This window comes from Bufo gargarizans, chromosome 2 (assembly GCF_014858855.1).
Source record: "Bufo gargarizans isolate SCDJY-AF-19 chromosome 2, ASM1485885v1, whole genome shotgun sequence".
NCBI classification, from domain to species: Eukaryota; Metazoa; Chordata; class Amphibia; order Anura; family Bufonidae; genus Bufo; species Bufo gargarizans.
Window position 1 is genome coordinate 512833798 of NC_058081.1, and position 144179 is coordinate 512977976.

Sequence of the window (144179 nt, forward strand, 5' to 3'; positions counted from 1 at the left end):
TCGCGCGGGCACCAGAGCAGTGCGCGCACGATCACTGCAGGCGCCCGGCAGTCCGTGGTAGCCGGGCCCCTGTTGTATCCGCCGGCATCGCTGTAAAAGCGATGCCGGCGGATTAACCCCTTCTATGCCGCGGTCCGCGCTGACCGCGATATAGAAGAGGTTTGTGTCAGGTGAACGATGGCATCGAGTCCCCGCGCCTCAGACTGGGTCTCCTAGGCAACCTGTTAGTGTATGATTCAGTGTCATACACTAATAGGCAATGCATTACAATACAGATGTATTGTAATGCATTGCAGAGGGGATCAGACCCCCAAAAGTTAATGTCCTAAATAAAGTAAAGTAAAATAAGTAAAAAAAAGTGTTTAATAAAATTAATAAAGTAATAAAATTAATAAAGTAAAAAAGAAAAAAAAAGCCCCTTTCCCCTTATTTTATAATAAAAGAAAGAAAAAACAAAACCCACACATATTAGGTATCGCCGCGCTCTATATTAGGTATCGACCGGCTCTATAAATATATAACATGATTAACCCTGTCCGATAAACACCATAAAAAATTTTTTGTCACCTTACATCACAAAAAGTGCAACACCAAGCGATCAAAAAGGCGCATGCCCCCAAAAATGGTATGAATAAAACCGTCACCTTATCCCACAAAAAATAAGCCCCTACCTAAGACAATCGCCCAAAAAATGAAAAAAAATATAGCTCTCAGAACATGGAGACACTCAAACATCATTTTTTTTGTTTCAAAACTGCTATTATTGTGCTAAAGTAAAATACAGAAAAATTAATATACATATTAGGCATCTCCACGTCCGTAACAACCAGCTCTATAAAAATATTACATGACCTAACCACTCCAAACATGACCTAAACACCACATGACCTAAACACACAAAAAAAAAACCTGTTTAAAAAAAAAGCAATTTTTGTCACATTACATCACAAAAATTGCAACAGCAAGTGATCAAAAAGGCTTATGCCCCCCAAAATAGTATCAATCAGACTGTCACCTCATCCAGCAAAAAATGAGACCCTACGAGAATCAGTCAAAAAATAAAAAAGCTATGGCTCTCAGACTATGGAGAGACTAAAATATGATAAATTTTTTTCACTTTAGCACAATAATAGCAGTTTTGAAGCAAAAAATAAAGAAATTATACATATTAGGTATCACCACGTCCGTAACAAACAGCTCTATAAAAATATCACATGACCTAACCGCTCAGGTGAACACCGTAAAAAATCAGACCGTCACCTCATCCTGAAAAAAAATTAGACCTTACCTAAGAGAATCAGTCAAAAAATAAAAAAGCTATGGCTCTCAGACTGAGACACTAAAATAAATATCATTATTTCGGTTTAAAAAATGCTATTATTGTGTAAAACTTAAATAAATAAGAAAAAGTAGACATATTAGGTATTGCCTAGGTATTGCCACGTGCTGCTCTATAAAAAAAGTCACATGACCTAATCCCTCAGGAAAATGCTGTAAAATAAAAAATAAAAACGGTGCCAAAACATCAATTTTTTTGTTACCTTACCTCACAAAAAATGTAATATAGAGCAATAAAAAATCATATGTACCCCAAAATAGTACCAATAAAACTAGCACCTTATCCCGTAGTTTCCAAAATGTGGTCACATTTTTGAGTTTCTACTGTAGGGGTGCATCAGGGGGCTTCAAATGGGACATGGCATCTAAAAACCAGTTCAGCTAAATTTGCCTTCCAAAAATTTGCCTTTCCTTCTGCGCCCTGCCGTGTGCTTGTACAGCAGTTTACGATCACATGTGGTGTGTTTCTGTAAACCGCAGGATCAGGGTAATAAATATTGAGTTCTATTTGGCTGTTAACCCTTGCTTTGCTACTGGAAAAAATGGATTAAAATGTAAAATCTGCCAAAAAAGTGAAATTCGGAAATTTCATCTCCATTTTCCATAAATTCTTGTGGAACACCTAAAGGGTTAACAAAGTTTGTAAAATCAGTTTTGTATACCTTGAGGGGTGTAGTTTCTAAAATGGGGTCATTTTTGGGTGGTTACTATTATGTAAGCCTCACAAAGTGACTTCAGACCTGAACTGGTCCTTAAAAAGTGGGTTTTGGAAATTTGCTTCCATACTTCTAAGCCTTCTAACGTCCCCAAAAAATAAAATGTCATTTTTAAAATGATCCAAACATGAAGTAGACATATGGGGAATGTAAAGTAATTACTATTTTTGAAGGTATTACTATCTATTATAAAAGTAGAGAAATTGAAATTTGCTAATTTGCAAATTTTTCAAAATTTTGGGAAGATTTGGTATTTTTTATGAATAAAAATGTTTGTTTTTTTACTTATTTTTACCAGTGTTATGAAGTACAATATGTGACAAGAAAACAATCTCAGAATGGCTTGGTGGCTTGGTAAGTAAAAGCATTTTAAAGTTATCACCACATAAAGTGACACTTGTCAGATTTTCAAAAAATGGCCTGGGCAGGAAGGTGAAAACAGGCCCGGGGTTGAAGGGGTTACTATAAATAAAAACATAACAAAGAGAGTAGAGATAACCAATGACAAAGGCCTGTTTATTAACTCATAAATAACCAGTAACCATAACACATTTTACAGCATAGTCATAAATTCAGACTCAAACCATACTAATAATAACTTCAGAGTCCATCCTATACACAGGATTACCTATGCAAAACCACCCACCAGGCCCAAGCCACTTCAAACAGGGGTGGACCGCCTTCCACCGCCCGGGGAGAAGGTGGTCCACCCCTGGTGCCGGCTCTCAGGCAGTGCCAGAGTCTAGAAGCATTTGCACTGCGACTCATTGTAAGCAAAGCAAAGACCACGTTTCAACAAACCCTCAGCAGGGGAAGGCTTCTGGGTTAACGCCAGTGATTTTTGGGGAACCAAAAGATTTAGCTAGAGGCCAACATTCTTTGTACCCCAATTGAACTGAGGATAAACCGCCAATTTCTGCTGGAAATTCTCATCATGCTGAAACCAACCAAAACTTTTGTAAGCTTCCAGTACTATGTCCACATGCTGGAACAAGCCCGAACACTTCTCAGGATATTTCTCACCAACCACGCTGGCAAAAATGCAGAATGCCTAAAGCCAATTATTAAAAGAACAAGGAACAGGACGACTGCTATCCTCCTCAGTTCTCTCTTCTCTGTGACCCAGTTTTGAAACAAATTCCATGAACGCAGGCAAGAGAGATAAAATATCAACATATTCTGAATTCCATATTTTTTCCTTAACTGATGCAGAAAGATGAAAACCAAGAGGAGAGATAGGACAGGGAAGAATGTCTTTCAAACAACTCTTAGGCTGGGTTCACACAGGCGTGTCCGGATTAGGTCCGGATGCGTCCTGGTGTATTGCGGCAAACCCGCGCGATTAGGTACGCAATTGCAGTCAGTTTTGACTGCGATTGCCTTCCGATGTTCCGTTTTTATCGCGTGGGTGCAATGTGTTTTGCACACGCGTGATAAAAAACCGACTAGACCCGAACTTCTTCACAGAAGTTCAGATTTGGGTTCGGTGTTGTGTAGATGTTATTATTTTCCCTTATAACATGGTTATAAGGGAAAATAATAGCAATCTGAATACAGAATGCTTAGGAGGTGGTCAATTGAGGGTTAAAAAAAAAAAAAAAATTAACTTACCTCACGTAGTTCCCGGTCTCTTCTTTACTTCTTTAATGATAAACTACCGGCTAAAGGACCTGTGGTGACGTCAGATCATATGCTCCAATCACATGGTCCATCACCATGGTCATGGTCCATCAACATGGTTATAAGGGAAAATAATAGCATTCTTAATACAGAATGCTTAGTAAAATAGGGAAGGAGGGGTTAAAAAATGTAAATTAAACTCGCCTCATCCACTTGTTTGCGCAACCCGGCTTCTCTTCTTTCTTCTTTGATGACCTGGGAGGAAAAGACCCTTTGGTGACGTCACTGCGCTCATCACATGGTCCGTCACATGGTCCATCACCATGGTGATGGATCACGTGATAAGCGCAGTGAAGTCACCAAAGGTCCTTTTCTCCCAGGTCATCAAAGAAGAAGAAAGAAAAGAAGTCGGGCTGCGCAAACAAGTGGATGAGGTGAGTTTAATATATATTTTTTTAACCCCTCCATCCCTATTTTACTAAGCATTCTGTATTAAGAATGCTATTTTTTTCCCTTATAACCATGTTATAAGGGAAAATAATAAAAATCGTGTCCCCATCCCGATCGTCACCTAGAAACCATGCATGAAAATCACACCGCATCTGCACTTGCTTGCAGATGCTTGTGATTTTCACGCAGCCCCATTCACTTCTATGAGGCCTGCGTTGTGTGAAAAACGCACAATATAGAGCATGCTGCGATGTTCACACAATGCACAAGTGATGCGTGAAAATCACAGCTCATGTGCACAGCACCATAGAAATGAATGGGTCCGGATTCAGTGCCGGTGCAATGCGTTCACGCATTGCACCCGCGCGGAAGACTCGCCCATGTGAAAGAGGCCTTAGACAGACCCTTAAGGTCCATTCACACATCCGTATGTGTTTTGTGGATCCGCAAATTGCAGATCCGCAAAACACGGACACCGGCAGGCACATCGTCGGCACTCTCATAGAAAATGCCTTTTCTTGTCTGCAATTGCGGACAAGCATAGGACATGTTTTATTTTTTTGCGGAACGGAAGTGCGGATACAGAAGTGCGGATCCGCAAATGCGGATGCGGACAGCACATTCCGGCCCCATTGAAAATGAATGGGTCCGCACCTGTTCCGAAAAATTGCGGACCCATTTTGCGGACATGTGAATGGACCCTTAGACCCGTCAATCACAGGCAAACACTGCAGAACCAATCCAGGTGCAGGTCCCTCAACTCCCTGCGACACCAAGCCTGGCATCTGAAGGGAGGACGATGGCACCTGCGCCAACCCGGCGTGCTGCTGCCCAGGTCCCGACGATCCATCCAGACGTCCAGCTCATTTGAATGCAGCGCTGGAGCATCTGACGTCATCCCTGAGCGGTCACGCATGCGCAGAAGGCGACTGGGATAACTTGCGCCGCCGTCAGCATGAACTTCTGGACCAGAGGGGACCGCCAGACACGGGAGGCTTTAGGTGGGAAGTGATGGGAGATGTCTTGACCCGAAGAAGGAAATCCCGAATCCAGGACGGGGCGCCATCTTCCGCAGCACGGCTGTTAAGTTCTGCCAGAAGGACAGCCAGGAGTGGCGCGTGGGTCCAGGCTTCACGGGCTGCCGCGGACAAAAGGCAAGCCAGCCCGCGGAGCCAGGACGATTATAGCCCCACTCCTGAACCCCCACCACCACTCAGGCAGTTGTTCCCAGGGTTCGGGTATCTCTACCCGAAACCATGCAACCAGATAGGCTCTATATTTTTGCCAATTACGGCCATCACTGGGGAGAATATCCACTTGCCCAGCAACCACTGCAAAAACGGATGGAAATTTTCCCTCCAAAACCCATACAAAAAATAGTATCTCAATCACTGGACAGAAATCAACCTCTGCCCAGTGAAGGAGAACCTTAACATGGGACAATGCTGATATGGCCATGTGGATTCCTCCTTAATGTCCGGGATCCGGCCAGACAGTATGAAATTGGCATTGGGGTGGGAGAGGCACCATTTCAGTTTTCGCCTCAGGCAGCAGAAAGGATAGGAGCACCCCTGAACCCACCGCCATACCACGTTGCAAGCAGGGGAGGGGAATAAAATGATCATTAGCCGGCATTACTTACTATTATTACTGGGTGGTTAGGGTTACTTTATATGCAATGGTGGCAGCAAGTAAAAAAGATGGAGGAACATCAACGATAGAGGTGGAGGATGAGAACCACACAGCAGTACAATGACAGGAATGATACCGAATTTCTAATAAGTGACAACAAGTTCTGAAAGGCACAAATTGTGCTCAGAGCAGTTGCCAGTTCCCTTCCACTGTTGCTCGTACACCAAACATAACTCAGCAGGGGGCAGCATTGATCAAAGAAGAATGCTTCCCCCTTCCCCCCTCTGGTTTGCGGTGACCATACAGCTATTCTACATGGCATTGGCCATACTATTATGACAGAATTCCTTCCAGAATTACCCCAAAAATTGTGTCTGATGAATGAGATCAGAGACAAATACTCTATAGCCATAATGTCATATTTATTATATTTCAATTTAGGGTAAAAGCAGCTTATATTGTTCTGTAGTGGCAGCAGAGTTTTTGTAGGTTTTAGTCTTTCCTGAAGAGGTGCGTTTTCGGGTTGTTTTTGAAAGTTTGGATGTTGGAGGAGAGTCTGATGCACTGGGGTAGTGAGCATGTGAAAAATCCTGTAGACGATTGTGTGAGGATCACACTAGAGAAGAGCTGAGAAGAGAATCTTAAGAGTATCCGCAATTACTTTTGCAAGTCCAAAAATGGAGGGACGGGATAGATTGTAGACGGCCTTGTAAGGCATTGTTAGTATTTCCAACTGAATACTCTGGGGCCTGGGCAGTGCCAGTGAAAAGACTGGCAAAGGGGAGAAGCAGTGGAGAAAAGAGGGGGGAGGTGGATTAACTCTTACACACATCATTACATAACTGTACTTGTTGGTGCAGTGTAAGTGCCTGGGCTCACGCCACCCAGCCATAACAACCAGAATCAGAGACAACGCTCGTCCCAAAAAGGTACCAAAAAAAGGTTTTATAAGTAGTAAAAGATAAAAACTACATAAATTTGGTATCACTGGCTGTAATCATACTGAGTAGCAGAATAAGGTCATCATGTCATTTTTTAGCACAGAGTGAATCCCTAAAAGCAAACCCCTCCCCCAGAAAATTTCCCATTTTCCAATGCAATCTATGGTAAATTAAACAGTGCCATTAAGACAACTTGTCTCGCAAAAAAAAAAGCCATTCATACGGCTAAGTGATCAAAATACGAAATAAATGATGGCTCTTGGAAGGCAAAGACAAAAAAATAAAAATGAAAAAATAAAAATAGGCTGTGTCCCCAAAGATTTAATGGGGCAGGATGGATTGGAGGGCCAACAAAAAAAGAGGGAATGGTGAATCGGCAATGTTTTTTCCATTACGCCATTAGCCGTATGGGATAAATATTTTTATATTTTAATAGTTACAGGCATTTTACCATGAGGCGATGGCTATGATGTTTATTTTTTAATTGTTAATTTATTTTTATTAAAATTTATATTTTTTTAATTATTTTTAATAACTGTAAAAACGTTTTCTTTCTTTTACACTTTTTAATAGTTCCGCTAGGGAACATGAAAAAACATACATTCTAATGCATTGACCACGGCATCTGAGGGGTTAATTGTGTGCGATCAACATTATCATCGATCGCATACATTAAAGGGAACCTGTCATGTGGATATTTGATTATAATCTAACTAATTATATACAATCATTAACTACTAAAAAGTACCTTAGATGTATTCACTTACTGGTGTGACAGATGGTTACCTCATAATATACTCGCAAAGATGCCGCATGCTAATGAGCTGATTTGAGTCTAGCGTGATGTCATTGAGTCCAGCGTATATTTAATTCAGAGCTATAGCCACTCCCCTGCCCACCTGCTGCTGATTCATATGGAAAAACTGTCATTCAGCAGCAGGTGGGCGGGGAGAGTCAGGAGCTCATGAATATTCAGGACTCATCATTATCAGCTGGAGCTTTTCAATACAAGATGTTGGCAGATTGACTGGGTCAATTAAAGAAAGTGACCCAGCATTTTGCTAAGAGAACCAGTCACTTATTTATGTTGCCCTTAGTTAGGACACCATAAAACTGGTGACAGATTCCCTTTAACCACCTTAGGACCGCCGTACGCAGGATTGCGTCCTGCCGGCGGTCCTGCTCTTCTGGGTGGACGCATATACGCGTCCTCCCGCGAGAGCCGAGATTTCCTGTGAACGCGCGCGCACAGGCGCGCGCGCTCACAGGAACGGAAGGTAAGCGAGTGGATCTCCAGCATGCCAGCGGCGATCGCTCGCTGGCAGGCTGGAGATCCGAATTTTTTAACCCCTAACAGGTATATTAGACGCTGTTTTCATAACAGCGTCTAATATACCTCCTACCTGGTCCTCTGGTGGTCCCTTTTGTTAGGATCGACCACCAGAGGACTCAGGTAGGTAAGTACAGTAGCACCAAACACCACACTACACTACACCCCCCCCCCCCGTCACTTATTAACCCCTTATAAACCCCTGATCACCCATGATCACCCCATATAAACTCCCTGATCACCCCCCTGTCATTGATCACCGCCCTGTCATTGATCACCCCCCTGTCAGGCTCCGTTCAGACGTCCGTATGATTTTTACGGATCCACGGATACATGGATCGGATCCGCAAAAAGCATACGGACGTCTGAATGGAGCCTTACAGGGGGGTGATCAATGACAGGCGGGTGATCACCCATATACACTCCCTGATCACCCCCTGTCATTGATCACCCCCCTGTCATTGATCACTCCCCTGTAAGGCTCCATTCAGACGTCCGCATGATTTTTACGGATCCATGGATACATGGATCGGATCCGCAAAACACATGCGGACGTCTGAATGGAGCCTTACAGGGGGTGATCAATGACAGGCGGGTGATCACCCATATACACTCCCTGATCACCCCCCTGTCATTGATAACCCCCCTGTAAGGCTCCATTCAGACGTCCGCATGCGTTCTGTGGATCCGATCCATGTATCCATGGATCCGTAAAAAATCATGCGGATGTCTGAATGGAGCCTTACAGGGGGGGTGATCAGTGACAGGGGGGTGATCACCCTGATTACCCTGATCACCCCCTGTCATTGATAACCCCCCTGTAAGGCTCCATTCAGACGTCCGCATGCGTTCTGTGGATCCGATCCATGTATCCATGGATCCGTAAAAATCATGCGGACGTCTGAATGGAGCCTTACAGGGGGGGTGATCAATGACAGGGGGGTGATCAGGGAGTCTATATGGGTGATCACCCCCCTGTCATTGATAACCCCCCTGTAAGGCTCCATTCAGACGTCCGCATGCGTTCTGTGGATCCGATCCATGTATCCATGGATCCGTAAAAATCATGCGGACGTCTGAATGGAGCCTTACAGGGGGGGTGATCAATGACAGGGGGGTGATCAGGGAGTCTATATGGGTGATCACCCCCCTGTCATTGATCACCCCCCTGTCATTGATCACTCCCCCCCTGGTAAGGCTCCATTCAGCCATTTTTTTTGGCACAAGTTAGCGGACATTTTTTGTTTGTTTTTGTTTTTTCTTACAAAGTCTCATATTCCACTAACTTGTGTCAAAAAATAAAATCTCACATGGACGCACCATACCCCTCACGGAATCCAAATGCGTAAACATTTTTAGACATTTATATTCCAGACTTCTCACGCTTTAGGGCCCCTAAAAAACCAGGGCAGTATAAATACCCCACATGTGACCCCATTTCGGAAAGAAGACACCCCAAGGTATTCCGTGAGGGGCATATTGAGTCCATGAAAGATTGAAATTTTTGTCCTAAGTTAGCGGAAAGTGAGACTTTGTGAGAAAAAAACAAAAAAAAAATCAATATCCGCTAACTTATGCAAAAAAAATAAAATTCTAGGAACTCGCCATGCCCCTCATTGAATACCTTGGGGTGTCTTCTTTCCAAAGTGGGGTCACATGTGGGGTATTTATACTGCCCTGGCTTTTTAGGGGCCCGAAAGTGTGAGAAGAAGTCTGGGATCCAAATGTCTAAAAATGCCCTCCTAAAAGGAATTTGGGCCCCTTTGCGCATCTAGGCTGCAAAAAAGTGTCACACATGTGGTATCACCGTACTCAGGAGAAGTTGTGCAATGTGTTTTGGGGTGTCATTTTACATATACCCATGCTGGGTGAGAAAAATATCTTGGTCAAATGCCAACTTTGTATAAAAAAATGGGAAAAGTTGTCTTTTGCCAAGATATTTCTCTCACCCAGCATGGGTATATGTAAAATGACCCCCCAAAACACATTACCCAACTTCTCCTGAGTACGGCAATACCACATGTGTGACACTTTTTTGCAGCCAAGGTGGGCAAAGGGGCACCTTTCGGATTTCGCAGGCCATTTTTTACACATTTTAATTGCAAGGTACTTCTTACACATTTGGGCCCCTAAATTGCCAGGGCAGTATAACTACGCCACAAGTGACCCCATTTTGGAAAGAAGACACCCCAAGGTATTCCGTGAGGGGCACGGCGAGTTCCTAGAATTTTTTATTTTTTGTCACAAGTTAGCGGAATATGATGATTTTTCTTTTTTTTTCTTTTTTCCTTACAAAGTCTCATATTCCACTAACTTGCGACAAAAAATAAAAAATTCTAGGAACTCGCCATGCCCCTCACGGAATACCTTGGGGTGTCTTCTTTCCAAAATGGGGTCACTTGTGGGGTAGTTATACTGCCCTGGCAATTTAGGGGCCCAAATGTGTGAGAAGAACTTTGCAATCAAAATGTGTAAAAAATGCCCTGCAAAATCCGAAAGGTGCACTTTGGAATATGTGCCCCTTTGCCCACCTTGGCAGCAAAAAAGTGTGACACATCTGGTATAGCCGTACTCAGGAGAAGTTGGGCAATGTGTTTTGGGGTGTCATTTTACATATACCCATGCTGGGTGATAAAAATATCTTGGTCAAATGCCAACTTTGTATAAAAAAATGGGAAAAGTTGTCTTTTGCCAAGATATTTCTCTCACACAGCATGGGTATATGTAAAATGACACCCCAAAACACAGTCCCCAACTTCTCCTGAGTACGGCGATACCAGATGTGTGACACTTTTTTGCTGCCAAGGTGGGCAAAGGGGCACATATTCCAAAGTGCACCTTTTGGATTTCACCGGTCATTTTTTACACATTTTGATTGCAAAGTTCTTCTCACACATTTGGGCCCCTAAATTGCCAGGGCAGTATAACTACCCCACAAGTGACCCCATTTTGGAAAGAAGACACCCCAAGGTATTCCGTGAGGGGCATGGCGAGTTCCTAGAATTTTTTATTTTTTGTCGCAAGTTAGTGGAATATGAGACTTTGTAAGAAAAAAATAAATAAATAAAATCATCATCATTTTCCGCTAACTTGTGACAAAAAATAAAAAGTTCTATGAACTCACTATGCCCATCAGCGAATACCTTAGGGTGTCTACTTTCCGAAATGGGGTCATTTGTGGGGGTTTTCTACTGTTTGGGCATTGTAGAACCTCAGGAATCATGACAGGTGCTCAGAAAGTCAGAGCTGTTTCAAAAAGCGGAAATTCACATTTTTGTACCATAGTTTGTAAATGCTATAACTTTTACCCAAACCTTTTTTTTTTGCCCAAACATTTTTTTTTTATCAAAGACATGTAGAACAATAAATTTGGCGAAAAATTTATATATGGATGTTGTTTTTTTTGCAAAATTTTACAGCTGAAAGTGAAAAATGTCATTTTTTTGCAAAAAAATCGTTACATTTTGATTAATAACAAAAAAAGTAAAAATGTCAGCAGCAATAAAATACCACCAAATGAAAGCTCCATTAGTGAGAAGAAAAGGAGGTAAAATTCATTTGGGTGGTAAGTTGCATGACCGAGCGATAAACGGTGAAAGGAGTGTAGTGCCGAAGTGTAAAAAGTGCTCTGGTCATGAAGGGGGTTTCACCTAGCGGGGCTGAAGTGGTTAAAGGGTTATTCCTATCACAAACAATAGGGGCATATCTCTAGGGTATGCCCCCATTGTCTGATAGGTGTGGGTCCCACCTTTGGGACCCACACCTATATTGAGAATGGAAAGTTGTGGAGGGTGCACTGCGAATGCGCAGACACCATCCATTCATTTCTATGGGGCCGCTGAAAATCTTCTCCATTTGGTCCGTACAACTTCTTTCAGCCACACCTTGTCTCTGCAGTGTGACACACAGACATCTTAGCCAGGGCCGTCTTTAACGCGGGGCAAAAGGGGAAGATGCCTCTTGAGCCCCGCTGGCCAGTGGCGTAGTGTGGGGGGGGGCGTTGCCCTGGGCGCAAAATTCCAGGGGGTGCTGGCAGGGCTGCATCGCCCATTAGTCAAAATGAGGCGATGGCCCCAGGAGGCGCGGCCAAGGTGACAAGTGGGGGGCAGCGGTAGGGAGCGTTCATCTCCATAGTCATCTGTATCTGTGGCAGACGCAGCCCTATGAAGTGCCTTTTGCGCTGTGGCATTAGAAGAATTTTGATAACTCTGACTTTTAGTCTAACCAGACTGTCTGTTACTCTGTAATTCCTCTAGCGCCGTTCTATGGAAACAGTAGGTTTAAAGAGCACACCAAATGCTTCAAATAACTTCTTTATTAACTTCAACTTTTCTTCATATATAACACTTTTTCATATATAACTCTGCAGCAGATAGTCCATGTACAAAACAAGTGTTGAAAAGATATCACAAAATGGTGGTATGCATAAGATGGTGGTTCAACTGTTCAATCTTGTCATTCAACATAAAATGGTGGATATATTTCTCTCTTCAGTATCTGTACTGTCACTTTAAGTTATTTAAGCACTTTTTGATCTCTCTGAGAGGTATATCTGAGGTCTCAATAATAGTTCTACTTGCAGTATGCAGTTAGCAGTGACTATTTGCAGATTGGTTGAGTATTATCTGGTATGGTTGTATGCAATTTGGATTGCAATATGGAATCTGAATGCTCGCAATTGTATGCTTGCAATTTGTAGCTTGCAATTTGTATTTGCAATTGTATGGTTGCAATTGGTGGAACTGTAAGTAAACACATATATATCTAGTTCAGTATACAGTTCTAAACACAATATTAACAATATGAACATTATATAACTGTTTTAAATACCTATATTGGCCTCGTTCCCTTAAAACTCAGCTCTCAGTGGAGTGAATGTCTCTTCAGCTCCTGTCTCTGGTGAATAATAATTCTAGCAGCAGGAGCTGGGGGAATTCCCAGACAGGCTGTATGTGAGGCTGGCTGTGATTGTTGAAAACTCTTGCTGTGTGAGAAGCTGGCCGTGATTGGTCTAGACTGCCCAAAAACAACAGATTAAGGGTCCATTCACACTTCCGTTGTTTCTTTCCTGATCTGTTCAGTTTTTTGCATTGTGCTGTCCGATTTTTTTCAGGACCCATTGAAAATGAATGGGTACAGAACTGGTCCAGATCTGTTCCGCAAAAAACGGAACAGATCAGGAAAGAAACAACGGACATGTGAATGGACCCTAACACTATGCTTTCTGTTGTTTCTGTTGTTGCTGTGTCACTGAGCTTACCTTACACTACAAAATGAATCTTAAAGGCATATTATCGTTTTCTGCTTCTGTGAACACAAAATATAACAGTTATATGACATTCAAAACATGATGTCACAGTAAACAACTCTGCTTTTGTCTTTAACACATAAACATAGGAACTGTATTAAGGTTATTAGCAGGTTTAGCTGTATACACATATAAGGCTATACTAGCAACCTTGGACAGGTCTTAGCTGGCCAGCTACAGTATCGCCCGTCCTCAGGACAGCGATACAGATAGATGTGCTGCGGCGGGGCAGGGGAGGGAGAGGCGTCTCTCTTCACCGTTCCTCTAATAGGCTGAGGCACGATGATGTCATCATGCCGCCTGAGCTGTACAGTGCTGTACACAGGTCGGAAGAGGCCTGCATCGCTGCCAGCTTGATGGTGGTATGTTTTAATTTTTGTATATGGTACTACTTACTGGCACATGATTGGGGGGCATCTATGGGGGCACTTTTTACTGGCACATGATTAGGGGTATCTATGGGGGCACTTGCTACTGGCACATGACTGGGGGTATCTATAGGGGCACTTGTTACTGGCACATGATTTGGGGGCATCTATGGGGGTACTTGTTACTGGCACATGACTGGGGTGCATCTATGGGGGCATTTGTTACTGGTACATTATTGGCAGGCATCTATGGGGCACATTATTGGGGGCACTGTGGGGGTATCTATGGGGGCACTTCTTGCTGGCACATTATTGGTGGCACTTTATACTGCCACATAATTGGGGGTATTTACGGGGCACTTGTTACTGGCACATGATTGGGGGCATCTATGGGGCACTTGTTACTGGCACATGATTGGGGGGCATCTATGGGGGCACTTGTTACTGGCACATGATTGGGAGCATCTATGGGGGCACTTGTTGCTGGCACATGATTGGGGCATTTGTTACTGTCACATGATTGGGGCACATTATTGGGGGCACTGTGGGGGTATCTATGGGGGCACTTCTTGCTGGCACATTATTGGTGGCACTTTATACTGCCACATAATTGGGGGTATTTACGGGGCACTTGTTACTGGCACATAATTGGGGGCATTTGTTACTGTCACATGATTGGGGGGCATCTATGTGGGCACTTGTTATTGGCACATGATTAGGGGCATCTATGGGGGCATTTGTTACTGGCACATGATTGGGGGTATCTATGGGGGTACTTGTTACTGGCACATGATTGGGGCTTCTATGGGGGTATTTGTTACTGGCACATGACTGGGGTGCATCTATGGGGGCATTTGTTACTGGTACATTATTGGCAGGCATCTATGGGGCACATTATTGGGGGCACTGTGGGGGTATCTATGGGGGCACTTCTTGCTGGCACATTATTGGTGGCACTTTATACTGCCACATTATTGGGTGGCACTATGGGGGCACTTCTTACTGGCACATTATTGGGGGCCCTATGGGGGCATCTACTGAGGCCACAAAGAAGGGGTATTTTATATGGGGAAGGGGCGAGAGTTACACTATGGGGGCTTCTACTGAGGCCACAAAGAAGGGGTATTTTATATGGGGGGCTCTGTATAGGGGCATTTTATACTGGGGCACATTATAGTGGGTACTATGGGGAAGGGGAGAGAGGAGTACTATGGGATCATCTATGGGGGCACTAAGAAGGGGTATTTTATACTTGCAAATTATGGGGGACACTGAGGGCATCTACTGGGGCATTTTATACTGGTACATTATGGGGGCACTGTGTGGACATTAACTCAACTGGGGGCATTAAAATTGGGTATTTTTTGCACTGGCACATTATAATGAGAATTATTACTACGGGGGGGGGCATTATAATGGGTTTTATCACTACTGGGGGTCTATGGGGAACATGATTACTAGTATGGGAACTATGGGAGCATTATTACTTCTGGGGCACAGTGGGGACATGTTGGGGGCACTCTAGAAGCACTATTACTACCATGTGTGCTCTAGCTGAGAATTATTGCTATTGGTGGGACTTTTGGGAGCACTGTTACTGTAGGGGTACCTTGGTACAGTATCAGCTTACCACAATTATTTTGGGGGACGTTATGTTTACACTATTAGTGTCAGGGGCACTATTTGCTGGGCGCAGTTATTTTAGGGCACCGTGTGCCAATAATTATTGAAGAGCACTATCTACATAGTACTACTATTATCAGGGGGTTTATCTGTTTCTGTTTCTAGTATAGTATTGGGGAGCACAGCAGCACAGTACTGGGGGTGGTAGGATGATTTGTCCAGAAGATGGGAGGATGATGGAAAAGTAGTAAACTAAGATTTTGTTTGTCAAACTGCAGAGACGAGAAATGGCATAAAAATGGTGGTCTGGTCTGAAAGGAGAAAATGAGAAAAGAGAACATCTACATCCAAGAGACGTCATTGGGTGTAAAAGGTATGTGGCGCTGTATTACCCTGTATGTAGGGGTGGATGGAGGGGTTAGTAACACAGTACTATTTGAGCATTGTAAAAAAATAATAAAAAGGAATCTGCAAAATACTATATATTTGTGTCAGAACTTGTGCTTTTTAAATTTTTAGAATACTGATACAGGCATTTTATTTGATACTTTTGTGCTGATTCATTTTTTTTCTTCTCTATATTAACAGGACGAGAATGCTTGTCCTAAATCGCCGGCACTTAGTGCTAGAGGACGAGCAGTCTCGTCCTGCGGTCCTTCCTCCCCCCTTCCCCCCCCCCCTCCCGCGTGCGGTGCAGCGATCAGCGGCAAAGATCCGGCTGCTACATCCAGATCCCTGCTACATCCATCAGCATCGGTGATGATGCCGATGTCGGTGGATTAACCCCTCATATGGCTTGGTCAGTGCTGACCGCGGCATATGGGAGGTTTGCGCTCCCTCACCTCATCCATCGGTCCCCGCGCTGCTGTTGCTGGGGCCTGGCATGTACGGAGGCTTAAGAGGCCCAGCCCCCAGGCTGGATCTCCTAGGCAACTGTTAGCATCTTACACTGTACACAGTTCAATACAGCACAATACAGATCCCGTTCTTTGTGACAATGTAAGTCTTAATAATATAAGATGTATGACCTTTCATGAAATGATGCATGCATGTGAACTTCAGGAGTCGAATACAGTCCTGGGAGATCTGGAATTGAATAATAGGTCAGTGCACTTTTATACAAAGAATCAGGATTTTTATCCGATTCAATCCAGATCCCCAGCACTGGATCGATAAAAAGTGTCATGAAGAAGGGCTGAAATTTGTCTCTGGTAGCCCGAAAGGCGTAGACAAGACTGCTATTTTTGTAACTGATGGATGAGATTTTATCGCAAGCAAAATAAATTTACATTCCTTTACTTCAGTGGAGCTGGATTCCTTCAAACCTTATTTGTACTCAGTTACCCGTTGCCTGACTCGGGTTATCCGTGCTCACAGTTGGAGGAAGGGCAGGTGAGAGCTGCTAAACCTTTTTTTCTTTCTAGCACAATATAGATGTATCGTGCTGCATTGAAACAGGGATCAGAACCTGTAAGTTGAAGTCCCAAAGTGGGACAAATAATAAAGTGACATTTTTTTTTAAAATAAAATTTAAGTTTTACAAAAAAATTAAAAGTTTCAAGTAAAAAAGAAAAAAGCGTCCTTTTCCCCCAAAAAAGTAAAAAAAAATTAAAAAAATAGGGAAAAGACATATAGACATATTAGGTATCGTCGTGTCCGTATCGACCAGCTCTATAAACATATCACATGACCTAACCCCTCAGATGAACACTGTAAAAAATAAAAAATAAAAACTGTGCTAAATAAACCATTTTTTTTGTCACCTTACATCACAAAAAGTACAACAGCAAGCGATCAAAAAGGCGTACGCCCACCAAAATAGTGCCAATCAAACCGTAATCTCATCCCGCAAAAATTATACCCTACATAAGATAATCGCCCAAAAACTGAAAAAAACATCTACTGAGGCTAAAAAGAAGGGGTATTTTATATGGGGGGCTCTGTATAGGGGCATTTTATACTGGGACTCATTATGTTGGGTACTATGGGGAAGGGGGGAGAGGAGCACTATGGGGTCATCTACAGGGGCACTGAGAAGGGGTATTTTATATTGGCACATTAAGGGAACATTAGCTCAACTGGGGGCATTACAAGAGGGTATGTTTTGCAAATTATAAGGAGAATTATTTCTACCGGGGGGGGTGGGGGGGGGGTGGGATTATGGTGGGCTTTATTACTCCCCCATGGTATGACACCCTAGTAGCAGCACCAGCCTCTCCCTGCTCTGCTATCCCTCTGCCCCTTCTCCAAATCCTTATTATGAAATCTTTCTCATTAGGATAAAGCACAACATCAGCTCCACCGAGCCCCCCAGCCAAAGTGTGGAAGTGGTGTCCGAGATCCAAAAGGGCCAAGCCAAGAAATTGAAAGTTTTCACGTGGAGTATGTTTATGTTATACACATATAGCCTACACTGTGCCACACAATATACAGTATACCGCTACACTGGGCCACACAATATACAGTATACATCTACACTGTGTAGGGGTTATACTGTTTATTGTACAGCATGGCACAGAGGTTATATTGTCCGGCATGGTGTAACCTCCATACATGTACAGTATACAGTAATCCGCCTTGCCATCTATGCTTTGAATCTGGTTTTATATGTTACTTGTTTTTTGTACATTTACTTGCGTGTGCTAGTTGAGACCTGCTGTGATTGGGTTTTAGTAAGTTATTAAATGCTAATATGACAGTTTTTTTGTTTTGCACATTATTGATGATTGTATTTTATGACTACTCTTCTAAGGGTATTGCCGTCCTTTATACTGCAGTTCTCCTGTACCACTTTGCCTGCGACTTTTAGCAAGTTAAGCAGTAATTTATGATTTTCTTTTGCTCTCAATAAATCTTGTGTTAAGCATAAAAAAATATATATACAGTACAGACCAAAAGTTTGAAAACACCTCATTTAAAGAGTTTTCTTTATTTTCATGACTATGAAAATTGTACATTCACACTGAAGGCATCAAAACTATGAATTTACACATGTGGAATTATATACATAACAAAAAAGTGTGAAACAACTGAAAATATGTCATATTCTAGGTTCTTCAAAGTAGCCACCTTTTGCTTTGATTACTGCTTTGCACACTCTTGGCATTCTCTTGATGCGCTTCAAGAGGTAGTCACCTGAAATGGTTTTCACTTCACAGGTGTGCCCTGTCAGGTTTAATAAGTGGGATTTCTTGCCTTATAAATGGGGTTGGGACCATCAGTTGCGTTGTGGAGAAGTCAGGGGATACACAGCTGATAGTCCTACTGAATAGACTGTTAGAATTTGTATTATGGCAAGAAAAAAGCAGCTAAGTAAAGAAAAACGAGTGGCCATCATTACTTTAAGAAATTAAGGTCAGTCAGTCCAAAAAATTGGGAAAACTTTAGAAGTGTCCCCAAGTGCAGTCACAAAAACCATCAAGCGCTACAAAGATACTGGCTCACATGCGGACTGCCCCAGGAAAGGAAGACCAAGAGTCACCTCTGCTGTGGAGGATAAGTTCATCCGAGTCACCAGCCTCAGAAATCGCAGGTTAACAGCAGCTCAGATTAGAGACCAGGTCAATGCCACACAGAGTTCTAGCAGCAGACACATCTCTAGAACAACTGTTAAGAGGAGACTGTGTGAATCAGGCCTTCATGGTAGAATATCCCAGTTTGAGCACCTTCAGCTCTGCTGGATGAGGAAAGTAGAAAATACAGACAACCTCCAGAGTTCCTGAGAATCCATCTGTTAGATAAGTCCAGTGCCTAGGAGAAGCCAATTCCTCCTCAGCTAGTCTGTCTCCAAACAGCAGAAGTTGCAGATAATTGTAGAAGTTAATCCTGCCACAGTTACAGAGCTACCAAGCAGACGTTTTATCCTGCAAGCACTACATTTAAAGCAGAAGTACTCATTCCTGCCAATAATTGCCAAAACCTGCTGGGGCAACGAGAACAAAGCTGTATACCGCCTGGATGCAAGTTATTTCAAGTAAAGCAACGTTTGAACTTCATCTATTACTCCTACTATCACTACACTCAAATTTATTGCAAGTGAGCCAGGAGTCCGGCCGTACCCAGGTAGGAGACACCGTGATACAACTACCACAACACTACAGAGACATTATAGGCCATTATACGACTCTGGCATTTCTAATCTGGGACGTGCTTTATAGCACCTTGGAAGGGCCCTGGGATAGTACAATGCACACGCTGCAATTGGCGTCATCAACTAATACAGAATATTATCCCCCTATATCTGGCCACTGCAGATGGATGTCAAGTGGGTGCCCACAAGAGAGGAAGAGGAGGGGAGTTCAGAGGGAGAGACAGAGCAGCAGATAGGGGGTAGAAGGAGGAGAAGCAGGCAGAACTTGCAGTGCACAGGAGGCAAAAAGCAGACTGCAAATGTATCTGGAGAAAGACATCCACCATGCACGGTGACATCTGGCGCTCCCAGTGGGAGCAACACCGTCAGAACCCACAAAGACACACTCCCGGCGCTCCGTGTCCTGCCTCTTCTCCTTCTCCTCCCATTTGTCCTACACTTCACCTTCCAACGTGCCATCGTCGTGTTCATCTGGCAAAAGGCAGGCTTCCGTGGCCAAAATGTTCGAATGCAAAAAGTTGATGACGCCGGATAACCCTCTTGCCCAATGGCTGACCGCTGGCTTGTCGGAACAGCTAGCCTGCCAACTACTGCCATATAAACTGGTGGATTCGGAGGCCTTTAGAAAATTTGTTGCCATTGGCACACCACAATGGGAGGTCCCCGGAAAATAATTTTTCTCCTAGAAGGGCATCCCAGAGCTATATGGCCATGTTCAGCGGCAAGTGAATGTAACTCTGGCACACAGTGTCGGTGCCAAGATACATCTGACCACAGACACGTGGTCTAGCAAACACGGGCAGGGAAGGTACATAACTTTTACTGCCCACTGAGTGAACCTTCTGATGGCTGTCAAGCATGCAACCCGTGGCACCCGTGTGGATTTAGTGTTACCCCCACGGATTGCACACAGGCCTGCCTTTTCTTCTCCTCCTACTCCATCCTCCATCTCCTCCTTGGCTGACTCCTCCTTTTACACTGCTAACAGTGGCGTAGCGTGGGTTGCCAGCACCCAGGGCAAGCCAAAAATGGTGCCCCCACCCCGGGCAGGCCCCTTTTAACAGATACTGTAGTAGATCACCAGCAGTCCTATGTAACACCACAGATAACACAGTGATAACTCTGAGTACAGATAATGTAATAGATGTTCCCTGCAGTCTTATGTAACACCTCAGATAACACAGTGATAACTCTGAGTACGGATAATGTAGTAGATGTTACCTGCAGTCCTATGTAACACCTCAGATAACAAAGTGATAACTCTGAGTACGGATAATGTAGTAGATGTTACCTGCAGTCCTATGTAACACCTCAGATAACACAGTGATAACTCTCTGAGTACAGATAATGTATTAGATGGGTGTGAGGCCCCAGAATTTAGAACACGCACAGTGTGACCTGAAGTCTGGGGCCAGGATGCGGCAGGGTAAGCCAAATTCTCAATCTCCTCCCCCAACCCTACCGTTAAACAGATATATGCATGGACATTATTATTACAGTAGAATACCGCACCATACCTGTTACATCCAGTGACCTCTCCTGTAATATAGACTTTCCTCAACGTCTTTATTCAGAGATAAGACCGCCATCATACCTTCTTTCAGCCGCTTCTCGTCTCTGCAGGTTTCACAGATTTTTTTTTAGGATCCTCACTTTACTATCGTCCTCTCCTTCCTGGTGTCTCAACAACTCATCCTGCTGCCCCCCAATACTGTGCTAGAGCCAAACAGATAGTCCCCCATTCCCTATAATATTATTCCCCCTGTATATTATAATGACCCCCCCTGTATTAGTATTATTATTAATATAATGGCCCCCTATTTATTATTAATGTAATGGCCCCTCTTTATTATTAATATAATGGCCCCCTCTTTATTATAAATATAATGGCCTCCTCATTATTATTAATGTAATGGCCCCTCTTTATTATAAATATAATGGCCTCCTCATTATTATTAATATAATGGCCCCCTCTTTATTATTAATATAATGGGCCCTCTTTATTATTAATATAATGGCCCCCTCTTTATTATTAATGTAATGGCCCCCTCTTTATTAATATAATGGCCCCCTCTTTAATAACAAAGAGGGGGCAAATATATTAATAATAAAGAGGGGGCCATTATATTAATAATAAAGAGGGGGCCATTATATTAGTAATAAAGAGGGGGCCATTATATTAATAATAAAGAGGGGGCCATTATATTAATAATAAAGAGGGGTCATTATATTAATAATGTATTGGCCCCCTCTTTGTTAATATAATGGCACCCTCTTTGTTAATAATGATATGTCCGCCTCTCCACTCTTATTACTATGATTTCCAGTCAGTGGTCCTCCTCATTCTGATCCTCCCCCACCCCCTATAGTGCCCCCAGTGCCTCTGCCATTAGGGTAGGGTACATTAAAAAAGAAAAATAATACTTACCTCTCTGCCTCACAGCTTGTGGCGTCCCGGCGCAAGCGGTCACGAACGCCTCACTGTGCCTTCCCGCGCCGCGTCATCTCGCAATATCCGACGCAGGAGGTCACAGTGAGGTAATCGTGACCGAGTCCTGCGTCGCTCTACTCCCCTTATAGGCTTCAGGCCTAGCGGCCTGAAGCCTATGAGGCATAACGGAGGCAAAGGGAGCCATAGGCTGAAATTTCAGCTGCCTGGCGCCCCCTGCAATTTGGCGCCCGGGGCAATGGCCCCCTCACCCTACGCCCCTGACTGCTAACGCCTCTTCCGCCGCACCCCCCAAGCTTAACAGAACCTATTCGACGTGCCAGGTGAGACATTGCCATGCTGTGCTGCGGCTGCTATGCCTAAATGCCAAGAGCCACACCGGTCCTGCACTGCTTTCAGCTCTGTGGTCACAGGCTGATCAGTGGCTAACTCTGCTCAATTTGACAGTTGGTAAAGTGATGTGCAACAACGGTGCGCGCTGAAACAGGGCAAAATGACACACGTGCCATTCATAGCACACGTCCTGAACTTAGTTGTGCAGCGATTCATTGCCAAATAGTCCAGGGTCCAAAACATCTTGCGGCAGGCCAGGAAAATCTCTGGCCACTTTAGAAGATCTTACACGGCCATAGCTCGCCTTGCTGACTTTCAGCGGCGACACCACCTGCTCGTCAGACGTCTGATTTGTGACAGCACAACGCGCTGGAACTCCACCTTGTATATGCTTGATAGGCTGCTCCAGCAGCAACGTTCTGTTAACGACTACCTGTATGAACTCTGAAGCAGGACAGGTTCTGGGGAGCTTGGTTTCTTTTCACCGCGCCAGTGGCTGCTCATGCGTGACGCATGCAGACTTCTGTGGCCATTTCATGAGATCACCAAACTGGTCAGTCACAGCCAGGGCACCATCATTGACATCGTACCTTACGCCTTTTTTCTGGAGCCTGCATTGCATCGTGTAATTGATCAAGCCGTTGAGGAGCAGGAGCTGGAAGAGGAGGAAGTCGCTATGCTGAATGAATTCCCTGGGGGGGCTACTCCATCTGAGACAAGTCAGCAGGAGTCTGAAGAGGAGTCAGAGGAGGATGGTGGCTGGGGGGAGGAGCAAGAAGAGCAGGCTTTAAACATGGGATCCATGGTGTTGTCCATGGCTGGGGGAAGGAGACCAAGGACGACATTCTCCTGGGCAATGAGCAGGAGCCAGAGCGCTCCACCGCTTCCAATTTAGTGCAAATGGGGGCCTTCATGCTCCAATGTTTGAAGAGGGACCCTCGTATAAAAAGCATAAAGGGCAAGGACTAGTACTGGGTTGCAATGTACTTAGACCCCCGGTACAAACACAAAATGGCGGACATGTTACCAGCACCATAGAGGGCTGTCAGAATGCAGCATTTCCAGGCCTTGCTGTGAGAGATGCTGCATTCTGCTATTGCAGGCGCTGACAAAGGAATTTCCACCCACAGCAAAACAGGTGCGGGTACCAATGCTACCGTGCCTGCAAGAAGAGGGCGGTTTGAAGATGTGTTTGTCACTTCAAGTATGAGATCATCCAACCCATCGACAGCCGCCCTCCGGATCCAGCCTCACAGTATGCCTAGACCAACAGGTGTCCGACTACATCGGGTTAACGGCCGATGTGGATGCTCTGAGAAGCGATGAACCCCTGGACTACTGGGTGTGCAAGCTTGACCTGTGGCCAGAGCTGCCACAATTTGCCATGGAACTCTTGGCTTTCCCTTTGGTTGAGTGTTCTGTCCGAAAGGACGTTCAGCGCAGCAGGGGGGATCGTGACCGATAAGCTCACTCGCCTAGTTCACTACAGAACTAAAAAAAATTCATGAGGAATGGATCTCGGAGGAATTCAACATCTGTGACGACCACATTTAATTTAATTTCCTCATGCCAGCCCACACATATCCTCCATAACCCAGAACAAAAAATGGTCCTTGTCTTATGTAAATCTAACGGCATAAAAGGCCTTTTTTGTCCAGTGAATGCCTAATGTTTGGGGCCTGTACTCCACTGGCCTGCAGTAAAATTGTTATCCAATGACCATCTAATATACCTCCAGCCACATAATTACTTGATCTTTTCTGTACGGTGAATGCCTAATTGTTGTGGCCTCGGAGGAATTCAACACCTGTGACGACCACATGTTATCGAATTTTACCTATAATCATTTGGATTTTATTCAAGAGGGGAGATTTCGTTAGCCATGTTTTTAATCCAATTTTATATTTTTAGTTCTTTTAAACATATGAATTTGACATGTATTTGTATTGGACTACAGTAAAATCATTATCCAATGACCGGCTAATATATCTCCAGCCACATAATCACTTGATCTTTTCTGTACAGTGAATGCATAATTTTTAGGGCTTGTACTCCACTGGCCTGCAGTAAAATTGTTATCCAATGACCGTCTAATATACCTCCAGCCACATAATCACTTGATCATTTCTGTACGGTAAATGCCTGATTGTTGTTTATTCAAGAGGAGGGATTTAGTTGGCCAAGTTTTTAATACAATTGTATATTTTTAGTTATTCTAAACATATGTATTTGACATGTATTTGTACAGGCCTACAGTAAAATTGTTGTCCAATGACCGTCTAATATACCTCCAGCCACATAATCACTTGATCTTTTCTGTACGGTGAATGCATAATTTTTGGGGCCTGTAATCTTGCTGGCCAACAGTAAAATGAATATCCAATGACCGTCTGATATACCTTCAGCCACATAATCACTTGATCTTTTCTGTACGGTGAATGCATATTTTTTAGGGCCTGTACTCCACTGGCCTGCAGTAAAATTGTTATCCCATGACAGTCTAATATACCTCCTGCCACATAATCACTTGATCTTTTCTGTACGGTGAATGCCTAATTGTTGGGGCCTCTGAGGAATTCAACACCTGTTCGACCACGTGTTATCGAATTTCACTATTATCATTTGGGGTTTATTCAAGAGCAGGGATTTTGTTAGCCAAGTTTCAATACAATTTTATATTTTTTAGTTCTTTTAAACATATGTATTTGACATGTATTTGTACTGGCCTACAGTAAAATTGACCGTCTAATATACCTCCAGCCACATAATCACTTGATCTTTCCTGTCCGGTGAATGACTAATGTTTGGGGCCTGTACTCCACTGGCCTGCAGTAAAATTGATATCCAATGACCATCTAATATACTTTCAGCCACATAATCACTTGATCTTTTCTGTACAGTGAATGCATAATTTTTTGGGCCTGTAATCTAGCTGGCCAACAGTAAAATTGTTAAATGGTGATCTCCTAATGTACCTCCAGCCACATAATCACTTGTTCTTTTCTGCAGGGTGAATGCCTAATGTTTGGGGCCTGTACTCCACTGGCCTGCAGTAAAATTGCTATCTAATGACCGTCTAATATACCACCAGTCACATAATCACTTGATCTTTTCTGTACGGCGAATGCCTAATGTTTGGGGCCTGTACTCCAGTGGGTTACAGTAAAATTTGTATCCATTGACCGCACGTTGAGAGACATAATCACTTGTTATTTTATGTCAGGTGACTGCCTCATTTTTAGGACTCCACCAGGGCACATTTTTGAGAATTTCCCTTTAAGATGCATAAAAATGGCCCCCTTAAAATATTTATTGTGGGAATTTTTGTCATTGATCCCCCCTCTAGTATGTCACTGTCCATGTTGTGGAACTATTTGTGCACTTCTAGTAAGTATTTGGTAGCAGCAAATATGACCTGAAGGTTTTCCAGGTTCGCTTGCCATTAAAGTGAATGGGACCCACCGCAAACTTGCGGTTCGCAAACATTTGATCACGTTCACGAGATTGCGAATCGTCCCAACCGATGTTCGTCCATCACTACACACCATCTCTCCAGCCCCCTCCAAAATACAGTCCCATGTAGATAACATCACCTCCTTCCCAGCCGCCTTCATTATAAAGTCCCAAGTAAATAATATCACCCCCTTCCCAGCAGCCTCCAAAATGAAATCCTATGTAAACATCACCCCCTCAACATTCAGACCCTTGTAAATAACATTATTCACCCCACCAGCCACCTTCAACATACAGTCCCATGTATATAACATCGCCCCCTCAACATGACAATATGCCCCCATTATCTGTGATGGGAATACCCCTTTAATCCTGGGTGTCAACTGTTTAAGGCAGACAGAGGCAATGGTGCCCACTGCGCTTCCGAGCAGACGCCATATTTAATTACCAAACTCTCATCGTAAATTTACGTTGGGCAGTCAGGAAGGGGTTGCGCTTCCTCTAATGTCAATCTTTTGTTAGAAATATGAGGTAAATTCCTTGGCAGAGATAAAGGATGTGGTAGGGGGCACCAAGGGACAGAGTAGGGACCTAAATATATACCCAAGAATATTCGTGAACTGGAGGCCATTGCATGAGGAATGGGCTAAGATTCTTCAGGAAGGCTGCTAGGAGCTGATGTCTGGATATGAATTATGTTTGCAGTAGGTCATAAGAGCAAAAGGGTGCTCTACTAAGTACATAAGATGCTTGTCATGAAGGGGTTAAGTCTTTTTGAAACTGCAGTACCTGTGGCATTTTGTGGTAATTTTGGAGAATATTGAAATTTTTCTTGTTATGTTTATTGCAAACAGCAGAAAGTTTGTAAATTGACTAATAAACCTAATTTGCCATGAGGGCTCAATCCTCTTGATTACATCTGTAATCTCGTGATTATTATGGATAAAAATAACAGTGAAAGAGCTGTTCCAGATTTATAGATTATTTGGTTATTTACTGCTTAAGATGCTAGAAGATCAGAAATAAGATAATGTGTGTGTCACCTTACATGTACATAAAAGACACACCCAATTACTTCATATAAGGGGGGTTCATATAATAATTGTTCAACACTATTGAATCTTGAGTTCAAAACACCGAATCCAGGATTGGTCATATACTCCGCAGACTTCAGTATCAATTCCCTACTGTAGCTAGATGTTGTGGTCTTCAACACAGTTTTTTATTTTGTGGAAATGAGAGGGGTTCTGATTTGTGTTGATTGAGCACCAAAGTGCTTGGGTGTTCGGGTCGAACACCTCGGGATGCTCAGGTGCTCTACCGAGCACACAAGCACAATGGAAGTCAATGGGAGAGCCCGAGCATTAAACCAGGCACCCCCTGCTCTGAAGAGGGAAGGGTGTCTGGTTCATAGGAAAAGGTAAGAAATTGATGGAAATACCACCAAAATGGTTCGGGAACAGCATGGGGAGGATGCATCTTGGACTCCCAGGTCACTGCTGGGAACGATGTTGTCCAAGTAGTACGCCACTTTTACAGACTGACAATAATACGATTTTAGAGGAAAAATTGTTAGTAAACATTCTTTCCTGTATATTTACTTGTATATAAAGAGCAAGTGCTGCCAAAAATTACAAGGAAGAGGCACTCCGATACAACCTGTATATCACATAAAGGAGGGCCTTATTCACAATGTGGTACAATTGTTCAGGTAGTGGGACTCCTACACTCATAAAGCCTATGCACTAAGTGAAAGGGCTTCCAAAAATTACAAGGAGCCGACACTCCAATACACCCTTTATTACACTGGTGACACTCAAAAATGTTAGGAGCAAGGGCCTGCTGGTGACCCTCTAAAACATTACGGGCGAGAGCCTGCTGCTGAGCTGACCATCTAAAACATTAGGGGTGAGGGTCTGCTGCAGAGCTGACTCTCTAAAACATTAGGGGTGAGTGCCTGCTGCTGATCTGAGCATCGAAAAAATTATGGGCGAGTGCCTGCTGCTGAGCTAACCATTAAAAAAATTATTGGCGAGGGCCTGCTGGTGAGCTGACCCTGTAAAACATTATAGTTGAGGGCCTGCAGGTGAGTTGACCCTCAAAAACATTATATGCAAGGGCCTACTGGTGAGCTGACCCTCTAAAAAGATTGTAGGTGAGATCCTGCTGGTGAGCTAACCTTGTAAAACATTATGGTTGAGGGCCTGCTGGTGAGCTGACCCTCAAAAAAATTATTTGCGAGGGCCTTCTGGTGAGCTGACCCTGTAGGTGGGGGCCTGTTGGTGAGCTGACCCTGTAGGTGAGGGCCTGCTGGTGAGCTGACCCTGTAAAACACTATATGCAAGGGCCTGCAGGTGAGCTAACCCTCTACAACATTAGGAGCAAGGGCAGACTAATAAGCATGTTGATATGATGGAAGAGGAGGAGGAGGACGACGAGAAAAGGAAGATTAAACCATATACCCTTTTTTGTGGTGGAAGGGATGCATGGGAATACAGTGTATTCAGTACATTATAAAAAAAAAAAAAACATGTAAAGTGCCTTTATGTTCAGCCGCTATCTGGTGGAGTAGAGAAATCAGGGGCAATCCTGGCCTTGTTAATTTTTATATGAGTCAACCTGTCAGCTTTTTCAGTTGACAGACGGATGCGCTTATCAGTTATTATGCCCCCAGCAGCACTAAATACCCACTCTTACAAAATGCTGGTGGCAGGGTAGGCCAGCACCTCCAAGGCATAGAGCACTAGTTCATGCCACGTGTCCAGCTTGGACACCCAGTAATTGTAAGTCACAGAGGGATCATTGAGGACGCTCACATGGTCTGCTACATACTCCTTCACCATCTTCAAAATTTTTTCCCTCCTTGTGACATTAGGCCGCACATTAGTGCGAGGGTGTCGGCGGGGTGTCATGAAACTGTCCCAGGCTTTGCAGAGTGTTGCCCTGCCTCTGTTGGAACCACTGTGTGTTCCCCTCGTCTCCCCTCCTTGGTTGACCAAGTAACTACATACTCTGCCGCCAGCGTTGTCAGATGGAAATTTTTGGAGCAATTTTTCCACAAGGACATTCTGGTATTGCACCATTTTACTTGTCCACTCCACCACAGGAATGAGAGATGATAAGTTCTCTTTGTAGCGAGGGTCGAGAAGGGTGAACAACCAGTAATTAGTGTTGTCAAAAATGCGTAAAATGTATGGGTCACGGGAAAGGCAGCCTAACATAAAGTCAGCCATGTGTGCCAGAGTCCCAACAAGCAAGACTTTGCTGTCGTCATCAGGAGGATGACTCTCAATCTCCTCATCCTCTTCCTCCTCTTCAGCCCATCCACGTTGAACAGATGGAATAAACCTGCTATGGGTACTACCCTCTGTAGCAGCTGCTCCTCCTCCTTCCCTTCATCGTCATCCAATTTGCGCTGAGAAGACGAACTGAGGGTGGTCTGGCTATCACCCTGTGTAATGTCTTCCATTTCCACCTCTTCCACATGCAAAGCGTCAGCCTTAATTGTGAGCAGCAAGCGTTTGAGTATACACAGATTCGGATGGTAACGCTGATAATAGCGTTATCGTCACTCACCATCTGTGTTGATTCCTCAAAGTTTCTTAAAACCTAACAGAGGTCAGACATCCATGCCTACTCCTCGCTTGTGAAGAGTGGAAGCTGACTGGAAAGGCAACGACCATGTTGCAGCTGGTATTCCACTACTGCCCTCTGCTCCTCACAAAGCCTGGCCAACATGTAAAACGTCGAGTTCCAGTGTGTGCTCACATCACACAACAGTCTGTGAGCTGGCAATTGTAAGCGTTTCTGCAGCGTTGACAGACCAGCGGAAGCTCTCGATGACTTGTGGAAATGGGCACACACGCGGTGCACCTTCACCAGTAGTTTAGGAAAATTGAGGTAGGTTTTGAGAATCCGCTGAACCACTGAGTTGAATACGTGGGCTAGGCATGGGATGTGTGTGAGCTTGCCGAGCTCCAAAGCCGCCACCAAGTTACAGCCATTATCAGACACAACCATGCCTGGTTCTAGGTTGCGTGGCGAGAGCCACAGCTCAGTCTGGTCTCTTATCCCCTGACATAGCTCTGCAGCAGTGTGTTGTTTGTAAGCAGATCAGCTTAAAGGGAACATGTCACCAGTTTTATGGTGTCCTAACTAAGGGCAACATAAATAAGTGACTGAATCTCTTAGCAAAATGCTGGGTCACTTTCTTTAATTGACCCAGTCAATCTGCCAACGTCTTGTATTGAAAAGCTCATAATGATGAGTCCTGAATATTCATGAGCTCCTGACTCTTCCTGCCTACCTGCTGCTGATTGACAGTTATTTTCCATATGAATCAGCAGCAGGTGGGCAGGGGAGTGGCTATAGCTCTGAATTAAAAAAACGCTGGACTCAATGACATCACACTGGACTCAAATCAGCTCATTAGCATGCAGCATGTGGCATCTTTGTGTGTATATTATGAGGTAACCATCTGTCACACCAGTAAGTGAATACATCTAAGGTACTTTTTAGCAGTTAATGATTGTATATAATTAGTTAGATTATAATCAAATATCCACATGACAGGTTCCCTTTAAGCACAGCCTGTTGACGCTTCCCCACTGCAGTGCTACACTGCTTCCAGCTACCGACTGATGGCTGACTGGTGCTGCAAGAGGATAATTCTGAGGTGGAAGTGGAGGAGGAGGCGGAGAAGTGAGGTGGTGGCGAAAACCCTGATGGAATTAGGGCCCGCAATCATTGGCGTCGGTAAAACCTGTGCCATCCCAAGGTACGACTCGCTCCCAGACTCCACACTGTTCACCCAGTGTGCCGTCAAGAAAATGTAGCGTCCCTGGCCGAAAGCACTTGTCCATGGTTCAATGGTTAAATTGACCTTCCCAGTAACTGCGTTGGTCAGGGCACGTGTGATGTTAAGGGACACATGTTGGTGTAAGGTGGGCACGGCACACCGTGAAAAATAGTGGCGGCTGGGGACTGCGTAATGAGGGACAGCTGCCGACATCAGACTATGGAAGGCCTCAGTGTCCACAAGCCTAAATGGCAACATTTTCAGGGCCAGTAATTTGGAAAGTTGTGCATTTAGTGCTATGGCCTGTGGGTGGGTATTTGCCCTTGCGTTCAAATGCCTGGGGTAAGTACATTTGTACGATGCTGGGACACGGAAGTGGATGTGGTCGCTGATGGTGCTTGCGAAGGTCTAGGTGCAGGGAGGGAGGAATCCAGGCCTGCGCCTTCGACAGGGGATTGGCCAGCACGTAACACAGGGGAAGAGGAGGCAGTGGTGTGACCCACAGACACAGATTGTGGACCCAGGCATTCGGACCTATTATGGTTCTTTGATGCCATGTGGCAGATTATGCTGGTGGTGGTGAGGTTGCTAGTGTTCACGCCCCTGCTAATTTTTGTATGGCACAGGTTGCAAATTACAATTCTTTTGTCGTCCGCACTTTCCTCAAAAAGGCGCCAGACTGCGGAACACCTACCCCTTGGCAAGAGAGATTTCTCCAAGGGTGTGTCCCGGGGAACAGTTGCGGGCCTGTTTGGTGTGGCCCGTCTTCTCCCTTTTAACAACTTCCAGCCTGTTGAGGTGCTGCGGATCCCTCCCTTGCTTTCTGTACTGCTGTCCTCGCTCGGCTTGCCACCTTCTCAGGTTGGGTCAGTGACTTCATCGTCCACCACCTCCTCTTCCACTTCCTCACTTTGCTCATCCTCCTGACTTGCTCACCTAACAACAACCTCAGTTATTGATAACTGTGTCTCATCCTCATCATTCACCTCGTGAAACACTAATTGCCGTTCCCCACTGTCATCTTCTTGTGACTGTGGATGCTCAAGAGTTTGGGAATCAGGGCACAAGATCTCATGTCCCTCTTCAAGCGGGCTTGTCGAGAGACCCAAATGAAGGAATGTAGTATTAAAACTCGATTTTATTATAATCCTATTAAAACCAACATATTACTGGGAACATTTTATGTTCCCAGTAATATGTTGGTTTTAAAAGGATGATAATAAAATCGAGTTTTAATACTACTAATCGGAGGAGCTGCAAAAATACGCTTGGTCCGAGTGACCGTTAAAAATTCAAAATTATGGTTAATAGTCGCGTAGCAACTCCTTTGAGGGAATTCTTTGTTTGTTAATTTTGATTGACCAAATGAAGGAATGGCGCTGAAAAGAGCTCCCCAGAATATCCGAGTGTGGGATCACTTGTTTGGCAAGACTCTCCATGATGGGCGGAAGGATGATCAGAGAGAGGATTGTGTTGACCAGACTCTTGGCTACTGAGACTGGACTTGGTGAAAAGATAGGGTGGTGCTTAACCAATAGGAAGGATTATCTGCTGCAATCCAACCGACCACCTGGTCGCACTGGTCTGACTTCTAGAGCATTGTCCTGCGCCGCCCTGCAAACTGTGACATGAAGCTAGCTATCGTGGATGATTGTTTTTCTTGTGCTCTGGCAGCTGGCACAGTTTCAACGAGCCCAGGGCCACGGCCTCTGCACCATCAGCATCACGGCCACTTCCCTGTGCCTTCTTCATAATACATTTTATATATGCTTGAAAGTATGTCACGCGTACAGTAGTGTAGGATTTGGAAGTGTATGCGCAAAAAAAATATGGATTTGGGATGTGGAAACGTCACACAGGAGAAATAGCGCAGATAATGTCACTGATGTCAGCAGCAACTAATATAAAATTACAGGGAATGTCACAGGTATTTGGGATGTGGAAACATCACACAGGAGATATACCGCAGATAATGTCGCTGATGTCAGCAGCAGCTAATATAAAATTACAGGGAATGTCACAGGTATTTGGGATGTGGAAACATCACACAGAAGATATACCGCAGATAATGTCGCTGATGTCAGCAGCGGCTAATATAAAATGACAGGGAATGTCACAGGTATTTGGGATGTGGAAACGTTACACAGGAGAAATACTGCAGATAATGTCGCTGATGTCAGCAGCAGCTAATATAAAATTACAGGGAATGTCAAAGGTATTTGGGATGTGGAAACATTACACAGGAGATGTACCCCAGGTAATTTCACTGTCCGTAGCGGACACCGTCTATGGAAAAAGTTAACTGGATGTCACTATTTTTTGGATGTGCACACGTTACACAGGAGATGTAGCGCAGTTAATATCACTGTCCGCAGCGGACACCGTCTACGGAAAAAGTACACTGGATGTCACAGATATTTTTGGGATGCACACACGTTACACAGGAGATGTAGCGCAGATAATGTCGCTGTCTGCTGCGGCCTAATTATTGCACACTATTTAGTGCAGGATGCGCTACAAATAGATATTGCTGCCATACACAATAGTCTTTAAAAGGTCTTTTGGGTCTGTAAAGTTTTAGCAATTTAGCGCAGGTTGCGCTAAAAAATATATATTGCTGCTGCCACACACAGCAATAGTCCTTAAAAGGACTTTTGGGTCTCTGGCAAGTTTTTCAACTTAAAAAAAATTATTTCACTCTCTACACTATCTTTCCCTTCTTCAGCACAGCTCTCCCTGACTAACACTGAGCTGAACAGGTGTCATCGGGTGCTATATAGCACCCGAAGATGCGTTTCGGCCAGTCAATCACTGTAATGCCAGTAACCAAGATGGCTACGGCATTACAATGAAGGGCAGTACTTTTATATAACTGAGGGCAATATCCTAAAACATAACTTTTATTATGATAAGAGCAGTACTTACTTATTGGCTAACAAACGTGCGGGGGGGGGGGGGGGAGACTTGAGCATTCCACGAGCACATGTGGTATTTGGCCGAATACCACCATGTGCCGAGCATCGAGATGCTCGAGCCAAACTGATGTTCGGCCGAGCATGCTTGATCAACACTAGTTCTGATCCTATTTCCTATAATGATCTTTTTGTGCAAGAACAGAAATCATTTTCTGTACGTTAACAAAATATATAATTTAACCATAAAATCACATATGTGGATAAGATGGAGTATAAAATAAGATGGAGTAGTTAATAGATTTCTTTCACATGATATAATATGGTATATAGTATATAATGTAGTTGTCATGCTTTGTCAGGTAAGGTAGCCTCCAACCAACTGCTATCAACTCGGTGATCCTACTTGCACAATATAGGAAAAAGGACTAGCCTATGTGCACTCCCATGGTCCCGGCCACCAGAGAGGTGAATGCTTTTTCCTATAGTGTGCAAGCACGACCACCACTGATGGATTGCAGGGTGGTCTGTAGCCATGGAAATGAGCAGTGCATAATGTGACGGAAAATTGAATCCAGCCAACAAAGGAAGCAATATGGACAATCACAATACATTAGTAAGTGGCTTGTATTAACTTTCTCTACATGATAAATGCAACTTACTGAAGTGAGGCAACCCCTTTAAGGCTAAAATTAATAAGATCACTAAGGGGGGTTAATTATGTTACTAAGGGGTTAATTACATCACTAAGGGAATTTACTTCAGACACATATTAAAAATCTACAATAAAAAAAAGTTACACTTTTGGGAGGGTTTTCCACGTTGAATGAGACTGCAAGGAGGTTCACAGGTTCAAGGGAAGGTCAGATTCAGGAGCAAAGATAAGGTCCAAAGCAGAAAACAAGTGCTAAACAAGTGCTAAACCATAAACAAGTCATAATCAGGACCAGAGGGTAAAGTCATATCAAACAAGGACAATCACAAAGTCAATACCAAGCCGGGGTCAATACCAGAAGAGTGGATCCGAAGCCAAATCAAAGGTCCAAAAACAAAGTCAAAACAGCTAAAGGTCAAAGTCCACAGCATGTCTAAGATAGCTAGTCAGGTGAAAGGACCAGTCTCAGGCAACTGCCCACAACAGTAGCATGGGATGCCAGCTCTTAATCTGATTGGCCCTGTGTCCACGTGACCCCACCATGATATCAGACCCACTATCACCCAGATGCCCAGGGACCGAGCCCTCCCTGGGAACGTGGACTGGTAAGTACATTGCAATAGTAAAATGCGATATAACAATGTGATAAAATGTGTTGCAACAATAAAATGTTGTATGATCTAATGTAATATAGTGTGGTGTGATATAATATGATGTAATATAGTATATGACATAGTGTGATGTGATATAATATAGCGTAGTGAAATAATATGATGTAATATAGCGTGACAAAATATGATGTAATGTAGTGTTATATGTTATATACGATGCTGTAATATAGTGAGATGTGTTATAATGTGCTGTAATATAGTGTGATATATTATAATATAGTGTGATATATTATAATGTGCTGTAATATAGTGTGATATGATGTAATATAGTGTGATATGTTATAATGTGCTGTAATATAGTGTGATATGATGTAATATAGTGTGATATGTTATAATATGATGTAATATATTGTGATGTGTTATAATAGGATGTAATATAGTGTGATGTGTTATAATGTGATCTAATATAGTGTGATGTGATATAATGTGCTGTAATATAGTATGATATGTAATATGATGTAATACACTCACCTAAAGAATTACTAGGAACACCTGTTCTATTTCTCATGAATGCGATTATCTAGTCAACCAATCACATGGCAGTTGCTTCAATGCATGTAGGGTTGTGGTCCTGGTCAAGACAATCTCCTGAACTCCAACCTGAATGTCAGAATGGGAGAGAAAGGTGATTTAAGCAATTTTGAGCATGGCACGGTCTGAGTATTTCACAATCTGCTCAGTTACTGGGATTTTCACGCACAACCATTTCTAGGGTTTACAAAGAATGGTGTGAAAAGGGAAAAACATCCAGTAAGCGGCAGTCCTGTGGGCGAAAATGCCTTGTTGATGCTAGAGGTCAGAGGAGAATGGGCCGACTGATTCAAGCTGATAGAAGAGCAACGTTGACTGAAATAACCACTCGTTACAACCGAGGTACGCAGCAAAGCATTTGTGAAGCCACAACACGCACAACCTTGAGGCGGATGGGCTACAACAGCAGAAGACCCCACCGGGTACCACTCATCTCCACTACAAATAGGAAAAAGAGGCTACAATTTGCACGAGCTCACCAAAATTGGACTGTTGAAGACTGGAAAAATGTTGCCTGGTCTGATGAGTCTCGATTTCTGTTGAGACATTCAAATGGTAGAGTCTGAATTTGGCGTAAACAGAATGAGAACATGTATCCATCATGCCTTGTTACCACTGTGCAGGCTGGTGGTAGTGGTGTAATGGTGTGGGGGATGTTTTCTGGGCACACTTTAGGCCCCTTAGTGCCAATTGGCCATCGTTTAAATGCCACAGGCTACCTGAGCATTGTTTCTGACCATGTCCATCCCTTCATGACCACCATGTACCCATCCTCTGATGGCTACTTCCAGCAGGATAATGCACCATGTCACAAAGCTCGAATTATTTAAAATTGGTTTCTTGAACATGACAATGAGTTCACTGTACTAAAATGGCCCCCACAGTCACCAGATCTCAACTAAATAGAGCATCTTTGGAATGTGGTAGAACGGGAGCTTCGTGCCCTGGATGTGCATCCCTCAAATCTCCATCAACTGCAAGATGTTATCCTATCAATATGGGCCAACATTTCTAAAGAATGCTATCAGCACCTTGTTGAATCAATGCCACGTAGAATGAAGGCAGTTCTGAAGGCAAAAGGGGGTCCAACACCGTTTTAGTATGGTGTTCCTAATAATTCTTTAGGTGAGTGTATATCTGACATATGAACAGGACTGGCAGGGACATGACAGAGACCAGAGTAACAGAACTACAGACTCAGATACAGGAATTATTGATGCTGCTCAGCCAAGGGGTGGGATACATAGACAGAATATAGAGCTGACCATGGGTGCACAGAAAGGGAAAGAGGAACTAACTTCTACATGGAACACAGAACACACAGCAAGCAAGTAGACCAGAGCTGAATTTTTTTGTATCACTGTCTGGTATTTCCCCCTGGTGACAGGGAGAGCGTCTTTCCTCAGGTGTTATTTACCATAAAGCCTGGGGTACACCCTCTTACATACTGACCTAGAATAGATGCAGACCTCCCAAGTGTCCCTCTTTTGGAGGGACAGTCCCTATTTTGACCCAAGTCCCTCTGTCCCTCTTTGCTCATTAAATGTCACTCTTTTTGATCTGAATAGTTTTTCATTATTACATTTTCAATATTGATCCAGAATGTGTTTCCCTATCTATATATTAAAACACACCTGGCATATTATTTCCTTATATGATGTAATTTTGATTTTAGAAATCTTTATATTCAGATCATTTTTGTGCTATTGTGTAAAAAAACCTAAAAAAAAAAAACCTATGGAAGTATATAAATATGCAGGAAAAGTGGACCTTTCACATAATAAACCAAAGGGGTCCCTCTTTGACCAGGAAGGTACAAGGGGTCGTCATTGATGGTAGGTATGTGTCACCCGGGTTCCTGGCCTTGGTGAAGTAAGAGCCGGTATTTTCATGTGTCTGCGGAAGCTAATGCTGATTGACACTTTGCTATTTAGTATGGCTGTAAATAGCTGATACGGGTCAGCTCTTACTGGGAGTAGTCACAGTGCTGGGTGGGTGACTACTCCCCATGTTCCAGGCCAGGTCTTGGCAAGCTTATAAAAAACACAAATGCAATCGCACTCTGCAACCAGCACTCTGCTCTGCTTCTATGCTGGATGTTGAATGAGGCATTAGTGTACATTTTGGCCAAAGCGTAATAAGCCACTCACCATGTCAAGGTCGCCTCCATGCGTGGTCCCTAATACTAGTTCCTACCTTATGGGCCATGACAGCCACACAATGCCTCATTCAACATCCAGCACAGAGGCAGGGCAGAGTGCTGGTTGCAGAATGCGATTGCATTTGTGTTTTTGCGTTTAGATCTGTATTTCGCCATAGCAATGGGCACCTGTATAGGGTTGTGCTGACTGAACCCCCCACATTTTTTTCTTTGTAGTATATATTGGAGGCGTGGCGATCTCCAAGCAGTCATGCACACCTGACCAGTTAGTCTGCCCTGGAGGCTGGTTTTAAAGTCAGTATAAAACTGAGTCTGCTTATATAGCGCCTACCAGTAGCCATTTGGCTCCAGAAGTATATAGTGGGCTCAGCATGCATGTTTGTACTTGCATCTCTGGATCCGATGAAAGCTGTAATGGCACCGGACGGGGTTAAAAGCAGAGTGTGCTTGGCGTGCATGCTGTACCTGCGCTCCCTGGACTTTGTGTGGCTGTCATGGCCCATAACAGGTAGGAACTTGTGTTAGGGACCACTCATGGAGGCGACCTTGATGTGGTGAGTGGCTTATTACGCTTTGGCCAAAATGTACACCAATGCCTCATTCAACATCCAGCATAGAGGCAGGGCAGCATAGAGGAAGGGCATAGAGTGCTGGTTGCAGAGTGCGATTGCATTTGTGTTTTTGCGTTTGTATCTGTATTTTGCCATAGCAATGTGCACCTGCATACAGGGTTGTGCTGACTGAACCCCCCCACATTTTTTTCATTATAAAAAAACAGCCAGCACTGTCAGGTGGTGATGATTACCTTCCTCTGACAGTGGAGCTCTGGAGATCTCTGTGCTGAGGTCTGAAGACTGTCAGGTGAGCAGGCTGCCTTAAAGCCTGCAAGTGGACTTTCTGAAGCTGAGCATTCAGCCGGGTGTGAACTGACACCCAGGATACCAGGTGAACTTTATTTTGTTTTTCTGTGTGTGAACAAGCACCAAGCCTGAAAAGTGACTGTTGTGTTATAAGTGTGAATAAACACTGAAGAGTGATTTACAACCTGGTCCTTTGCCTTTATACTGTGTCCGCTAACCTGCCTACCAGAGCGAATCCCCACAGCATCCAAAAAGTTGGGAGGTATGTAGATGTATATCAAAGTGTCCAAAGTTGTATAGCAACAGAGTGATATATATGTAATAAGTAAAACATCACATCTATGTGTGTGATCAGTATTCTTGCAAAAAGCCCCTTTCTAAATGTAATGATGATTTGCATATCTCAGCAGTTTTCCTACTTGCACAGACTGCGTAATAAGAGATACAGGTTACATTTGGTCACTCACAGCAAAAGAACACAGGGGATCATTTACTATACTAGGTGTATTTCCAGAGCAGATTGCGGTGCAAAGGTAATTTGCAGTGTAAAGCTTTTTTTCCCCCACCCATGCCAGGTATAAAAAAGTGGGCAAGGCAGGGAATGGGACGGGCCGGAATAATTGGGTGCAACTTTAAGGTGATCCTCTGGGTGACTGACTCTTTAGGCTGGAATCACACCTGTAGTTTTTGGCAACAGTGGTCTCAGTGGTGATGTGTGCAGGAACTGCATCAAGCATGGTGCCGCAAAATACACTGAAAACCGCATACAGCCTTAGGCTACATTCACACGAACGTTGTGTATTGTGGATCCGCACAACACGGATACCGGCCCATGTGCGTTCCGCAATGCACATGCCGCCACTATCATGGAAAAGGCCTATTCTTGTCCGCCATTGAGAACAAGAATAGGATATGTCCTATATTTTTTTGCGGGGCTGCGGCGCGGAGCAACAGATGAGGACAGAACACAATGTGCTGTCCGCATCTTTTGAGGTCCCATAGAAATGAATGGGTCCACACCCGTTCCACAAAATTGTGGAACGGATGCGGACTCATTCATACGGCCATGTGAATGTAGCCTAATGAAGGTTTTATGACTCACTGTATTACAGGCAGGACTAGAAAAACCTTAGCTCTTAGTAAATCCTTTACAGAAATTGTGGTGTGTTCACATTTGGCAGATTTATTGGAGCCATTTCTGTGACTTGTAGATTAAATTTTAAAATCCGAATGATTTGGTGGGAATTTTGGCCAGATACAGTGTGGCTGTATCCTAACAATCTTTTCATGCTGGATACATGTCATAGAAACATAGAACAGTTTCATGCAGGAGAAGCCGGGTCCTTTCCATTACGTTGGACCTGGTTTCTTCTATTGAATGACAGATCCACTGGTTCCAGCAGAATTTTGGCCCTGGTTAAATGCTGGCACTCCAGTTAGTGTGTGTGACATCACTGTGACCTTCTGCATCGGAGCTTGCGTGATCACGTCATCATGCGAGACTCGAGGCAGGACATGGCAACACAGGCTATAGCTCAGGCTCTGGCCTCCATCGCAGACTGCGGCGGGAGAACGGGAGTGAGGTACGTGTGTTTTTTTTTTTTTTTTTACACCAGGACACCACTACTGGGAACAGCAAGAAGGGAAGGGTGAAACATTATATATACAAGGCATTACAAAGTGGGGCACCAAGGAGGGGGAGCATTATATATAACTGGCAATAACAAGGGGGCCATTATCTACTGGGGCACCAAAGGGGGAAGCATTATATATAATTGACACTACAGAAAGCATGGAGGGGCATTATATACTGGCACTACTGGGCGGATCATTATCTACTGGTATTACAGAGGGAGCTATATATATATATATATAAAAAGGAAAACAAATGGCGGCACTGGAAGAAAACAATGTGGGTGCTAAGTCCAGGGATGTAGCAGTTTACCCCGTATGATAAGATGAAAAACGGACAGCACTCCAAGTAAAAGTAGTGGTGTTTATTCACCCATATGGATGGCAACGTTTCAGCTCATACAAGAGCCTTTTTCAAGCTTGAAAAAGGCTCTTGTATGAGCTGAAACGTTGCCATCCATATGGGTGAATAAACACCACTACTTTTACTTGGAGTGCTGTCCGTTTTCATATATATATATATATATATATATATATATATATATATATATATATATATGATATAAAAAGTCTACACACCCCTGTTAAAATGTCAGGTTTCTGTGCTCTAAAAAACGAGACAAAGATAAATTATTTCAGAACTTTTTCCACCTTTAATGTGACCTAATTAAACTGTACAACTCAATTGAAAAACAAACTGAAATCTTTTAGGTGGAGGGAAGAAAACAAAAGAAAGAATAATAATGTGGTTGCATAAGTGTGCACACCCTGTTATTACTGGGGATGTAGCTGTGTTCAGAATTAAGCATTCAAAATCCTGTTAAATAGGAGTCAGCATACACCTGCCATCATTTAAAGTGCCTCTGATTAACCCCAAATAAAGTTCAGCTGCTCTAGTTGGTCTTTCCTGAAATTTTCTTAGTCGCTTCCCACAACAAAAGCCATGGTCCACAGAGAGCTTCCAAAGCATCAGAGGGATCTCATTGTTAAAAGGTATCAGTCAGGAGAAGGGTACAAAAGAATTTCCATGGCATTAGATATTCCATGAAACACAGTGAAAATTGATGAAAAGACGAGAAGAAAACTGGTCTGGGAGGCTACCAAGAGACCTACAGCAACATTAAAGGAGCTGCAGGAATATCTGGCAAGTACTGGCTGTGTGGTACATGTGACAACAATCTCCCGTATTCTTCATACGTCTAAGCTATGGGGTAGAGTGGCAATACGAAAGCCTTTTCTTATGAAGAAAACCATCCAAGCCAGGCTACATTTTGCAAAAACACATCTGAAGTCTCCCAAAAGCATGTGGGGAAAGGTGTTATGGTCTGACGAAACCAAGGTTGAACTTTTTGTCCATAAATCCAAAAGATATGTTTGGCCCAAAAACAACACTGCACATCACCAAAAGAACACCATACCCACAGTGAAGCTTGGTGGTGGCAGCATCATGCCAGGGGGCTGTTTTTCTACAGCTGGAACTGGGGCCTTAGTTAAGCTAGAGGGAATTATGTACAGTTCCAAATACCAGTAGAAAAAGAAGCTAGAAGAAAGCTGAACATGAAGAGGAACTTCATCTTTCAGCATGACAACGACCCAAAGCATACATCCAAATCAACAAAGGAATGGCTTCACCAGAAGAAGATTAAAGTTTTGGAATGGCCCAGCCAGAGCCCAGACCTGAATCCGATTGAAAATCTGTGGGATGATCTGAAGAGGACTGTGCACAGGAGATGCCCTCGCAATCTGACAGATTTGGAGTGTTTTTGCAAAGAAGAGTGGGCAAATCTTGCCAAGTCAAAATGTGCCATGCTGATAGACTCATACCCATAAAGACTGAGTGCTGTAATAAAATCAAAAGGTGCTTCAACAAAGTATTAGTTTAAGGGTGTGCACACTTATGCAACCATATTATTTTATTTTTATATTTTTTCTTCCCTCTACCTAAAAGATTTCAGTTTGTTTCTCAATTGAGTTGTACAGTTTATAGGTCACATTAAAGGGGGGAAAAGTTCTGAAATGATTTATCTTTGTCTCTTTTTTTTTTTTACATCACAGAAACCCTATCTTTTAACAGGGGTGTGTAGACTTTTTATATCCACTGTATATACTGTGCACTATTGCAATAGCGATCCCTTGTACTTACACTGTGGAGGTCGCTGGATCTATGCTTTATATAGTGAAATATTGTGCAGATTATTACACCTCTCTAGAGATCTGCAGAACTGTACTCTGCTCCCTATACCTGCCGACAGATAATCTGCAGTGGTATATTCTGCAGATGATTACACCACTGACATCTCTAGAGATCTGCAGAACATTACTCTGCTCGCTCAACCTTCTGACAGATACATAGTGATATATTCTGTAGATTAGTAGGCCACTGACTGACTGCTCTAGATACCTGCAAAACATTACAACTTAATATAACAAAGGGCACATGAAAAAGCAGCAGAACATTGCTCCGGCCCTTCTAGCTCCTGACCGATACATAGCAATGTATTCTGCAGATGATTACACCTGTGATATCACTGATATTCCCTGCCGGCCGTGTAATGGGTTGTTGGAGATATCCGTCCGTTTGGCGTAAGTAAGAGTCTTCGTGGTTCACCTACAGCCAACATCATTTCCCTGAGGGTCCTGTGGCGGCTGCTGAACTAGTTTCTAAAATTGAGTGGTTTATAATGAATTCACAGATTTAAAGGGGAAGCTCGGCTCCACAATGACCAAGATGAGCAGAGCATTCCTGTGATCCACTGCCATTCCGCATTTTTGTAACAACGTTATACCTTCCCAACTATTGCAAGCCTCTAAGACTCAGAAGCTGGGTGACCTTTGTAGGATCCGCATAGGTGGCCATACTGCTTGTCACTCAGCTTTCCAAGACTCCTGAAAAGCAAACATGCTGCATTATGTAATGATACAGCATTCATAATGCAAACATATGACTGTGTTTCTAGGAAAACAGGTGACAACTGTTTAAAGGGTTAGCCAGCCTAGGAACAAGCCACTCATATGGGCCACACCTTCTCGACTGCTTCCGGCCCCCACAGGACAATGAAGTGGCTTGGTCTCATCACTGCTGCAGCCAATCACAAGCAGATGTGACCGCTGAGGCGTGTGATTGGCCGCAGCCACTTTCTGGGGGACCAGAAGCAGACAGAAACAGAGCAACATTGAGGGCACATCAGGACCAAGAGTTGTGAGCTACTAGGCCGGACAACCCTTTTGAAATGATCTATAATGGACAGCATAATGTAAGAAATGTCTAAATACTTTCCTCCTCTGCTCCCACCTGGGAGCAACTAATATTCTCCCATCCAGTGTGTAACCTTTGCGCAGAGCTTGTAGAGTGTCCGGTAATCCAGACTCCCGAATAATCCGGTATTATTCTTGTCAGAATGAAGGAATCTACAGCCCGTACATACAGTCTGAGGTCTGGTCCTGCCCCTCCTCCTCACTCTTCAGCCAAAGACAACGTAAGACAGTAAGTTCCTGACTGGAGCAGAATTTAGCGTATCTCAGATTTCAGTGAGTTCCTGAAGGGTAAAAGACAATCCTCTCTTCCTCCCTCAGTGTCTCAATGGACAAATATTATGTGCCAGGCACCACTGGAGGCTGGCCAAGATTCCTCTTTTCATTGAGATGTTCTGAGTCGCAGCTTCAGTCGATTAAGCGGCTATGTTGCTTGTCCAGCACTTACCGGTACTGACCACCATCATGGACTGACCAATGATGTAACAACAGTCCTAAGGTCCACCAGTAGAATTGATTCTGAGGGCCCATCCTATATGTGCAGGCAAATACTATTTGTTATTTTAGGCCTTCAGGATTAAGATTTTTGTTTTCCTGTTATTTTTTATTTTGCCAGTAAATGTTTGCATGTTTTTTTTCTTTTCTTTTTTATACCAATAAGATTCTGCTGGCAATAATACAGGCTATAACTCAGGATCAGTACAACTGTACTGGATAAGTAATGTAATGTATGTACACAGTGACTCCACCAGCAGAATAGTGAGTACAGCTCTGGAGTATAATACAGAATGTAATTTAGGATCAGTACAGGATCAGTAATGCATGTACACAGTGACTCTTCCAGCAGAATAGTGACTACAGCTCTGGAGTATAACAACGGATGTAACTCAGGATCAGTACAGGATAAGTAATGTATGTATACAGTGACCCCCATGCAGCAGAATTGTGAGTGCAGCTCTGGAATATAATACAGGATGTAACTTAGGATCAGTACAGGATAAGTAATGTATGTACACAGTGACTCCACCAGCAGAATAGTGAGTGCAGCTCTGGAGTATAATACAGGATGTAACTCAGGATCAGTACAGGATAAGTAATGTATGTATGTACACAGTGACACCACCAGCAGAATTGTGAGTGCAGCTCTGGAATATAATACAGGATTTAACTCAGGATCAGTACCGGATAAGTAATGTATGTACACAGTGACTCCACCAGCAGAATAGTGAGTGCAGCTCTGGAGTATAATACAGGATGTAACTCAGGATCAGTACAGGATAAGTAATGTAATGTATGTACACAGTGACTCCACCAGCAGAATAGTGAGTACAGCTCTGGAGTATAATACAGGATGTAACTCAGGATCAGTACAGGATAAGTAATGTATGTACACAGTGACTCCACCAGCAGAATAGTGAGTGCAGCTCTGGAGTATAATACAGGATGTAACTCAGGATCAGTACAGGATAAGTAATGTAATGTATGTACACAGTGACTCCACCAGCAGAATAGTGAGTACAGCTCTGGAGTATAATACAGGATGTAACTCAGGATCAGTACAGGATAAGTAATGTATGTACACAGTGACTCCACCAGCAGGATAGTGAGTGCAGCTCTGGAGTATAATACATGATATAACTCAGGATAAGGAATGTATGTACACAGTGCAAAAAATAAAATCTGTGTCATTCTCTTCAGTAAGGTCTTATAATATTATTTCGGGTTTATCTAACTCTCCCATGAGTGACAACCATTATTATTACAGTCACCCAGCTTTCCACAGGCCTGTAGTGAAATAAAACTTTGCATGCAATATACAGTTACCTTCTCACTGGTATTCTAGGTCATGAATCAGCAGGCTCGAGTTGAGCAGAACTATAGGTCCCTCATTCATAAGGCAGCGCGGGGAACTGTGGGAGGACACAGGGAATATAAATAAGATCCTGTAACTATGAACAGTAACGATGCTGCACCCGTGGAAGCGTTGGTTTGGTTTAAAATACGACGGTGCCAAAGAGGTTTCTTTTTTTTTTAATCAATCACTGGTAATACATTTCCGGGTTGACAATGAATTTACATTTTAATATTCACAATGCCATAGCACCTGATTACACCTAAATCCAGCTGAAGATTTCTGTGATTATTGCAGAATGGACGCAAGTTTCTACAGTTACGTCTGGTAAGAAGAGTGCCGGAATATATTGTCATGCTGCGCATAACACAAATCTCGTGCAGTAATCAAGACCTACTGCATATGCTTCACCTGCATCTGGAGGAATATGAACCTGATAGGTGACCCCTTGCCAGGCCGCTTCACGCTCCAGCTGTATTTGTGCTGCAGACTGGCAGAACTGATGGCAATCTGTCCTCATTAGTGCCAAAAGACCATGTCTCAGCGTCTGCGATTCTGTTCAATAAAATACCGCCAATATGAAGCGAACCTTAGGAAGTCAAGTCTACTGCGAAGAAATTGTTAGAATGTATCAGTGCATTTAAAGAGACAAATGTAGCAAAACCTGTCAGACGCTGTGTGCTACAGGGAACATACAAAATAATCGCATTAGCAATGCACATTTGCCCCTCACAGCATCCGAGCAGATTTAATAGGCCGCACGCAGAGGAAGCAATCTATGTGCAGCTTAATAAATCCCTGAAATTCTTCACATGTTATTCCCATTCACAACTGCCACATACATAGAACATACATGCTGAGAAGGCGGATGCAGACGTGCAGTGCCCGATCCTGACAAGACCGCAAGCACAAAACCGACACTGAACAAGAAGAATAACTACAGCACCGACGGCATCATGCAGCGCGGCACTCGCTCTTACACTCAATCACTCTTTCGTCCTTGTTCCTGGTTATGCAAAAGGCCTAAAAATGATCAGCTGGTTTGGTTTGACGCCCTGTTAAGGCATTACAAATCATTGCAAGTCTCTGGTTTCTGTACAGGAAATAAAAAAGCTGGTGTCGGACGGTCGTATCTTCACATAAAAAAAAAAAAACCTCTACATTCATTTCTAAAACAATCTAATCAGCAGCCCAAAAAAAATCATTAGAAAATCAAATCCTTCCCATGGAGTTCTGTACAAGCTTGGGAAAATGGGGATTTGGCACTAGTTGTTGCATTCAGTGCGGACTATCATATGGGACATATCCAGGAGTCCCCAAGTCTTGCTCCACAATCATCTCATAGTCACTTTCATTGAGGTTCTTCAGAGTTACATTGTCCCAGTTGCATCCTCAAGATTCCTGATTTGTGAAGTAACCAAAGCTGCAGGAACTCCTCGGGCATGGAGTGGAAGCCACTGCGTGGCGGGACATCGTCATAGTAATGGTGCCTGATAGGATTCCACTTCAGGTCTATTTGGAAAGGCCAGAAACCATAGACCGTGACCTCTTCACATATGCTCAAGGCGGCACTGACCATGAAGAGGCCGGTGGATAGGCGTTTGGAGTGGACGCCCTTGCTCTTCCAGAATTTGCCGACGTTCCGTAAGAAGTTAGGGTTGGCGAACAGTACAGTTTGATTGGCGCTGAAGTCAGTCAGGGTGTAGTAGACTCTCAGGGAGGGCTCTGTACCGTGGCGCATGGAGAATGCTGGCATGTACACGTAGCTTGACTTGTAGACCTTTAGACTCTCCACAAAAGATTTCCGTGACCACAGCAAGTTCTGGAACCTGGAGGAAAGATGGAAAGAGATCAGAGATGATGCAACTGTCCTCTCTCAACTCATGTGTTCCAAAAGATGTGACATACAAGGGCATAAAAAATAGAGTTCTCCTGATCTGAATTGATTACGAGATTGAGGGTGCCATTCTCCCAAATCAATAGGATGGCGACACTGTACTTTGCTATCTCCGGCAGACCCATAGAGAAAAAAAGGAATGGCAGCATGCATGCATGACCTGCTCCATTCATTCAGGGAAAGGGGCACTTCATTCTCTTGATCAGTGGAGGTCTCAATGATCAGATGCTAGATCTCCTATATTGTGTACAGGGCAGAAGTCAATATCATTCTTGTGTTCTATTAGGACGTATAACTGTAAGAGAGCCCCCTCCTGGAACCTGTATGATAATCTACACGTCTGTGTGGACCTTTTCTATCCTTTCTCTTCACTACAGAAACCTTTATCTGAATCCTTTATCTCTGTGAGTCTCTTAGCACAGATAAAAGCAAACAGCACAATGACCCCGGGACCTCTGCGACAAGATCACCCCGAAACCTTGCACCCTGTATCTCATGTCACCTTCCTGCTCTCAGCTCATCATTGTGATAGACAGCAACGTGTACAGAAAGCTAAGTAACTCTCCCTGAAGGTCTCATTGTCTCATGAGAGTTTAATGTACCAGTCCTTGCTCTCCTACACAAACAATGGACGCCTCAGACTTCAGGATGAACAGATAGTGGAGGCCACATACCTCAAGATGAGCAGATAGTGGAGGCTGCAGAGTCCAGTATGAACAGATAGTGGAGGCTGTAGAGCTGAAGATGAACATATAGTGGAGGCTGGAGTGCTCAAGATGAACAGATAATGGAGGCTGTAGAGCTGAAAATGAACAGATAATGAGGCTGTACAGCTCAGCATGAACAGATAGTGGAGGCTGCAGAGCTCAAGATGAACAGATAACAGAGGCTGCAGAGCTCAGAATGAACAGATAGTGGAGGCTGCAGAGCTCAAGATGAACAGATAGCAGAGGCTGCAGAGCTCAGCATGAACAGATAGTGGAGGCTGCAGAGCTCAAGATGAACAGATAACAGAGGCTGCAGAGCTCAGAATGAACAGATAGTGGAGGCTGCAGAGCTCAAGATGAACAGATAGCAGAGGCTGCAGAGCTCAGCATGAACAGATAGTGGAGGCTGCAGAGTTCAGCATGAACAGATAATGTAGGTTGCAGAGCTGAAGATGAACAGATAGCGGAGGCTGCAGAGCTGAAGATGAACAGATAGCGGAGGCTGCAGAGCTCAAGATGAACAGATAGCCGAGGCTGCAGAGTTCAAAATGAACAGATAGGGGAGACTGCAGAGCTCAAGATGAACAAAAAGTGGAGGATGCAGAGCTCAAGATGAACAGAAAGTGGAGGTTGCAGAGCTCAAGATGAACAGAAAGTAGAGGCTGCAGAGCTCAAGATGAACAGATAGCGGAGGCTGCAGAGCTCAGCATGAACAGATAGTGGAGGCTGCAGAGCTCAAGATGGACAGATAGCGGAGGCTGCAGAGTTCAGCATGAACAGATAATGTAGGTTGTAGAGCTGAAGATGAACAGATAGCAGAGGCTGCAGGGCTGAAGATGAACAGATAGCGGAGGCTGCAGAGTTCAGCATGAACAGATAATGTAGGTTGCAGAGCTCAAGATGAACAAAGAGCGGAGGCTGCAGAGCTCAAGATGAACAGATAGCGGAGGCTGCAGAGCTCAAGATGAACAGATAGCGGAGGCTGCAGAGTTCAGAATGAACAGATAGCGGAGCCTGCAGAGCTCATAATGAATAACAGATAGCGGAGGCCGCAGGTTTGAAAAGGAACATATTGCAGAGGCTGCAGAGCTGAAGATGGACAGATAATGTAGGTTGTAGAGCTCAAGATGAACAGATAGCGGAGGCTGCAGAGTTCAGCATGAACAGATAATGTAGGTTGTAGAGCTCAAGATGAACAGATAGCGGAGGCTGCAGAGCTCAAGATGAACAGATAGCGGAGGCTGCAGAGTTCAGCATGAACAGATAGCGGAGGCTGCAGAGTTCAGAATGAACAGATAGCGGAGGCTGCAGAGTTCAGAATGAACAGATAGCAGAGGCTGCAGAGTTCAGAATGAACAGATAGCAGAGGCTGCAGAGTTCAGAATGAACAGATAGCGGAGGCTGCAGAGCTCAAGATGAATAACAGATAGCGAAGGCCGCAGGGCTGAAAATTAACATATTGCAGTGGCTGCAGAGCTGAAGATGGACAGATAGCAGAGGCTGCAGAGTTCAGCATGAACAGATAATGTAGGTTGTAGAGCTGAAGATAAACAGATAGCGGAGGCTGCAGAGCTCAAGATGAACAGATAGCGGAGGCTGCAGAGTTCAGCATGAACAGATAATGTAGGTTGCAGAGCTCAAGATGAACAGATAGCGGAGGCTGCAGAGCTCAAGATGAACAGATAGCGGAGGCTGCAGAGTTCAAGATCAACAAATAGCGGAGGCTGCAGAGCTCAGCCTGAATAGATAGTGGAGGCCGATATATACTTTATAACAACCCACTGATTCACCAATTATTATGCTCCAATGCTACAGTGGGGGTGAGGACAGAAGACATACAGTGGGGTGCAGACAGAATAACTAAAGTAGGGGTGCAGGTAGAGGATGTACAGTGCAGACTAAAGACATACATTAGGGGTGCAGAATGATGGTGGTCAGTAGGAGTGGAGGCAGAAGCTGTACAATACTGTACCTGACTAAAGATGTAGAGAAGGGGTGCAGACTGATGATGGACAGTAGGGGTGCAGGCAGAAGATGGACAGTAGGGGTGCAGGCAGAAGATGGACAGTAGGGGTGCAGGCAGAAGACATACAGTAGGGGTGCCGTCAGAAGACATACAGTAGGGGTGCAGGCAGAAGACATACAGTAGGGGTGCCGTCAGAAGACATACAGTAGGGGTGCAGGCAGAAGACATACAGCAGGGGTGCCGGCAGAAGACATACAGTAGGGGTGCCATCAGAAGACATACAGTAGGGGTGCCGACAGAAGACATACAGTAGGGGTGCAGGCAGAAGACATACAGTAGGGGTGCCGGCAGAAGACATACAGTAGGGGTGCAGGCAGAAGACATACAGTAGGGGTGCAGGCAGAAGACATACAGTAGGGGTGCCGTCAGAAGACACACAGTGGTGGCTCTTTGTGTCATTATTGAGCTTTATGCACTTGATGTCCAATGTTGGAGGTCAAATCCTTTATGCCTTGCCAACACATGGACAATGGCATTATCCCCTGAGATTTCAGGCTTCCACCTCTCCAGTTTCCATCTCCTTCTGTGACCATTTCCTGACCCCAGAAAAGTTCCATCCTTCCTACCTCTTACTACTCCATTCCAGCTCTACCCAGTACTGACGACTAAAGAGAAACCTCTCCATTCCTTCTGAAACAGACACTTCCTGTGCTCTGGTGACTAAAGAGACTTCCAGAGGATGCGGACAACTTAGACATCCCATTCCCCTCTGACCCTTCTCTGACTAGGAATGTCACTGAATTACTACTCCACAGAGAAGAGGAAACCACCAATTGATGATCCGGGGCTACAGTCACTGACATCCATCCTTGCACTGTGGGGGAGGGGTGACAAGAAGTGACAGCCTCTACCTTGTATCTATGATAGATGGGTTCACAGTTACAAGCTGTGTCTTTGTTCCCACATCAAGGCTATAGTCGCTGGTCAGAGGAGGCAGGTTACATCTGAGGAGAAAGGAGAGACAGGACATAAGTGAAAACAGATTATTATGGCATACCCCACAGATGCCCAGGTTATACCAGCCAGCAAACAATCACTATATAGCTGACACAGAGGATGAGATATAACCTATACTAGCTGCACATATAGAATTATACCGGTATCACTGAAAGAGCACAATTAAAACATACATTTTTAATCTATGTAATACTAAAAACCACACTACTTTCTAGGCTACTTTCACACTAGCGTTCGATCGGATCCGCTCTGAACGGATCCGATCATATTAATGCAGACGGAGGCTCCGTTCAGAACGGATCCGTCTGCATTAAAATGGCAAAAAAAAGCTAAGTGTGAAAATAGCCTCGGACGGATCCGTCCAGACTTTCAATGTAAAGTCAATGGGGGACGGATCCGCTTGAAGATTGAGCCATATTGTGACCTCTTCAAACGGATCCGTCCCCATTGACTTACATTGTAAGTCTGGACGGATCCGCACGCCTCCGCACGGCCAGGCGGACACCCGAACGCTGCAAGCAGCGTTCAGCTGTCCGCCTGTCCGTGCGGAGGCGAGCGGAGCGGAGGCTGAACGCCGCCAGACTGATGCAGTCTGAGCGGATCCGCTCCATTCAGACTGCATCAGGGCTGGACGGCTGCGTTCGGGTCCGCTCGTGAGCCCCTTCAAACGGAGCTCACGAGCGGACACCCGAACGCTAGTGTGAAAGCAGCCTTAGGCGTGCCGGCTTTCTACCACACATACAATTGCAAGGACAAAGACCTGTTCCATTTGTGAGCCAATAGGCTACACATGAAACCGGGCTGCAAAAAGACACCACTACAACAGATATCCCTACTGGGAATCTGTTATAATAGATTTGTGGTGGGGATCCCTAAAGATCTGGCCATAATATGTAACTCGGGGGTACCCCATATACTGTCCAGAGTCTGCAATCAATGTAAACCTATAATAGCCCCCAGTGCATGGGGACATGGTCACCAACACAGGGGAAGGGATTAGGTTTACTGTTGCAGAACCTTTTGTTTCTTTGTCCTCGGTCGTGTAATGTAAATGTTATATGGTTATACTTGTCTTTAATCTCTACACACAGGTACAGTATCTGTTGGGGGAGCTGTTAGGAATTTGTGACCCTCTTTATTATAGAGGCTATTGCCTGAGATCACTGCAGTATCCAGAGGTGTGAGCCTCAGGGGGTAAGGCCATACAGCTCACAAGAGGTGACATTGTCCCTCAAGCATGAGTAGACAATGGATTTTGGCAATTGGCAATACTGTTGGTTCATAAATGATTGTTGCGAAACCTTTTATAACTTCTTGTACAATGGGACAGTTCATTCTGGGAGTGGAAAGATTTTGCCTTTCATGTTGGGCAGGTACCTTAATAAAACAGACAAATTCTGGTTGTGTGAGGCAGCCCTCGCCTATATCCGTAGGCAAATTTTTCGGTGCCAAGGTCTGTTTCTCCTTAAACTTGGCTCAGAGTATCATCATAAGGGCATGTAATTGAATCTCTCCAGGGTGAACCCTGTACTGTCAGCTTCTAAATTAGGTCCCTAAGTGGTATAGAGAAATGGCAGTCTATCTCCCTGTCTGTCACTGGCACTTATAAGTAGGCGTTTAGTCGGGCCAAAACTGACTGGTCCCATTAACAGTAGTAACTAACTACCATGGAGGCATAGCGTGTAATTTGGGTGCTAGCCCACAAAGTCCACGGCACAGCCAATAGGTTGTGGGGCATAGCTCTCCCTATTGGGGATTCTGCAAGGGAGTGGGTTGACCCCACAGTGATCTGCCGTGGCGCTTTGTATAAATTGTGACTGTCCAGTCGGACAAGGAACTTGGGCGCAGCCGTTGCAAGTGGGAACTCCCACTGGGTTGTGATATATAGCCTCGGTTTGTAATGTATCTACTAAAAGTGCCAAGTGTTATCTACAGATACTGTCAACAGGGAGATGCCATGATATCTCCTGATGGATTTTCAGAACTGCAGTGTTGAGGTGTGCTCCCCTGAGGAGCAGACTGTTGTGCTTTAATATGATTGCAGGTGGAGAAATGCCCAGAGAGACAATGAATGCCCTTGATCCAAGAAGGTGACCAGACATCTGTCAAGACCCATTATGAAGGTACCAAATGATCCCCTCCTTGTGAAATCCCAGATGGACATCAGAACCATCCATGCACAAAAAGATGAATCAACAGATTGGCCAAAAATGCAACATAAATGATCTTATAATGTATTGTGTTTGTTACTTTTTATCATGTTTAATTCCTCATTGTAAACACTCCCACACATAGACCAGGCTTCCAACATAGTGTTTTGGTATACCGACAACAGGGGGATATGTTACAGGAAAATATGGCTCTCAGCCAGAACCTCAGCCTGATTACCACACAAATATGCCTAATAATTGGATATAGTGTATATTGATGTCCATTGGTATTCACTCATTCAGTGATATCAGTATGGCCAGTAGCCATATGGTCATTGAGTCCCTTGTTAGCAAATCAAAGGCAGGAAGAGCACATTGTAAAAGCAGTTGGACAACATTCTCTTGGCCAACAGATATTTGGGTGGTGACAAAGTGGGCGGTATAGGCGATATGCGATATAAATTTGTACCACGATATGGATTTTGTGCATATCGCCTATATCGCCGGGCCGCAATATGACCACGGAGCGGCAGTTCCGATCGGAGTCCCAGCAGTGTAATGCTGGGGCTCCGATCGGTTACCATGGCAGCCAGGAGTCACGGTACTGAAGTCCTGGCTGCCATGATATGTCAGTGAGCAGCATTATAATCACGTGCGCCGTGTCTGCCAGGCGCTCATTCTTCTGTCTGTGCGGTGCATTGCTAATGCCTATAGCATTAGCAATGCGCCGCACAGACCTATGAGAAGGAGCGCCCGGCGGCCACGGCGCACGTAAGTATAATGCTGCTCACTGACATATCATGGCAGCCAGGACTTCAGTAGTGTGACTCATGGCTGTCATGGTAACTGATCGGAGCCCCAGCATTACACTGCTGGGACTCCGATCGGAACTGCTGCTGCCACCAATGATGTGGGGGGGGGGGGGGGGCCCCTGCCACCAATGATCAATACTGGGGGGGTGCACTGCCCACTGCCACCAATGATGGGGAGGGGACCCTGTGGCCACTGCCACCAATGATTAATACTGGGGGAGGGGGGGTTGAGTTACCAGAGGGGACTGATAAGAGGGAGAGGCTGGGGGGCACATGAGAGGCTGGGGGGCTGATCAGAGGCTGGGGGGCACATGAGAGGCTGGAGGGCTGATCAGAGACTGTGGGGCACATCAGAGGCTGGAGGGCGGATCAGAGGCTGGGGGGCACATGAGAGACTGGGGGGCTGATCAGAGACTGTGGGGCACATCAGAGGCTGGAGGGCGGATCAGAGGCTGGGGGGCACATGAGAGACTGGGGGGCTGATCAGAGACTGTGGGGCACATCAGAGGCTGGAGGGCGGATCAGAGGCTGGGGGGCTGATCAGGGGCTAGGGGGCACATGAGAGGCTGGGGGGCACATGAGAGGCTGGCTGCCATGGTCAGCTCCCTGCTGTTGCGTACACAAAGCACAGGGCAGCAGGGAGAGTGTAAAGTCCTATTCACCCTAATAGAGATCTATTAGGGTGAATATGACAAGGGTTCTAGCCCTTAAGGGGGCTAATAGTTATTAACTAAAAAGTAAAAAAAAAAAAGTTGATCCCCCCAAATATAGAAAACAATATATAGCGATATATATCGCACATGCTTAAAATTATATCGCAATATAGATTTTAGGCCATATCGCCCACCCCTAGTATGTATATAAGTAGAATATCCCAGTAGAATTCATATGTGAGCATATAAATATTTGTAGTCTGCAATTGTATTACCAGTAGATTATATATGCTGTTTATGCATGAGTCACTATTTGTACATGTACTAATGGTCAAGTACTGGATGTGAGTTGGTTAGAAGTGTAGATCCAGGGTACATTGGAGGACTCTGGATATACTGTATATACATACACATTATTAGCCACACTTGCTTAGCATCCAGGGTGGGCAGGAACAGAGGTGGCTGTGTGTGGTGGTGTCCTCTATGTATTGTGTTTTCTGTATCTTTATGTATAATGTCCATTGCTTTGTCATCTCTATGTTATCAGTAAACTATTTATATATATAAGTATCTGCGAGGGTTGCATGTTACACCTGGGGTGTATGAAGGATTGGAAGAGGTGTAATAATACACAAAGTAATCGGGTTATTTAGGAAACAAGGGCAACAGTCTAGGAATAGAATAGAAGGGACAGAATACGGAGATAGATATAAATCTCTCATTTCCGATAAGCAAAACCTCCCTTCATCAATAACCATAAAATACCCCTACGCCCGAAGTAACACCCCAGTAGTGGGTGCCCTCCTTCCTCTAACCTATCCCTAGACATCTAGATACACCCTACATGTTAACCGAAAACAAAGATGGGTACAATGCCAAAACTTAAGAACACCAATAATACCAGCCCCTGGGTGGCCGTTGCCTGTCAGGTCTGCAATATATGGGCAGCGGCCATGTGCACCCCACATTACAGATGCGCATTACTGGAATGGGTCCGCAATCCGGAAGGTCTGTTGCGGAACGGAGGCACTGTATGTTGGAGAAGCTGACGGGAGGACACGTTCACACTGCCATTATTTATTTCTGTTATTGTACTCTGTTAGATGAACAGAACAACGAAAATAGCAAAAGTGCCGGGCACATAACTGACAGAAACGGAGCTGAACAGACTCCACTGACTATGATGGAGGCCTTCAGTTTCTGTTCAGCAATTTGTCTTTTTAACAAAGTCCTACATACAAGGCTTTTCTGTCTGGTCTTTTTGACAGAATCTGCAACAGAGGTCCGGAACATAGCCTCCAACGCAGATGGAGGTCCTTATGTATTATGTATTTGAATTACTGCAAATTTTGTACTCCTCCTCGGCTAAAAATATTCCTCAAAAATGGTAAGAGGAGTATTTTTACTCTTCTGGAAAAAAAAATTGTGCGACCTCTGTATAACTTACATACAGAAGATGCCCAGGTTATACCAGCATGCTCCATATCACTATATACAAGAAGATGTATAACTTATACCAGCTGTACATATATAATTATATACAGTAGATACCCAGGTTATACCAGCATGCTCCATATCACTATATACAAGAATATGTATAACTTATACCAGCTGTACATATAGAATTATATACAGAAGGTGCCCATGTTATACCAGCATGCTTCATATCACTATATACAAGAAGATGTATAACTTATACCAGCTGTACATATATAATTATATACAGAAGATGCCCAGGTTATACCAGCATGCTCCATATCACTATATACAAGAAGATGTATGACTTATACCAGCTGTACATATATAATTATATACAGTAGATACCCAGGTTATACCAGCATGGTCCATATCACTATATACAAGAATATGTATAACTTATACCAGCTGTACATATATAATTATATACAGAAGGTGCCCATGTTATACCAGCATGCTTCATATCACTATATACAAGAAGATGTATAACTTATACCAGCTGTACATATATAATTATATACAGAATATACCCAGGTTATACCAGCATGCTTCATAACACTATATACAAGAAGATGTATAACTAATACCAGCTGTACGTATATAATTATATACAGAGGATCCCCAGGTTATACCAGCATGCTTCATATCACTATATATATATAAGAAGATGTATAACTTATACCAGCTGTACATATATAATTATATACATATCACTGTATACAAGAAGATGTATGACTTATACCAGCTGTACATATATAATTATATACAGAAGATGCCCAGGTTATGCCAGCATGGCCCATATCACTATATACAAGAAGATGTATGACTTATACCAGCTGTACATATATAATTATACACAGAAGATGCCCAGGTTATGCCAGCATGCTCCATATCACTATATACAAGAAGATGTATGACTTATACCAGCTGTACATATATAATTATATACAGAAGATGCCCAGGTTATGCCAGCATGCTCCATATCACTATATACAAGAAGATGTATGACTTATACCAGCTGTACGTATATAACCACTTAAGGACCACAGGTTTATACCCCCCTAGTGACCAGGCCCTTTTTTACAAATCGGCACTCCACAACTTTAGCAGTTTATCGCTCGGTCATGCAACTTACCACCCAAATGAATTTTACCTCCTTTTCTTCTCACTAATAGAGCTTTCATTTGGTGGTATTTCATTGCTGCTGACATTTTTACTTTTTTTGTTATTAATTGAAATTTAACGATTTTTTTGCAAAAAAATGACATTTTTCATTTTCAGTTGTAAAATTTTGCAAAAAAACCCATATCCATATATAAATTTTTCGCTAAATTTATTGTTCTACATGTCTTTGATAAAAAAAAAATGTTTGGGTAAAAAAAATATGGTTTGGGTAAAAGTTATAGCGTTTACAAACTATGGTACAAAAATGTGAATTTCCGCTTTTTGAAACAGCTCTGATTTTCTGAGCACCTGTCATGTTTCCTGAGGTTCTACAATGCCCAAACAGTAGAAAAACCCCACAAATGACCCCATTTCGGAAAGTAGACACCCTAAGGTATTCGCTGATGGGCATAGTGAGCTCATAGAAGTTTTTATTTTTTGTCACAAGTTAGCGGAAAATGATGATTTATTTTTTATTTTATTTTTTTCTTACAAAGTCTCATATTCCACTAACTTGCGACAAAAAATAAAAAATTCTAGGAACTCGCCATGCCCCTCACGGAATACCTTGGGGTGTCTTCTTTCCAAAATGGGGTCACTTGTGGGGTAGTTATACTGCCCTGGCAATTTAGGGGCCCAAATGCGTGAGAAGTAGTGTGAAATCAAAATCTGTAAAAAATGGCCTGCGAAATCCGAAAGGTGCACTTTGGAATATGTGCCCTTTTGCCCACCTTGGCTGCAAAAAAGTGTCACACATCTGGTATCGCCGTACTCAGGAGAAGTTGGGGAATGTGTTTTGGGGTGTCATTTTACATATACCCATGCTGGGTGAGAAAAATATCTTGGTCAAATGCCAACTTTGTATAAAAAAATGGGAAATGTTGTCTTTTGCCAAGATATTTCTCTCACCCAGCATGGGTATATGTAAAATGACACCCCAAAACACATTCCCCAACTTCTCCTGAGTACGGCGATACCACATGTGTGACACTTTTTTGCTGCCAAGGTGGGCAAAGGGGCACACATTCCAAAGTGCACCTTTCGGATTTCACCAGCCATTTTTTACAGATTTTGATTTCAAACTACTTCTCACACATTTGGGCCCCTAAATTGCCAGGGCAGTATAACTACGCCACAAGTGACCCCATTTTGGAAAGAAGACACCCCAAGGTATTCCATGAGGGGCATGGCGAGTTCCTAGAATTTTTTATTTTTTGTCGCAAGTTAGTGGAATATGAGACTTTGTAAGGAAAAAAATAAAAATAAAAAAAATCATCATTTTCCGCTAACTTGTGACAAAAAATAAAAAATTCTAGGAACTCGCAGTGCCCCTCACGGAATACCTTGGGATGTCTTCTTTCCAAAATGGGGTCACTTGTGGCGTAGTTATACTGCCCTGGCAATTTAGGGACCCAAATGCGTGAGAAGTAGTGTGAAATCAAAATCTGTAAAAAATGGCCTGCGAAATCCGAAAGGTGCACTTTGGAATATGTGCCCCTTTGCCCACCTAGGCTGCAAAAAAGTGTCACACATCTGGTATCGCCGTACTCGGGAGAAGTTGGGGAATGTGTTTTGGGGTGTAATTTTACATATACCCATGCTGGGTGAGATAAATATCTTGGTCAAATGCCAACTTTGTATAAAAAAATGGGAAATGTTGTCTTTTGCCAAGATATTTTCTCACCCAGCATGGGTATATGTAAAATGACACCCCAAAACACATTCCCCAACTTCTCCTGAGTACGGCGATACCAGATGTGTCACACTTTTTGGCAGCCTAGGTGGGCAAAGGGGCACACATTCCAAAGAGCACCTTTAGGATTTCACCAGCCATTTTTTACAGATTTTGATTGCAAACTACTTCTCACACATTTGGGCCCCTAAATTGCCAGGGCAGTATAACTACCCCACAAGTGACCCCATTTTGGAAAGAAGACACCCCAAGGTATTCTGTGAGGGGCACGGCGAGTTCCTAGAATTTTTTATTTTTTGTCGCAAGTTAGTGGAATATGAGACTTTGTAAGGAAAAAAATAAAAATAAAAAAATCATCATTTTCTGCTAACTTGTGACAAAAAATAAAAAATTCTAGGAACTCGCCATGCCCCTCACGGAATACCTTGGGGTGTCTTCTTTCCAAAATGGGGTCACTTGTGGGGTAGTTATACTGCCCTGGCAATTTAGGGGACCATATGCGTGAGAAGTACCTTGCAATCAAAATGTGTAAAAAATGGCTGGTGAAATCCTAAAGGTGCACTTTGGAATATGTGCCCCTTTGCCCACCTTGGCAGCAAAAAAGTGTGACACATCTGGTATCGCCGTACTCAGGAGAAGTTGGGGAATGTGTTTTGGGGTGTCATTTTACATATACCCATGCTGGGTGAGAGAAATATCTTGGCAAAAGACAACATTTCCAATTTTTTTTATACAAAGTTGGCATTTGACCAAGATATTTATCCCACCCAGCATGGGTATATGTAAAATGACACCCCAAAACACATTGCCCAACTTCTCCTGAGTACGGCGATACCAGATGTGTCACACTTTTTTGCTGCCAAGGTGGGCAAAGGTGCCCAAATTCCTTTTAGGAGGGCATTTTTAGACATTTCGGTCCCAGACTTCTTCTCACGCTTTAGGGCCCCTAAAAAGCCAGGGCAGTATAAATACCCCACATGTGACCCCATTTTGGAAAGAAGACACCCCAAGGTATTCAATGAGGGGCATGGCGAGTTCATAGAAAAAAACATTTTTGGCATAAGTTAGCGGAAATTGATTTTTTTATTTTTTTCTCACAAAGTCTCAATTTCCGCTAACTTGGGTCAAAAATTTAAAACTTTCATGGACTCAATATGCCCCTCACGGAATACCTTGGGGTGTCTTCTTTCCAAAATGGGGTCAGTTGTGGGGTGTTTGTACTGCTCTGGCATTTGAGGGTCTCCGCAATCATTACATGTATGGCCAGCATTAGGAGTTTCTGCTATTCTCCTTATATTGAGCATACAGGTAATGAGATTTTTTTTTCCCGTTCAGCCTCTGGGCTGAAAGAAAAAAATGAACGGCACAGATTTCTTCATTCGCATCGATCAATGTGGATGAAAAAATCTCTGCCCAAAAAAAAAAGGAGGGGAAAGGCGTCTGCCAGGACATAGGAGCTCCGCCCAACATCCATACCCACTTAGCTCGTATGCCCTGGCAAACCCGATTTCTCCATTCACATCAATCGATGTGGATGAATAAATCATTGCCGGGATTTTTTATATTTTTTTTATATATACAAAGTGTTTGCCAAAGCATAGGAACGCCGCCTCCTCCTCAGCTCGTATGCCTCGGCAAACATATCTGTTACTGCAGAGGAGAAATCTCGTCTTGCAGCGCCGCATACACCGACTTTTGTGTAATCTGACAGCAGCGCAATGCTTCTGTCAGAATGCACATCAGTGCTGCAGCTGCTTGATCGCTTGGTCCACCTAGAAGGTAAAAAAAAAAAAAAAAAAAAAAAAAAAAAAACAGGCCGCAACGCAATAAATTTATTAACATTAACTTTTATAAACTTTTGAAACAGAACAATAACTTTTTTGCTTACCGGTGATTTTTTTTTTGTTTTGTTTTTTTTTACCTTTATTGAACAAACCTCTCCTTCCCCATGGGACAATGTGCAAAGCGCAAATCGCCCAGAGATGCGGCGAAGTACATTATGCACTTTGTCCCAGGTGAAAGGAGAGGTTTGTGGCAGCTCTGTGTGAAAGGGCCCTAAGACCCCTGTGTGCCTGTCCTGTGTACGCAATCCCTATGCTAATAGTGTACCTGAGTGTGGAACTTGCGGAAACACTCCCCTATGCATAGGGCAGGCTGGTCAGGACAGTCAGGACAAAAAAAGGTGGTGTCACGCCTTATTCCACCCCTGCTACAGACACGACATCTTTTTCTTGTGGAACGTTGAGTTGGGGTACCAGGATAGACAGACGGGAAATGTCTGCCATGTAGCCGGCTCACTACATCAGGGCCTTGGGGCACGGACCCTCCTGGATACAGGATTTCCGAAATGATCTCTTCCTGGAATTTTAGGAAGGATCCTGTTCTCCCAGCCTTACTGTAGAGAACAAAACTATTGTACATCGCCAATTGGATCAAATAAACAGACACCTTCTTATACCAGCGTCTGGTTCTGCGGGAAACTAAATAGGGAGCCAACATCTGGTCATTGAAGTCCACCCCTCCCATGTGAAGGTTATAGTCGTGGACAGAGAGGGGTTTCACAATGACTCCAGTTGCCCGTTCAATTTGGACAGTCGTGTCTGCGTGAATGGTGGACAGAAGGTAAACGTCCCTCTTGTCCCTCCACTTCACCGCGAGCAGTTCTTGGTCACACAAGGCAGCCCTCTCCCCCCGTGCAAGTCGGGTACTAACGAGCCGTTGGGGGAAGCCCCGGCGACTAGGTCGCGCGGTGCCACAGCATTGAATTCCGACTAGATGTAAGTGCCGAAAGAGGGCCACGCTTGAGTAAAAATTGTCCACGTATAAGTGGTACCCCTTGTGGAGTAAGGGTGACACCAAGTCCCAGACAATCTTGCCACTGCTCCCCAGGTAGTCAGGACATCCGACCGGCTCCAGTTTTGAGTCTTTTCCCTCATAGACCCTAAAACGATATGTATAGCCTGTGGCCCTTTCACAGAGCTTATACAGTTTGACCCCATACCGGGCGCGCTTGCTGGGGATGTACTGTTTTATGCCAAGGCGCCCGGTAAAATGTACTAGGGACTCGTCTATGCAGATGTTTTGATTAGGGGTATACGCATCTGCAAATCTGGATGACAAATGGTCTATGAGGGGCCGAATTTTATGGAGCCGGTCATAAGCAGGGTGGCCTCTTGGATGACAGGTGCTATTGTCCGTAAAATGCATAAAGCACATGATGGCCTCAAAACGTGCCCTAGACATTGCAGCAGAGAACATGGGCATGAAATGTATTGGGTCTTTAGACCAATATGACCGCAATACATTTTTTTTAGTTAGACCCATGCTGAGGAGAAGGCCCAAAAAAAATTTAAACTCGGAAACAGTGACTGGTTTCCACCGGAAAGGCTGGGCATAGAAGCTTTCCGGATTGGCGGTAATAAACTGTGTGGCGTAGCGGTTGGTTTCTGCCACAACTAGGTCATAGAGATCCGCGGTGAAGAACAGCTCAAAAAACTGAAGGGCCGATCCTAAATGAGCCGTCTCCACGCGAACTCCAGACTGGGCGGTGAAAGGGGGCAATACGGGTGCGGCGGAATCAGGGGATTGCCAATTAGGATTTGCCAGCACCTCTGGGAGACTAAGGGTTCTACGGGCCTGTGAACGCGGTGGCTGCGACGGGGGAGTTATTGCACGTGCCACCGTACCAGCTGGAACTGCCCTTCTGGTGCTCGCCACTTCACCAGGGAATACGGCAGTGCTGGTAGAAGGTCCAGGCTGTGCTGCGCTGCTGGTGTATGCCGCACCATAAACATGATCAGCGCTAGCACCACTCTGCTGCAAATGAGGATCATCATGCAGGGTAGGCAGAACTCTTACATGGGATCGGGTACGTCTGGCCGTAGCAGGGACCTCTACCTCGTCATCCTCACTAGCCGTTAGAGTGCCACTGCTGTCTACAGGTTCATATTCTGAACCACTGGATTCAGCGGATGAGGCGTCCCCATCGCTTTCATCCATCACGGCCAGAATCCTGTAGGCCTCTTCAGCGGAATACCCCTTGTTTGACATTTTGGGTTCACTAAATTTAGGGGGTATTCCTCTGAGACTACCCAGGAAAAAGAGCAAACCTGCCTAGTAAAAGGGAGTGCTTGCGAAGTAAAGCTGCGATCGCTAATAAAGATCCAAAAAGCTCAAAAGTGATCTTTTATAGCGCCGCAGCGATTTTACGGTGTTTTTGCAGTGATCAGAAAAAAAAAATTCTGTCACTGCGGTGGGGCGGACTGAACGCAAGTGTGCGCACAAGATCAGGCCTGATTGGGCGAACACTGCGTTTTTTGTAGAACCTAAGGTGACCCTAATGTACTTATATAGATCTGATTGCGATCAGTATTGATCACTTACAGATACTATATAGTACTAGTGCTGATTAGCGACAGCGATGACGCTAATCAGCGACTAATCGGTGACTGCGGTGCGGTGCGGTGGGCGCTAAACTACCTAGCAAGTAGCTAACTACCTGGCAGGGGTGAGGGACCCTTACAGGGGGGGGTGATCAATGACAGGGGGGTGGACAAGGGGGTGATCAGGGTGATCAGGGAGTCTAATATGGGTGATCAGGTGCTAAATAAGGGGTTAATAAATGACAGGGTAATATCTAATGTGTAGTGTGGTGTTTGGTGCTACTTACTGAGCTGCCTGTGTCCTCTGGTGGTCGATCCAAGCGAAAGGGACCACCAGAGGACCAGGCAGCAGTTATATCAGACGCTATTTTCAAAATAGCGTCTGACATAACCATTTCATTGGACGATTCAAAAATCTACAGCCTGCCAGCCAATGATCGCGGCCGGCAGGCTGCAGATGAACTTGTGCACTATGCGTTCCTGTGAACGCGCGCTCCTGTGTGCGCGCGTTCACAGGAAATCTCGGCTCACGCGAGATGACGCCAATCGGCGTTAGCGTAGCCTGGGAGCGCCGCAGAGATGACGCCTTTCGGCGTTAGAGTAGCGGTAAGTGGATAATTATATACAGAAGATGCCCAGGTTATACCAGTATGCTCCATATCACTGTATACAAGAAGATGTATAACTTATACCAGCTGTACGTATATAATTATATACAGAATATACCCAGGTTATACCAGCATGCTCCATATCACTGTATACAAGAAGATGTACAACTTATACCAGCTTTACATATACAATTATATGCCAAGGTGGTAGTACCCACATAGGGTTTATTAGGGATTCCGCCCTTACAGGGTCAGGTATCCAGACGGGGACGTCCCTTGCGGGGCAAGTTCCTCGTGTAGATAGGTACGGCGTACTAGCCCCTGTCCCTCACATGGGGTTTTCTAGGGCAAATCTGCCCTGTTATCCAATAACGTACAGGGGCGAACACGCTTGGTACCTTCCAGTATGACGATCCACCATTAAATGTCCGTCTCTATCTTCAACACTGTTTGAGAGAACCCGCGGTCTACCTCCACACCTGGGTGAGAACGTTCCTGTTTATATATATATATATACCTTTTTACCATACTGTATGTCTATGTTCAGTCTAGGCCCTTAGGGCTGTTTCATGTTGTTTGTTACAGAGGTCCATCCTCTAGTGTCTACTTATTTTAGAATTACCTATATTAAATGCTAAGTTTTACCCCTCTGTCCCCTAGGGGATCAGTACATTTGCCTTGTGTTCTTTAGCCCAAACAAGTCTCTTCTGCTTGTTGCCTGTCCTTAGCAGTGGTTTCCTAGCAGATATTCTACCACAAAGGCCTGATTCACACAGTCTCCTCTAAGGCCTCTTTCACACTTGCGTTGTCCGGATCCGGCGTGTACTCCACTTGCCGGAATTACACGCCGGATCCGGAAAAACGCAAGTGTACTGAAAGCATTTGAAGACGGATCCGTCTTCAAAATGCTTTCAGTGTTACTATGGCACCCAGGACGCTATTAAAGTCCTGGTTGCCATAGTAGGAGCGGGGAGCGGTATACTCACAGTCCGTGCGGCTCCCGGGGCGCTCCAGAGTGACGTCAGAGCGCCCCATGCGCATGGATCATCTGATCCATGCGATCACGTGATCCATGCGCTTGGGGCGCCCTGACGTCACTCTGGAGCGCCCCGGGAGCCGCACGGATGGTAAGTATGCTGCTGCCCCGCTCCCCACTACACTTTACCATGGCTGCCAGGACTTTAGTGTCCCGGCAGCCATGGTAACCATTGAGAAAAAGCTAAACGTCGCATCCGGCAATGCGCCGAAACGACGTTTAGCTTAAGGCCGGATCCGGATCAATGCCTTTCAATGGGCATTCATTCCGGATCCGGCCTTGCGGCAAGTGTTCCGGATTTTTGGCCGGAGCAAAAAGCGCAGCATGCTGCGCTATTTGCTGCGGCCAAAAAACGTTCTGTTCCGGAACGGAAGACATCCTGATGCATCCTGAAGGACGGACTGTCCATTCAGAATGCATTAGGATAATCCTGATCAGTATTCTTCCGGCATAGAGCCCCGACGACGGAACTCTATGCCGGAAGAAAAGAACGCAGATGTGAAAGAGCCCTTAACAGTTGTTCTAGAGATGTGTCTGCTGCTAGAACTCTGTTGGCATTGACCTGGTCTCTAATCTGAGCTGCTGTTAACCTGCGATTTCTGAGGCTGGTGACTCGGATGAACTTATCCTCCGCAGCAGAGGTGACTCTTGGTCTTCCTTTCCTGGGGCGGTCCGCATGTGAGCCAGTTTCTTTGTAGCGCTTGATGGTTTTTGTGACTGCACTTGGGGACACTTTCAAAGTTTTTCCAATTTTTTGGACTGACTGACCTTCATTTCTTAAAGTAATGATGGCCACTCGTTTTTCTTTACTTAGCTGCTTTTCTCTTCCCATAATACAAATTTTAACAGTCTATTCAGTAGGACCATCAGCTGTGTATCTACCTGACTTCTCCACAACGCAACTGATGGTCCCAACCCCATTTATAAGGCAAGAAATCCCACTTATTAAACCTGACAGGGCACACCTGTGAAGTGAAAACCATTTCAGGTGACTACTCATCTTGAAGCTCATCAAGAGAATGCCAAGAGTGTGCAAAGCAGTAATCAAAGCAAAAGGTGGCTACTTTGAAGAACCTAGAATATGACATATTTTCAGTTGTTTCACACTTTTTTGTTATGTATATAATTCCACATGTGTTAATTCATAGTTTTGATGCCTTCAGTGTGAATCTACAATTTTCATAGTCATGAATATAAAGAAAACTCTTTGAATGAGAAGGTGTGTCCAAACTTTTGGTCTGTACTGTATATAATTATATACAGAAGATGCCCATGTTATACCAGCCTGCTCCATATCACTGTATACAAGAAGATGTATAACTTATACCAGCTGTACATATACAATTATATACAGAATATACCCAGGTTATACCAGCATGCTCCATATCACTGTATACAAGAGGATGTATAAATTATATACAGAAGATGCCCAGGTTATACCAGCATGCTTCATATCACTATATACAAGAAGATGTATGGCTTATACCAGCTGTACATATATAATTATATACAGAAGATGCCCAGGTTATACCAGCATGGTCCATATCACTATATACAAGAAGATGTATAACTTATACCAGCTGTGCATATATAATTATATACAGAAGATACCCAGGTTATACCAGCATGGTCCATATCACTATATACAAGAAGATGTATAACTTATACCAGCTGTACATATGTAATTATATACAGAGGATCCCCAGGTAATACCAGCATGGTCCATATCACTATATACAAGAAGATGTATAACTTATACCAGCTGTACATATATAATTATATAAACAAAGGATAGAAGCAGGTTACAGAGCCTCTACTGACAGCAAAGTACGGATTGGTGCTCTCTCCAATATGGCAGTACCAATTGCCAAAAATATTGGATATACTGTATAAACTCAAGAGATGGAGGGCACTCAGATGGATGGGTATATATAAAGGAGTCAGTTATAGTATATAACCATTATTTATTACATAAATTCACACCATTCAGCAAATCACTAAATAGGACAATCGTACTGCTTAGTCACAATTAGTATGTCCTCCTATAGCTGGAAGAAAATTCAAAACATACACAGAAATTATAAAAATTATACAAGGAAACCTACTAATGCAGGTGATCAGTCTGCATGTAGGTCCTATATAGATGTGCACTGTGGTTAAAATGGATTAAGAGTTTAAAAGTTTTTGCTGATGTAGGTACGCTTGTGTCCCAAGGAGCGGTCACCTTAAGAGAGGGGGAGAAATCAAATTGTCTTACCCCGTATAGCCGGGTTCCAAGAGGCTATTGTGAGGGGATGTCTTTGTTAGGAGCGCTCCGATCCTGTGTGTCGTTGGTGCGCACGTATTCCTCGGCAGACTGATCACCTGCATTAGTAGGTTTCCTTTTATAATTTTTATAATTTCTGTGTATGTTTTGAATTTTCTTCCAGCTATAGGAGGACATACTAATTGTGACTAAGCAGTACGATTGTCCTATTTAGTGATTTGCTGAATGGTGTGAATTTATGTAATAAATAATGGTTATATACTATAACTGACTCCTTTATATATACCCATCCATCTGAGTGCCCTCCATCTCTTGAGTTTATACCGTATATAATTATATACAGAATATACCCAGATTATACCAGCATGCTCCATATCACTGTATACAAGAAGATGTATAACTTATACCAGCTGTACATATATAATTATATACAGAATATACCCAGGTTATACCAGTATGCTCCATATCACTATATACAAGAAGATGTGTAACTTATACCAGCTATACATATATAATTATATACAGAAGATGCCCAGGTTGTACCAGCATGCTCCATATCACTGTATACAAGAAGATGTATAACTTATACCAGCTGTACATATATAATTATATGCAGAATATACCCAGATTATACCAGCATGCTCCATATCACTGTATACAAGAAGATGTATGACTTATACCAGCTGTACATATATAATTATATACAGAATATACCCAGGTTATACCAGCATGCTCCATATCACTGTATACAAGAAGATGTATAACTTATACCAGCTGTACATATATAATTATATGCAGAATATACCCAGATTATACCAGCATGCTCCATATCACTGTATACAAGAAGATGTATGACTTATACCAGCTGTACACATATAATTATATACAGGAGATGCCCAGGTTATACCAGCACGCTCCATATCACTGTATACAAGAAGATGTATAACTTATACCAGCTGTACATATATAATTATATGCAGAATATACCCAGATTATACCAGCATGCTCCATATCACTAGTCAATATACAAGAAGATGTATAACTTATACCAGCTGTACATATATAATTATATGCAGAATATACCCAGATTATACCAGCATGCTCCATATCACTGTATACAAGAAGATGTATGACTTATACCAGCTGTACATATATAATTATATACAGAATATACCCAGGTTATACCAGTATGCTCCATATCACTATATACAAGAAGATGTATAACTTATACCAGCTGTACATATATAATTATATACAGAAGATGCCCAGGTTATACCAGCATGCTACATATCCCTATATACAAGAAGATGTATAACTTATACCAGCTGTACATATATAATTATATACAGAATATACCCAGGTTATACCACACACTCCATATCACTGTATACAAGAAGATGTACCGTATTTTTCGCCCTATAAGACGCACCGGCCTATAAGACGCACCTAGGTTTTTGAGGAGGAAAATAAGAAAAAATATATTTTGAACCAAAAGGTGTGCTTTTGGTGGGTTTTGAACTAATTGTGGTCTGTGGATGGCACTGTTATGGGGGATCTGTGGGTGACGCACTGTTATGGGGGATCTGTGGGTGACACTTATGGGGGATCTGTGGGTGACACTTATGGGGGATCTGTGGGAGACACTTATGGGGGATCTGTGGGAGACACTTATGGGGGATCTGTGGGTGACACTTATGGGGGATCTGTGGGTGACACTTATGGGGGATCTGTGGGTGACACTTATGGGGGATCTGTGGGTGACACTTATGGGGGATCTGTGGGTGGCTCTTATTGGGGTCTCTGTGTATGACAGTTATGGGGGGGATCTGTGGATGACACATAGCATCTTATGCTATGTGTCATCCACAGATCCCCTCCATAAGTGTCCCTGTAGTGAATGACCCTCAATACAGGGCTGGGGGCCGGCATCTGGCTTTATAATGACAGCGGGGCCGTGCAGTGACTATTCTACTACATGGGCCCCGCTCACTGTATAATCGTATGTCTAATAGTAAATAGTTATGTACATAATCGCATAATGAGCGGAGTACTTACAACTACAAACGCTCGCCGAGAGGAGGGAGGAGGCAGGCTGGGAGGACGGGCGCTGGCAGTGTGTGAGTCATATGTCATGTGCCCACGCCGCCTGCTTCATTCATAAAGTGGGGGGCGCAGGCGCGTGACGTATGACTCACACACTGCCAGCGCCCGTCCTCCCAGCCTGCCTTCTCCCTCCTCTCGGCGAGCGTTTGTAGTTGTAAGTACTCCGCTCATTATGCGATTATGTACATAACTATTTACTATTAGACATACGATTATACAGTGAGCGGGGCCCATGTAGTAGAATAGTCACTGCACGGCCCCGCTGTCATTATAAAAGCAGATGCCGGCCCCCAGCCCCTCCTCCCTCACAGCTGATACACCCGCCGCGCGGCATCGTTGAAAATCGCAAAATAATTTGCGCAAAAAATTCGCGCAAAAATTCGCGCGGAAATTCGCAAATCGCAAAATAAGCTGCATTCGCCGTATAAGACGCACTGCTATTTTCCCCCCACTTTTGGGGGGGAAAAAGTGCGTCTTATACGGCGAAAAATACGGTATAACTTATACCAGCTTTACATATACAATTATATGCCAAGGTTATACTAGTATGCTGTATATCACTGTATATAAAAAGAGGAGATGCACAGGTTATACCGGCAGGGCACATTTCATGCACACATTAGGTGACACCTGGGCATTACTGGAATCTCCAGGAGGTCTAAAGTCTCACTTACCGAATAACAAAATCGGCGTCATCGATTTGCTTGCCGCACCTGCTCCCCTTCAGTATACCACCATTCCCCACCACAGAGCAGCGCTTCAAAGGGAGCTTGAACGGAGTATCCTAGCAACAGAGAGGAACCACTATTGTCAGTGACACACTGCTGCAGCAGGGGGCGACGTTTGGGAACAGTTGTTAACCTGGCAGAGAGAAGTGGTTGCAGCGGGGTCTATTCATCACTTTTTGAGAATCTGTCCGCATTACCCAGCACAGAAGACGCACAATCCACACAGATAAAAATAGATATGCAGGGATATTACATGTAGTAACTAACAGGGCTGATTTTAGATACCCAGATAGATATGAGATACATAGATAGATAATAGGGTGATATGAAATAGATACATTGATTGATAATAGATAGATAAGAGATAGGTAGATAGGAGATAGATAGATATTAGACAGTGTTCTTTTATTCACACAAGTGGTTGTGACATGAGGCAAGTTTGAAAAGGCTGCAATGATGATCTTAAATGTCACAACCACTTGGTGAATAAAATGACACTGTTTGTTCACCGTGTTTGGGGAAGTGCTACCAATTTATATTTTTATTAGAATAGTAGTCGAGCCAACTTCCTTGTTGCGTTACACCTTTTTTTTTATTATTCTGCTACATATGTTACAGCTGTCTTTTTTGCTAGATTAATAGCCAGATTGATAAACATAGACAGGCTCGGACTGGCTGTCACGGGCGTTCCCGCAACAGGTGGCAGGAAATTGGTGAGACTGGCAACACATGGTTTGATCTGACAGGATTTCCTTGTTGATCAATAGGCGCCTGTGTTGTTTCTGGTAATGGCCACGCTCTTGTCTCAGGTGTTGCTTAGGTGCTAATTTGACTTTCCTTATTTATTGTTGCTTCTCCCACAATGGTGTGTGGTTTATAGCTTCAGTTTCAGTTGTGGATTGCTGGTGTGTCGATCTCGGCAGAGTTCTTGGTGCTTCCATAGCCCCTTAAGTTAAGTCTTTCCTTTCCCTTTTTGTATTTTGTTTGGGTTCTTTGTTTTGCCTTTCCCTATTGTTTGTATTAGGTCTGAAGGAGACTCCTGTTCGTCCTTCCTTTTGGAGGAACAGGTAGTCTTGTCCCTGCCATTAGTACCAGGGTTCTATAGGGCGAGATAGGACTCCAGGTATTCCTGCGTATAAACACACCTACCTCTAGGGTCTGTTCATACTGGTAGTCAGTCAAGATTTTGGTTAGGGTTCTACTAGGAGGCGTCCATCTTCTTTCCCTAATTCTGAGGCCTGATTCACTGTTATGCTCGGTGTGGTGTTTCCCTCCCACACTGAAGTGTGACACTTGCCCACCGGGGAGGCGGAGGATTCCTGTGCCCGGAGATAAGATGGAGGAGTAATTATTTCTCTTGTTTCTCAGGCGAGAGAATTATTGTAGCCACTAGGTGGCAGTATCGCACAGAGATGCAGCCTCCTACTGGTGTAAATTATACAGGAGGCTGCAGGGCTGTATCTTCTAAACTTCCCGGCTGCTGGCAGTGAAGGAGGAGAGAACATGTCTGGCCATCCTCCTGCCCTCCCTGCTGTCAGGTGTGTGACAGTAGTGAGCTGTAGGAGACTGTAAGGGGGAAATAGGGGATTTGTTTATAACAGAAACAGATCTATGAATGTGTGTTGCTCTCTGCAGAGTTCCGAGTGGCATTGGGGGTACTCTACCCTAGGTCCCCCCAATGCCTCTGCTTTAGGTGCACCCTCAAAAGTGCCCCAGCTCCAGATGCCCCCACTTTTAATGCACCCCAAATATTGCATCTTTTCCAGTTGCCCCCTAATACCTCTTCTCCAGGATCCCCACTATTACCCTGCCTCAGGTGACCCTAATGCCTGTTTCAGTTATGACCCTCTGTTTGTGCCCTTTGCTCACGTTGCTCCTCTAGCACCTTTGCTTGGGCTTTGTTAAATGTTATGACCTGCAAAGGGGGTTGGACTTATGCCCGAAAAATTCTGCACAGTGCGTCACATTCTCCAGTATTGAAAATAATGGTTTACATTGTGGTAGTGATGATATTCTGTATTTAAAGGCATCACTGCTGCCATGTAAAGAGATACTGGCGGAGTGATGGAGGATTGAAAGCGGTTGTCCAGGTTTTCAAGTTATCCTCTCCACACCATAGGGCATAACTATATAATAAATGGGGTCCAATTCTGCTAACCCCATTGATTCTAGGAACAGGTCCTGTTTCCCCTTTTTATTGTGTGGCAGGCCACACATATGCCCTGCGTCTCCATTTATTCTCTTTGGGACCACTGAAAAAAGCCAGCGCTGTACTCCTCCATCTCCAGCGACCCCATAGAGAATGGATGGAGAGGCAGGGCATATGCTCGACCTGCCATTCAACCAAGAAGGGGGATCAGTGGGGGCTCCAGCGTTCAGACCCCCACGGATCACTTAGTATCCCTGATCCTGTGGATAGAGGATAACTAGAAAAGTGGACACAGGCCCTTTAACAGGCGAGCATTTCTATTTTAGTTTGACACATATTTTGGGCCAGATTTAAAATTTTAACTAATTTTTATTTTTTTACACCCAAAGATAACTTTTAAGGATAGGGAATGTGAAAAGGTCCAACAGCTATGACATGACAGGTGATAAGTGTCTGATTGATGGGGGTCTAACTGCTGGGACCCCCATGATCAAGGGAGCGTGGTCTTAAGACCCTTGTGTACATAGATTGGTGGTAATGCAATTCAATGTCTCAGGACCCCTTTTTTCATGATCAGTGGGTGCTCCAGCTGTCAGACCCCAGCAATCTGATATTTATCACCTATCCTGTAGATAGGCAATAGGTCATTATGGTAGGACAACCCTTTTAAATATACTGTAGATTTTGTACAATATGAGGAGGTTAAGATTTGGTAAATTTCATGTCAGACATTTATGACTTAAGTGCAGGATATCCATATATGTGTAAATTCTGCCACATGTATGTTTGTGCATTTTGCTGTGAATGTCTGTCACCATACTTCATCTTTAATATTTCTGTTATCACTGTAAGTGCTCATGAACACGACCGTTGCATGTTTTACAGGCTGCAAATTGCGTATATATGCAAAACATGGATACCAGGTGTGTGCATTCCACATTATGCGGAACAGAACAGCCGGGCTCTAATAGAACAGTCCTATCCTTGACTGTGATGTGGACAATAATAGGACATGTTCTATCATTTTTAAGAACGGCCATGCGGACATACAGACACGGAATGCACAAGGAGTCTTTTTTTTCTTTTTGCGGCCCCATTGAAGCGAAGTGAAGTGAACGGTACAGACATGGAAAAAAAATAAGTTTGTGTGCAGGAGCCCTAAGGTGGGCCCCCAGAATCAGTTACTCTGGTGGGCCCTAAGTACCCCAGTCCGACACTGGACATAGACATATGATAGAGATAGATAGATAGATAGATAGAGAGATATGAGAGATACATATGATATATAGACAGTGTCGGACTGGGGTACCTAGGGCCCACCATTGTAACTGATTTTGGGGGCCCACCTTAGGGCTCATGCACACAAACGTATTTTTTCCCGTGTCTGTACCATTTTTTTATTTTTTTTTGTGGCCTGTATGTGAAACCATTCACTTCAAGGGGGCCGCAAAGAACAGAAATTACTCCATGTGTATTCCGTGTCTGTATGTCCGCATAATTATAAAATATGTCCTATTATTGTCGGCATTATAGACAAGGATAGGACTGTTCTATTAGAGGCCGGCTGTTCTGTCCCGCATAATGTGGAATGCAATTTGCGGACAGCAAAACATCCAACAATCGTGTTCAATGAGCACTTACAGAAATATTAAAGATGAAGTATGATGGCAGACATTCACTGCAAAATGCACAAACATACTGTACATGTGGCAGAATTTAGGCTACTTTCACATTTGCAGTAGCAGGGTCCGGCAGGATGTTACGGCAGGGGAACAGCCTGCCTCATCCGTGCTAACGCTAGCCCACCGTGCCGCCGGAAATCAGCTTTCGTTTTTGTCTGGCCACCTCTCGGAATGTTTGCCCTGCTGCCCTATTATAGTGAATGGGGCTAGAGCGGACCTCCGGCGGCATGGTGGGCTATCGTAAGCACAGATCTGGAAGGCTGGAAGGCTGTTCCCCCACTGGAATAGCCTGCCGGACCCTGCTACCGCAAGTGTGAAAGTAGCCTTACACATACAGTTGCAAGAAAAAGTATGTGAACCCTTTGGAATGATATGGATTTTTGCACAAATTGGTCATAAAATGTGATCTGATCTTCATCTAAGTCACAACAATAGACAATCACAGTCTGCTTAAATGTTACCATGTTTTTATTGAACACACCATGTAAACATTCACAGTGCAGGTGGAAAAAGTATGTGAACCCTTGGATTTAATAACTGGTTGAACCTCTTTTGGCAGCAATAACTTCAACCAAACGTTTCCTGTAGTTGCAGATCAGACGTGGACAACTGATCCTCTTTACAGAACTGTTTCAGTTCAGCAATATTCTTGGGATGTCTGGTGTCTCGCTTCTAGGTGCTATGGGGGCATCTAGAGGCTCCGTCTACTCACTATTTCTGCCGCCCAACGCGTCCCTCCAGCCCACCCTGCTCCTCTTGATTGACAGCCAACTTCGCTCCATCTCGAATTCCAGCACCTGCGCCGTGCGCTTCTGTATTCGGCGCAGGCGCAGTGACTGTCGGACCGCTCTCTGCGCCGGCATCTTCACTGCGGTCTGACAGTCACTGAACCTAGAGGCTCATTTGCATATCAATAAAAGTATGTTTTTAAGCTTAACGGCAGCAGACAAAGGTAATACAAGAGCACTGTTAGGTAGTGCAGACACTAGCACATCGCTAGTGTCAGTCAGCGAAAAATCTAAAAATCTGGTGGTAGAAACCCTTTAAGTTCTCCTGCAAAATATCTTGATAAACCTGGGAATTCATTTTTCCTTTGATGATAGCAATCCGTCCAAGCTCTGATGCAGCAAAGAAGCCCCAAACCATGATGCCCCCACCACCATACTTCACAGTTGGGATGAGGTTTTGATGTTGGTGTGCTGTGCCTCTTTTTCTCCACACATAGTGTTGTGTGTTTCTTCCAAACAACTCAGCTTTGGTTTCATCTGTCCACAGAATATTTTGCCAGTACTGCTGTGGAACATCCAGGTGTTCTTGTGCAAACTGTAAATGTGCAGCAATGTTTTTTTTGGACAGCAGTGGCTTCCTCTGTGGTATCCTCCCATGAAATCCATTCTTGTTTAGTGTTTTACGTATCGTAGATTCGCTAATAGGGATGTTAGCATATGCCAGAGACTTTAGTAAGTCTTTAGCTGACACTCTAGGATTCTTCTTCTTCACCTCATTGAGCAGTCTGCGCTGTGCTCTTGCAGTCATCTTTAAAGGACGGCCACTCCTAGGGAGAGTAGCAGCAGTGCTGAACTTTCTCCATTTATAGACAATTTGTCTTACCGTGGACTGATGAACAGCAAGGCTTTTGGAGATACTTTTATAACCCTTTCCAGCTTTATGCAAGTCAAGAATTCTTAATCGTAGGTCTTCTGAGAGCTCTTTTGTGCGAGGCATCATTCACATCAGGCAATGCTTCTTGTGAAAAGCAAACCCAGAACTGGTGTGTGTTTTTTATAGGGCAGAGCAGCTGTAACCAACACCTCCAATCTCATCTCATTGATTGGACTCCAGTTGGCTGACACCTCACTCCAATTAGCTCTTGGAGATGTCATTAGTCTGGGGGTTCACATACTTTTTCCACCTGCACTGTGAATGTTTACATGATGTGTTCAATAAAAACATGGTAACATTTAATTCTTTGTGTGTTTATTAGTTTAAGCAGACTGTGATTGTCTATTGTTGTGACTTAGATGAAGATCAGATCACATTTTATGACCAATTTGTGCAGAAATCCATATCATTCCAAAGGGTTCACATACTTTTTCTTGCAACTGTATATTGATATCCTGCTCTTAAGTCAGTCAGAAAAAAGACACATGCAGTTTCTATCACACATAGGAAACACGCAATGCACGCACCAAGAAAGTTTTTGCCTAACCCTATTAAGTGTAGCACACCTAAAGGGGCTGCCTCACTTACTAATTCATTCTCCATATTAGCTCTTTTCCATCACATTATACACAGCACGTATCCAAGGTTTTGACCACTCTGCAATCCACTTGCACACTATAGGTAAAGGTGTTGGCCTATGCGCACTTCCAGCCTTTCCCTATAGTGTGTAAGCACGGCCACCACTGCTGGAATGCAGGGTGGGGATACGTGCTGTGTATAATGTGATGGAAAGGAGGGAATATGGATAATAGCAATACATTAGTAAGTGCCTTCTATTAACTTTCTCTACATGATAAATGCCATTTACTGAAGTGACATCTAATTACATTACCGCCAATCTACGTACACAAGGGTACGTACCCCCACCAATCAGACACTTATAACCTGTCGTGTCATAGCTGTTGGACCTTTTCACATTCCCTATCCTTAAGGCCCCTTTCACACAGGTGACAATTCCGTGCGGGTGCAATGCGTGAGGTGAATGTATTGCACCCGCACTGAATCCGGACCAATTCACTTTAATGGGGCTGCTCAGATGAGCGGTGATTTTCACGCATCACTTGTGCGTTGCGTGAAAATCGCAGGTTCTATATTGCGTTTTTCACGCAACGCAGGCCACATAGAAATGAATGGGGATGCGTGAAAATCGCAAGCATCCGCAAACAAGTGCGGATGCAATGTGATTTTCATGTATGGTTGCTGGGAAATGATGTTAGTAAATTGATAAAATTAAATTGTATGTATTATTTTCACTTATAACATAGTTATAAAGGAAAATAATAGCATTCTTAATACAGAATGCTTACTAAAATGTTGCTTGAGGGGTTAAAAAAATAATAAAAATAACTCACCTCATCCACTTTATCGCGCAGCCGACATCGTCTTCTTTCAGGACCTGCTAAAGGACCTTTGATGACGTAATCGCGCTCACCACATTGTGAGCGCAGTGACATCAGCGCAGGTCCTGCTGAATGAAGATAGAAGGATAGAGGATGAGGTGGGGGTCTGAACGATGGAGCTCCCACTGATCCCCCTTCTTGATTGAGTGGCAGGTCGAGCATATGCCTTGCCTCTCCATCCATCCTCTATGGCAGGGATGCACAACCTTTTCTGGTTGGGGGTCACATTGTCAGCCTGAACCAATTCCAAGGGTTGAAAATAAAACATAAAGGAGTATTACCAACTGAAATACTATATTTATGGCATATTAAACATACAGTGTATATATATCATAAATGTCTAGTTACACTTCTAGGATTCCCATCTAATGAGAGAATACATGAAAGATACATGTGAGCAGTCACAAGACATAGACATACATGTCTGTTACCATATGGTTGGGGGCCACACAAAATGGTATTGAGGGCTGCATGTGGCCCCCGGGCCGCAGGTTGTGCACCCCTGCTCTATGGGGTAGTACAGCGCTGGCTATTTCCAGTGGTCCCAAAGAGAATGAATGTTGCAGCAGGGCATATGTGTAGCCTGTCACACCATCAAAAAGGGGATCAGTGGGGGGGGGGGTAGTCGCAGAATCGGACCCCACTAATCATAAAGTTATGCCCTACGGTGTGGAGAGGATAACTTGAAAACCTGGACAACCCTTTTAAATCCTCCACCACCAGTATCTCTTTACATGGCAGCAGTGATGCCTGTAAATACGGAATATCATCACTGCCGCCATGTAAACCATTTGTGTCAATACTGGAGAATGTGACGCACTGTGCAGAATTTTTCGGACATAAGTTCAACCCCCTTTGCAGGTCATAACCTTTAACAAAGCCCAAGCAAAGGTGCTAGAGGAGCAACGTGAGCAAAGGGCACAAACGAAAGGTCATAACTGAAACAGAGGCATTAGGGTCACCTGAGGCAGGGTAGTAGTTGGTATCCTGGAGCAGGGGTAACTGGAGAAGAGGCAATATTAGCGGTGCATTTAGAGTGGGGGCATCTGGGGCACTAATGGGGGTGCACCTAAAGCAGGGGCATTAAGGTCACCTAAGGCAGGGTAATAGTGGTGATCCTGGAGCAGAGGTATTAGGGGGGGAACTGGAGAAGAGGCAATATTAGGGGTGCATTTAGAGTGGGGGCATCTGGAGCTGGGGCACTTATGGGGGTGCACCTAAACCAGAGGCATTAGGGTCACCTGTGGCAGGGTAATAGTGGGGATCCTGAAGCAGCTGCAGGGGTATTAGGAGGGCAACTGGAGAAGATTCAATATTAGGGGGTGCTTTTAGAGTGGGGGCATCTTGAGCTTTGGCACTAATGGGGGTGCACCTAAAGCAGAGGACCTAGGGCAGAGTCCCCCCAATGCCACTCTGAACTCTGCAGAGAGCAGCACACATACACAGATCTGTATCTGCTATAAGCGATGGCAGCGATATGCAGTCCGCAAAATGGCAATGTCAGTGTTTTGAGGATCCGCAAAACACCTACGGATGTGTAAATGGACCCTTACTGTGCGATCTTGCCACCTAGTAGTTACAATAATTATCTCTCCTGAGAAAGGAGAAAAAAATTACTCCTCTATCTTATCTCGGGGGCGCAGGAGACTGGGGGCCCACCGAGGAATCCCCCGCCTCCCCGGTGGGCCAGTCCGAGCCTAGATATAGATACATGAGATAGGTAGATGGATAGATAAATAGATATACGTGATAGATAGGACATATATAGACAGATAGATGATAGATAGATGACAGATGGATATTAGATGGATAGATAGATGGTTTCTGAAGTGAAATAACACGGAGGCTGGTCTCATTATCAGGGAGCTCGGGAACACTACGGCTGGATTCTCACAGTTGTCTGTAACCAGCCATTGTGATTGTGTAGCGCACACAGCAGATGGGCCGCACAATGTATTTACATATGTGCATATTAACAAGCTCATTACAATATATGGAAATAAAAAAGACTGAATTATACATATATGAACAGGTGGATTTATCTGCCGAAATGAGAAGCTGACCGTTTTGTCGTTGCCTGATATATCTTCTACCCACTTAGTTTACGGGGAAGCTGGGTGACAACCAATTTAGCCGCCATTACAATAGTATTTACAGCCTTCTGGGGCAGTTTTTTTTTTTTTTGGCCAAAGCCAGAAGTGGGTTGGAAGGAAAAGCTGCTGGATCCACTTCTGGCTTTAGACAAAAAGCTGCATCAAAAGCTGTCACACAAAGCTCGGACGGAGTGCGACACCACCCTGGGATGGAGTGCGACACTGCCCTCGGACGGAGTGTGACACACGCCCCTTTGGCTCCCACCCTGTCTTTCTGGGCCCCTGAACAGCAGATCTTGACAACTATGTCATTTTACATCTAGGCAGAGTGAGTCAGGGAAGGTGGTTTAATGACCACCCAGCTTTCCCAGATGCAGATATCACCTGAGGTGAATAGTTAACACGATGCCAGGATTTCCTGGGGGATTGTGGGTAAAATGGCCATTCATTCTGTTGTTTCTTAGTTAAGAGAACCACAAACATCTGAACAGTGGTCTGCATTAATCGGCATGGGAATGGCGGCAGAGGTTGTGCTGACCTGCGGGAAGAGGCTGTACGTGGCGTTGTCGATGATAAGTGAATACAAGAACTCCCCATCAAACCACAGGTTCTCGCCCACAGGGGTGTTTACTTTAGTCATGGAGAAGAGGTGACCGGGGTCACAGCAATCATCCAACTGTTTCCTGAAAGAGAAAGGGAAAATTAATATGAATGAAGGGAGAAACGTAAGACACCATGTACCTGCATCATGTCTTACGCTGGGTTCACACCTGAGCGTTTTACAGCGCGTTCAAACGTGCTGTAAAACGCTCAACACATGAAAACCAATGCTTCCCTATGGCCCTGGTTCACACTTGAGCGTTTTACAGCGCGTTTGAACGCGCTGAAAAACGCCCTACACTCAAAAAAGTTCTTGAGCTTCTTTGGGGCGTTTTGTCGCGCGTTCCCGTACATAGACTTTCGGGAACGCGCGACAATGGGCGTTCGCTTGTCTCTGTATGCGCGATTGTAAACGCTGGTACAATCGCGTATACAGAGCGCTCCTTTCAGAACGCTCAGGTGTGAACCCAGGGTTACACATTACTCACATCCAGAGCTGTGTTCACAATTCTGTTGTTACATCATGCCTTATATGCTCACGGCTGTGTAGTTTATGGGGGTTTTCTGTACCAAATTTTTTTTAACAGATAATGGGGCATTTCACATTAACCCCTTCCCCCGTATGCATTTTGGGCCTAAGTAACCAAGCAATGTTTTTCATCTTTTAATCGATGCGTTCCAAGAGCTATAACTTTTTTATTTTTACGTCGATGAGGTCTTTAGTTTTTAATGGCACCATTTTGGGGTACACAAAATCATTGATTAGTACCAACATTGTCTTTTTACATGTTTAAATTTTGTGACGTTCATCTTGCGGCATTAACTAACACGCTAACTTTACTCTAGGTCCGTATGATTACAGCAATACCAAACACATAGGGCACGGGTGTCAAACACAAGGCCCGCCAGCCTTCACCTTTTATTATCACTTCCTGCAGGCGGCCCCCGCTTCTCCCGGCTCCTGTATCGGGTGTATCAGCTGTGAGGGAGGAGGGGCTGGGGGCCGGCATCTGCTTTTATAATGACAGCGGGGCCCGTGCAGTGACTATTCTACTACACAGGCCCCGCTCACTGTATAATCGTATCTCTAATAGTTAATGGTTACCGTATGTATATAATCGCATAAGGAGCGCTGTGTATTACCGGTACTTACAACTACAAGCGCTCGCCGAGAGGAGGGAGGAGGCAGGCTGGGAGGATCGGCGCTGGCAGTGTGAGTCATACATCACGCGCCTGCGCCGCCCACTTTATGAATAAAGCAGGCGGCGTGGGCGCATGACGTATGACTCACGCTGCCAGCGCCTGTCCTCCCGGCCTGCCTCCTCCCTCCTCTCGGCGAGCGCTTGTAGTTGTAAGTACCGGTAATACACAGCGCTCCTTATGCGATTATATACATACGGTAACCATTAACTATTAGAGATACGATTATACAGTGAGCAAGGCCAGTGTAGTAGAATAGTCACTGCACGGGCCCCGCTGTCATTATAAAAGCAGATGCCGGCCCCTAGCCCGTGTATTGAGGGTCATTCACTACAGGGACACTTATGGAGGGGATCTGTGGATGACACATAGCATAAGATGCTATATATGTGTCATCCACAGATCCCCCCCATAACTGTCATACACAGATCCCCCATAAGAGCCACCCACAGATCCCCCATAAGTGTCACCCACAGATCCCCCATAAGTGTCACCCACAGATCCCCCATAAGTGTCACCCACAGATCCCCCATAAGTGTCACCCACAGATCCCCCATAACAGTGCGTCACCCACAGATCCCCCATAACAGTACCATCCACAGATCCCCCATAACAGTGCCACCCACAGACCACAATTAGTTCAAAATCCACCAAAAGCACACCTTTTGGTTCAACATATTTTTTTTCTTATTTTCCTCCTCAAAAACCTAGGTGCGTCTTATGGGCCGGTGCGTCTTATAGGGCGAAAAATACTGTAACCCTTACAGTTCTGGAATGTGTTGGATCAGGGTCCATTCACACGTCCGTTTTGGTGTTCCGCATCCGTTCCGATTAAAAACGGAACGTTATGCGGATCCATTCATTTTCAATGGAATCAGCAAATAATCGGACAGCACTCATGGTGCTCTCCGATTCCGTGATTCCGTTCCGTTCCGTGGGTTCCGTTTTTCGGATCCTGGAAAAAAAATATACCCTGTCCTACTATTTGTCCGATTTTGCGTTCCGTCATCCCATTCTAGTCAATGGATCCGTCGAAAATCTGGAAGACATGCTAAAAGCATCCTCATGTCATCCAGATTTTCGGATCCGCAAAAAACAGGAACGTTTATCTGGAAAGGTAAAAATACTGACGTGTGAATGCACCCTAACACTGACAGCGTTATGTCAGTGTTATCCAACACATTCCAGAACTGTAAGGGTTACATAGCATCATAAATCAGTATAATGCTATGTGACCCCAGTCAGCGCTTGCAGGTCAAGCTTTCAGAGCTAGTTATTACTTACATTATTAGAAAAAACAGTAATAATTGAATGCAGTGACAATAATTTATGATAATAAAGAGTGGACACATAGTCCCACAGATACAACCGGCCCTTTGAGGGTGACCAAACTGCTGATGCGGCCCCCGATGAATTTGAGTTTGACACCCCTGACATAGGGGGTCATTTATCAAACTGGTGTAAAGGAAAACTGTCTTAGTTGCCCATAGCAACCAATCAGATTCCACCTTTCATTTTCCAAGGGAGCTGTGAAAAATAAAAGGTGGAATCTGATAGGTTGCTATGGGTAACAGTGCTCCAGATAAAAAAAAAATATAAATGACCAAGAGCCATTGGCTTCTAAACCCAAATCTTTTGTCGCCGAATAAAAATGTTTAGTCGCCAACTTTAAAATGCATACGGTAATAAAAAAAAAAGGACTTGGAGAAGATGAGACGCAGGTCACAGTAATAAGCCAGCACTACATATAGGAGAATACAGCACCACATACCTCTCACATCCAGGGACATCTTCTTGGGGACAAGGTGACTAAAAATGGCGAATTGCGCGGTTTTGAGGGTTTTTTTTTCTGTTACGGTCTTCACCGAGCGGAAATATTTTTTAATATTTTAATAGCTCACACTTTTTCGGACATGGCGATATGTAATATGTTTATTCTTTATTGTTTGTAAATTTTATATGTAAAACTGGGAAGGGGGCCATTTTAACTTTTAGTATTTTGGTGTTTGTTTTTTTACTTTTTTTTATAACCATTTCTTCCCTTCGGGACTAGAACCTGGATCTTTTCATCCCTTGTCCTATTCACCCTGATAGAGATCTATCAGGGTGAATAGGATCTCACACTCTCCCTGCTGCCCTGTGCATACTACACACAGCAGCAGGGAGCTGAACATGGCAGCCAGGGATTCAGTAGTGTCCTGGCTGCCATGGTAACGATCTGAGCCCCAGCAGTGTAATCTGCCACTGGCACCAATGGAGGGGATGGGACCCTGTGGCCACCATATAACAATAAGGGGGGAAGGGAGGGGGGGGGGCTTGTGGCCAGTGATAATGGGGGGGGGGGGTGAGGGGGCTTTGGGAGGGCGCACTGCACCACCAATTAATGTAATTAAAGAGGACCTTTAATGGGTCCAAAGAATATGAACTTAGTAGCAGGCTACACAGAGCGGTGCCCATGGATCTAAGTACCCTTACTATTATTCCTGGGCGCTGCTCCATTCGCCCGCTGTGGCCCCCGGTATATTCAACATTCAGAGCAAGGAGACGCCAGTGCCTTTCCTTCTCCCTGACAGCAGCGCTGTCCAATCACAGTGCAGAGCTCAGAGCCAGGGAGAAAAAAAAACTCCCTGGCTCTGAGCTCTGCAATTGGACAGAGCTGCTGTCAGGGAGAAGGAGAGACACTGGCGTCTCCTCTTTGCGCTGAATGTTGAAAATACCGGGGGCCACAGCGGGTAAACGGAGCGGCGCCCAGGAAAACCAGTAAGTGCACTCAGATCCCTGGGCGCCGCTCTATGCGGCCTGCTACTAAGTTCATATTCTTTGGACCCATGAAAGGTCCTCTTTAACTCCTTTATACAAGTGTCGGCAGCAGTATCACAGACCCGGCCTCAATAACAGGGCATGCGCTCTGTGGCAATTAACCCCTCATATGTGGCACCTGAGGGGTTAATTGCCACGTATCGCATGCCCTGTTATTGAGGCCGGGTCTGTGATATTGCTGCCTATACTTATGTTTTACATTCATTGGTGGCGCAGTGGCGACAGCTCCTCCTCCCCTCCTCCTCCTCCCTGCCATCTCCCCATTGGTGGTAGAGGCGGCCGCGTCACAGTGGAGAGGGATGGACTCCTTATTTCTCCACTGTGCAGTGTGCTAGTGAAGAGAACTTAGGCTGCGCAGGAGCGCGGCGGTACAGTCTCAAATGGCGACAAGACTAAAAAGTCTTGTCGCCATTTGCAAATTTTAAGGCACATTGGCGAGTGTTTTGGTCGCCATCTGGAGCCCTGGGTAACTAAGCCAGTTTTCCTTTACACCGGTTTTGATAAATCTCCCCCATAGTCTTTTTTTTTTTTTTAACTAACACTTTATTTCATCCTTATTTGTACAGTTTATTAGGGCTTATGCACACTACAGTGGTTTTTGTCCACATTCTGTCCGTATTTTTTGCGGACCCATTCACTTCAATGAGACTGTAAAAGATGAGGACAGCACACTGGAGCTGCTGATTACATTAAAATCCTGGGAAACAAATGGGGTTTTGGTAAAATGATAAGAAGTGACACAGGAAGGAGTGAGAGGATTTCTGGCCGTAGATTTTTATGTGATCTGAATCTGATTGTTGGAGGTGTAACCACTAGGAAGGGGTGCACCGCACGCAGAAGAAGTACCCAGTGCTCAGGCATGCTCTATGTCTGATTAGGGTTGCCACCTTTCCCAACAAAAAATACTGGTCATGTTGGGGCTGTGGCTTAATACTGGGTGTTAAGTCGCTATGTCATAATGTGGCTCTCATTATTCATAGTGCCCCCAAAATTATTAATGCCCCCATTAGTGCCCCCAGTAATAGTAATGCCCCCATTAGTACCCCCTAGAATTAATAATGCCTCTATTAGCGTCCCCCCCCCAGAATTAATAATTCCCTTATTAGCGCGCCCCCCAGAATTAATAATGCTCTCATTAGCTCCCCCCAGAATTAATAATGCCCCCAGTAATAGTAATGGATGAGGTGAATTCTTTTTTTATTCATCTTCTTCTTAACACAAGTGGGGGAAGGGCAGGAGTTAAAGGCTGTACTAATGAGCGCCCCCCAATGGAACCGCTACTTAGTAACAGTCCTTAAAGGTAAATACCAGCTATTCATAATGCCGGTAGAAAAAAATTGGCCGTTGAGTTACAGGCCGGGTGGCAACCCCATGTCTGGTATTCCACCTCTGAGAAATTTCAGGCCTTGGTGACACCATTGTCAGTAGTGCTGTGACAGAGGGAGGTGCCTGTGATTCCCTTGCTCCCCAGCCCCATCTTCTGACTATCATGTAGGTATGGTGGGTAATATAGGACAGGAAAATGTGGAGTCCCTGTCGGGATAATGATGCCTCAGCCGCTACCAGACCAGGTCTCTTATTTTTATACATTCCAGGATATAAATAGCTTTGATGGACAAGCTGCTCCTGCTGCCGGCGCTTACTGGTGGCAGATTCTGTGTTTTGCAGCAGGTCCCTGCGTACATCGAGTACTTGCCGTTCAATCTGTTATGTCACAGACTCTCCACACAGCAGGCTGTTCATTCCGTATGATTCCAGCTTCATTATAACCTGGCGCCTCATTGCAACGTTCTGGTGCCTCATGTGTCATACATGAAAATCGGGCATTCCTCTCACAGACTTAGATCTCATTTCTCCAACCTGAAGTCTAATTACAGGTTTATCTCCACACTGCACATAGATGTATCACTGTAACATCTGCCGCTGCAATCATGTCCTATCCACCAGTCATTTTATAGGCCCGCTAATCCCAGCCATCTGCTCTGCGATTTCATATCCAGGAAGAAGTATTTAATGCAGAATTTATACACAACGACTAGGGAGGAGGCCGCCTCCTATTTACATCTGTGCTGGTCGTGACTACGTTATCCAGACTAACATGAACCTCATACAGGAACTCTTCTCTCCACTATTATGTCAGAGAAACTATGGAACCACAGGGAGCAAACTCAGAAATGGCTACCAGTCTACTCTGGTTCTTCACCAAGGTCCGCTGCTAGGGACCCAGGTTATGTCTGTCAAGTAAGGTAGCAGAAAACTGGTGTGAGCTCACTAGATGCGAACCTAAGGGAATGAACAGGATGCAAATAGTTGACAAATAGTGCCAAAACAACAGACGAGGGGTTAATCCAGAAACTAGCTGATGGCAGAATACCAGTAGAATCAGTAGAAGCCAAATCAGCAGATGAAACAAGCCACAGTCAGATTACCAGAAGTTCAAATGTAATAGTAATGAGAAGCACAATGGACAGCAATGAGCACAAGCCTTTTAAGTGACGGTCTAGGATAAGCTATCACTAGCTTATTGGAGGGGTACGGCACACAGCACCTCCGCCAATCAACTGTTGAGGTTTTTTAGTAGCTGATCTGAAAAACGCTTGGGATGTGACATGCCACTTCATGGAAGCAGGTTTAATTGTGGATTTCATAAAAATAAATGGGGATGCAGAAAAACCTTAACCAAAAACTCTTCTAAAACATCTCTAAAATCACCATCAGCTTTTGCTATGTGAACATACCCTGAGCATGCATGAATTTTAAAAAGAACTGCACACGGGTGGCAACCATGTGCTGTCTGTTTTTCCGGTAGGCTCATTTATTTGAATGAATACAGCTTGCAGGAAAAAACGGGCAAAAAAAACCCACAGTGCAATTTTTTTCTGAACATATCCATGTAAACGAATTGTCCTATTTTGAGATTTATGGTATACCGCTAGGGTATGCCACAAATATCAAATAGGGGCAGGTCTCATAGAGGTCAACGGTCAGGTGGTCACGCTTGTGCAACTTGTTCTCTATTCACTGCTATGGGGCTTCTGGGCATCTGTTCTGCAGATGGGACCTCACCTAGCAGACATTTGTGACGTATCCTTGTGATGCTATAAATGTCGAGATGGGAAAATCCCTTTAACTGAATGGGTCAGTGTGCTGTCTGGGGTCACAAGGCGGTATTTGTTGCGTAACTTCCCATTTAATGACTGTTAATGGGGGTCACAATGCCACAGTTACAAGCGTCAATCGCTAAGAATGCAACACTGTTGGACTTGTGATTGCAGGTCGCACGTTGCGTGTGACTTTGTCGTAATGGAGCACAATGCAAGTCGCATGTGACATCTCTTCAAACTGGAAGTGATTTTACAGCCAAATCACACCTCTTAAACCAGAGATCAGCAACCTCCGGCACTCCAGCTGTGGTGAAACTACAACTCCCAGCATGCTCCATTGACTTCTATGGGAGTTCCAAGAGCAGCCAGGCAAGTTTGCATGCTGGGAGTTGTAGTTTCACCACAGCTGGAGTGCCGGAGGTTGCTGATCCCTGTCTTAAACCATTGGTGACGGCACGCTGCACACAAGTCACACAAGTGTTGTTGGTTGTGTGTCGGAGACTTGCTGTTGTGCAACACAAGTCACCGTACAGCCCCAGCCTTAGCCCCCATTCACACTACTGTATTTTTACTCCACATCTGATCAACATTTTTTGCTGATTGAATGTGGACCCAAAAAATGCGGACAGCTGCCCGCATCCATTTGTCTGTTCTGCGGCACCGCAAAAAAGATATAACACGTTCTATTCTTATCCGTTTTTCAGACAAGAATAGGCATTGTTACAATGGGTCCGCCCAAAAAAAATGGATGCAACACAGACGATATCCATATTTTTTGCGGATCTGCATTATGCGGACTGCAAAATAAATCCAGTCGTGTGAATGCACCCTTAGGGCCTATCCACATGATAGTATTTTTCTGTCCGCAAAATTGCCTATCGTGTGCGGACCTATTCACTCCAGTTCCGCGGCCCTGTAAAAAAGATAGAGCATGTCCTATTCTTGTCTGTTTTTGTGGACCCGAATAGGCATTTCTATCATAGGGAAGGACACTCCCTCGCGCAAAATGTAGAACGCACACGCCCGGTATCCGTGTTCTGTGAATCCGGAATCTGCGATCCGCAAAAACGGATATGGTATTGTGAATGAGCCCTTAAGACAGAACCCAGAATGGAAACATTGCCCAAGTGAAATTATCCTAAGGGTGTAGTCACATATGTCAAAACCATCATCCTCCGCAGAACTGCCAGGTTCAGCCTCTGATTCCTGTGGTGGATCTGCACGACGATTAACCTCATTCAATGGGTATAAGGCTAGGGCTACACGACGACATGTGTCGCACAAAGTCAAGCGACAGACACATAAGGCACAACTACACTGCAACATGTGTCGCGCGACATATAATGATAGTCTATGGTGTTGCACTACGACATGCGACATGATGCGAATGTGACGCGACAGTCGCAGAAAAAGCGATCTTGGAAGGGTTTTTTGCGACTGTCGCAGTATGTCGCAGTGCGACACCATAGACTACCATTATAAAAATTGTTGCGCAACATTGGTGTGATAAAATGTCGTGTAGCCCTAGCCTAATACGTGTAGGGTTAATTTTGAGTGGAATGAGGGAGAATAAACCGCATGCTACTGATTCACACTGATTTTTTTCCCCACAGGGTAGTAAAAAACCTGTGCATATATTTTTCCCGGTGCGTGTGAATGGGGTTGCAGAAACCACCTTCACATTCATAGAATGCAGATTGTTAGCGGTTTTGAATTAAGATTTCAGCACAGAATCAGCGCCAAAAACCTCATTGCATCCTAAATGTGTGAACAGGGCCTTAGGTATTACAAAAAAGCTGAGAATAAGGTACAACCTCTTTTTTTAATCCACTCCTACTTTCGACTTCCAAAAATGCATGCAGAAACCTGACCGTGTGAATGTACCCTAAAGGAAGTTGCCACATCTCATTATTGTACCCTACCACGTTGGTTTTAAGGTGTCTGACCCTTTGGTACCCCGGAGATAAGCAGCACCTATAGTGCCCACCAACTGCTTACCCTTTGTAGGAAACACATGAGAGATCTAAGGGTGCAGGTTCACTAACAGAAGGCCAGTCACTGACATTTGGAACCCACGGACCCTACAGATTACACTGAAAACAAATGACTGATGCGGAACCCTATGGACCTTTATAAATAAGGAGGATGGGACTCTACAGGGGGTAAGGCAGGGAGATCCTTATATTATTGTATTTTCTGTATAAGGTGGTGGAGATCCGCACTGGAATAAGATGAATGCGGCGCATTGTGTCCAGGACCAAGCTTCACTGATCACTGAGGAAGAAGAAGACCATCTCTGTTCTATCAGCTCACAGACCAGTAAGCACAAACGGCATGTGGAAGGGAGCCAAATCATTAGCCTGGGGGTGGGGAACAGGTCTCCCATAAAGAGGGGGCCAGATATGACATAAGGAGGGGGACAGGTCTCATAAAGGGGGCTGGGAGTCTGACATAAGTAGGAGGATGGTCTCATAAGTGCCCCAGCTCCAGATGCCCCCTAATGCCCCCACTCTAAATGCACCCCTGATATTGCATCTTTTCCAGTTGTCCCCCTAATACCTCTGCTTCAGGATCAACACTATTACCCTGTCTCAGGCGACCCTAATGCCTCTGCCTAAGGCTACTTTCACACTAGCGTTCGGGGCTCCGCTTGTGAGTTCCGTTTGAAGGCTCTCACAAGCGGCCCCAGCCCTAATGCATTCTGAGTGGATGCGGATCCGCTCAGAATGCATCAGTATGGCTCCGCTTGGCTTCCGCTCCGCTCAGCAGGCGGACACCCGAACGCTGCTTGCAGCGTTCGGGTGTCCGCCTGGCTGTGCGGAGACAAACTGATGAGTTATAATGGAAGTCAATGGGGACGGATCCGTTCGAAGGTGACACAATATGGTGCAATTTTCAAACGGATCCGCCCCCCATTGACTTTCAATGTAAAGTCTGGACGGATCCGTCTGAATACAAATTACACTTTACACTTTTTTCTGAAATATAATGCAAACGGTTCTGAACGGATACCATCGTTTGCATTATAGGAGCGGATCCGTCTGTACAGATACCAGACGGATCCGCTCCGAACGCAAGTGTGAAAGTAGTCTTAGGTGCACCCCCATTAGTGCCCCAGCTCCAGATGCCCCCACTCTAAATGCACCACTGATATTGCATATTTTCCAGTTCCCCCCCAATACCTCTGCTCCAGGATCACCACTATTACCCTGCCTCAGGCGACCCTAATGCTCCTGCTTTAGGTGCACTCCCATTAGTGCCCCAGCTCCAAATGCCCCCACTCTAAAGGCACCACTAATATTGCCTCTTCTCCAGGATCCCCACTATTACCCTGCCTCAGGTGACCCTAATCCCTCAGTTTCAGTTATGACCCTCCGTTTGTGCCCTTTGCTCACGTTGCTCCTCTAGCACCTTTGCTTGGGATTTGTTAAAGGTTATGACCTGCAAAGGGGGTTGGACTTATGCCTGAAAAATTCTGCACAGTGCGTCACATTCTCCAGTATTGGCACAAATGGTTTACATGGCGGCAGTGATGATATTCCGTATTTACAGGCATCACTGCTGCCATGTAAAGAGATACTGGTGGTGGAGTGGTGGAGGATTTAAAGGGAGTCTGTCACCACATTTTAGCATGTTAGACCGTTAAAATAGGGTAATGTGATCTACCCAGAACATAAAAACGTTACCTTTGTTGTAGAAAACAGACTTTTCTTTTTGCCGAAAATGAACTTATAAGATTATGTTCTGAGCCCTCTCAAGTGCCCAGGGCGGTCTCTCAATCCTCAGAGCCCCAGGCAGGCACCTCCTAAACGGCTCATAACCCCGCCCTCTGTGCGCCTCTGCCCGCCCGTTTACTCCCCTCCCCTGTCCTTTTCCACTGCGGCTGTGCGGTCCAAATCGTAGCGGGCGCATGCGCAGTAGGTATTGCGATGCCCTGCCAGGAGCGGGCATCGCATTGCGCATGACTCCGCTACGATTTGGACCGCACAGCCGCAGTGGAAAAGGACAGGGGAGGGGAGTAAACGGGCGGGCAGAGGCGCACAGAGGGCGGGGTTATGAGCCGTTTAGGAGGTGCCTGCCTGGGGCTCTGAGGATTGAGAGACCGCCCTGGGCACTTGAGAGGGCTCAGAACATAATCTTATAAGTTCATTTTCGGCAAAAAGAAAAGTCTGTTTTCTACAACAAAGGTAACGTTTTTATGTTCTGGGTAGATCACATTACCCTATTTTAACGGTCTAACATGCTAAAATGTGGTGACAGACTCCCTTTAAAGGGGTTATTCAAATTTTCAAGTTATTCTCTCCACACCATAGGGCATAACTATATGATTAGTGGGGTCCAATTCTGCGACCCCCACTGATTTCAGGAACGGGTCCTGTTCCCCCTTTTTAATGGTGTGGCAGGCCACACATATGCCCTGCTTCCTCATTTATTCTCTTCGGGACCATTGGAAATAGCCAGCGCTGTTTTCCGCCATCTCCAGTGACCCTATAGAGAATGGATGGAGAGACAGGGCATATGGTCGACCTGCCACTCAATCAAGAAGGGGGATCAGTGAGGGCTCCAGCGTTCAGACCCCCACGGATCACTTAGTTATCCCTGATCCTGTGATCCTGTGGCCTTTAACAGGCGAGCATTTCTATTTTAGTTTGACACATATTTTGGGCCAGATTTTTAATTTTTATTTAAAGCGAACCTTTCACCTGCATTTCACTTAATAAACTATCAAAAGTACCTTATAGATCATCCTCATTGTGTTATCATACAGTCTTGTCCTGCTTTTCTGCCATGTATATGCATGAAAAAATCGCCTTATAAAGTACTCTTCTCCAGCTCCACAAGTCACGATAGAAGTCAAGGGGGTAGCCCTTCCCTCACTCCAGGCTGTAACTCCCCTGCCCTAACCCCGCCTCTATGCAGTCTAATTGACACCCAGCTCAGTCGCCGGGACCGTGCTTGTACAGGCGGCGCATGCGCCGTCGGCCTCAGTAGCAGCACGATCCCGTCTATCGCGTGGACTCAAGCGCGATCCTGTAACTGAATTACAGGGGAGTTACAGCCCGGAGTGAGGGAAGGGCTACCCCCTTGACTTCTATCGTGACTTGTGGAGCTGGAGAAGAGTACTTTATAAGGCGATTTTTTTCATGCATATACATGGCAGAAAAGCAGGACAAGACTGTATGATAACACAATGAGGATGATCTATAAGGTACTTTTGATAGTTTATTAAGTGAAATGCAGGTGAAAGGTTCGCTTTAATTTTTTTATACCCAAAGAAAACCATTAAATATAGGGAATGTGAAAAGGTCCAACAGCTATGACATGACAGGTGATAAGTGTCTGATTGATGGGGGTCTGACTGCTGGGACCCCCATGATCAAGGGAGCGTGGTCTTAAGACCCTTGTGTACGTAGATTGGTGGTAATGTAATTGAATGTTTTAGGACCCCTTTTTTCATGATCAGTGGGTGCTCCAGCTGTCAGACCCCAGCAATCTGATATTTATCACCTATCCTGTAGATCCTGTCATTATGGTAGGACAACCCTTTTAAAATATACTGTAGATTATGTACAATATGAGGAGGTTAAGATTCAGTAAATTTCATGCCACACATTGATGCTTAAAGGGGTTAAAGGGTTTGTCTGACTTCAGTAAATGGCATCTATAATGCAGTTAATACAAGGCACTTACTAATGTATTGTCCATATTGCCTCCTTTCCATCACATTATACACAGCACGTATCCGTGGTTATTACCGCCGTGTAATCCAGCAGTGGTGGCCGATGCACACTTCCAGCCTTTTCCTATAGTGTGTAAGCACGGCCACCACTGCTGGATTACACGGTGGTAATAACCACGGATACGTGCTGTGTATAATGTGATGGAAAGGAGGCAATATGGAGTATGGACAATCACAATACATTAGTAAGTGCCTTGTATTAACTTTCTCCACATGATAAATGCCAATTGCTGAAGTGAGACAACCCCTTTAACCCCTTTAAATGTGCTACACTTATTAGGATTAGGCATAAATGTCTTGGTGTGTGCATTGCGTGTTTCCTATGTGTAATTGGTGTGTGCATTATATGATCTATGTATCAGTGGTGTATGTGCAGTATGTGACATATGAATCAGTGGCATATGACCCATGTATAAGTGTCTTGTGTCCCACATCTGTCCAATGAGTGATTGGTGTGCGCTGCATGTGTCTTGTTTCTGACTGACTTAAGTGCAGGATATCCATATATGTGTAAATTCTGCCACATGTATGTTTGTGCGTTTTGCTGTGAGTGTCTGCCATCATACTTCATCTTTAATATTTCTGTTATCACTGTAAGTGCTCATGAACATGACCGTTGCATGTTTTGCAGGCTGCAAATTGCGGATCCGCAAAACATGGATACCAGGTGTGTGCATTCCACATTATGCGGAACAGAACAGCCGGCCTCTAATAGAACAGTCCTATCCTTGACTGTGATGTGGACAATAATAGGACATGTTCTATCATTTTGCAGAATGGCCATGCGGACATACAGACACAGAATGCACAAGGAGTCTTTTTTTTTTTTTAAGTGAAGGGAACGGTACAGACATGGAAAATAAATAAGTTAGTGTGCAGGAGCCCTAAGGTGGGCCCCCAGAATCAGTTACACTGGTGGGCCCTAAGTACCCCAGTCTGACACTGGTAGGACCCCTACCGATGTAATAGATCGTGGATAGGGGATAACTTTTACCTAATGGAATGTACCAATAAAGGGAATGTGTCAGAAGTTTTGACTATAATAAACTGCTGACAGCACTTGGTAGGGGCTGGAGATATTAGGAAAAGCATACCTTTTGTGAATGTTTTATCATCAGGAGTAGTGAGAATATGAACTATTCTGCCTAATACCTAAGTGCACTGGAGGCGGAGCTCCCATGGGAAGTGCTCTCTGCATTAAACTGCAGTCCTTCCCCCCAGCTGAGTGACAGCTATAACATCCAACAAGGAGACGACCACAGCTGTCAATCAGCGTAGAGGGGAGGGGCTGTGGCACAGCTCAATGCGGTGAGCAGAAAGCCCTTCACAGCGAGGTCTCGCTTCCAATGCACTTAAAGAGAACCTGTCACCACAAAATGCAGTGCAATCCGCAGACAGCATGTTATAGAGCAGCAGGAGCTGAGCAGATTAATATACAGCTTTGTGGGAAAAGCTTCAGTAAAACCTGTAATTTATTCATTTAAACCTCTGCTCTTTTTATGCATCAGAGTCGTGTGGGGGCGGTGCCACTCAGCGATTGACAGCTAACTCTGCATGGCTAAGCATACAGCTAAGGATGTCAATCACGAGTAGGATCGCCCAGCAGAGGTTTAAATGAACAAATTACAAGTATTACTGAATCTTCTCCCACAAAGTTATAAATCAATCTGCTCAGTGCTTTCTGCTCTATAACATGTATCTGCAGATTGCAGCGCATTTTGTGGTGACAGTTTCCCTTTAAGAATCAGAGTCTGGCAGAATATAAGTTCATATTCACACTGCTCCTGATATATGCTCCACTAAAGGCATTGTCAAAACTGCTGAAAGATGCCCTTAAAGACCACCCACCATTTTTTTAGACCAGGCATGCTCAACCTGTGGCCCTCCAGCTGTTACAAAACTACAATTCTCAGCCCGAACAGCCTACAGAAGGGCATTGTGAGAGTTGTAGTTTTACAACAGCTGGAGGGCCGCAGGTTGAGCATGCCTGTTTTAGACCATATTTGGACCCATTCTTTTTGGTAGTGAGGGCTTCAGAAAACAGTACTCCACATGTGGTCTCACTAGAACAGTATACCTCTTCCTCTTGTGCAGTCACTATATACAGTCTCTTTCTCTTGTGCAGTCACTATATAGTCTCTTCCTCATGTGCAATCACTACATAGTCTCTTCCTCTCGCACAGTCACTACATGCAGTTTCTTCCTCTAGCGCAGTCACTACATGCAGTTTCTTCCTCGTGTGCGGTCTCTACATTCAGTCTCTTCCTCTTGTGCAGTCACTATAGTCTCTTCCTCTTGTGCAGTCACTATATACAGATTCTTCCTCTTGTGCAGACACTATATACAGTTTCTTCCTCTTGCGCAGACACTATATACAGTTTCTTCCTCTAGCGCAGTCACTACATACAGTTTCTTCCTCGTGTGCGGTGACTACATTCAGTCTCTTCCTCTTGTGCAGTCACTATATACAACCTCTTGTGCCATCGCTATATAGTCTCTTCCCTTTGTGCACTCACTATATATAGATTCTTCCTCTTGTGCGATCACTATATACAGTTTCTTCCTCTTGTGCAGTCACTATATATAGCCCCTTCCTTGGGTGCAGTCGCTATATACAGTCACTCCCTTCTGTTCAGACACTATATATAGTCTCTTCCTCGTGTGCAGTCGCTATATACAGTCCCTTCCTCTTGTGCAGTCGCTATATACAGGGAGTGCAGAATTATTAGGCAAGTTGTATTTTTGAGGATTAATTTTATTATTGAACAACAACCATGTTCTCAATGAACCCAAAAACTCATTAATATCAAAGCTGAATATTTTTGGAAGTAGTTTTTAGTTTGTTTTTAGTTTTAGCTATTTTAGGGGGATATCTGTGTGTGCAGGTGACTATTACTGTACATAATTATTAGGCAACTTAACAAAAAACAAATATATACCCATTTCAATTATTTATTTTTACCAGTGAAACCAATATAACATCTCAACATTCACAAATATACATTTCTGACATTCAAAAACAAAACAAAAACAAATCAGTGACCAATATAGCCACCTTTCTTTGCAAGGACACTCAAAAGCCTGCCATCCATGGATTCTGTCAGTGTTTTGATCTGTTCACCATCAACATTGCGTGCAGCAGCAACCACAGCCTCCCAGACACTGTTCAGAGAGGTGTACTGTTTTCCCTCCTTGTAAATCTCACATTTGATGATGGACCACAGGTTCTCATTGGGGTTCAGATCAGGTGAACAAGGAGGCCATGTCATTAGATTTTCTTCTTTTATACCCTTTCTTGCCAGCCACGTTGTGGAGTACTTGGACGTGTGTGATGGAGCATTGTCCTGCATGAAAATCATGTTTTTCTTACCTTGCAGACTTCTTCCTGTACCACTGCTTGAAGAAGGTGTCTTCCAGAAACTGGCAGTAGGACTGGGAGTTGAGCTTGACTCCATCCTCAACCCAAAAAGGCCCCACAAGCTCATCTTTGATGATACCAGCCCAAACCAGTACTCCACCTCCACCTTGCTGGCCTCTGAGTCGGACTGGAGCTCGCTGCCCTTTACCAATCCAGCCATCTGGCCCATCAAGACTCACTCTCATTTCATCAGTCCATAAAACCTTAGAAAAATCAGTCTTGAGATATTTCTTGGCCCAGTCTTGACGTTTCAGCTTGTGTGTCTTGTTCAGTGGTGGTCGTCTTTCAGCCTTTCTTACCTTGGCCATGTCTCTGAGTATTGCACACCTTGTGCTTTTGGGCACTCCAGTGATGTTGCAGCTCTGAAATATGGCCAAACTGGTGGCAAGTGGCATCTTGGCAGCTGCACGCTTGACTTTTCTCAGTTCATGGGCAGTTATTTTGCGCCTTGGTTTTTCCACACGCTTCTTGCGACCCTGTTGACTATTTTGAATGAAACGCTTGATTGTTCGATGATCACACTTCAGAAGCTTTGCAATTTTAAGAGTGCTGCATCCCTCTGCAAGATATCTCACTATTTTTGACTTTTCTGAGCCTGTCAAGTCCTTCTTTTGACCCATTTTGCCAAAGGAAAGGGAGTTGCCTAATAATTATGCACACCTGATATAGGGTGTTGATGTCATTAGACCACACCCCTTCTCATTACAGAGATGCACATCACCTAATATGCTTAATTGGTAGTAGGCTTTCGAGGCTATACAGCTTGGAGTAAGACAACATGCATAAAGAGGATGATGTGGTCAAAATACTCATTTGCCTAATAATTCTGCACGTAGTGTACAGTTTCTTCCTCTTGTGAAATTACTATAAACAGTCTCTTCCTCTTGTGTAGTCACTATACAGTCTCTTCTTCTTGTGCAGTCACTATATACAGCCTTGTCCTGTTGTGCAGTCACTATATACAGTCTCTTCCTCTTGTGCAGTCACGATATACAGTTTCTTCCTTGTGTGCAGTCACTACATACAGTCTTTTCCTCTTGTGCAGTCAATATATAAAGTTTCTTCCTCGTATGCGGTTACTATATACACAGTCTCTTCCTCTTGTGCAGTCACTATATACAGTTTCTTCCTCTTGTGCAGTCACTATACACAGTCTCTTACTCTTCTGCAGTCACTATATAGTCTTGTCCTCTTGTGCCATCACTATACACAGTCTCTTCCTCTTGTGCAGTCACAATATACAGTCTCTTCCTCTTGTGCAGTCATTATATACATTTTCTTCCTCTTGTGCAGTCACTATATACAGTCTCTTCCTCTTGTGCAGTCACTATATACAGTCTCTTCCTCTTGTGCAGACACTATATACAGTCTCTTCCTCTTGTGCAGTCACTATATACAGTTTCTTCCTCTTGTGCAGTCACTATATAGTCTTTTACTCTTGTGCAGTCTCTATATACAGTCTCATCTTTTTGTGCAGTCACAATATACAGTCTTTTCCTCTTGTGCAGTCACTATATACAGTTTCTTCAATAGTCTCTTCATTCTGTGCAGTCAGTTTATACAGTCTCATCCTCTTATACAGTCTCTTCCTCTTGTGTAGTCACAATATACCGTCTCTTCCTCTTGTGCAGTCAGTATATACATTTTCTTCCTCTTGTGTAGTCACAATATACCGTCTCTTCCTCTTGTGCAGTCAGTATATACATTTTCTTCCTCTTGTGCAGTCACTATATACAGTTTCTTCCTTGTGTGCAGTCAGTATATACAGTTTCTTCCTCTTGTGCAGTCACTATGTACAGTCTCAATCCTCCTCTTCTACAGTCACTATACATAGTCTCTTCCTTTTGTGCAGTCACTATGTACAGTTTTAATCCTCTTGTACTGTCACTATATACAGTCACATCCTCTTGTGCAGTCAGTATATACAGTCCCATCCTCTTGTGCAGTCACTATACACAGTCTCTTCCTTTTGTGCAGTCACTATGTACAGTCTCTTCCTCTTGTACTGTCACTATATACAGTCCCATCCTCTTGTGCAGTCAGTATATACCGTTTTTTTCCTCTTGTGCAGTCACTATATACAGTCTCTTCCTCTTGTGCAGTCACTATATACAGTCTCTTCCTCTTGTGCAGTCACTATATACAATCTCTTCCTCTTGTGCAGTCACTATATACAATCTCTTCCTCTTGTATACAGTTTCTCCTTGTGTAAAGGCCTTTCCTTTTGAAGGCTCAGCTGCTTGTATTTCCATTTTTCGGACAGGAAATAGCAGTCCTAATGTCACTGTTGTCAGCTATATTAGCTTTCCTGAGGCTGATATCTTAAGTCACCCGACCACCTAGCAGAACGGTCCACTTCTCCTTCCTTCTCCTCTTACTTGTGGTCAGTCAGAGACACCACCGTCACCAGTCTTCTCAATGAGTGGAGACATGCTTAACTGGCTGAGCATCTAGTCCTAGTAAAGCAGATAAAGGGTCTCGTTCACAGTATAACAGAGGCCACAAGGTGGTCATCAGTCTCATGATGCTGAGGCCTCATTCCCACCCTTCTCTCTATTTAGACAAAACAAACATTACTTGTTCATACATTTTACAACAAGATGAAAGAAACATTAACCAGGAAAGCCTATGAGGAAGTCAAATTGGTGGTAGGACAATGACCTGCATTATTACCATATTAGGCTACCTTCACATATGTGTTTTTAATTCTGCTATTGAAATCCGTCACCACTACCTACATGATATTGGCTTGTGGGCAGAACTAGGTATGCCAATGGGATTGTGTTTACATGGAGTTTACCGGTTTGTGGTTTTCTAGCTCTGCCACTTCGGGATCAATAGATTATTTATTATTTTTCAAATCTCTTACATATCCTTCTTATTATGTACAGTCTATTTTTTGATATCTTAATGTTACTTATCTAATTTACCATCCTGTTCTGCATCCCAGCACTTCTCACATTGACATTTTATTATAGTCATTATATCACTTTTGTCTTGTATATGTCCTTGTTTTGGATTCAATAATAAAGATTTGTATTACAGACGTGGACAAAATTGTTGGTACCCTTTGGTCAATGAAAGAAAAAGTCACAATGGTCACAGAAATAACTTTAATCTGACAAAAGTAATAATAAATTAAAATTCTATAAATGTTAACCAATGAAAGTCAGACATTGTTTTTCAACCATGCTTCAACAGAATTATGTAAAAAAATAAACTCATGAAACAGGCATGGACAAAAATGATGGTACCCCTAACTTAATATTTTGTTGCGCAACCTTTTGAGGCAATCACTGCAATCAAACGCTTCCTGTAACTGTCAATGAGACATCTGCACCTCTCAGCAGGTATTTTGGCCCACTCCTCATGAGCAAACTGCTCCAGTTGTGTCCGGTTTGAAGGGTGCCTTTTCCAGACTGCATGTTTCAGCTCCTTCCAAAGATGCTCAATAGGATTGAGGTCAGGGCTCATAGAAGGCCACTTTAGAATAGTCCAATTTTTTCCTCTTAGCCATTCTTGGGTGTTTTTAGCGGTGTGTTTTGGGTCATTGTCCTGTTGCAAGACCCATGACCTGCGACTGAGACCAAGCTTTCTGACACTGGCTAGTACATTTCTCTCTAGAATTCCTTGATAGTCTTGAGATTTCATTGTACCCTGCACAGATTCAAGACACCCTGTGCCAGACGCAGCAAAGCAGCCCCAGAACATAACAGAGCCTCCTCCATGTTTCACAGTAGGGACAGTGTTCTTTTCTTGATATGCTTCATTTTTTCGTCTGTGAACATACAGCTGATGTGCCTTGGCAAAAACTTCGATTTTTGTCTCATCTGTCCACAGGACATTCTCCCAGAAGCTTTGTGGCTTGTCAACATGTAGTTTGGCATATTCCAGTCTTGCTTTTTTATGATTCGTTTTCAACAATGGTGTCCTCCTTGGTCGTCTCCCATGTAGTCCACTTTGGCTCAAACAACGACGGATGGTGCGATCTGACACTGATGTTCCTTGAGCATGAAGTTCACCTTGAATCTCTTTAGAAGTCTTTCTAGGCTCTTTTGTTACCATTCGGATTATCCGTCTCTTAGATTTGTCATCAATTTTCCTCCTGCGGCCACGTCCAGGGAGGTTGGCTACAGTCCCATGGATCTTAAACTTATGAATAATATGTGCAACTGTACTCACAGGAACATCTAGTTGCTTGGAGATGGTCTTATAGCCTTTACCTTTAACATGCTTGTCTATAATTTTCTTTCTGATCTCTTGAGACAGCTCTTTCCTTTGCTTCCTCTGGTCCATGTCGAGTGTGGTACACACCATATCACCAAACAACACAGTGATTACCTGGAGCCATATATATAGGCCCAATGGCTGATTACAAGGTTGTAGACACCTGTGATGCTAATTAGTGGACACACCTTGAATTAACATGTCCCTTTGGTCACATTATGTTCTGTGTTTTCTAGGGGTACCATCATTTTTGTCCATGCCTGTTTCATGAGTTTATTTTTTTACATAATTCTGTTGAAGCATGGTTGAAAAACAATGTCTGACTTTCATTGGTTAACATTTATAGAATTTTAATTTATTATTACTTTTGTCAGATTAAAGTTATTTCTGTGACCATTGTGACTTTTTCTTTCATTGACCAAAGGGTACCAACAATTTTGTCCACGTCTGTATATCTTGATATGTGCGGTATTTTTTTATTTGGAGTGGCTTAACAGTGACCTCACAGTACCCTTCTGCCTTAACAGTGACCTCCACAGCAGTTGCCCCTTTAATAGAGGCCTATGCACCCTTAACAGTGACCTCCACAGTGCCCGCCCCTTTAACAGTGAACTACAAAGCGGCCTGCACCCTTAACAGTAACAGCCACAGTGAACGCCTCTTTAACAGTGACCACCACAGTGCCCGCCCCTTTAACAGTGACCTCCACAGCGCTCGCCCCTTTAATGCTAGGGCTACACGTCGACATGTGTCCCGCGACATTTTGTCTTAACAATTTTTTTAATGATAGGCTATGGTGTCACACTGCGACATCTGACATGACATATGACTGTCGCGTCGCAGTCGCAGCATGTCACAGTGCAACATCATAGACTATCATTATAAAAATTGTCGCTCGACAACACATGTAGCAGTGTAGTTGTGCAGTATGAGTCGTGCGACTTGATGTGACCAGGCTTCTATTGGCTAATGCATTTTTTAGGAATATCTCACACAGGGATGTCCTTTTGAACAGCTCACTCTCAGACAGCAGCACTGTGCTGTCTGAGCGTGAGCTGCAGGGAGAAAGTCACTGTCCCTCCCACCCCTGCAGCTGACAGAAGTGGATTTTTACCTTCATTTTTTCAAACCCTGCCGGCTGAGGAGGGGGCGTGTCCTAATCATATTGGGGGCGTGTATTATCGGGACCTGGAAACAAGGTTTATAATTCCGTACTTGGACTTTCAGGTCAACCTACCTGCCCCCTGAACTGTGACCTCCATAGCACTCCACTCCCTTAACAGTGTCATCCACAGTGCCCTGCCCCTTTAAAGCTGACCTACAGCAGCAGGCTGGGTTGTTATGGAAACCTGGAGTAAAACTGTGTGTATGTGGAGACTAAGGGCCTGCATGCTTTTATTGGCTGATAAGGGACATGTGACCATGTGTATGGCAGTTGGGATATAAAGAGAAAAACTTGCAGGCTTGTATTGGCTAATGCAGGTCATATTTTGTGAATATCTCAGGAATGGTACGTCCTAGAGAGCTGTGACCCCCACAAGATTTCTTTCCAGGTAGCCAGGGATGTGTATACCAAGTTTCGTTGAAATCGATGGTTGCGTTTTTGAGTGATCACGGAACATACATACACACATATATACGCCCTTCTTTATATATATATATAAAGAAGGGCGTATATATATATATAGGTAATTATTACCAGAAAAAGAGAGCTTAAAAGTCAATGTACAAAGTCACTCCAGTCACCATGGAATCTGCAGAAATGACTTCCTCCTCATTTTCTTATCGAGTCAAACTTTATATCTCTATGTAATGTTAAACTACATAAGAATGTTAATTATCCATCAGGGATCTGGGAGAAAGGCTGGTGGTGACCAATGTGATCTGCCCATCAGGAATCGGGGAGAAAGGCTGGTGGTGACCAATGTGATCTTCCCATCAGGAATCTGTGATAAAGGCAGGTGGTGACCAATGTGATTTGCCCATCAGGAATCTGGGAGAAAGGCTGGTGGTGACCAATGTGATCTTCCCATCAGGAATCTGGGAGAAAAACTGGTAATGACCAATGTGATCTGGCCATCAGGGATGTGGGAGAAAGGTTGGTGATGATGACCAATGTGATCTGGCCATCAGGAATCTGGGAGAAAGGCTGGTGGTGACCAATGTGATCTGCCCATCAGGAATCTGGTAGAAAGGCTGGTGGTGACCAATGTGATCTTCCCATCAGGAATCTGGTAGAAAGGCTGGTGGTGACCAATGTGATCTTCCCATCAGGAATCTGTGAGAAAGGCTGGTGGTGACCAATGTGATCTTCCCATCAGGAATCTGTGAGAAAGGCTGGTGGTGACCAATGTGATCTTCCCATCAGGAATCTGTGAGAAAGGCTGGTGGTGACCAATGTGATCTTCCCATCAGGAATCTGTGAGAAAGGCAGGTGGTGACCAATGTGATCTGCCCATCAGGAATCTGGGAGAAAGGCTGGTGGTGACCAATGTGATCTTCCCATCTGGAATCTGGGAGAAAAACCGGTAATGACCAATGTGATCTGGCCATCAGGGATGTGGGAGAAAGGCTGGTGATGATGACTAATGTGATCTGGCCATCAGGGATGTGGGAGAAAGGCTGGTGATGATGACCAATGTGATCTGGCCATCAGGGATCTGGGAGAAAGGCTGGTGATGACCAATGTGATCTGGCCATCAGGAATTTAGGAGAAAGGCTGGCGGTGACCAATGTGATCTGGCCATCAGGAATTTGCGAGAAAGGCTGGTGGTGACCAATGTAATCTGGCCATCAGGAATCTGGGAGAAAGGCTCGTGGTGACCAATGTGATCTTCCCATCAGGAATCTGGGAGAAAGGCTGGTAATGACCAATGTGATCTGGCCATCAGGAATGTGGGAGAAAGGCTGGTGGTGACCAATGTGATCTGGTCGTCAGGAATTTGGGAGAAAGGCTGGCAGTGACCAATGTGATCTGGCCATCAGGGATTTGGGAGAAAGGCTGGCGGTGACCAATGTGATCTGGCCATCAGGGATTTGGGAGAAAGGCTGGCGGTGACCAATGTGATCTTCCCATCTGGAATCCGGGAGAGCTGAGTGACAAACATGATCTGCCATTCATAAGTCAGCCTCTGTGGGAAGTGACCTAAGATGATACTTACATGTCAATCAACTTTCTCCAATTCCTGAATAGTAAGGACATCTGCCCAGCAGTATGAGTACAAGAATAGGGATGCACATGTACATAACTAGGGAGCAATAACCAAAAACCTTACATTCAGGATGTTTAGCTTAGCTAAACGGGCACAAGCAGGAGCCCATTTCGGTCAGCTATTCCTGGCCTAGCACATTGTTACAGGGTACTGATGTGCTATGCCAGCATTTAACCAACCTCTGGAGGCAGAGACAGAAGCAGCAATGTGTGCTCCTGTCCATACAACATTCGCTGCTGGTCCATTGATACAATGCAGAGTCCGTACATCGTACATCACTGACAGGCAGCGATGTGAAAGAATAGTGAATTCAAAGCACGGTTGAAATCAGGACTTTGGGTGGAAATTTCTTTAGTCAAAATAAATAATTTGTTTTAATAAAATAAATTTAAAAAATAAAATAAAAAATAAAATAAATAAAAAAAACAATTACATAAAAATCAAATTAATAAAGTATAGTACAAAAATTATTTTTAGGGCATTTGGGACATATTTTTTTTAGAAAGTTGAATAAAAGCTTAATTACTCTTTAAAGGGGTTATTCACAAGTCAGAGTCCATTTTACACCTGTAAAAAAAAAAAAGTTTCATCTGTGATAGGTCCATTTTTGGCCGTCTATGTGTCATCTGAATTCCATGTGTACTGTTAGGCTACAAAAGGGATTTCCGCAGCATCTTCTACCAATGGTCAGTGAAAACTACTGAAAGAACAACATCTTCAACAACGTCGTGCCTTTCATCGACCCATAGACTTCAATGGGCGACAGGGTAGTAGATGCTACCTTTCTATTTCCACTGCACCCATGATCAGTAGAAAAACAAGGATTTATGGATAACCGCACTAAAATCAATGGACACGTGCTATCCTTGGAGAACTGATCTGTGAATAAGCCCTAAGGTAGAGCTCCCCATTAATGCAGCAGACATGACCCCACCTTCGGTATGTAATATTCCTAACGCACAGCATATAATTGACAACTTTGAAGACTACAGATGTGCCGCACTATCAGATATTCCGAACCAACAGATGTGTAAGCCATATACTCAGAACATGCACATAGCAGCCAACCCCGGCTAATCCAGAGAGGGGCTGATTATTCCCCCCCTCCCAGACCCCTCCGGTTCATATAGTGCTGGACTAAATGAATTTTACGGTATAATCTAACAATTGGAGGCAGGAGCTGTGATAACAGACATGAGGGAGAGATTGGCAGGTGGCAACCACCTCAATGGGCTGCCCATTCACAGAATGCAGGCTGCCATAAATGAGCTGGCAAATGGAAGTGTCCAGGAATGCGCCTTTCCTGTTGCCCTTCTTCCCAGAGAGGTTCTGCAGCAGCTGAGGCATGGATTACCTCATACTGGGAGAATATGAGGAGTCACGGAAGCCAGGGCTCCATTCCAACAACATCTTTATATGATTATAACAAACAATCTGTTGTTGATATCATGGGATGTGATCGCTGTGGTGTTTTGACACCCTCGCTGCAGCCCGGTGGGTTTGCCACATTTACCATTTTATCACAGCCTCACCTGAAGATGAAGTCAAATAAACCCCAATTTACCGACACTGGTCAATGCTGCGGTCATGTATTCTCTGGGAATATGGAAGAGATTGATGAAACTGTCTCAAAGAAAAAGTCTGCTGTCCAATCACAGCACAGCTTTAATTCCTCACAGCACTCTTGAAAAATGAAAGCTGCGCTGTGATTGGTTACTAGGAGCAACAAAGACAGTTCTTCCTTGAGACAGTTTCAGAAATCTCGATTGATGGGTACTGGTCTCAGATTCCTCCAAGGATAAGAGACAAAGACAAGATGCACAAAGGGTTAACAGAGGAGCGTGACATCACCTCCGGTGTCTCTGGCTTCTATCTCAGTGTCCTGTTAATGAGGGGCCTGGGGGTCTGACAATGAAGGAGAAGGGAGGGGTCAGCTCCGTCTTTGTGTATGGTGACAGGGATGGGGCTGTGGGCTTTGTGCTGGGACCAGTAATGGATGATACTGGCTGAATGATGCAGACTGGGAACAGCACAAGTGATGAGGGGTCAACAGGGGAGTCAATGGTTACAATGAGGTGACAGGAGGGAGTACAGGAGTGACAGTAACAAGCCGGTGGTTAAGGACATTACAGTGCAGTGGAAATATAGGGTGTGGATGTGACAATGGGATGAGGTGACAATCATGTAGAAGAATATACGAGGGATACAAAGAGGTGTAAATGTTATATTCAGGTAACAAAGAGAAGGGGGTGCAGCGGTGACAATGTGGTGGCAGAGACATGCAGAAGAGTATTGTGGTGACAATGAGGTGCAAGGTAGTATGGAAGTTGTAACTGGTGTACTACAATGAGGTGGCAATATGAGTTAAAGTGGAGTGTGGATCACCATGAGGTGTTCATGGGGCACATAGGCCTCTAGGGGTTACAGTGAGGGGTAACTGGGAATGCATGTAATGTGAGGTGGCCCTCGCTCATGGCAGCTATAAGGGCAGACAGGCGAGACAGAGCCCATAAATAAAAGTGCTTGACACTGTTCATAGCAATAGGGGCTATCCGAGGGATGGGGGGTAAAAGGTTTGGGGATCCAGATCCAGTCTGCTCTGACTGACATCCAAAGCCAAATAGAGAAGAGGACACTACTGGAGTGAAACTTCAGAAAATGCCATTTCACTTCATGTCGCTGAATGGAACTGCATCCTGACTCCTAAAGATTTCCTGTCAACCAGGGGCGGATTGGCCATAGACCTTACAGGGAAATTTCCCGTTGGGCTGATGCCTAGGGGGCCACCGGGGCCCTCCTCACGGTCGGCCACTGGAAGTTTTTGGGGATATATTTTGTGCTGCTGGCAGTATCTTATAATGGACTGTGGTATTTGGCTCTGTTGGGGGTCGTATAATGTGCCGCAATATGTTATTGCTGGTTCTGCCTTCCATCAATTTGGACCCGACTACAAAACAGGGCCACTTTTAGTATTTTTTCCAGGGCCACTTTAAGTTCTCAGTCCGCCCCTGCTGTCAACTCCAAAACTCATCATATAATCCTTGACACGCGTTAAAAAGTTTACTGACAATTGTATAAACCCTTACAGAACGTACTGACACACAGAGTTTCTTACTAACACATCAGGCCTTCTGGTCACAGGGCAGTAGGTGGAGGAGATGGCGGGTCTAATGCTACAAAGCTTACTGGGCCATTATGCCACAAAGTGGATCTTACTTATCACTGTCACATAGGGGAACTTACTGACACTTGGCTGGCATAAAGGCCCTCAGACCCATTAGTGTATTGTCGACAGTGGCAGTCTAAGTCTACTTTCACACTCGCGTTTTGGCTTTCCGTTTCTGAGATCCGTTCAGGGCTCTCACCAGAGGTCCAAAACGGATCAGTTTGCATTCTAATGCATTCTGAATGGAAAAGGATTCCCTCAGAATGCATCAGTTTGGCTCTGTTCCGTCTCCATTCCGCTTTGGTGACGGACAATAAAACGCTGCTTGCAAGCTTTTGGTGTCCGTCTGATGAAACTGAGCCAAACGGATCCATCCTGGCACACAATGTAAGTCAATGGGGACGGATCCGTTTTCACTGACACAATCTGGCAAAATGGAAAACGGATCCGTCCTCCATTGACTTTCAATGGTGTTCAAGACAGATCAGTCTTGATTATGTTAAAGAGAATACAAACGGATCTGTTCTGAACAGATGCAGACGTCTGTATTATCTGAACGGATCCGCACAAAACGCAAGTGTAAAAGTGACCTAATGTGTATGGAGAGCTCCCGCCGCCCCAGACAGATGATGTTGGCGGAGAGAAGGATAGGGACAACGGAGTATTTTTCCCCGATCCTTTTGTTCTCCCAGGAGATAAGCCAAAACCAGAAGTGTCTGACAGCCCATATGTGATCACAGTCCCCACTCCTATCCCTTGCTTTTGCTCCCCAATGTCCTCTTTCCATGGCCTACACCCCAATATCAGCCTAATATATGTGTATGGGGCAGTCATGAGAGATAATTGTGTATGGCTGGCTTTACAGACACACAGAGGACCTTACTAACACATCGGGAGAACTAGAGCACCTTTCTGAGAAGTAGGGGAATGTACTGACACACAGGGGAACTTACTGACACGCAGAGTACAAAACTACCACATCAGGGAACTTACTGACACATGGAAGGCCTTACAGGCACACAGAGGACCTTATAAACACTTGGGAAACTTACTGACACACAGAGTACCTCACTACCACATCAGGGAACTTACAGACACATGGAAGGCCTTACGGGCACACAGAGGACCTTGCAGACACATGGGAGACTTACTGACACACTGAGTACTTTACTGCCACATCATGGAACTTACTGACACATGGGAAACTTACTGACAGGCAGAGTACAATACTACCACATCAGGGAACTTACTGACACATGGTGGGTCTTACAGACACATAGAGGACCTTATAAACACTTGGGGAACTTACTGACACACAGAGTACCTCACTACCACATCAGGGAACTTACTGACACATGGTGGATCTTACGGGCACACAGAGGACCTTGCAGACACATGGAGGACTTACTGACACACTGAGTACTTTACTGCCACATCAGGGAACTTACTGACATATGGTGGACCTTACAGACACACAGAGGACCTTACAAACACATGGGGAACTTAGTGACACATGGCGGACCTTACAGGCACACGGAGGACCTTTCCAACAAGCTGAGGAGTGCACTTACACATGGGGAGCACCTTTCAGACAGGTAGGGGACTGTACACATAGAGAAACTTACTGACATGCAGAAAACCTAAATGACACACTGAGAGTCCTACTGACGCTAGGCTGTTCAAGGATATCGCAGTCATGAGACAGAATGAGACATGTATATCAGTAAATATAAATTAGAAGTGTGGGGAACACCGGTGGCTTTGGACGATTTGGAATGGGATTCTGGGGTGCAGAGGGAATTGAAGTGTGAGCACTGTGAGGGTAAGAAAGTGGAGTGAGAGACATTTACTGGAGATGGGGGTGCAGGCAGGGTGATACTGGAGTGGATGGCATAGGGGGGATGCTGGCATGCCTGGCACTGTGTGGGTAACATTGGCAGTGGAGAAAAGCCTCATAGTGGGGTGTAGGCCATGGAAAGAGGACACTGGGGAGCAGAAGAGAGGGGGAGGGATAGGTGGAGTGGGGGTTGTGATCACATAGAGCAGCATTCCCATACCTAGAGAAGAAGGTACATGTAGACGGGGAGGGGGTCACATAGAGATCAATATGGGGGGGGGGGGGGGTCACATAGATAGAGCTATATATGTGCAGGGGTGGGGGTCACCGGTACCTGAATCCCTGCACCGCGCTGTGGTTCCTCGTCCAGACCCGGCCGCGCCGCAGAACCTCCCGCACCAGCTCCTTCTCATCTGGCAGCCGCACCACCGGGAAGATGTACAACCAGCAGAGCACGGACACTGCCAGGGCACCGGCGCCCACGGGGAAACGGGTGCGGGGGCATTTCCACCTCATCATCCTGCGGCTCCTGCTTCACCCGGGGGGACCGTGCACCATGCCGAGGAGGACCGGGGGGCCCCGGGGCCCTTACCACCCTATACTGACTGCCCGGTAGATTGTTCCAGCAGAATGAAGCTGCAGCATCCCCATCCCCGAAAGTGCGGAACAGAGAGCTGCTACCTCCTCCTCCTCCTCCTGAGCCCGGTGACTCCGCCCCCCTGCGCCTGTGAGCGCTGGCCCCTCCCCCCGTGCCCCAAATCTGCTGGCGCCTCTATTGTGCTGCGGACCCCGAACCATACCCCCCACACACACTGACCACCGCTGCCGGCCTGACAGTACATCTCTCTATACACCGGTCATAGATAACATTATACAGCTCCATACACCTGTGCTATATAATAGTACATCTCTCTATACACCTGAATATATAACATTGCACAGCTCCATACACCTGTGCTATATAATAGTACATCTCTCTATACACCAGTCATAGATAACATTATACAGCTCCATACACCTGTGCTATATAATAGTACATCTCTCTATACACCGGTCATATATAACATTATACAGCTCCATACACCTGTGCTATATAATAGTACATCTCTCTATACACCAGTCATATATAACATTATACAGCTCCATACACCTGTGCTATATAATAGTACATCTCTCTATACACCTGAATATATAACATTGCACAGCTCCATACACCTGTGCTATATAATAGTACATCTCTCTATACACCGGTCATAGATAACATTAGACAGCTCCATACACCTGTGCTATATAATAGTACATCTCTCTATACACCGGTCATAGATAACATTATACAGCTCCATACACCTGTGCTATATAATAGTACTTCTCTCTATACACCTGAATATATAACATTATACAGCTCCATACACCTGTGCTATATAATAGTACATCTCTCTATACACCGGTCATATATAACATTGCACCGCTCCATACACCTGTGCTATATAATAGAACATTTCTCTATACACCGGTCATATATAACATTGCACCGCTCCATACACCTGTGCTATATAATAGTACATCTCTCTATACACCGGTCATAGATAACATTATACAGCTCCATACACCTGTGCTATATAATAGTACATCTCTCTATACACCGGTCATAGATAACATTGCACAGCTCCATACACCTGTGCTATATAATAGTACATCTCTCTATACACCGGTCATATATAACATTATACAGCTCCATACACCTGTGCTATATAATAGTACATCTCTCTATACACCGGTCTTATATAACATTGCACAGCTCCATACACCTGTGCTATATAATAGTACATCTCTCTATACACCGGTCATATATAACATTATACAGCTCCATACACCTGTGCTATATAATAGTACATCTCTCTATACACCGGTCATAGATAACATTATACAGCTCCATACACCTGTGCTATATAATAGAACATTTCTCTATACACCGGTCATAGATAACATTGCACAGCTCCATACACCTGTGCTATATAATAGTACATCTCTCTATACACCGGTCATATATAACATTATACAGCTCCATACACCTGTGCTATATAATAGTACATCTCTCTATACACCGGTCATAGATAACATTATACAGCTCCATACACCTGTGCTATATAATAGTACATCTCTCTATACACCGGTCATAGATAACATTGCACAGCTCCATACACCTGTGCTATATAATAGTACATCTCTCTATACACCGGTCATATATAACATTATACAGCTCCATACACCTGTGCTATATAATAGTACATCTCTCTATACACCGGTCATAGATAACATTATACAGCTCCATACACCTGTGCTATATAATAGTACATCTCTCTATACACCGGTCATAGATAACATTATACAGCTCCATACACCTGTGCTATATAATAGAACATTTCTCTATACACCGGTCATATATAACATTGCACAGCTCCATACACCTGTGCTATATAATAGAACATTTCTCTATACACCTGAAGATATAACATTATACAGCTCCATACACCTGTGCTATATAATAGTACATCTCTCTATACACCGGTCATATATAACATTATACAGCTCCATACACCTGTGCTATATAATAGTACATCTCTCTATACACCTGAATATATAACATTATACAGCTCCATACACCTGTGCTATATAATAGTACATCTCTCTATACACCGGTCATAGATAACATTGCACAGCTCCATACACCTGTGCTATATAATAGTACATCTCTCTATACACCGGTCATATGTGTTAAGGCCGATTCATTGGCCTGTATTTGTGGGAGGGGCACGGATGCCTATATCATGGCACCTCTGCCCCTCCTTCAATGAACGTGTGTCAAAGGGTGTTAGAGGGTCTCTGTATTGGTCGCACGCCTCCGCTGGCACTATAACGTACGCAATCTTACATGTGATTTTATTCCAGGAATTGTCTCGTCCTTCTTCACACACATTCTGCTCTTTTTTCAACCATCAGGGTACAGTATGACAATAAGCTATGTCGCGGTTTATTCCACTCTTTCTTCTGGTAGTGGGTCAGTTGTGCCACGTTCAGGCTCACCATTCACAGGGGTGTTCCAGGTTCAGCTATCGCTTCTCCTTGGCTCAGGTTCTCTCTTCCTTTTCACTCGTATTTTTCCACAGTTGCATGGGTCTCAGCCTACTCATGGCCACGCCACGTCACGTCATTCCAGTATCGGTTGACAGTCAGGTGTTGATTTGTGCATACTGTGTCCACAGGATATGTCTCGTGCATCAGATATAGTGGAGGCTTCGGTCGACGAGAACCCTGCCAGGATGTCAGAAGGGGGCAGTGTCTCGTCTCTTCGCACTTGGACCGTCCCTAGGCTGATGACGGAGTTGTCCAGACGGGGTATTTCTTATCCCTCTTCTGCTAGGAAGGCTGAGTTATATCGGTTACTGGTCGTTAACTCGGGCCCTCAGCAGCAAGAAGAAGTCTCCGCGGTCACTGTTCAGAACTCGCTGACACAGATCCATCTGTTGCTAAATAACTTGACTTCGTCTGTCACGGATGTGCAAACCAGGTTGCAAGCGGTGGAGTCTCGTTGTTTTTCCACTACCCCGCATACCATCGATGTCGCTGTTCCCTCCACATCTTCGGCGACAGGGGCAGGTATCCCCGTGACAGCGCCCAGTATTATGCCGGCACATTTTGTTCCTGCTAATTTAAAGAAGGACATCCTGGAAGGTAGAGATGTCAATCTTGCATCCTTACTGGTCGCTACCCGGGACCTGTCTGATAGTAGGGTAATTGCTTGTGGGGATGTGTCAGTGATCCTGAAAGGCCGTGACCACAGACTGAACCGCAAGCTCACGGTTCCTGAATTCGTGCTCGCATTTAGTTTGTACAGAGACGTTATCTGTTCAGTTCGTCCCGAGAGAAGGGAAGAACTCGATCTGTACTTGTTTAGGATAACAGAGCTGGGGTACAAGTATGGTGGTAGTTCCTTCTATGACTACCATTGTTCTTTCTCAGCCAAGGCAGCTGCTACCTTAAGCCAGTTCCAGTTTCTTACTAACTGGGCCAACATTGATACGGAGATTTTTTGTAGGCATTTCGCCGGGCTTAAGGCACCGTCATGCTCCCTATGCCAATCTATTGACCATTCCACGGCGTGGTGTCATAAGGCTGCTCAGAGCGAAGGGTCTAGTTCCACAGGTTCTGTACCCGGCCCGTCCGATTCACACAAAAGCTCTGGTTTAGTTGACAAGCTGGGTAGACCAATCAAACTGCTCGGCAGGTCTCAAATTTGCAATAACTTTAATTATGCATCCTGTAATTTCAGTCAGTGCCGCCTGCTACACATATGTACTAACTGCTTCAGAGCCCATCCTAAAGTAGTCTGTTCATTAAAAGCAGATAATAATTATATGTGTGTCGTTAACATAGCTCGTTTGCAGCAGTTCCTACGCAGGTATCCTGACCCAGGCTTTGTGGAATTCCTTAGTACAGGATTCACGTTCGGTTTCCACACTGGGATCGTGGCCCTTCCAGATTCCACACACGAGTGCAGGAACTTACAGTTCGCTGACCATCACCCCGATGTCTCCGATAGATTAATAGCAGCAGAATTAGTCAAAGGTTTCCTGATAGGCCCCTTTTCATCGTCACCCTTTGACAGGTGGAGAATCAGCCCGATAGGAGTCGTATTTGGTAAATTTAGTAACAAAGAGAGGTTGATCATCGACCTGTCCGCCCCGCATGGTACCCCTATACCCAGCATCAACTCTCTCATTCCATCAGAAGAAGTTAGCATGAGATATGCCTCCATAGATCAGGCCATCGCTCTTATTTTACAGTTAGGTCCCAGCACCATCCTTTCTAAAGCCGATATTTCAGACGCCTTCAAGTTACTACCGGTCAAACCGTCCCTCTGGCAGTGGTACGGCATCAAATGGAGGGGCCTTTATTATTTTGCTTCCAATCTCACATTCGGGTCTAAGAGTAGCCCGTGGTTGTTCGACCAATTAGCCAAGGCTCTCCACTGGATTTTAGTCCATGAATTCCACTGTAGCAATGTTATTCACTATCTGGATGATTTTTTAATTATTGAGCGTCCTGACACTCCCCCCAAAGACCTTCATTTGTTACTGGAGTGTTTCAGACAATTGGGGGTTCCGGTCTCTCCCAAGAAAGTGGAAGGTCCCTCCGCAGTCATCACGTTTCTTGGTATAGTCTTGGACACCCAGAACATGGTTGCCAGGTTGCCAAGAGACAAATTACAGAGGATTAGGGAAGCCGTTCATAATTTCACATCCACTAGAGTGATTAAAAAAGTTCAGCTACAGTCCCTGTTAGGTATGCTGAACTTTGCGATGCGCATAATTCCGCAAGGTAGGGCGTTTGTATCTCGTTTACTCTCTCTCCTTCCCACAGCCCCTTCCCAGGACAGCAGCATAGGCCTGGACGATATGGTCATGGCTGACTTGAACATGTGGGATCAATTTCTCACGCAATGGAATGGCATCTCGCTTTTTGTTCCCGCAATATCCAGCAACTCCCCCGTAATTTTTTCTGACGCCGCTGCCAATACAGGTTTCGCAGCTATTTTGGCAACCATTGGTTAGCAGACAGATGGCCAAACGAAGTCAGTTCCATTCCTGGGTTTTTCCGTACCTCAGCAGTTTTTGAACTCTACCCCTTAGTGGCAGCCTCCTATACCTGGGGTCATAGTTGGTCAGGGCAGACTGTGTCCTTCGTGTCCGATAATACAGCCGTCATCGAGATTCTCAATAGTGGTTCTTCTAAGTCTCCATATGTCATGTTATTTCTTAGGCGCCTGGTCCTTCTGTCATTACAACACCAGTTTCGTTACATAGCTTCACATATAGCCGGTAACCACAACGCGGCAGCCGACGCATTATCTCGTTTTAATTCTACCCTCTTTTCACAGATCTGTCCAGAAGCAGACGCCGTCGGGAGCCCAGTCCCTCCATACGCTGCTCTAATCCTGCCCTAGACGCTCATCTCGCCACCGCTCGGTCACTGCTACTCAAGTCCCTCTCACCCAATACAGCCAGAGCCTACCAGACAGGTTGGAGAGCCTTCCTCAGATTTCAGGACTCTTATCCGCAAGGTGACACCGAGTTCGTTCCGTACATCCTGGCCTTTATAGGTTACTGTCACACCAATCTAAAACTGTCCCACGCCACGGTCAAGTCCTACCTCGCAGGGGTGCAACATTTTAGAGCCATGAGTGTCACTCAGCCAGGTTCGTTGTTTTCTGTCCATGCCATTAAAGCCACTCTGAGGGGTCTCGAGAAGAGCGACCGCGAGTCACGCACTCGCCGGCTACCCGTCACTGGCCAGCTTTTCCGCGACCTTTCCGACTTGTTAGACAAGAATCCATTCGGTACCCTGCATAGTTTGATAATAAAGGCTGCCATGTACCTGGCCTTTTATGGGTTTTTGAGACCGGCCGAGTTTACGTCCCCGGCTAACAGTAGCAGATACGTCACTATTGGTCAGCTCTCAACTTCCAGAAATGGTTTCATACTCTCACTTCTCACCTCTAAAAACCTCTCAGGTTGGCCCCCCGACCCAGGTGTTCTTCTTTCCGACCTCTCATCAGTGGTGTCCCGTGCGCATACTGCAACAGCTCCTGTCCTCTCTGCCTAACAAGCCGCCCTGCAGTCCTTTGCTACCTTTCAATAATTCTCACCTCACCTGTCCCCAATTCATAACTCACATCCGGGTTTTACTGGCTAATCTGGCAGTAGATCCGTCCACAATATCCGGGCATTCGTTTCGCATAGGGGCGGCATCCGCCGCATCAAAGAATCGGGTTCCAGCACATATCATTAAAAGACTAGGCCGTTGGCGTTCATCCTGTTTCAGCCGCTACATTCCTTATCCGTATACTGAAATGAATCTTGCTTGTCAGAATTTGGTGTTATGAATAAACGTCGATGACTTTCCGATTTCATAGAATTGTTGTTCTTTTGGCCTCCTTCAGCTGTCCCTCCAACGTCACGGTTTCGGCATAACTCTAACCGCTTAGCTAGCCAGTAGGTAGGAGTCGTTCTTCGTGAGTGCCGCGACCACAAGTGTTAAGGCCGATTCATTGGCCTGTATTTGTGGGAGGGGCACGGATGCCTATATCATGGCACCTCTGCCCCTCCTTCAATGAACGTGTGTCAAACTCTCCCCACCCTACCCGCCCTCAATCTCAGCTCTACACCAAGGGGATGGCCTCCTTCAGCTGTCCCTCCAACGTCACGGTTTCGGCATAACTCTAACCGCTTAGCTAGCCAGTAGGTAGGAGTCGTTCTTCGTGAGTGCCGCGACCACAAATAACATTATACAGCTCCATACACCTGTGCTATATAATAGTACATCTCTCTATACACCGGTCATATATAACATTATACAGCTCCATACACCTGTGCTATATAATAGTACATCTCTCTATACACCGGTCATAGATAACATTGCACAGCTCCATACACCTGTGCTATATAATAGTACATCTCTCTATACACCGGTCATATATAACATTATACAGCTCCATACACCTGTGCTATATAATAGAACATTTCTCTATACACCGGTCATATATAACATTGCACAGCTCCATACACCTGTGCTATATAATAGTACATCTCTCTATACACCGGTCATAGATAACATTGCACAGCTCCATACACCTGTGCTATATAATAGTACATTTCTCTATACACCGGTCATAGATAACATTATACAGCTCCATACACCTGTGCTATATAATAGTACATCTCTCTATACACCGGTCATAGATAACATTATACAGCTCCATACACCTGTGCTATATAATAGTACATCTCTCTATACACCGGTCATATATAACATTATACAGCTCCATACACCTGTGCTATATAATAGTACATCTCTCTATACACCGGTCATAGATAACATTATACAGCTCCATACACCTGTGCTATATAATAGTACATCTCTCTATACACCGGTCATATATAACATTGCACAGCTCCATACACCTGTGCTATATAATAGTACATCTCTCTATACACCAGTCATATATAACATTATACAGCTCCATACACCTGTGCTATATAATAGAACATCTCTCTATACACCGGTCATATATAACATTGCACAGCTCCATACACCTGTGCTATATAATAGTACATCTCTCTATACACCGGTCATAGATAACATTGCACAGCTCCATACACCTGTGCTATATAATAGTACATCTCTCTATACACCGGTCATAGATAACATTATACAGCTCCATACACCTGTGCTATATAATAGTACATCTCTCTATACACCGGTCATAGATAACATTATACAGCTCCATACACCTGTGCTATATAATAGTACATCTCTCTATACACCGGTCATAGATAACATTGCACAGCTCCATACACCTGTGCTATATAATAGTACATCTCTCTATACACCGGTCATATATAACATTATACAGCTCCATACACCTGTGCTATATAATAGTACATCTCTCTATACACCGGTCATAGATAACATTGCACAGCTCCATACACCTGTGCTATATAATAGTACATCTCTCTATACACCGGTCATAGATAACATTATACAGCTCCATACACCTGTGCTATATAATAGTACATCTCTCTATACACCGGTCATATATAACATTATACAGCTCCATACACCTGTGCTATATAATAGTACATCTCTCTATACACCGGTCATAGATAACATTGCACAGCTCCATACACCTGTGCTATATAATAGTACATCTCTCTATACACCGGTCATATATAACATTATACAGCTCCATACACCTGTGCTATATAATAGTACATCTCTCTATACACCGGTCATAGATAACATTGCACAGCTCCATACACCTGTGCTATATAATAGTACATTTCTCTATACACCGGTCATAGATAACATTATACAGCTCCATACACCTGTGCTATATAATAGTACATCTCTCTATACACCGGTCATAGATAACATTATACAGCTCCATACACCTGTGCTATATAATAGTACATCTCTCTATACACCGGTCATAGATAACATTGCACAGCTCCATACACCTGTGCTATATAATAGTACATCTCTCTATACACCGGTCATATATAACATTATACAGCTCCATACACCTGTGCTATATAATAGTACATCTCTCTATACACCGGTCATAGATAACATTGCACAGCTCCATACACCTGTGCTATATAATAGTACATCTCTCTATACACCGGTCATAGATAACATTATACAGCTCCATACACCTGTGCTATATAATAGTACATCTCTCTATACACCGGTCATAGATAACATTGCACAGCTCCATACACCTGTGCTATATAATAGTACATCTCTCTATACACCGGTCATAGATAACATTATACAGCTCCATACACCTGTGCTATATAATAGTACATCTCTCTATACACCGGTCATATATAACATTATACAGCTCCATACACCTGTGCTATATAATAGTACATCTCTCTATACACCGGTCATATATAACATTGCACAGCTCCATACACCTGTGCTATATAATAGTACATCTCTCTATACACCGGTCATATATAACATTGCACCGCTCCATACACCTGTGCTATATAATAGTACATCTCTCTATACACCGGTCATATATAACATTATACAGCTCCATACACCTGTGCTATATAATAGTACATCTCTCTATACACCGGTCATAGATAACATTGCACAGCTCCATACACCTGTGCTATATAATAGTACATCTCTCTATACACCGGTCATAGATAACATTGCACAGCTCCATACACCTGTGCTATATAATAGTACATCTCTCTATACACCGGTCATATATAACATTATACAGCTCCATACACCTGTGCTATATAATAGTACATCTCTCTATACACCGGTCATAGATAACATTGCACAGCTCCATACACCTGTGCTATATAATAGTACATCTCTCTATACACCGGTCATAGATAACATTATACAGCTCCATACACCTGTGCTATATAATAGTACATCTCTCTATACACCGGTCATAGATAACATTGCACAGCTCCATACACCTGTGCTATATAATAGTACATCTCTCTATACACCGGTCATATATAACATTATACAGCTCCATACACCTGTGCTATATAATAGTACATCTCTCTATACACCGGTCATATATAACATTATACAGCTCCATACACCTGTGCTATATAATAGTACATCTCTCTATACACCGGTCATAGATAACATTATACAGCTCCATACACCTCTGCTATATAATAGAACATTTCTCCATACACCTGAATATATAATAGTACATTTCTATATATACTAGTGATACATTATAAAATATTATACACCTGTGATATACTCCATAATCTCAATATTACATAACTCAGTGATACATTACATATGTCCATACATTGTTAGTACATTATATCATAGGCGTGCGCAGCCTATTGCATTAGGGTGTGCACCCTAAAGCACAAACACACACCGTGTGCGTGTGTGTGTGTATATATATATATATATATATATATATATACACACAAATACCCTAAGGGGTTTCAGAGTACATTATTCATTATTATATAGGGGTAATATAACTAAGGGGTATCAGGGTAAATTATACAGGAGTAATATAACTTATATTATATAAGTTATATTTCCCCTTCATCATGTCGCCTGAGATAGCCCTCCTCAGTTATATTACCCCTGTATAATAATGTACCCTGATACCCCTTAGTTTTACCCCCTGTATAATTTACCCTGATCCCTCAGTTATATTACCCCTGTATAATGTCCCCGATAGCCCTCCTCAGTTATATTACCCCCTGTAATTTACCCTGATACTCCTCAGTTATACGGCATCATATAACTGAGGGGTATCAGGGTACATTATACAGGGGTCTAAATGACGGGGGGTAGCAAGCAGCAGGGAACATACAGGGCAGAGTTCCAGTGGCTTAGAGTGGGTTGCCAGCATCCAGAGCAAGCCAAGTATTGCCCCCCCAACCTGTGAACACGCCCCTTTTTACAAATAATGCAGTACCTGTCACCTACAGTCCTATGTAACACCACAGATAACAGTGATAACTGAGTACAGATAATGTAGCAGATGTCACCTGCAGTCCTATGTAATACCACAGATGACACAGTGGTAACTCTGAGTACAGATAATGTAGTAGATGGGTGTGAGGCCCCAGAATTCAGAACACACACAGTGTGACCTGAAGTCTGGGGCCAGACTTAGACAGTGTGGGCCAAATCCTAGAGCCCCCCCCCCCCCCCCCCCCCCAAACAGATGTGGATGGACATTACATATAATGGTACACACTATACAGTAGAGTACAGCAGCACATACCTGTTACATCCAGTGACGTCTCCTGTGATGTAGACCTTCCTCAACGTCTTCATTCGGAGAGAAGACCGCCATGATACCTTCTTTCAGCCGCGTCTCTGCAGAGTTTCACAGAAAAATGTTTACATTTCTCACTTTACTATCATCGTCAGATAACAGACCTCCCCTCCCCCAGTAGTGCCCTCTGTATAATTATAATATATACTGGCCCCTCTGTGTTATTATTATTCTTAATATTATAATGGCCCCCTCTGTATTAGGCTCCATTCACACGTCCGCAGAATGTGTCCGCATCCATTCCGCAATTGTGCGTAACTGGTACGGACCCATGCATTCTCTATGGGGAGGGAATGAATGTGGAAAGCACACAGTGTGCTCTTCGCATCTGCATTTCCGGAGCGGCCTACCGAACTTCTGGTCCGCGGCTCTGGAAAAAAATAGAACAGCTGCGGACAAGAATAGGCTGTTCTATGGGGGTGCCGGCCGGGTGTATTGCGGATCCGCAAAACACTACGGACGTGTGAATGGACCCTAATAGTAATAATTATGGCACTCTTCAGCCCCTCTAGCATACAGTCCCATGTAAAATACATCACTCCTTGCCTTCAGCCCCTCCAACATACAGTCCCATGTAAAATACAAAACTCCCCCTGCCTTCAGCCCCTCCAGCATACAGTCCCATGTAAATAATATCACCCTTCCTCTCTTCGCTGCCTGCCTTCAGCCCCTTCAGCATACAGTCCCATGTAAAATACATCACTCCCCACCTTAAGCCCCTCCAACATACAGTCCCATGTAAAATACAAAACTCCCCCTGCCTTCAGCCCCTCCAGCATACAGTCCCATGTAAATAATATCACCCTTCCTCTCTTCGCTGCCTGCCTTCAGCCCCTTCAGCATACAGTCCCATGTAAAATACATCACTCCCCACCTTAAGCCCCTCCAACATACAGTCCCATGTAAAATACAAAACTCCCCCTGCCTTCAGTCCCTCCAGCATACAGTCCCCATGTAAATAATATCACTTCACCCCCCTCTCTTCAGATCCCTCTAACATACAGTCTGCAATACAAGTATTATTCCTCCTCCCTTCAGCCCCTGCAAAAAGCCCCCCAAGTACACAAAACAGTCAATCTTCTCCTCCACATACGGACCTGTAGCTTCTGCTCCTCTCTCCATCTTGCTCTGTTAAATCTCCTGCATTTCTTGAGGCCCCGCCCACTGTATGAAGAGACTCCGCCTCTTCCTCCGATCAGCATACCTCCCTGGAGCAAATCCATTCTAGGGCTCTACTGTCTCATAGGCTTCAGTACACTCGCCTGAAGCCTATGTAAAGCATGGGATCAGGAGTTGGCACTTGGCAGATGGCAGTGCTGCACGGAGGTGATGATTAAGGTGTGCCCAGGCACACCCGGCACACCCCGTGCGCACGCCTATGCATTATATAATATTACATATCGCTATACTTTAGTGATACATGATATATTACCTATCTGCATACATTGTTAATACATTATATAGTATTACATATTTCTCTCTATACATCGGTTATACATGATATAATGTTACATATTTCCATACACTAGTAAGTGTAAGTAAGCTGAAGTCGGTTTCTTATTTATCAGTTTCTAATTCACATAATTTGTATGTTTTTTGATAATTATGAGAACGTTTCCCAAAGAAAGTTGCACTGAGCTGTGGGGGGAGGGGGGGCATCGTTTGAAAGCAGCATGAAAATAAAAATGACTGGCACAAAAATGGACATCAAAATGTGTTTTAAAGGGTTAATTGACTTTGGGCCACTGATTTCACACTGCCAACGTGCAGTGGAGTGATGCCCCCATCATCATATTCACCTGGTGTTGGGCAAAAACCTGTACTGAATTCAATGTGGGGCATCGACCTGGCGGTGTAAGCGCTTACAGTAATTCATTAACAAAAAAAACCCCCAAAAATACACATTATGTGAATAAGAAACTGATGAACAACTAGTGATATGGTACATAATAATACATATCTCTATACACTAGCGATACATTGTATATCAGATATCTATCTATAGAACTGGGATACATTGTATAATATTACAGATCTCTATATACTGCTTATACATAACATATCCCACATCTCTATATGTGTCGGTGATACGGTATTACATATTACATATCTCTGTACACAGGTGAAACATTGTATACATCTGTATACACCGGTCATACTGTACATTATATAATATTATCTATATTACACATCTGTATACACTGGTCATACTGTACATTATATAATATATATTACACATCTGTATACACCGGTCATACTGTACATTATATAATATATATATTACACATCTGTATACATCGGAGATACATTATTTCATATTACACATGTCTATACATCAGTGATATTTAATATATTATCTCTATACACCAGAGATACATTATACAATCTGACATATCACACCTGTGATACACTGTAATATTACATATCTCTCTATACAAAAGATATCAGTAAAAGACGAACTGCACAAGCGGACGCAATGACGTAAGGAAGGTGCGCCACGCCCTCCTCCTCCTGCCATGCTCCCCCGCGTCTGCTGCTCTCCGGATTGACTTGTGATAACCGTGTTTCTGACTGCGGCGTATTGTCACACCGGCTCTCTCAGAGGCTTGTGAACCCGGTTTTAGAGTACTTTCACACTTGCGTTATTCTTTTCCGGCACTGAGTTCCGTCCTAAGGGTTCAATACCAGAAAAGAACTGATCAGGCATATCCCCATGCATTCTGAATGGAGAGCAATCCGTTCAGGACGCATCAGGATGTCTTCTGTTCAGTCTTTTTGACTTTTCAGGACGGATATAATACCGCAGCATGCTCTGGTTTTATCTTCGTCCAAAATTCCGCAACACTTGGCAGACGGATCCGGCATTTTTTTCCATTGACATGTATTAATGCCAATTCCGGCCCCAAGTGTTCCGTTAAAATGGATCAGTTTTTGCGGTCTGCGCATGCTCAGACCGCCAAAAAAATAATAAAAAAAATAAATGCCGGATCCGTTTTTCAGGATGACACCGGAGAGACGGATCCGGCATTTCAATGCATTTGTCAGATGGATCAGGATCCTGATCCGTCTGACAAATGCCATCAGTTTGCATACGTTTTGACGGATCCGGCAGGCAGTTCCGGCGACTGAACTGCCTGCTGGAATCCTCTGCCGCAAGTGTGACAGTAGCCTTAGCTGGATATCTTGTTGCCTACTCATTGAGGTATCCCTCCTCCCTCTACTCTCCCCTGTGAGCGCTTCGTTTGATTTGAACTGTGCCTGAGTGTTACAGGAGGACTATCTCTCCACCTCACATTCAGAGGGGAGTGTCTCCTCCTCTGCCCTCTGCTCGTCGCCGTCCTCCGGATCTTGCTGTTCCTGCTCCTGACTCTGGTGCGTTTGTTGGTCGTCCTGCCACTTTGCCTGCTTATCTCGAGGATTCCCTTGCTGGCTTCCTTCTTGCTCTGAGTGTACCTTCTCCTCCTGACCAGCTATATCCTGCATAAGAAGATTGGCGAGGTCGTTTGATTTTGGACTTATTTAGTTTTTTGTTATTTTTGTTATTTTTTGTGTGTTTAAGCCATTCTTCAGAGAGGATTATAAGTAGGTTGGTTGGAGGGAAAAAAGGGGGGGGGTGAGAGGGAAAGGAGGAAAAAAAGGAAGAAGACAGGAGAGTGGAAGGAAAAAAAAAAAAAGAAGAGAGGCAAAGAGGCAAGCGAGGGGGGAGGAAAGGGAAAGAAAACAAAACAGGGCACTAAGCAAAACAGGCGCTCAACTGATTTTTCTGGGATAAAAACTGGCCAGAAACCCTTGGAATCCCCAAAGATTGAAAAGTTTCTGAAATCTCCAAAGATTAGTACGAGAACAGGACAAAAGGGAATGCAGGATACTAATCCTAAAAAAAAAAAAAACTCTGCAATTATGCTGGAAGGAATACAGGATGGACATTCCTAAGGTGCCCACTTAAAATAAATAGTAATGGCAGTAAAAAAAAATGGGGAGTTAATTCATGATAATTCATCACAGCTTGGGACAATTCAGTCCGATGTGGTCTTTATAAGAGATGATGTTTCGAAGATCTGTGACAGAGTTACCACTATAGTGAAGTCTTTGGGCGTTCTACAGAACAAACTTAAAACACTTAAAACTGAGTTTTCCACCTTAAAGATGGACTCTAATAGGCTTAAAAAATGACAGAACTTCAAGACAGATCAAGGAGATATAATGTGAGAATTCTGGGACTACCTGAGGGTATAGAGCAGGGGTGGCCAACCCGTGGCTCTTGAGCTGAATGCGGCTCTTTGCTTCTTCAAGTGTGGCTCTAGCTGTGGAGCCGGGAAGCAGTCAGGCCGGCTCACTCTCCACCCCATGCTCAGATTTCTTTTCCTGATCGGGCATTGTTGCTATTTTGCAGCTCCAGCTCACTCTCCACTACATCCTGATGCACACAGTGTGAGAACGTAGTACGTTGAGACACTCACTATGATCTGACGTTGTGCTCATCAGGTCACAGTGGAGAACGTGTCAGACCTGCAGAGTAGCAGGTGCCCGAGCAGGAGCCCAGTGACTGATCAGGGGAGGGAAGAGATTTTTTTTAAATTATAGAACTGAGCATGGGGGTCTGATCTAAGCATGGAAAGGTCTTATCAGGGCATGGTGGGGGGGCTGATCTGGGCAATAGGGGTCTGATCTGAGCATAGGGGGGGTCCTGATCTGAGCAATGGGGGTCTGGGGGGAGATCTGAGCATTGGGGTTCAGATTTGAGGATGGGGGCAGATCTGAGCATGGGGGGTCTTGTTTAAGAATGGGAACAAGAAGAAGAGGGGTAGTAGGGCACACCAGTATTTGGTTCCACACGGATACTTAATTTAACAATATTTATTGATCGTGATATACAATATTAAAAAAATGAATTTAACTATCCCATGAAATAAAGTACAGTACCGGAGGACCACAAGCGCTTGAAGGAAGAAAGAGGAGAAGGATCAGTGATTTGTTTCGTCTTGTAAAGCAAAGACATGTCGGTACTTATTTACATGGAGAGTCCATCTCTGGTGAAGTTTAACCCTGCGAGATACTAGCTAAAGCGCAAAAGGAATACACCTCCAACATAGTACGGCTACATACGATTACCGAGGATCCTATATCCACACAAATCCTGTGGAAATCAAACCTCTATACACCGCAGCCTGTAGAGAACGCCATCACACGTGGGACGCCACCAGTGATGCAACAAAAGCCGATACCACTCGGTCTATAACTGTGAGTACAATAGCCTCTGCTTATTCTCGCTAACAGGCAGCAACATTGTAGCAACATTATATGTGAAACGACTATTAAGTCGCAACAACACAAGTGACTATATATAAGACTACAGGGAGTGCAGAATTATTAGGCAAGTTGTATTTTTGAGGATTAATTTTATTATTGAACAACAACCATGTTCTCAATGAACCCAAAAAACTCATTAATATCAAAGCTGAATATTTTTGGAAGTAGTTTTTAGTTTGTTTTTAGTTTTAGCTATTTTAGGGGGATATCTGTGTGTGCAGGTGACTATTACTGTGCATAATTATTAGGCAACTTAACAAAAAACAAATCTATACCCATTTCAATTATTTATTTTTACCAGTGAAACCAATATAACATCTCAACATTCACAAATATACATTTCTGACATTCAAAAACAAAACAAAAACAAATCAGTGACCAATATAGCCACCTTTCTTTGCAAGGACACTCAAAAGCCTGCCATCCATGAATTCTGTCAGTGTTTTGATCTGTTCACCATCAACATTGCGTGCAGCAGCAACCACAGCCTCCCAGACACTGTTCAGAGAGATGTACTGTTTTCCCTCCTTGTAAATCTCACATTTGATGATGGACCACAGGTTCTCAATGGGGTTCAGATCAGGTGAACAAGGAGGCCATGTCATTAGATTTTCTTCTTTTATACCCTTTCTTGCCAGCCACGCTGTGGAGTACTTGGACGCGTGTGATGGAGCATTGTCCTGCATGAAAATCATGTTTTTATGGAAGGATGCAGACTTCTTCCTGTACCACTGCTTGAAGAAGGTGTCTTCCAGAAACTGGCAGTAGGACTGGGAGTTGAGCTTGACTCCATCCTCAACCCGAAAAGGCCCCACAAGCTCATCTTTGATGATACCAGCCCAAACCAGTACTCCACCTCCACCTTGCTGGCGTCTGAGTCGGACTGGAGCTCTCTGCCCTTTACCAATCCAGCCACGGGCCCATCAAGACTCACTCTCATTTCATCAGTCCATAAAACCTTAGAAAAATCAGTCTTAAGATATTTCATGGCCCAGTCTTGACGTTTCAGCTTGTGTGTCTTGTTCAGTGGTGGTCGTCTTTCAGCCTTTCTTACCTTGGCCATGTCTCTGAGTATTGCACACCTTGTGCTTTTGGGCACTCCAGTGATGTTGCAGCTCTGAAATATGGCCAAACTGGTGGCAAGTGGCATCTTGGCAGCTGCACGCTTGACTTTTCTCAGTTCATGGGCAGTTATTTTGCGCCTTGGTTTTTCCACACGCTTCTTGCGACCCTGTTGACTATTTTGAATAAAACGCTTGATTGTTCGATGATCACACTTCAGAAGCTTTGCAATTTTAAGAGTGCTGCATCCCTCTGCAAGATATCTCACTATTTTTGACTTTTCTGAGCCTGTCAAGTCCTTCTTTTGACCCATTTTGCCAAAGGAAAGGAAGTTGCCTAATAATTATGCACACCTGATATAGGGTGTTGATGTCATTAGACCACACCCCTTCTCATTACAGAGATGCACATCACCTAATATGCTTAATTGGTAGTAGGCTTTCGAGCCTATACAGCTTGGAGTAAGACAACATGCATAAAGAGGATGATGTGGTCAAAATACTCATTTGCCTAATAATTCTGCACGCAGTGTATATACAAATACCAGTTATATTCTTATTATTGAAGCATCACTTACTGGGATATTGACCGGATCAATTAACCCTTTCTGAAAAGACATTACTATACCACTCAACAGACTCTGAAACTCTGGTTTAAATACAGAAATATTTATTATTGTTTAGTAATGTATTTAACATTTTATCAATTCTATTAATTTTTTGAGCATACGATTTTAACTTGTTCATTTATTTAATATTGTATATCACGATCAATAAATATTGTTAAATTAAGTATCCGTGTGGAACCAAATACTGGTGTGCCCTACTACCCCTCTTCTTCTTGTTCTCAATATTTCTAGAGGACTGGGTGAATCCTCTTTGTTGGAGCACCCATACCACTCTTGATCAATAGGTGAGCCCTCTCTAATCTATATTGTTTAAGAATGGGTTGGTCAGGTCTGAGCATGGGGGGTTTGATCTGAGCATGGGGGGGGGGGAATCTGGGCATAGGGGGGGAGATCTGAGCACTGAGGTTCTGACACTGGGAGTCTGATTTGTGTTGTCTGATCCGAGCATTGGGGGTCTGATTTGGAGGTCTTGCCGAGGTTTGCGGATCTTATTTTAGGTCAGATGAGGATTGGGGATCTGATTTAGGAATCTGATCTGAGGTCTGATGAAAAATATAATTTTTCATTTTTTCTCTGCTAATGAAAAATAAGAAAAAAAAATTGTTAAAACCTAGGTGCATTATGTAGGGCGAAAAATACAGTGACTTGTGTGTAAATGTATAGTTTGTGGCTCCTGGTAGTCATACATTTATTTTTTGGCTCTTTGTGCCTGTAAGGTTGGCCATCCCTGGTATAGAGGAAAAAAATCCCGCTCAGATGATTCAAACGATGATTTTGGAGAAGTTTGGAAAGGAGCATTTCTCTCAGTAGTAAGAAGCTCCACTCCTCGTCAAACTCAAAGTGACAGGTCGACACGCCCCTTTCCCTGCCCACTCCTCCCACAACCCCTCCCAGCCCCGGCCAAAGTGCCGCCCATCGCACGCCCCAATCTGTCAATCATTCTCCCCTGTCGACATGACATTTCTGAATCCAAAACAAGCCCTTATTTTTTGCCGGCAGCGTCCATTTTGTGAAATACGGCGTCCATTTTGAAAAGCGCGTCGGGGGTATGTCCGGGCATGTTGAAGTCATGTTCGGACATGTCCTAAGACGTTACATTTTGTTGCGTTATGGAAATACGGCGTCCATTCTGCAAAGCGCGTCGGGGATACGTCCAAGCATGTTGAAGCCATGTTCGGACATGTCCTAAGATGTAAAATTTTGTTGCGTTATGGAAATAACAAAAATTTAAGTAAAAATTTATTTATTTACGACGCATCACGGTACATTTTTTAATAACGTAGTAGGGTAGGCATGTTTGTGCGTAACGACAGCAACGTATACATAATTGTTTCATGTGCTTTGTTACAAAGGAACGTACAACGCGGTTATATTTTCTAAAATCACTCGAAAATATTTTTAATACATTTTCAAAAGACACACCTTTAGCGTTACAATGTAAGATATAGATACAGTAATGCCCGCAGTCCAAACTTACGGCGTCCTGTATTTGTCTGTTTTAATACCTTATAGCTTTAGAAAAAAATGTAAAAAATAAAATGGCTGCACACCATTATACATGGGGGTCAATCTTAGCTCTATTGTTTGTATGTATAATGGTGTGCAGCCATTTTATTTTTTATAATCATTTTATTTTTTATAATTCATGGATATGCACCTGTGATTCTGAAGGTTCTAGTCTAAATTCTTTTGTAGTTTCAAAAAAATAGATGCGTCATTCGGGTATAATATAATTAAAATCCAGTGCTTGTACCGCTGATACAAATTGTCCGTATTTACAATATAGGCTGAGAGCCACTGAAGAAGGGATAACACTATCCTGAAAAACGAGTCTGGTATTCGAACAGTGAGGGATTTACCTGAAAATCTAGATGACATCGTACCGATCTGCGAGGACCTGATAGCCACTGGCCCCCTATGATCGCATATAGCCTGAGCTGGAAACTTTCTTTCAAAAACAGAACTTAAAGGGGTTGTCCAGGTTCAGAGCTGAACCTGGACATCCCTCCATTTTCACCCCGGCAGCCCCCCTGACATGAGCATCGGAGCAGTTCATGCTCCGATGCTCTCCTTTGCCCTGCGCTAAATCGCGCAGGGCAAAGGCATTTTTCTGAGTTCCGGTGACGTACCGGGGCTCTCTATGGGGCTGACAGGCAGCCCGGTGACGTCACCGGCACTGATGGGCGGGATTTGGCTCTGCCCTAGCCAGTAAAACGGCTAGGGCAGAGCTAAAGCCCGCCCCTCAGAGCCGGTGACGTCACCGAACACACTGCTGGGCGGAAGTTACCGCCCGGCAGTGTGTTATTGAAAACACAAGAGCCTGTGCCCTGTGCGATCTAGCGCAGGGCACTGGAGCGCATCGGAGCATGAGATGCTCCGATGCCAGGCTCAGGAGGGCTGCCGGGGTGAAAATAAGGGTATGTCCGGGTTCAGCTCTGAACCCGGACAACCCCTTTAACCCCGCTCCAAGAATCACGTGCGTAACCTGCGCACCACGTGGGACGCCACACAGGTCCCTGCAGGATAAAGCCAAGCTCAATATAGTTCAGATCTCCGGCTCTGCAACTAACAAGCACTCCATGCCCTGGTCCGTGACAACTACTGAGCGGTAAGGTACGGCGAAGTACCAGAGGGGTAAAGTACACCTTTATTGTTTTCTTTTTGGCTGCTTACCGGTAGCGTTCACTGCATCCACCTATGATATTTAACAGCATTTCTTGAGAAACCCATGTGTGGATGTGACTATATTGGCACCCCCTGAGCGTCATACAACCGTAGAATACAAATATAGGAACTTCAAAGACTTTGCTATATCCATCAAGGATCACTTTTTTGTGCCTATATCATTTACAGGCGGACACAGGTGTTTTTACTGCCAATCCATTAGAGGCATATCGTCTTTTTACATTGTATTTGATTCTGTGATCCATTTTCAACCGACCTCCGTTCAATATTGCATTCATTGTATTCAATATTGATGCTATGTCATTGAGGATATCTATGATTTTATCTTGGTTTTACCTTCATTAAATTGTTTACTATTTGCTATTTACATCTATTTGTCCTTCCTATTGACAAGTATTAAGTGCCCCCCACCCATCAATCTACCCTTCTTTATTAATCCACTTCCAGCATCGGGAGTGCTGAGGGGTTGTGCACCAATCCATCTGAGGGCGGTCTGAGTGAGCCTCTAACTACTTTTCTGGAATACACAATCATGTTAATGCAGCGTCCCACTACCCTCGTGGGTACTGCAAAGTTGTTGTATTGTATTTATAATGCCTTTTTATAATATGTCCTTATGCATCATCCCTGCTAACAGGTGTATTTGCATTCATTTACACTGAGCTCACCACTAGATAATTTCCTGTTGAGACTAGAGTGGCAGTTAAACACAGTCTATCAGTTTCTGCAGCCTGTTATCCAGATCCCTCAGCTATATCTCAGCCCAGAGCTGAAGTACTTCATCTATCCAGAATATTACAGAAAGGAGACCCCCAAAGGGTTATTGGACACATCTTAGTGCCTTAGGACCTTTGGACTCCACCGTGAAGGATATACCAGCCTTTGGCGACTTCACAAGCCTGAACCAGGACCATTCCTGAACTCCACTACCAGTAAGGCTACAATCTCCTTATCTAACATCTAGAAAGGGACATAAGCCTGTCAGCAGAGGACCTGCAGCAGTGCTATCTCTGTATTGAGACTGTGTTAATGCTTTGGATGAACTGTTGTCAAAAGTCATCTTCAGTAAAGTTGCACTTTGAGTTTCACCCTGCTTGCTTCAGACTCAATTCCTCTATTACCACTATACAGGTCCTTCTCAAAAAATTAGCATATTGTGATAAAGTTCATTATTTTCTGTAATGTACTGATAAACATTAGACTTTCATATATTTTAGATTCATTACACACCAACTGAAGTAGTTCAAGCCTTTTATTGTTTTAATATTGATGATTTTGGCATACAGCTCATGAAAACCCAAATTTCCTATCTCAAAAAATTAGCATATCATGAAAAGGTTCTCTAAACGAGCTATTAACCTAATCATCTGAATCAACTAATTAACTCTAAACACCTGCAAAAGATTCCTGAGGCTTTTAAAAACTCCCAGCCTGGTTCATTACTCAAAACCGCAATCATGGGTAAGACTGCCGACCTGACTGCTGTCCAGAAGGCCATCATTGACACCCTCAAGCAAGAGGGTAAGACACAGAAAGAAATTTCTGAACGAATAGGCTGTTCCCAGAGTGCTGTATCAAGGCACCTCAGTGGGAAGTCTGTGGGAAGGAAAAAGTGTGGCAGAAAACGCTGCACAACAAGAAGAGGTGACCGGACCCTGAGGAAGATTGTGGAGAAGGACCGATTCCAGACCTTGGGGGACCTGCGGAAGCAGTGGACTGAGTCTGGAGTAAAAACATCCAGAGCCACCGTGTACAGGCGTGTGCAGGAAATGGGCTACAGGTGCCGCATTCCCCAGGTCAAGCCACTTTTGAACCAGAAACAGCGGCAGAAGCGCCTGACCTGGGCTACAGAGAAGCAGCACTGGACTGTTGCATGTCATTCGGAAATCAAGGTGCCAGAGTCTGGAGGAAGACTGGGGAGAGGGAAATGCCAAAATGCCTGAAGTCCAGTGTCAAGTACCCACAGTCAGTGATGGTCTGGGGTGCCATGTCAGCTGCTGGTGTTGGTCCACTGTGTTTTATCAAGGGCAGGGTCAATGCAGCTAGCTATCAGGAGATTTTGGAGCACTTCATGCTTCCATCTGATGAAAAGCTTTATGGAGATGAAGATTTCATTTTTCAGCACGACCTGGCACCTGCTCACAGTGCCAAAACCACTGGTAAATGGTTTACTGACAATGGTATTACTGTGCTCAATTGGCCTGCCAACTCTCCTGACCTGAACCCCATAGAGAATCTGTGGGATATTGGGAAGAGAAAGTTGAGAGACGCAAGACCCAACACTCTGGATGAGCTTAAGGCCGCTATCGAAGCATCCTGGGCCTCCATAACACCTCAGCAGTGCCACAGGCTGATTGCCTCCATGCCACGCCGCATTGAAGCAGTCATTTCTGCAAAATGATTCCCGACCAAGTATTGAGTGCATAACTGAACATAATTATTTGAAAGTTGACTTTTTTTGTATTAAAAACACTTTTCTTTTATTGGTCGGATGAAATATGCTAATTTTTTGAGATAGGAAATTTGAGTTTTCATGAGCTGTATGCCAAAATCATCAATATTAAAACAATAAAAGGCTTGAACTACTTCAGTTGGTGTGTAATGAATCTAAAATATATGAAAGTCTAATGTTTATCAGTACATTACAGAAAATAATGAACTTTATCACAATATGCTAATTTTTTGAGAAGGACCTGTATATAAATGGTTGTACCTCCATACAAAAGATACTGGTGTCACGACTACAAGGGACCTTGCCACTTGCACATTAATACAGACCACCAAGGGCACCTCAAACCACCATCTGGCCAGTGTTCCTTACACCAGAGTGTGCCCCAGAGAATTCTTGTGCCATTCTTCTTTTCACTTATGCGAGCCTGCCCAAGGACGATATAACCGTGAGTAACCAGAACTGCCCATCTATTGCTTACACCGTGACCTAACACATAATTCCTCTGCAAGGTCTGGCATACCGCATTAATAGTGTTTACCACCGGCTCAGCAAATCTAATTTCAGCTCTGAGATTCCCAGTTTTTACTAGAGAGAAATGTCCGCCGGGTTCTTCATCCGGCGATAAATCAAAAGCAAACAAAGTGTACCCGTTCAAAAATTCAGACTGATCCACAGATAAAGCGTCGTAAGCTTTTTGTTTCCCTGAAATGTGTACGAGCGCCATATATTCACGAACAGCCGAATCATCTTGAAAATTAGGCTGAAACGGTTTTGTGGGTATCTGTTGGCCGTCCAAATATAAGGCGGCATAATTCACATTATAGTTATTGAAGCACAAAGGATTTTTTGGGTAATTCCCGGAAAATGATTAGTTGTCTACAAACAATAGTATTACTGTTTTTGGAATGTTTCAGAGAAAAAGATTCTCATGGTTAGATATGCGAGTACCTGCGGGATGCTATACACTTTAAGCGACTCGCAACCAATCTAGTACTTTGCGTTAGAGGTAAACAGAGCGCGACTGTGTCCGATTCTCACAGTGGGCGAAACTTGACGAAACTTTTGACAAACAACGACGCGTGCTGTATTTGGACTTTAAAATGGGTCGCCTCGGCAGACATAAGACATAAGGTGTCTTTAGATCTAATCTGTTCAGCATTAATTTAGGCTGATTAAATATATCGGCGTAAATGGGCCCGATTAATTCCACACTTCTAGAACGCGTCGTATACTGAGCAGTCTTGGTGAAACCGACATTACGTCCGTCGAAAGCCCAGTCATCATGATGCCCAGCGGTATCTTTATAGAATAGGCCGGCTATTATTATTATTATAATATTATTTAGGACGTAATAATATTCACTGCTGCCCGAGATGTAGAACTCCAAAGGCGCGTTGTCGGTTGTACCTCTACATAAAGCGATTTTTCAATACTTGTCTGCGTAAGTGGTATTTGAAAGATATCCAACTCTGATTTGGCGTACTCTGCGGATGCGTCGTGTACAAATGCCATAGCTGTTAATTAGAAGATGTCGCTTGGTGACTACTTTTTTTCTGGCGTCGACATCTCTTAGGCTCCGCTACTTTGTTCATAAAAGGGGGTAGGCTGACGATGACGCGGCAGTGTTTTCTTTTACGTGTTTTTTTTTCCCGAATTTGCACAAAGTCATATCCCTCCTTATCTTGTATAGGTCTATTTATTCGATCCATAAAGGTTGTCGATCCCATGGTGACATCTTTAGCGATATTCCTGGCAGCTGTTTTTACGTGCGGTTTTACAAGTTCCACACGAAACTCAATGGAACAGACCCCCAAAACAACCCTGCAAGCCCAGAACAGTGCATGTATTCTGTGCCGTGAAAGCCGTCCAAACCATGACCGGCACGCAGTCTAAAGTGTAATCGTACACTAGTTTTAAAGTATTTGAATTTAACAGGTTTAGCTTGATCTGTGAGTATCGATATTGTTATAGTATCAAAGTGTTGTTTGCAGAGAGATATACAGTATAGTCCGGCCTGTTATACTTTTGCGTGACTATTTTGCAATTTTTTTCCGCTTAACTTAAGCTGTACGTAGGTATTGCCAACAAGTTGATGCTGAATGATATTAGTACAAACAAACATTGTATAAAATCCGGCTTTAATATCGCGTTGAATTTTTCTCTTTACAGGTAAAGAATTGTTCTCTTTTGTTAAAACTAAATCATCATCCGCGAAATGTTCTAAAACAGGCAAGCCAGATTCGTTGTACCACAAAACGATGTGCCCCGCATCTACATTCTTTGAGCGATCGCGAGAGTACCCCTGAAACCCCAATCTATTACCTTACTTTTCACCAGGCATGAACTTGTATAAGCTTGATTTCGTTACATAAACGGTTCTGTCAATATTGTCATATCTTAGACGCAATTGATCAGGAGGTATTTTTATAGAATAAAGTTTGTTATTAATGGCTTTGATCAGCTTGTTCATATTAGGGTAATAACCCGATTTTAACAAAAAACTCTCTGACAGGGTCATCGCGGCGGGTGACGTAGAATACACCATCGCCGGGCCCAAAGGTTTTCCAAATACGCGGGTACTGAATCTCTACTAACGCCACTTCATAAGGACTTCGAAGATGGATAGCTTTTTGCTAATTTAGTGGTGTAATCAGTGATGGTATTTTCGGGGTAAAGTTTGACGGAGGCGTTGCAGGGTAGCGTTATAAAAAATGAACCATCTTTCATAGTTTACACGCTCTTCAACTGCGTTTCTACAACGTAAGAGTTAAAGTTCGGGGTAACCGACCCACTTTACAAAATACAGCGTCCTAACCTTCTTCTTTTTCACAATTTTTTCTATCCAGTAAAAAGGGATGCAAATGAGCTCTTAACAAGCTCTGCCTCTAATGCCACCAGATGTAGGAAGCTATCCTATAAGTCAATGTTCAGCTTTTTAGCTAAGCCTTGAGACATGACTTGGATATTAAATATGCCAGCACCTCATCTGCAGATATAGGGGCAATCATCCCGAAACAGCTGTCTGTAGATGAGGTGCTGGCGTTTTTAATATCCAAGTCATGTCTCAAGGCTTAGCTAAAGAGCTGAACATTGACCTTTAGGATAGCTGCCTTACATCTGGTGGCATTAGTGGCAGAGCTTGTTAAGAGCTCATTTGCATCCCTTTCCTCCCAGAATTCCAGTGGAGCATGTATGGCCTATAAGTCTCCTCACGCTGATTAAGGCGTTCTCTCCCTAAGGAGAGATAGTACCCCCCTAACCCTGACAGGCCTCTCACCCAGTAAAGCCAGTACTCTTCTCTGCACTGATGAGGAGCAATCACCCTGAAACAGCTGTCTGCAGATGAGGTGCTGGCTTATTTAATATCCAAGTCATGTCTCAAGGCTTAGCTAAAGAGATGATCATTGACTTATAGGATAGCTGCCTTACATCTGGTGGCATTAGAAGCAGAGCTTGTTAAGAGCTGATTTGCATCCCTTTTCTCCCAGCGCTTCTTTTTGCACACATAAGCCGCTGGAAGATCTGGTGGGAACAAACCGGTTCTTAGTCGTAGTTCCTCGGGCATGTCAGATCTTAAATCTACGAGTAAATAGCCGTAAGGCGTGTGTGTAGCATCTTCAAAAACTTCTAAAAAGAAACGTGTTTTACTGGGGTGCATTTGCCAAGCCAACGTAATAACTTGTAATTTATCATGGGGGTTCTTAAAAAGGACCATGTATTTAGTGTTTACATTTATGGGCCAGCTTTTCTTACCCTGACAAAAAACGTTTTGAACGAGATACATGATGCTCAAATTTCTGTGGTGTACGTATGTGGTGAAAGCGTTTTGTATTTCAAGATTTTCGCAAGCCGCTCCATAAGATCATCAACAACCGCCAAATTTACCTTGTCCTGTGGGAATAGGTCATCGTCAGTAAAATTTTGCGGTATTCCCTCTATGAACCTAATATTTGTAAACAAAAGGGTTAGCTCATTGTACAATTTCTGTCAACATGCGTAAAACCAAATGACATTGTCGGGTTTGTGTGACATTAGCATATCCGCTTGTATTAACAAACGTTTTACAAACAAAACTTTCCGGAATTTGAGTGTTTGGCTAAAATACAAGAAAACAGGTGTTGAAACTGCGTGGCTATGTTTAATAACCGAAAGGTAACTAAATCGTGATTGCATGAGTAATGGGATCGTGATTGCATGAGTAATCCAACGCAAGATCTTTTAAACTGTCAAAATTAACAAGCCGAGAGTTAGCGACATTTAGAGCTATACCCTTAACCTTTAATACGGGTTTCCTGTTGTCGAGTTTGTAGCCGTACGTTTTTCGACCCGCAGATACAAACTCGGTAATGTACGTGTCATCGGGTATTTCACTAGTTAGTTCACCGAGAAAATTGCCCAATGGAGGATTCCAGTCACCGTCTCTACTCACGAATATGACTGAGTCTGTGTTGTGATGAAGACAGTGTTCTTGCAGTCTGTCTAGGAGTGTGTATAATCCGAGTCTGGCATAGGCGGTTGTAAAACAGGCTATAAAAATGTGTTTTTGTTGACTGTGTAGCGCTCTTTTACATACCGCCAATCGACTACGGCCGTCTCGTCATCAATTAAATTAACCTCTGAGAGGTCGTAGTATGGTACAAACGCAAATTTTAAAAGGTTGTCATGGTCCGTGACTATACTGGTACGCGGCAAGTTAGAACGCTGCCCAAACTCCCCCCACAAAGAGTTTAGGAAAAGTTTGAAAATTTGTCTTTTTGCAGGGTTTACAGCTATTTTGTAGGTCGCAAGCAAACACCTTTTTTTTTTCTATGTACGACATTTTTTCGGAGTCGGTTTTACACCAGCTGGGGTAGCTGGCAGCTTCCTGTTTATCCCTGAGGTGTAACTCGATGTACGGTGCAAACAGCTCGTCTGTTGTATTTGGGAAATGCCAGATCTCGTAAATCTTAGAGATCCTGTAACCTTTTCAACCACTAAAATTAGTTCTATGATGCACCATGTACCTGTCAGGGAACGTTCGTCGTCGGTGTGGTGGCAAATCTCTTTCTGGGAATTCAAATCGCATGTATAGCAAAGCAGGAACATTAGTTTTTAATTTAGTTTTACAGGCAGGACAGGAAAAAATAAATCCCTGGGCGGGTACACTTTAACTTTGACAATGCAAAGTATTTTTTGATGTGTCCAAAATGATCATAAATGATTTCTGGGTGACCTATGGGGTACGTCTTAGTTTTAATAATAAAAGGGTATAGACTCGTGAGATCATAATAATGGCACTGTTTCACCGGGTTGAACCTTGTGATAAAGTTTAATGGCGCTAGTTCGTCCGCCTTTCCCTCTACGCTCTACCGTGTGCCCATACAGTAGTTTACGACCACATATGGGGTGTTTCTGCAAACTACAGAATCAGGGCAATAAATATTGAGTTTTGTTTGGCTGTTAACCCTTGCTTTGTTACTGGAAAAAATGTATTAAAATTGAAAATTTGCCCAAAAATTTAAATTCTTAAATTTCATCTCCATTTATCAAAAAACTCTTGTGGAACACCTAAAGGGTTAACAAAGTTTGTAAAATCAGTTTTGAATACCTTGAGGGGTTTAGTTTCTTAGATGGGGTCACTTTTATGGAGTTTCTACTCTAGGGGTGCATCAATGGGGCTTCAAATTGGACATGGTATAAAAAAACCAGTCCAGCAAAATCTGCCTTCCAAAAACCACACAGCGCTCCTTTCCCTCTACGCCCTACCGTGTGCCCGTACAGTAGTTTACAACCACATATGGGGTGTTTCTGCAAACTACAGAATCAGAGCAATAAATATTAATTTTATTTTCATATTTTGTTTGGCTGTTTACCCTTGCTTTATTACTGGAAAAATGGACTAAAATGGAAAATTTTCCCAAAAATAGAAATTCTTAAATTTCATTTCCATTTGCCAATAACTCTTGTGGAACACTGAAAGGGTTAACAGAGTTTGTAAAATCAGTTTTGAATACCTTGAGGGGTTTAGTTTATTAGATGGGGTCACTTTTTATGGAGTTTGTACTCTAGGGGTGCATCAGGGGGGCTTCAAATGGGACATGGTGTCAAAAAATACAGTCCAACAAAATCTGCCTTCCAAATACTGTATGGGATTCCTTTCCTTCTGTGCCCTGCCGTGTGCCGGTACAGCTGTTTACGACCACATATGGGGTGTTTCTGTAAACTACAGAATCAGGGCCATAAATATTGAGATTTGTTTGGCTGTTAACCCTTGCTTTGTTACTGGAAAAAATGGATTAAAATGGAAAATGTGCCCAAAAAATTGTCAAATAACTCTTGTGGAACACCTAAAGGGTTAACAAAGTTTATAAAATCAGTTTTGAATACCTTGAGGGGTGTAGTTTCTAGAATGGGGTTGTGGCGAAACCAACCTCACCACGGTGTTTTGGAGGGGGCTGTTTGCCAGCCTCCTGCCCCAGGATTACGGCCCTTTGAGATTCAAGTGAATTTTGGATAGGTTTGTCCCCAAGTTATACTGTTTAAATTGATATAAGTTATATGTATGGACAATGTAACCTCACAAAGTTGTAACAATTTATAATAAGTGTAACTTGTCAGCTTGGGAGGAATATGCTGGGTGTGTTTCTATTGTCCCATTGTCCCATTGTGTGTTTAAATGGTGATGTCAGTCCTGTTGTCTCCACATGTGTATTGGCGATCTCCCCTTTGTCCTGAGAGATAATTGGATTGCCCTCGGTTGTCTCCGGGACAGAGAGGAGGAAACCATGATGCATTTTGGGGATGTGTTGTATCTGTCCTGTGTCGCAGTCTCCCTTCTGGTCCTCTAGGGGGCGTGAACGATTGGTTGCTGTACTTGCATTGTGTGTGTTGTAAGATATTGATTGGTTGGATTTCAAAACCCTGTGGGCAGTACTATGTTTGTTTTTTATGAATAAAAGAGGCTGTATCTGAAGTACAGTCAGACCACTGCTGACCCTTAACACGGAGCCTTGTCTCGTTATTGGGGGGATTCCCTGTATGCTGTTAGAGACTGATTGCCAGGAGTGTAAGCTAATTGTATGCTTTTCCTGTTCGTCTGCTGGCAGCTATTCGTGAGGTTCCAGTTTTGAGTGCTATTTTGTATCCAGTTCGGGAGTTTGGTGTTCTGCAGTAGCTGTGCCTGTCTCTCAGAAAGGGGCATATCGCCTAAACTGATTTTAACCCCTTGTCTGCTGAAACGGTCCATTACAATTGGTGGCAAGCAGCGGGATCGTTCCTACAGCCAGAAGGACAGCTACAGGAGACACCATTTCTTTGGATTTTACAACTTAAGGGCAACGCATGTCTCAGTACAGCGACCCTAAAAGCACCAGGATGGAACCAGCAGTGGAGTACAGATACTCTGTTGAGGAATTTGACCGTATGATGTGGTTGCGGCTGAACTTCTTCGGACCCAATCCAGCTGAGAAATACGTGAAGTTCGTGAGGAGTCTAGTGTTCAAGACCCTACTATACCGGGCAGAAGGTGACGGTCAGCTGCCACGTTGGGTGGACCTCCATCGGAAGTTACAGTTGCGGGACAGAGGTAGCCCAGTCTCCATTCCCCAGCGGCAGTGTGAAGTGCAGGGAGAGGAGAGCAGTGTCCTCCCTCCCCAGCGGCAGGCTGAGTTACAGGGGGCAGAGGTAGTTGTTCCTGCCCCCCAGCAACAGAGTGATATGCCGGGAAGGCAGTGTTAAATGCAGGGAGAGGAGAGCAGCGTCCTCCCTCCTCAGCGGCAGGCTGAGTTACAGGGGGCAGAGACAGTCGGTCCTGTCCCCCAGCAACAGAAGTATTTGTTGGGAACTGGGAGCCTAGTCTCCATTCCCCAGCGGCAGCTTAACGCACCAGGGGGAGACAGTAAGCCCCACAACTGTGCAGATGGGACCGTGGTCTCTGCACTCACAGCACAGGGGGTAGGGACAGTCGGTCCTGTCCCCCAGCAACAGGGCTGTTCAGCCAAAGAGGAGAGAGTCAGTCTCCCCCTCAAACAACCAGATCTCGAGCCATCTCCGCAGGGATACCAGGAGGAGGAGGTAAGCGAGCCCTCCCCTTCCTAGCTACTTCCCAACCGAGTTCTGGGGGCAGGGGATGAACCTGCAATACCCACTGATCCCTTCCCAGCGGAAAAGCTGGCATCAAGGCAGAGAGCCGCTAGCCTCTGCTCCACCGACCCCCTTGTTACAGGACTTGCTTGTACCCCCCTCACCCCAGCGGAAGAGCTGGCATCTGGGCAGAGCGCAGTCGGCCTCTGCCCACCAAGTACCTACAGCTCCAAGCTGGAGAACCACAAAGCAAGAAGTAGCAGATGCACACTCAACAGCTGGGGACCTACAGAACAGAGCCAGGCCCCAAAATTCAACACGTCCAGTATTGGGTTGTGGGTGGGCTGCCAGACTAACTCAGGTACCGACCGGCGTGAGGTCAGGTATCTGGTTAGTCTTCCCTGGGGGGGGGGAGATGTGTGGCGAAACCAACCTCGCCACGGTGTTTTGGAGGGGGCTGTTTGCCAGCCTCCTGCCCCAGGATTACGGCCCTTTGAGATACTTTTGCTAACTTTTAAACCCCTGAACCAATTCAAGTGAATTTTGGATAGGTTTGTCCCCAAGTTATACTGTTTATATTGATGTAAGTTATATGTATGGACAATGTAACCTCACAAAGTTGTAACAATTTATAATAAGTGTAACTTGTCAGCTTGGGAGGAATATGCTGGGTGTGTTTCTATTGTCCCATTGTGTGTTTAAATGGTGATGTCAGTCCTGTTGTCTCCACATGTGTATTGGCGATCTCCCCTTTGTCCTGAGAGATAATTAGATTGCCCTCGGTTGTCTCCGGGACAGAGAGGAGGAAACCATGATGCATTGTGGGGATGTGTTGTATCTGTCCTGTGTCGCAGTCTCCCTTCTGGTCCTCTAGGGGGCGTGAACGATTGGTTGCTGTACTTGCATTGTGTGTGTTGTAAGATATTGATTGGTTGGATTTCAAAACCCTGTGGGCAGTACTATGTTTGTTTTTTATGAATAAAAGAGGCTGTATCTGAAGTACAGTCAGACCACTGCTGACCCTCAACACGGAGCCTTGTCTCGTTATTGGGGGGATTCCCTGTATGCTGTTAGAGACTGATTGCCAGGAGTGTAAGCTGATTGTATGCTTTTCCTGTTCGTCTGCTGGCAGCTATTCGTGAGGTTCCAGTTTTGAGTGCTATTTTGTATCCAGTTCGGGAGTTTGGTGTTCTGCAGTAGCTGTGTCTGTCTCTCAGAAAGGGGCATAGCGCCTAAACGGATTTTAACCCCTTGTCTGCTGAAACGGTCTGTTACAGGGGTCATTTTTGGGTGGTTTCTATTATGTAAGCCTCACAAAGTTACTTCAGACCTGAACTGATCCTTAAAAAGTGGGTTTTTGAAAATTTCTGAAAAATGTCAAGATTTGCTTCTAAACTTCTAAGCCTTGTAAAGTCCCCCAAAAATAAAATGTAATTCCCAAAATGATCCAAACATGAATTAGACATATGGGGAATGTAAATAAATTTTTGGTAAATTTGGTATCTCAGAATGGCTTGGATAAGTCAAAGCATTTTAAAGTTATCACCACATAAAGGGACACTGGTCAGATTTGCAAAAAATGGCTTGGTCCTTAAGGTGAAAATGAGCCCAATCCATAAGGGGTTAAAACCCAGAAAATTATAGCTGTATTTTTAGCTTAAATTTCACACTGAATAATGAGGCAGAGTCCCAAGATGGAGGGTATTGCCAAAAAGGGGTGTTTTTTAAAACCCAGAAAATTATAGAAGTAATTCAAGCTTGTTCACAATCACAGATGCAGCAAAGGCTGCAATATTAAGTACTTTGCCCCAAAATGGGTGTTTTTTTAATAACAGAATATGACAGCAGTATATAACGCTTGAATTTAACACGTACAGATGCAGCAAGGGCTGTAAAATTTAGTATTTTGCCCCAAAAGGGTGTTTTCTAACCTCTTACGGACACAGGGCGTACCTGTACGCCCTGATGTCCTGGTACTTAAGGACACAGGGCATACAGGTACACCCTGTGTAGTTCCGATCACCGCTTTGCAGCGGGCGGTGATCGGAACAAGGTGCCGAGGGGGGCACAGAGGCAATTTTGAATTGCCGGAGCTCCTCTCCCCGCTCATACACGTCCGTGGTGCAGGGAGAGAGAGGAGCTCGGCTATAGTGTACTTTTTTTGTGCCATCAGGCACAAATCAGTGTATTTGGGTGAGGTAGGGAGAGGTAGATTAGGCAGGGATAGTGAGGGAGAGTTAGGGAAAAAAGTTATTTTACTGTGGTGTAGCACCTGGATCGGGTGTCTGGGGTCCATGGCACTCAGCGGTGTGACCCTAGGCCCCCCAGGGGTGCTGCAGCTTGCCCCCCCCACACACACACACACACATTTTTTGTGGGCGCAAGTGTTTTTTTTTTTTTTTTTGCATGCGCTGACTGTGGCCGGCACTCTTAGCGCATCGCCCACCCCACTGCTGATCAGCTTCGTACCGCTAATCAGCGCGTTTTAATCTTTTTATATATATTTTGTACTCTTTTGGGGATTTTCCAATTTTTTTATTTTTATTTTTTCCTGTTAGGTGTAGGGCAAAGTACACGAACACCCGTCCCCCCCACACACACACACTGAATAAAGTTTTCCATGCACGCACATACACACTCCCCTTTGGCCCGCCGGACGTTCTCGGCCGAGGAGGCATACGCCCTGTTTGCCTCCGAATCCGAGAGTCCCAGTGAGGAAGAGGATGACCCCACTTTCCTCTTGTCATCCGCGTCCTCCTCATCATCTAGCGATGATGATGAGCCCCCAAGGCGGCGGAGACTCCGCCAGGCGGAGCAAGTAGACCGCCATGCCAGGGAACCTGTGGCCCACACTAGTACGAGCAGCTCTGGGGCTCGTACTAGTTTTTTTTCTGGCCCACCAGATAAGTCCACCTGAGCCTCCTACCGGTGAACTTGTCTGGTGTACCCCAGAGCATTTTGAGCCTGTGATTCCTGATTTTGTTGGCCAAGCAGGAATCCAGATTCCCACAGTGGGCTTCACTGAATATGACTATTTTAGTCTTTTTTTCAGTGACCACTTTGTGAATCTGATCAGTTCATTGCTCATCACCCGGGCTCCTTTTTGGCTAGGTCCGGTGGCTGGACTCCGGTCAGTGCAGCCGAGATGAGGACGTTTTGGGGCCTCATGCTGCACATGGGCCTAGTCCAAAAACCCAGTGTCAGGCATTACTGGAGTGGGGACGTCCTCTACCAGACCCCACTTTACAGTATGGCCATGACACGTACCCGGTTTAAGGCCATCCGGAAATGCCTGCATTATGGCCAATTTTTGGAGGCCTATGTACCTGGAAGGGAGTTCGCAGTTGATGAGTCTCTCATTGCTTTCAAGGGGAGACTCATTTTCCGCCAGTATGTTCTCTCTAAGCGGGCGAGGTATGGCGTGAAGCTGTACAAACTTTGTGAGAGTACCTCAGGGTACACTTACAAGTTTTGTGTGTATGAGGGGTGAGATTCCCGTATTGAACCCCCAGAATCTCCCCCCACTCTGGGTGTTAGCGGGAAACTTGTTTGGGACCTTATGCACCCACTGTTAGATAAAGGTTACCACCTGTACGTGGATAACTTGTATACTAGTATCCCCTTGTTCCAGTCCCTCGCCACCAGAACCACGTCCGCTTTTGGGACCGTGCGGAAAAATCAACGCGGCCTCCCTACCCACCCCTCCAGGTACCTATGCCCAGGGGTGAGACCCGTGCCCTTACCAGTGGAAACCTGTTACTGGTCAGATATAAGGACAAGAGGGATGTCCTTGTACTGTCCACAATTCACGGTAACGGCATCACCCCTGTCCCTGTGCGAGGTACCGGGGCAACGGTCCTCAAGCCCGATTGTATCGTCGACTACAATCGGTATATGGGAGGAGTTGATCTCTCTGATCATTCCTCAAGCCATATAACACCATGCGCAAAACCCGGGCATGGTACAAAAAAGTTGCGGTCTACTTGGTACAGGTTGCCTTGTACAACTCTTTTGTGCTGTCCCGGAGCGCTGGCAACACAGGGAACTTCCTCCAGTTCTATGAGGCAGTCCTCAAGGCCCTGATCTTTTCTGACCGGGAAAGAGCAGGCTGGAGTACGTCAGGACCTGGAGGCGCCCGGATCGTCGCGGCGGGTGACGTAGAATACACCATCGCCGGGCCCAAAGGTTTTCCAAATACGCGGGTACTGAATCTCTACTAACGCCACTTCATAAGGACTTCGAAGATGGATGGCTTTTTGCTAATTTAGTGGTGTAATCAGTGATGGTATTTTCGGGGTAAAGTTTGACGGAGGCGTTGCAGGGTAGCGTTATAAAAAATGAACCATCTTTCATAGTTTACACGCTCTTCAACTGCGTTTCTACAACGCAAGAGTTAAAGTTCGGGGTAACCGACCCACTTTACAAAATACAGCGTCCTAACCTTCTTCTTTTTCACAATTTTTTCTATCCAGTAAAAAGGGATGCAAATGAGCTCTTAACAAGCTCTGCCTCTAATGCCACCAGATGTAGGAAGCTATCCTATAAGTCAATGTTCAGCTTTT

The 144179-nt window shown here is 44.3% G+C and overlaps 1 protein-coding gene across 1 annotated transcript; it reads right to left on the reverse strand.

Moving 5' to 3' along the window:
* Positions 1 to 45144: 45144 nt before the first annotated feature.
* On the reverse strand, positions 45145 to 108686 carry ST8SIA1 (ST8 alpha-N-acetyl-neuraminide alpha-2,8-sialyltransferase 1). Its single transcript, XM_044277966.1, has 5 exons — positions 108338 to 108686; positions 79218 to 79362; positions 69580 to 69689; positions 50457 to 50549; positions 45145 to 46804 (listed from the first exon to the last, which is right to left on the reverse strand). Exons 1-5 carry the CDS (start codon positions 108520 to 108522, stop codon positions 46327 to 46329), a joined length of 1011 nt encoding a protein of 336 aa, XP_044133901.1. The 5' UTR covers positions 108523 to 108686; the 3' UTR covers positions 45145 to 46326.
* Positions 108687 to 144179: the final 35493 nt, after the last annotated feature.

Excerpts from the sequence above, each read along its gene's own strand:
- ST8SIA1 (XM_044277966.1), bottom strand. The coding sequence starts at position 108,522 with ATGATGAGGTGGAAATGCCCCCGCACCCGTTTCCCCGTGGGCGCCGGT. Across the intron at positions 79,363-108,337 it reads AGCGCGGTGCAGGGATTCAG|GAAACAGTTGGATGATTGCT; the intron begins GTACCGGTGACC and ends TTTCTCTTTCAG. Across the intron at positions 69,690-79,217 it reads CGTACAGCCTCTTCCCGCAG|GATACTCCGTTCAAGCTCCC; the intron begins GTCAGCACAACC and ends CTCTGTTGCTAG.